The sequence below is a fragment of the Sander vitreus genome, chromosome 12, assembly GCF_031162955.1.
Source record: "Sander vitreus isolate 19-12246 chromosome 12, sanVit1, whole genome shotgun sequence".
Taxonomy (NCBI): Eukaryota; Metazoa; Chordata; class Actinopteri; order Perciformes; family Percidae; genus Sander; species Sander vitreus.
The window spans coordinates 4,407,317-4,551,495 of NC_135866.1; the positions used below are offsets into that span (position 1 = coordinate 4,407,317).

Consider the following 144,179-nt stretch of genomic DNA (forward strand, 5'->3'; position numbering starts at 1 on the left):
TGTGTGCCGGGGGTACACCAACTTACCCACCGCAATTGATAGTCACTGCAAATCGGTTCACTGCAAATCGTGTCACCACAAATCGTGTCACCGGGCCGTTACCACTACAATCTGTGAAGGGAACCACACTAATGTGCCTAGTCTCGACCACAAGCTGGCTACTAGCTCCACTGCAAAGCAAAATAACAAAATAAAGACAACAATAAACCAGTTGATAACCTAAAATACAAGCAAACTAAACAGGGAGAGTGTCCTGGGGCACTAACAAAGATGTATTAAAATGATTAAAATCCAAACAACTAAACTAAGGCAAAACAGCAGCTGACAACCTACAATTTAGACAGAACATTACATTAATGACAAGTTTAAAAGCAGTGTGTAATAACATTTAGTTCAGGTAGTGATCATACCAGACTTGCTGCTTTAGATTACTCATACCTTCACTCAAATGTACTCAGTAGGCTAAGGGAGAGTTCATCACACCACTCCAGGCAGGGGAGCTTGGAATCCCTTCCAAGCCCAACAGTCAGGCAGGCAGCGGACTGCTGCAAAATATACAACCAAGTATTTAAAAACACCTTGAAAGCATAAAACAGACTTAACACACTTACCTACCTAAAAGTCACAGCGATGGTCCCATGTGGCAACCAACAGCCAGAGACAAAGCCAAGAGGCAGCCATGCTGATACAGGTGCTTTATATAAGCTCAGCTAATGAGGGTGTTTGGCCTGGGTGGAGCTAATTTGATCTAGTTGAGGTGCATTCAAGAACCAACAGGGTGCAAAGCTTACTGCACACACCACTACAGTAACATAAAAAACACATACACAACAACAGAAAAGTTAACTAGAAATAAAAAGAAATGGAATTAATTCTCTTAATTCTCTCTTTTTCTTGTTTTTTTCCTTTTATTATTTTTTTGTGTTTTTCTTTTTTTGTTGCCTTTTTTTTGGGGGTGGGGGGCACTTCTGTCTTTCTTTAACATAGTACTTGTGCAGTAACATAAATAGCACATGAAACTATAAATAACACATGCATAGGAAAACAAAATCACAAATGAACACAGAAAAATCTGCCCTATGCAGAGTTGCGAGAAATTCCATCTGCACCTCACTCCTCTTCTCCCTGGGCAGGTTTCGGAGCCGTGGGGCTAAGCTTAACAGAAACAGCTCTGTGTCATCAGTATTTTGCTGTAGTGCATTGAGGACACTGTCCTCAAACTCATCCCCCTGTTTCTTACGTCTCTTGCCAGAGCCCTGCCGAGCCTGCAGGGTTGCTGGACGAGCCTGCAGGGTTGCTGTGTCACCCACAACCTGACAACCTTCTAGCTGCATGTCTTGGAAGCACAGAGTGTAGGTGGAGCACCCCTCCTGTGGGGACGGGGACTGGGACAGGGGCTGTGGGGACGGGGACTGGGACCAGGACTGGGAGAGGTTTGATGTTGTTGCTCTCTCCCTGACGTGTGGCTCCAGAAAGGACAGTATAGAAAAGTACTTCCAAGTACTTTTGTGGTCTGACCCTGCACCACTTTTTTTCTCTCTCTGTTGCCTCCTCTCCTTTAAGTACCTGTCCCTTAGGTTCTTCCACCTTTTCTTACACTCCTCCTCTAAATTGGCATGGTTTTATGTCGGCTAGCCTAATAGCTGGTCTGATTTGCATTGAGAGATGATTTTATGGAAAGTACCCCATGCCAATCTCTAGGTATGGTGAAGGGTATGTCATGATGTGGAGCTATTTTAATTCCAAAGGCCAAGGGAACTTTATCAGGTTGCATAGTATCCTGGATCCATGAAATAACTGGCCTTTAAAAATAAAAATCTGCCTGCCTCTATGGGAATTTAACATAGGGGTGTACTCACTTTTGTTGCCAGCGGTTTAGACATTAATGGCTGTGTTGAGTTATTTTGAGGGGACAGCACATTTACACTGTTATACAAGCTGTACACTTAATACTTTACATTGTAGGAAAGTGTAATTTCTTCAGTATTATCCCATTAAAAGATATAATGAAATATTTACTAAAATTTGAGGGCTGTACTCACTTTTGTGAGATACTGTACATAAGTAAGAGGTCTGCAGTCATTGCAGTTGGGTATAATAAAGCTGAGCTATGAGCCTAAATTCATACATTCATACTCTGGAAAACACTTTGTTTAATGCATATGTGCAATTAATTCCTCCAAAACTGGAGCTTACACACTTGGAAATGGGTAGTTATTCTGTGTAAAGGCCATATACATAACTACCTACATGTGAACTTCAATAAAAACGAACATGACTTGTGTCAATCAGTCCAAACATATTTTACTTCATATAAACATACAAATACAAATATATCCTACAAATACCTGTATGGATAGATGTATAATCAACTTGGTATTTGGTTTTCGCAGCTCACAACAGTACAGTTCTTCTCAGTTGCTTTGGCGCATTTCTCAGATCAGAGATGACAATAATGTGTAACTTTGTCACATAGGGAATAGTGCTCCCTTTCATGTGCATTGTTCATTAGACTATACTTACAGAGTGAACTGTTAAATACGGACAACAACACAAAGCAGTTTCACTATCTTGGTATAAACAATGGCGTAAGGACTTGTCAGTTTGATTGTGTCATTGGTATAAATACTTGCTTTGGACACATAAACAAAATATTTCCAGCAAGATACATGCTTTTGCAGGTCAGTTACTATGCGGTGCAGTTTACACCAATTGTTTTAAGAAATGCAATCACTGTTGTGCAAATGCAAATTATGATTCGACAAATGCACCAAAGTAACATAAAAAATTTAACATAGTATGATTGTATTTCAGTGGCGACATGTCCATGCTGATTTCACATAGCTAAAACAAACCTGAATGATTTAAATTAAGAGGCTACAATAAGCTACACACCTGGCATGCCTATTATGGTCGAAATATGCTTCCACAGCATAGTTTTGCATCCGAGGTCTCTGTACGACCTCAAACTTTGACCGCAGCACGCGCAAGAGTGGCTAAGCGGCAGGCCAGTTCTGCGCGCACAAGCCATTGACAATAATGGGTTTTATAGCGCAGCGCTGTCGCTTGCGCATACAATGTAAATGGCCCCTTAAAGCTGCACCTTTGGAGGGACAGTGGGTGGAAAAACTGAATTTGTTTGAACTTATTGATTGTTGGACAAAGCACCACCATCTAAGTAATGTCATGTTAACTTTCTGTGTTGAAGTGCCTCCTCTCTAAAACCTTCAGTATTGTGCTGCAGTCTCCAGGCAGCAGCTCTCAGCCATCGGGACTATTTTGGTCATAGGAGAGCTGAGCCAAGTTTCACACTTTAGTCACTTTTTTAGTTAGACTATCTCTAATGGAATAGAACGCTGCATGCTTGGGGCCAGATCAACAAGAAATGCCCCTCTTTTCCTCCCAACCATTGTGTAGCTGCTCTGGATGAGACTGTCAAACTGTGATGATAAGGATTACATATATTTATGCCTTTTTACCGTAGTGATGAGAATGATCATGAATTCCTTGTTGCTCGTGAATTGAGTCTTAAAACTGGAAAGCAAAGGCAGGGGAAAAAGAACACACAAACACATGATGTAAAATGTAAACCCGCTTTTTAATTTATCTCCATACAAACTGCCAAAAAAACAAACAAAATGTCATGTAACATAATTGATAACAGTATGTGCACTGTCTCACCAGCAACAGCCAGATGATAGGTGCATTCAGCAATCAAGCCACATTTTCAAAATACATGAACAGCTGAAAAATAAAAAACGGCTCTTAAAATGCCTTAAAAACCAAAGAGAGACTTTACAGAGACAAAATTAAAGGTTATTTTTATTTCAGATCCCAGTCATAAGAGATGCTATGATGTTAATGTTATGTTGTGGTAGTAGAAACCAGACTGTACAAATAGATGTTGGAGATGATTACATACAGCTCATTCTCGATTTGTCACAAAAGTAATTGTAAACATATATTTCACAGACAAGCCTAAACCTAGCTCCAGACTAACTGCTCTAGTGAAATTAATGACCCAGGTTTAATTTCAAACCTGCCAATTATACTCTCACCTTCTCTTCCCTGTTCTCCCCTGACACATTTCATCAAACCAGTGCTGTTCCAATCCTTTGTTTCTCTGTCTCCAACAACCTTTTTTCCTCTCTAAAATCAGACTTGAGTAAAGCATGTTAGTATCTCTGCTTAAAACTGAACAACACCCACACTCCAGCAAAAGAACTGAAAGTTCACACCAAAATCACCTATGTCTTATTTATGAGGTACATGTGTTTGCGCCCACCATAGGCCTTCCTCAGGGATTAGCATAGGGAAAGTCCAAACATGAGCGAGTATTCAGGCTGAAAATAGCACTGCATTAAAAAAAATATAAGATGAAATACTCTATGTTCATTTGAAGGCCTTAACACTACATAATACTATAAAACAGAATTTTATGTCTACAGGAAGTTATTGGGATGCTAATCATTGTAGCGACAGCAATGAGTTTAACAGTACAACTTCGAAACTGTTGTTGGATGGTGTCATACATTAAAATGCATTTGCTGGAGTGGGTCTAATGCAGTTTTGAGATCATTTATATCTATGCATGAACTATATACTGTGTGTATATATATATATATATATATATATATATATATATATATATATATATATATATATATATTGACTCATTTATATATTGACTCATTTCACCTACTACACCTACTACAATACCTGTTAGCCCAAGTGATCGTCTACCAGTTTCAATAGCACAGCACCATTTGCAGGAGCAACACAACTGCAGACACTGAATCACTGACTGCAGGCATTAACAGTTCACCATGCACCTCCACTACAGTGGCAACAATTTCAAGTGAGGATATCTGTTCATCAAGTCTGCACATTTCATGTACTGTAATCCCTACAGTAATCCCTTTCAAAGAAAAACAAAGACAATGCTTTCTCCTTTTATAATACATTTTCTTAATGACTTTTCATTTTATTCTTTCTTTGAAAGGTCACTTCCTGCTGATAAGTCACTGCAAAATGAAAATATACTGTAAATGTTTAGATTTCAAACATCTAAGAAAACCAAGATTTGCAAAAAGCTCCAATACACCACTTTTTTCATTAAAAACATCTATGTATTATGTGTCATATGGTATTTAAGACCTCCTAAAAAATTACTTTCCATTGTATACTAGAGGATCCACCCTGCCTTAAAGAACAATGTAATGCCCTCTTTTAGCTTGGAACGCTCTGTTTACATATTCAAAAAATCAGTATTCAATATTTTTTACATTATTATCTGTGGTTTTTATATTCTGATGGTATGGTAAGACAATTAAAAGCTAGTAAGTGGATTCCTATACTGAACATGGGGTCCATACGCCAGCCTTCATCTATGTTATTATTAAACAAAAAAAGATGAAGCTATTTTCCTGTAGATAGTAGACAGCACTAAATTCCCAGTGATGGAATGAAGAAGACACGTCAGTGGTGTTTCTGATGGAGTTTCAGTGGGATCCTGGAAAAAAATAGGATTGGAGCTTTTTATTAAGTTATTACTCTACAAATGCAACATAGGCACCACACTGCAGCCTTGTTGGGACTGAGTTTGCAAAAAGATTTTACACACTGACTTTAACTTCTAGAATCCATTCCCAACTCTGAATTCTGTCCGACTGAATATGCACACTTTATACAATATTTTACTCCGACATCCAAATTAGCAAAACTAAACCAGCCAATATCTGCATGCACCACAATTATATCATAACAAAAACAAGTTACGCTAAATCCAGTAATCAGGGTGGAAACAGATTTAAGACATTTTTTTCTTTTCCCAACGTAAACTTAATTAAGATTTCAAATAATCTAAACCTTTTATCCAAATACACAAATATTTTTGACACAGCATCACGCCTGTTACTGTTAGTAGTGGCTGATTTCAAAGGGCAAGTACATTAGTTTGAAAGCACTATTCACACACCAGCAGCTTTAAATAAATTAAAAACATCTGAAAAGCATAAAGAACACAGAACACAATGTAAAAAAAAGTAGTTTTTAAACACAAAATGAAAGCTAATCTCGTTCTTGGCTTCTACAAACGTTATTTTTCATAAACCTACAGGTCTGAGTTGATTTCTTAGATGAGTTGTACATTTAAAATGCTGATGATGAGACAGCATCATAGCTGTGCAGTTATCTGAAAATAATGCAAGTGATCAACATCATCCAACCCATGCAAACATTTGATCTATATGTGAGTGATAAACCCCCTCAATACTCTGCAGAAATAATCTACAGAATGTAAATGTATTAACTAAGAAGTCAATTGCAATGAATAACCCGTTAATAAATCTGGTTAAAGGTATACCTGACTGTACACTGTATGAATTATAATCCTATCACAGTAATGCTTTATTTTTCAAGTCTGTCCCCATAAAATAAAGTGTATCAACCATCAATATGTAGACATTTTGGCTTGTTGTTGTAACATACAGAATATTAAACAATAACTGAAAATGAATCATTAGGCAGGCCATTGTTACACAGAACAGGTATCATGACTAAATCAATTGATAATAATACTTCAAATATAGACACAGACTGTTAAAGCTTTGGTGCATAACTTTTTGATATTAATGAACGTCTGTTACATTCAAGCCATTGCCAAATGAGTTGCTACAAAGCTAATTAAGACTATCAGCTCCACACAACTCTCTCTGTATTTCTCAGTATGGATATGTTCAGAAGATTGTGTTTCTGTATTGTATTGTATTTCTCCTTGGCTACTAGCAACTGCGTGGAGGAGGGGTTAGGGCGCGTGCGCGATCACAGAAGGCTGTATCATGGGGACGTGCCGACAGTGTTGTTGTCATTACTTAGAATTCCTCATTGGGGAGACAGAAACTACGCACTGTAGCTTAATCAACAACAGATAATGTCAATCATTGTTCATCTTAATCAGCAAAGAAATTATTGAATTGGTATTTTCACATCAAATTGTGAATAAATAATAAATATATATGGCTCTGTTGTTTTGTGGCATATAAGCAAACACTTTAATTGTATTTTTCCAAGGACTGATTGTCACTTTAATATTATGAGTATGGAAGATTCCTTGGATGGTCTGTGTTACTAAGCCATAAGTGTTGGCAGTAGTTAAAATGTTTAATACTGCATGACAATGTAGTATTAAATGCTCGAACATAAATTTGCTGATGGACAACATAAGAGAAATCGTTATCATCAACTTAATATATATATATATATATATATATATAAATATGCTGATTAAAATGGTACAACAAAATTTATATTTATAATACCTCAACCTTTCCCAGAAACTCATACAACCTAGTCAGCCTAAAGTGAACAGTGGCCCTTTGGCTCTGAGCAGAGGAGTTGCATATTCCAATATATAGTATGCAATATAAAATATTGTTTAAACAAAAAAGAATATTAGTAATGTGTTGTACATGGATTACATGTTTTTTTTTATAGTGGTACACCAGATCTAACCTGGTAGTTTCCAATACAACACAGGCATTTAACAATAATATTGTAACATTTAATTGTGACTTGTTTATTTTCCACTGTGTTTCTCTTTGCTTAACCACCTTGTGATGACTTATTTCAGACATACCATGGTTTTGTTAGGTCTACTGTGTGTATATACAGTACACCCACTCCTAAACAGTGGTCAGTGACTTTGTTCACATCCACAAAATATTCCTGCTTACATAGCTACAATAACTCTCTGATGTCCTCCCAGCTCTCTGCTAATGTTATGCCACCTGGCTGTAATTATTACTTGATGAATTAGAGTTATTCAAGTAATGATAACCTTAAATTAGAATGTGCTACGTAAATGCGTGATTTCACCATGAAACTATCCTCAACACTCCAATAACTTCCACTAAAACTACTCCCGTTCAATAGGAAGTACCAGTTTATAAGTGGCATTAAAGTGCTCATATTATGCTAATTTTCAGCTTCATGATTGTATTTAGAGGTTATATCAGAATAGGTTTACATGGTTTAATTTTCAAAAAACATCATCCTTTTGTTGTACTACACAGCTCCTCTTTTCACCCTGTGTTGAGCTCTCCGTTTTAGCTACCGAGTGAGGCATCACACTTCTATTCCATCTTTGTTGGGAGTCGCACATGCGCAGTGGCTAGGTAAGGACTACTACCCCGTCAGAAGTATGAGGGCGTGCCACGCGAGCATTATAACGTGTGTTACAAAGTGACGCACGTTTGTCACAGAAGTAAAGGCTGTTTGGAGCAATTTGTGAACAGTGTTTTCTGTTGGAGATGGTAAGTCCCTTTGGGCTTTTTCACTTTGTAAACCTATAACGTGCACAACAAAAAGATATATAACACAATAAAGGAAAAAAGCCAAAAAGCATAATATGAGCACTTTAACATTATGCTTTTAAAACAGTGTTATACGCTGAGGCAGGTTTTTATAGTACACTTGCTTTTGAAAGTGTATTCTTATTCAATTACTCAGTAACTCATCACAATCATTGTTGAAATTTGTCTACCACTAGCTTGAAATTCAACACAGCTAAGCTTCTAAACATGTTCAAACAGTGAGTTAGGAGGGATTACACATTATGAAATCAGGGAGTCTATCTAAATCTACTAAATATAATCCTATATGGTATATACCATTATCATACTCAATGCTCTATCATTAGGATAGATGAGCCAATGTAAAATTAAGTACAATAGTAATGAGGACTGTGGGAACATAAATGTAAATATTGTAACATAAATTAATAGTTCAGCAAGTATCAGTGAAGGCCATGTCAAAAGGAATCTTTCAACCATTCATTCATTAATTGCAGGTAGGAAATACACTATGGAATAACACTCTTTGCAAAATTGCAATGAACCTTTTTAAAACTATTAGGTTGTGGTTATGTTTTACAAATGCTATAAACTCCTATGATTGTCTAATATACACCTGATGTGTTGTATAAAACGGCAGGCACTGAGACCCACAGAAAACAGATAAAAACAGATATGAACAGATCGATAAACAGACTGATAGAAATAGAGCCACTCTCCCAGGACATGGCAGAGGGAGAATCAGCCAAGCGCTTTACATTCCTGCCTGGGCCCTTCTCACCCACCACCACGTCACTCTGTAAAATAGTAAGGCAGCTGTTGGCATCCATCAACTTAAAGTGCATCTCTAAACATATCCAGTCCACCACCCACCCACCCATATCCACACAGACACACGCACGCACGCACGCACGCACGCACGCACGCACGCACACAAATAGTTTTTGTGTGGATTGTTTTGTAAAAAAAAAAAAAAAAAGTAGCAAAATTCAACAAAAGTTCCTTCATTGCAAAAACATGCATGCTTACTTGAAGCTGAACATAGTTTGTCACTGTAATAAACACATAATGCAGCAGATGACAGCAGAAAGACATTGATTGACTAAATAATGAAGGCCCCAGGGAATAGTGCAAATACAGTGCACTACAACTCAAAATTGGCTTTCTGATAACCACAACCTGCAAATGTGTTCTAAATATTGTAATTGTAATAAGTATAAGTGGCCGATCTGATGGTAGTTTAATAGAATGAAAGCATGGCATATTACCAACTTTGGCAATAATTACATTTCCATTACTAATCTACACTGTAAAGGCTCTCTCTGTTCTTCTGGTTGATCATTTAAATTGGGAAAAATTCTCTTCAACTCAGCTGGATGACGCACAAACCTTTTATTGCACCCTTTCAAAACTCCCAAATTTGCTGAACAGTTGGATGAAAATGGACAAAAAGACAGACAAGCACGCACATTGCAGGCATTTATAGGTAGTATAGATGCCAGTCCTCACTCACATTCAATCAACTCTTCCAGTTATTTCTAAGCATAGTTGGGACTCCCATTTCCAACCAGCAGCTTTCACTGCACTCTAAGTGGAGTCACAAATCATCATTGCCAGTTCAATCAAGTCAAGTCAAATCATTCAGTCCATCCAGAGAGAGAGGGGGGTGGGGGTGGGGTGGTTTCATATTTCTCTCTCTCTCTGCTTTTCCCCTCTCTCTCTTCCATGTGTTTCCCCCACTTCTTCTCCACCTTCATGCGTCTATTTTCAGTCCTCCGTTTTGCCCGTGTCTGCCGTTCTGCGGGGCGCCATTTTTGGCCATTTGGTTGATGGAGCATTAGCGACTTGGGCAACTAGTTTGAATGAGTCCCCTGCAGCGTCAGAAGAGTTGAGGATTAGGGATAGATGTCACACAGTATATTACGTAAACAGTAACATAATTCTTTAGATTAAAAGACCTGGATTGTAAAATAAATAAGAAACTCCTATGCAGTTGTCTCATGTGCACAGCTATACAGTAGGTAAGAGATGGAGATGAAAGTGCTGCAAACATGAAAATGGTTTAAAAAAACGAAATTCTCACATTATTTACCTCAACTACAGAGAGAAACAGGCTTATATTAAAGGGAGGCCTTGTACTTAGTCAGTTAACTAAATCCCTCCCCAAAAGAGCAATTGTCCAATTATATCTTCTCTATATCTTACTACCGTAACTAGGTATGGCCTGCCAAGCTTTGGATTTCTCTGCATGTTGAAGTGATGTGCATGGGGCTATAGTAAGAGCAATACTCAGCAGTCTTTTTTTCTGTTCTTTCCAAAACCAAACATACAAGAGCAAAAGGGTAAGGGTGTTTATACACTCATTTGCTCTGGTCCGAATCAGTTGATGAGTTTGTAAATTTGGAGCATTTTCCCCTTGTTCGGTTTCATTTCACACAGAGAAAAATCCATAAACCAAAATGCCACTACAAACCACGCAAGAACATTCACTCCTCTTATTGGCCAGATGTGTCGGGGCGGGAGCAAGAAAGTCAGGCTGTTCTCATGAACAATTGTTCATGCATTGTATTCAACGTATTTATTGCTGTATACACAACATTGACTGCTGCTGTATAAGAAAGCTGTGGACTGTGTAGGGAGGTGGTCAAGCTGGATAAGTGAGTGGTTAAATCCAAACCATAATCTTTTTCCTAAACTTAACTGTTGTCGCTGCATGACACTCACTTTTTGTTGGCTGAACTCAACTGCCACAGGCCCTGAAAGGACCATCATTTCGCGGTGCCCTGTACCTGGTTCAAAGTAACTTTTGTCGATTAAACTCAACTACCAACTGCCGCTGATACGCCCGACATCTCACAGAGCTCTGTTTTTGTACACTATCATACAATTCCATTCATGAGAATGCGTTGAGAAAGTACATACAGAAAGAAGGTCCTTTGTTCTGGACTAGTGCATATTTCTTGCATCTCCATCTCCAGTTCATTTCATTTAAATATTTTTTCAGACATTGTTTTGTAAGCAGCGTTACTACATCTGCTCTGATCACCAAGACTTCGCTCTGCTCTGGCAACGTCTGTCTCCAACTTTAGTGAAGGCGAGCTTGACCGCAGTCTATTTTTGTGAGAGAAACATTGCAAGCTTCTACAGTTTTGCTGCTCCGCCGAATCACAGATTGCAAAGCACACCTGACTACAAGAGCCGTTTAGCTCAGACTTGCAGAATACACATTGTTGGGCCGGTTCAAGGTCGGATCACGTTCTGACCACAAACGAACGGCACTAGAGTTCGTCTGAAAGCGTACTCAGACCACCTCTTCAAGGAGGTCTTGGTACGCTTGTTTAGTCCGCTTTTGGTGCACATCCAAGTGTGATTGCTGCATTCACGTCTGCCTTAGTCTGGATCAACAACTGTCAGTGTTGGGAAGGATACTTTCAAAACGTATTTTGTTACAGAGTACAGAATACATGCCCAAAAATGTAATTTGTAACGTATTCCGTTACGTTACTCAATCTGAGTAACGTATTCTGAATACTTGGATTACTTCCACATTGAATTGCATTTTATAAGTAGGAATGCGGCCATCACATACAGCAGTGTTTCTCAAATGGGGGTACGTGTACCCCTAGGGGTACTTTGGAGGACTGCAGGGGGTACGTGAGATATTTAACAAATTGTTTAATAGTTACATGGCTGTTGTCCAGAACATTGTTCCTCTTTATGTAGACTTTTTTCCTACCAAAAATGTGACATTTGTGTTGTGTACCCCTAGGGGTACTTTGGAGGACTGCAGGGGGTACGTGAGATATTTAACAAATTGTTTAATAGTTACATGGCTGCTGTCCAGAACATTGTTTCTCTTTATGTAGACTTTTTTCCTACCAAAAATGTGACATTTGTGTTGCCTTCCTTCTACTGTTTTTCGCTTTTTTCGAAGTTATGTCACTGTTTTTGAAGGTTTTTTCCGAGTATTTTCAACCTATTCTTGCCTTTGGCTACTGCCTTCCTTCTTTCTACCATCTTTTTTCAAAGGTTTTGTCTTCTTTTTTTTTTTCTTCTTTTTTTTACAGTTTTTGTTTCCTTTTCTCATTAGCATTTAAATGTTTTTTCAGTTACAAGGCTGTTGTTTAGTAAATCTATCGCTAACAGCGCTGTACTGTTCCTCTTATATAGACCTTTTTTCTACCAAAAATGATTAGCGCTGGTCAGGGGGTACTTGGCTTAAAGAAACAATTCAAAAGGGGTACATTATTGAAAAAAGTTTGAGAACCACTGACATACAGCTTACTAAACAGGCCTATTCTGGTGTGTTCTTCTGTTCCAACTGGCTAAATGTGTACCTAAACAAGCAGATAGATTTTTGTATTTGTAGTCCCGAACTGCATACTACAAAAATCTAACCACAGTCTAAGCTACCATGAGCTAATTTTAGCTAACGTTAGCTAACATGTCAAACGGGGCTAGTCTTTCAACGGCTCTTGGGCTAGTAAATCAGCATGTAGGAGAATGTAAAGTTGCACGTCAACTATAAAATAGCAAGGTGACCAGTAAAACTACAGCAGACGACTACCCTTGGCTAAAAATAACTTACTTTAAGATGCTTCTTCAGGTTGGAGTAATTTGGACGCTGAAAGGAAGTTGGTTGCTGGCAAGCAGAAGTTGCACTGCAGTGCACAGTTATATTTCGTTCTCGCTTCTCTTTCTTTAATGTGAAATGCTGTTTTAATTTCCAAGATAGAAACGCATTCCTGCCCTGGCTCTGTTGTGCCGGTTCCGGCTCCATCTTTACCTCTATCAGTGATCACGCAAATAGCAAATTTTTTCGTTTTCATATTGGGGCTTCTGGGAAATGCATGGAGTTGCGAGAGTGAAACAGAAAAGTATCGTCATGTAATCCATTGATTTCAACAATGTAACTAAAATAATAAATTGTAACTGTAACGGAATACAGTTACTCATAATTTGTATTCTGAATACGTAACGCCGGTACATGTATTCCGTTACTCCCCAACACTTACAACAGTTCACTTACTCGGATCGTTTTGGGAACAACAATAAACTTGAAGTTACACGCTGAAAATGGCAGTTTTTGAAGAAAATTTGGATCTTGCAATGGTTCTTTTGGGGAATGATTTAGAAAGTGTCATGGTTGTGGTTTTCAGTTATTATATTTCCTGTTTTATTTTGTTAGCTCATGCCCTGTGTTTGATTGGTTCCGTTTGATTACTTCCTGCTTCACTGTTATTTGTTCTGTTTTATTATCCTATATTCATCCTGTATGTTTCGCATGGTTTTCTTCCTTGGATTATTTTGTAGTGTTTAGTTTAATATGTCTTGGTATAGCTTTGTTTCTTGTTTGAATCTGATTAGTAATGTATTTCAATGGGAAGCATATTTTGTGATCACAGAACTATTACGGTAGCGAATAGTATTGATGAGGCGAAAATCCGCACAGGGAGGTTAGTCAGGTTGGTGGATGGGTCACACAACACAAGACTTTCACCCCGGAGATCGGGGATCGTGTCCTGCGTGTTGCAGTTCCTTTTCACGTTATTCTCTTTCTAACCACAACCGTCCCGTTGTTGTCGGTGTCTCCTGCGTGTGACAGTTCCTTTCCCCGTTCTTTTTTTCCTAACCACAACCGTCCAGTCGTTGTGGCCAGCGTGTGGCGTTTCATGCCCCAGTTGTTGCGGGCCACAGAGACTGCGGATCGTGTCCCTGTGCCCGTGGATCATGTCCCGCATGTGGTGGTCCGTCCCGTTGTTGTCGCCGGCGTGTGGCGTTTCATTTCCCCGTTGTTGCGTCCCCCAGAGCAGCCCAGTGTCATGGCAGTTTGTGAAATGGTCACGTTCGAAAATCATGACCTGTACACGAAATAAATGAGAAAATTGTGACCTGTACACAAATCAAGAAATCAAAATAACGTGACCATTTCACGAACTGGCGTGAGACCGGGTTGGGTGTAGCCAGACCTTACTCCACAGCGCTGTGGAGATAGGCATGGCAATGCGAGACTACACCTGCCCAAACGAACCCCACCAAAGGGAAAAAACTAACTAGTGCGATTCAACCAAACTAAATAAGGAAAGCCCCCTAAGAAATGGATTCAACAAAATAATTAGTCTGTTAATCTGTTCTAACGTAAACTGCAAATATCAGCATGTTAAATAGCTTACTATTCATCAGTCAAGCATTACGTCAAATGCCAAGAGTTAAAATATCATAACGTTTGTGTGATTACGGGTATGCTAAAATCCCCTTTCACAACTAACACATGCAGTGTGTAATATTTCTCCATTGTATCGAGACCAAACAGATCAGTTAGCCTTAAACCTTTTCTCAAAGCCTTTTCTCTTGTGACATTAAAAGTGAAACACACTATTAGAAATTATAAAGTATGTAAGCAAAGCAGTCAAACAGTGAAATAACAGATTTTAAATTATTCATATCATACTAATGATACACTAACTAGATAGACTTAGTGAAGGGTCAAATAATACTGAAATAAAAATAACTGACATTTATTAAGAATGATCTTGACATCTTAGAGAGGAATGAGAAGAATGAAGTTATTCTAAGATCTCTTTTCTCTTCTTTCCTTCGTAAAACTGAAACAAATAAAAAGTACTATACTTTTGTTACAAACTGTTCTCAAAATACAGCCCAATGAATTTTCATTGCTTGTAAATAGCCACATGCTACAACAGGAAGCTACAATAGCTGCTTTGACATGAGAAATACTTTCAAAATACAAAATTTTAAAAATACAAAATGGCCCACATACACAGAACTAGGCTATCTTTAGCTCAGATGTTGTGGACAAAGCCAGTGAACGAGTTCTGCTTAAGCTGCCTACACATGATCAGCAGTAAAACCCTAAGATAGGACGCAGAGCAGAGTGCAAACACTTCAAAGGCAAAGCGCATCATCAGTTCTTCTGGCTACCTCACATGTACATCTGTTATCTCATTGGTTGCACTTTGAAAGGTCAGCAGCAACAAGGTCAAAGTTGAAATATTTGAACTTTGAGCCCAGTGCTCAGTGGCAATTTCGAGCGGTGTGCCAAACCAGGGGTAGTGCTTCATCTTAGTTGTCTCTACCACTCTCCTCATAGGAAAACAATGGCACAGTCAGCGCAGATCGATTTTACCGCTGCTCAGTTAAAATAAGCGGTGCTTAATGTGGACACATTTTCCTATACTGCTAAAAGAATGTGGCCCAAACCCCCAAATGTGGTCTGAGTGATCAGATCTCAGTGCATACTCAATGCATCCTGGGTGCATTTACACCTAAGCAGTCCACTTGTGATCGAATCTCTCAGGGCGGATTACTAGGTCTAAACAAGACCAGAGTGCCAGAGCAGCAGGGATGAGATATAAAGCTGGCAATTTACCAGCAAAGGCTTTGCAAATGAATAAGCATCAGTGGTTATTATATCTCTCAGACAGGGAAGTCATTGAATACAATAGCAAGTGTTTTTATCAGCAAAAATTAAATGGCCTGAAATGGAGGCAGCAGCATGTTAATATACAGAGACATATAGACTAGGGGTGTAAGAACAAAATCGATACACTTGAGTATTGCAAGATTTTATTTAGCAATACTATATCGATTTTCAAAAACACAATATCGATTTTTTTTTTGTTTTTTGTTTTTTTTAGTTTCCGTGCAAAGATATTCATGTAAGACAGTGGTTCACGTTTATGTTGTGTTTAAACCCCCTACTGCTAGATGGCTATGCTGACTAAGAACCTGTGAACCACAATCCCAAACTGGCAGTTTGATTTTCTGTGTACTGAATTGTTTACCTAAAGTAAACTTCGTTGACTTTTATGCGTATCATGTCTTTTTTTAAATATTAGTTTTTCTAAAATTATACTTTAAGAAAATCCCAATATATCGCCTTACACACAGTAACGAAATATATTGCAATATATTGAATAGTGACCCATGTATATGTACCGTATCGCCAGATTCTTGCCAATACACAGCCCTAACATAGACACTGCCAATTCCGAACTGAAAGGAAAACTGCTTCAACAATTCTATTTTTACAGCCCAAAGGCTAGTGTTTAGGCTTTTTTATTTAAAGCATATCTTATCATATTTTAGTAAGAAGCTCTGCTAAGACTTCTTTAACAGAAATACTGTTTTTTATTCAGACATTATTTCCTGTCATTTCTGTTATTAACCATCAATGAAAGTTAACACTTGCTGCACAGATTTTTTTATATTAAAAAAAGGACACTGTAAAAACCTAAAGTTGCATGTCTTTCCCATTAGACCACACTGTAATGTACAGAGACTTACCAATTCCCCTCAAGAGCAAGCAGTTGGTGCGACAGCGGCGAGGAAAGATTTTCTTTTAACAGGCAGAAACCGCCGACAGAACCTGGCTCTAACTTAATACATACATACATTCGAAAAAAGAATAGCTAAAAAGTTCAATCATGCACTTGATTTTAATATTTTTTTAATTATGCTCATGACCCTGTGCCGTTTATACTAAGTAACCACCAACACAGTCTTAGTTATGACAAGCAGATACTTTTTAGGAACTTAACAGTTCATACACATTCTTACCTGATTTCAGATTTGGTCAGGTGAGGAAATGGACAAAAATTATTGCTAGACCTACGTTCAACAGCATCACTAGAGCCACCAAGATAGAGTTCGGGCCCTGTGAAAACACAAGACAAGTATCTTTTGTATTATGTGTTCTGAATGTATTCCTGCTACTATTTCTATTGGAATCCTTTGGAATTATTTGGAAAATCTGGGCTTGAATTCGATCAATGGTTTAAAATTTAACATGCGCAAGTTTTGGTTTCCGTAGCGGCCACTGTACTTTCAGGCACTTGTTGTGTTGCAGCCATGGAGCACAGTCAGCGGCGCTTTATTTTACGTTGAAAAAGCCCGGTAAAACTGTAAATCACCATATAAAAAAAACAACAGATTAAACAAAAATCTTTAAAATTGGTCCAGTATTAAGTGTGATCGGCCAGCGAGAACCGAGATGCAATGTAACCTGATGGGGCAATTGTGCACCCTCCATTTTTGTCAACTAAAAGTGATTGTTTTTGCCACTGACAGGCTCAGATTGTTATTAAAAGTGTCTAACAACATTATTGATTGCACAAGGTGACTTCTTGTCCAAAGATAGCAGTGTGGAGTGTGGAACGTAAGTCAGCTAAAAGACCGGTAGTTTGTTGTTTTGGAGTACAGAAATTATAGGCTTGTGTTATCTAAAAGATTTTCAGTGCTGTGGCTCAAAATTTAGGCTAAATGATTTCAACAATGTGGATGAGGTCACTTTACTTTGATGACCACCTGCATTCATTTGAGCCAGAGTATATGGATGAAGAGAGAGGTAGCAGGTGGAGAAGGGTGAAGCAGTAGCTGGATGCTGCGATGCTCGGGATATTGGTTGCGCTTCCGTGGGTGCTGTGTCCCTATCTGCCCAAAGAATATGTTGTCAGGAGTGGGACCTGTTGCTGCAAGATATTGGTGATCTTGATGTGTCCAGTGATATACCTCGGACACAATACTGTGTCACCACGTAAGAGGATTTCCCCCATCTAATCAACAGGGCTGTGCTAGAAAAATGAGCAAATACGAACCATTGTTTTTATTAAAAAATGTTTAGATAAAACGAAACCATGGATGTATTATAGCCTATTTACCGCACAAAACACTCTGAGGGCTGGCTGCCTCTCTCTCTCTCTCTCTCTCTCTCACTCACTCTTTGCCCATATACTCTGGCTTAAATAAATACGGGCAGCCATCAAATTATAATAAACTCATCCACATTGTCATTGTGTTTTTGGACAAGATGTCACCTTGTGAGATCGATAATGTTGTCAGACACTTTTAATAACAATCTGAGCCTGTCGGTGGCAAAATCAGTAACTTTTAGTGGACAAAAGGGGGTGCACAATTGCCCCATTAGGTGAAATTGCAGCTCCGTTCGCGCCGGCTGGTCACTGCGATCTCGCTCAATACTCAACCAATTTCAAAGATTTTTGTTCACATCAGTCTATTAGTCACAAATGCATGGGGAAGTTACCCTTTAAGTGTATATATGATCCCCATAAGCAGCTGTTTGCAACAGATAAGCTTTTATAAACTCAGTCTACTAACCCAATCAAACAAAGTTGCTCAATGGCTGGTAAACATAGTCTAGCATCTAGAAACAACCTATATTGTAGGTAAATAGAATAGTTTAGCACAAAACACAATGTGATGTTTGAAAAGATAAGAGTGGACTGTGTATTTCTACTGTTCAGAAAGAGCATCTGAGTGGTGTCTTTCTCTAGATAAATGATCTAGCTGATTGCATCATGTTATATTTTTTTAGCAAATTGCACATCAATGCACTCAAAACTGCAAGTTAGAATCAAAATCAAACATGTAATGGTAACTTTATCTAACTTACCAATTCCTCCTCTACAATTTCAGGGGCTATTTCCACACTAGCTTTCTTGGTTTCTGCTAGGCTCTTTGGTTTGGTTGATTCCTGCCGTTTTGGCTTGGGAGGTTCTGGTGCTTTGGTGTCCTCTTTAGATGGGACTGGTGAAGGGCTAGGGGCTGGCAGGGATTTTAGTGCTGGTGTCCAAATCTGTTTGGCAGGTGGCGGCAAGCGTGCAAGGCTTAATGGGTGAAGGTCATCCTCCCCACCAGTTGGTTCCTCAGGTGGCGGAATCTTGACATCTGCCTTGACATAGTAACCGTGATACTGGGAGTGAATCTGCCCATTGCTGGGGTAACTGCTGACTGTCATGGTAACAGCTGGTTTGACTGCTGGAGGGTCCTCCTGTTGCCTCACTTCCTGTCTGAGAGAAAGTTTTGATGCTGTTTTTGATATGCCTGCCGAGAAGAAGAAAGGAAAAGAGAAATAGTTAACCAAAGAACCAGCACATACAGTATATTGGTTGGGGATGGTTGTGGCAAAGAAGGTAGAGCTAGGTGTGTGTGTGTGTGTGTGTGTGTGTGTGTGTGTGTGTGTGTGTGTGTGTGTGTGTCCATTGCATCCAAAACCATTGCATTTTTACACTTTCTGTTTCATTTTATAATGCAAACCAGAGCAACAGGAAAGAACAAACAGCCAGATGTTTCACTTAATAATATCCACACTAACAAAGTGACAGTGAGCAAAGTAACAATTACCTGATAATGAAGTGACTATTCCGCACTTTTATAGATGCCTGGTTTCTGAGTCAGTTACTCTCTTACTAATTACACTGCTGGTTGCTGCAGTAATCACAGTTGACCACCATTTGGGGTTTGTGAGTGCTCCTTTGTACAAAGTATTACTGGAGTTTAACATTATAAATAGGCCGGAAGGGGTAACCATAGTCCAATCCTTGCTGCTTGATGGAATTGATCGTTGGGAAACAATTTGGTGGGTACTCAGGTTTGTGTGACACCTATTGTTTTGAGTGAAAAACCTTGTGAAATCCAACACCTTGGCTTTTGCAGAAAGAACACACCTAGGTGTTCAAGGCCTGTGTGGTGGCCTGTGTGGGAAATGGCGTCTTCTTGATCGTTGTGCAAATGAGCTGTGGGCTGTTATGACTCAAATTGTGTTGCCTGAGAGTCCTGTGTTTAGCCTATGAAACATGGTATCAATATCAGTGCGCGGGTCTTCAAACTTTGTGTTGACCAATTAGTGCCAGTGTTCACAATGATATTTAACCTGTCACTGGTTCATTCTGTCATACCCATGTGCTTCAAGAAATCCATGTGTTGACCAACTAGCGCCAACTAGCGCCAGTCAACCACCCTCCCAACCAATAATCGAGGGTCAGACCTGGGCACTGCATACTGACTCAGTGGTGAGAAAGGCAAGACAGAGACTGTTTCACACCTAAGGAAAATTCCGGGTATCCCCTTAAATACTAAGCAATTTCTACTCCTGCATCATCGAGAGCATCCTGACAGGGAACATTACTGCCCGAAACAGCACCTTACAGGACCGCAAGACCCTGCAGACAGTGGTTTGATCTCCTAATCACATAATAGGGAGTGCCTATTATAGGCAAAGTAAAATAAATTGGGCAGTTCCCAGACTAAATGATATGTCCACCAGGTGTGTGAAAAAGGCTAGGAGAATCATAAACCACCCAGGTAACAGCCTTATCTCTGATGAGGTTATATCCCCCCCCCCACCACACACACATACACACACACACACACACACACACACACACACACACACACACACACACACACACACACACACACACACATACACACACATTGTATGATGAATCATGCACAAGTGGAAGCAGTTAAAGGAGCTAATAGGATTACATTTCACTGGAATGCGATACGATTTCATGTGACAAATAAAAATTGATTGATTAATGTGTTTGTAGTGTGAAAGGGCTACACTTAAGATTTCATTGTCAATGACAAATAAATTAACCTTGTAACCTTGATGACTATTAATTGTGGATTAATGACTTTTCATTACAAAACATGCTGGTCAGTTAAAAAATAACCCAAGTTGTATACCTGCTGTCACAGATTCAGCTGTTAGGGTTTTGTTCTCTTTCCCAGGAGTGACGGCAGCATCAACTTTACTGTTAAAAAAGGTCTTTTTAACAACAGTGGGTGAAGGAGTGGGGCTGGGACCTGGGCTCTGAGATGGAGACTGGTTGGGTGTTGTGCCTTTCCGGTAGAAATGAGGGCTCCCTGATGAAGACTTCTCCTTTTTCTCCTCCACAGGAACCTCCTTTACCTCTACTGGCTCATTATACTTCTGCCGTATGTAGTCAGGGCCTGAAATAACATAAAAGTTATAAAAGCTTGTATGCAAACAGAAAAATTACTAAAGCAAACAGGGTAATAGCCCATTGCACAGGAAAATTGTGTGCACACAACTGCGGTAAGTACAGTTGGTCAAAGTTGAATTGGAAAGTATTTTATGTCTGTAAATAGTTCACCTGCATTATCACTTCCAAATACTTATTTTCCACCATAATTTGCAAATAAATTCATTAAAAATCCTACAATGTGATTTTCTGGATTTTTTGTGTACCTATGATGAAAATTACAGGCCTCTCTCATCTTTTTAATTGGGAGAACTTGCACAATTGGTGGCTGACTAAATACTTTTTTGCCCCACTGTATGTTTGGGTATCTGCAGAATTATTTACCTGTCTGATCATCTAACTGTTCATGTTTCTTGACGTGCTGAACTTAAATCGTATCATTACTGACAGGGTTGATGGCCAAAACTATTAAATAAGACCCATTTTGTATACACTGGAATTTTCCTTGAAGACATTTTTTTGGGAACGATTATTCAGTCGATGAGTGCAAGGACAATAGTCACTGTCTCATCCTGCTGCGTATTGACTGTTCAAGAAGAAAGAGCAAGCTTATCTGTCCTCTCTGTCATGGCAATGCCGGTAAAGCGGTTGCAAGTGTGGTTACACTTTTTAAAACTCCATGCAGACACCATTCGCTACAATATAATATAATGGTGAGGCGAAAGCGGTCGCGGTGTGGTTACACTTCCTCTGAGACAGGCAGGGACAACATGTTCTCTATGCCCTGGTGACTGACCGACAAGCAGGAGATTTTAGGCACGACAGTGTTCTCTATGCCCTGCTGACAGACTGAGGCTGGAGGTTGTAAGGCAAGGCAACTTTATTTCTATAGCACATTTCAACCCAACACATTCTCACTCCCATCTCGTAAAATACGGACGTTTGGTCAGGTGCCTTTGTCGTTGTTATTGACGCTAAAAGCGTCAATAACAGGACGGTTAAAGACACACACGGGACACAAACCCTGGTCTCCTGGGTGAAAGTCTGTGTTTGACCCATCCACCACCGCGACCAACTTCCCTGCGCGGAATTTCCCCCTTACATACTACTCGCTAAACCCCGTGTAGCTGCTGCTCTCCCCGGTACGTTCTACAAACACGCTGAAGGGTGCTTTTTTCGTCGCTTCAGACGATGACAGCCACTGTCCAAATGTCCGTATTTTACGAGTTCTGAGTGAGAACGGGTTGTTCAACCACAAGTCAATTTAAAGTGCTTCACATAAAACATTAAAGAGCCATTATGGAGATTGAAAATAACAAAAGGCTAAAATAGAATAAGATACAAATCCAAGAATAAAAGTTGCAATGTAATAAATAAATAATTATTTGATTTTATAGGTCGTAGGGACGGTTTGGGATGGGAGAGTGTGATGTGTGGAGTGGGAAATGTTCTAAATAAATAACAAAATGTTCTAAGTAAATAGGATAAATAGGTTTGGAATTACTTTTACAACTGAAATAAATGTTTTGTTGGAACAGAATTTCAGGTACCGGTAAAATTGTGAACGGTATCCAACCCTATGCACCATGTTTTTTTCTGTAAGTCGGGACTGCTGTTATTGATATTTTTAGGACTATAACCGCTGCTTTAATCAACATTTATTCAAAAGATGTTATCATGGTTTTTATTTCCTCCTTTTAATGTTAAGTTAGTATTATTATCAGGGAAGCTGTATTGCTCTGTTGTTTATTGATCTTTTTAAAACTATAACGCCACAGTAATCAACATTTATTCACGAGTTATTATGGTTCATTCCACTTTAAATTGCTGCCGCCTGCCTGTCAACCGAGCAATCTGAATCATATACAGTACATACTATAAATACATAAAACAGTATTTTTTATTAACTTTATTGTATACATCCTCACATACAATGTGTGACAAATACATGAAGTGTATGTATATTATGTATTTTTTCTTTCTGACTTGCTGATCGGTAATTACTACGTCACTTCCTGAGAATCCCGGTGGGTTGGGAACACGTTACCATGGTGCATAACTTACTGGAAAAACTGAGCAACTGTCCCCACGGTTGCTGGTGTCAAAATCACTCAATAAATATGAACATTGAATGAATGACCTCATTGCATTGTGGGATATAAGCTATGAATGCGCTCTGCATCTCTTTGTTTTGTCTTACAGCATAGTTATATTTCACTGGTAATAAGACTGAAATAATATTAAAATAAAGAAATAAAAAAACGTAATAACATCTAGTCAATAAATGTTGATTAAAGCAGCGGTTATAGTGGTAAAAATACCAATAACAGCAAAGTGATACAGCTTCTCTGATGCAATCCCAACTGACGTGGTGCAGCCACTAAACATGCTTCCAATTGAAATACATTTCTTTAAAAAACGTGCCAAGTATCACATAAAAAACGGGGAAAACCGTGTCAGTGTGCAGGAATCAATAGATTCAATTTCGTGACTATTTCACAGACTGCCATGAGACTGGGTTGCCTCATTTTGCTAATCCACAACCTATCTAACATCGATTCTGCCATATTTTGGTTAGTCAGCAGCGATACTAGCAGAAGTGGTAGCAATCGCAATGCACGTCCATGAATGTGGGGGGCGGAGCTTCTGAAGGGGGGGATTGTATTTGTTTGACACTAAAGTTCAATATCAACAATCTTTATGCAGCATCGCTTACTGCACCTTTAACTGTTGTTCTTAAAACAATTCAAATCACTTTGCAGTTACTCAATTCAGAATGAGAATCACCAGAATAATCTAAAAGATCTTATATATAGGTAGCAATAAAATACAATTTGTACATTAGTAGATTGAGTGGTATCCTGCTCCTTTGGTTAAGTCCCCAGATGAGTCACCATCACCTGCTTCTATCATGTCGGTATTAGGGATGTTAATGATTAACCTTGTAACTGTTAATTGTTAATCGGTAGTATTAATCATTCAAAGTTCTTATTAAACATATAAAAACAATATTATTAAGACAAAAAGAACATATTAAGAGACAAATTCATATAACACATTTATAATTCATATTCGTTCCATTCTGCTTATAGTGCTCTATAGTTATAAGCACTCATGAATATTCATAATGCTTCATAAAAATAATCATAACACATAAAGCATTTTACATTGACTTATAGGTCGAGTATCAATACTTTTTTGTGATCAACTTTTTTTTATTGGCACCTTCAGACATACAAAATAAATTACACAATGTGTAACAGGTAATAGCGATGGTGCACAGAACAGATAAACACAAATTGACCAAGAACAAAAAAAACCTCCCACCCCCCACCCTCTGCGGTCTCAAGGAAAACAAAACAAACAAAGAAACATCACATCTCACCTTGCCTAATCACTATCCACTAATTCTTGTGGGGTTGAGGTCATTAAGTCTGATATTTGTGCTGCTGCGCTTTCCCATAGGCTGATAGTTGATGATTTGGCTTTGTTAATCCTTGCTATAGAGAGCTCAAGCATAACTATGTCGCCAACCACTGTTCTATAAAAAGTGAGTGGGGAGCCAGCGCTGAGCTATCATTTTCTTGGTTGCAGTTGAGCCGGCTATCCAAATTTTCCTCTGTCTCCCAAGCAGGTGTAATTTAGAGTCGTCATTAAGTAACAAAACAATCGGGTCAGTAGGAATTTGACATCCTATCACATCAAATATTATTGATGTTGTTTTATTCCAGAACTCATGCACCTGTTCACACTCCCAGATCATATGCAGGAAAGTTCCAGTTTGTTCAGGTTGACAGAACGTGCAATAGAGAGTGGGAATGACTTTAGAGACGTATCTCTTCTGAGGAGTCCAATATGTCCTATGACATATGTTGAAGTTGATCTGCTGGTGATTTGGGTTCTTGGAACAGCGGACAATGTCCCAAGCTGTCTCCCAATTAATTGCGTTCCCCTCAGGGCTCAGCTCTCGCTCCCATTTCCCCACTATTGGGAGTTCTCCTATGGATACTTGCATCAGTTTAGCATAAATCCTGGAAATTAATCCTCTCACAGGAAACTCAACAAACCATTTAATGACTGGGTGCGCCTCAAGACTTTTTCCCCATGGTACTCCATAACATTTTAGGGTACAGCTCACGAGCTGCAGTTCCAATGAGACAACCTGTAGGAGGCCGAAGCTGGAAAAGTTGCATAGTATGCCTTTAAGTGTGCATTGTGCCATATTGGGGTATTCAAATGCCACTTATTGGTGTAGCGTAGTCCCTCCTCCACCTGTTTAAAGTTGGTCAATGTGATAATAGGGCCATAGGTTAGCATACACTTTTTTGGACACACCCCGGCAAAGGCACGGTCTTGCAGTCTTAGACTGCCAGTGAGGTTTTGCTCTATTTCTCTCCATTGAACTGTAGATGAGGGGTCCATCCACACTCTGAGGGCCCGTAGCTGAAAAGCTCTGTGATACATTTTAAAGTTGGGGAGGGCCAAGCCTACCATGTTTGTGGAACGTTGCAGGGTAGAGTATTTTAGCCTAGGTTGTTTATTATTCCAAATATACTGCCGAATTAAAGCATCAAGTTTCTTCCAGAAATGTTTAGGTGAGGGTAAGGGGGTCATCGTACTTAATAAATTCACACGAGGAACTATGTTAATTTTAGCAATCCTGGACCGCAGTGATGCCGGCAGCACAGACCAGTTGGCCAGATCCCTTTGAACCTTATTTAATATAGTTTCATAGTTGTCCTGGACAACTCGCTGTAGCGATGCGTGTATGATGATGCCCAAATATGTAATTTTGCTTTGGGTTGGTATTGTAACACTAATGGCTGATGTCACATGCCTGTTGTTCAATAAAAGAAGATTAGATTTATTCCAGTTAATTTTATAGCCTGAGATTGAGCCAAATTCGGTGAAGATCTTAAGAATTTTTGGAATAGAGTCCTCAAGATCAGAGATGTACAACAAAATATCATCTGCAAATGATGATATTGAGCTGCTATTGGATTTAATCTGGACATTACAGATTTTATTGCAGTGCAATAAAATCAGTAAAATCAGCAGTGCATTATGAACTCAGCTCTCCTTCTTAGCAGATAATTTAGCTCTATTCGACTTGTGACCAAAAGAGTATGTGTACATTTAGAAAAACACGCCTTTAGAGACTGCTCTAGAGATCTACAACGTTCTTCCAACTCCACAATCCTTGCCTCTCTTTTTCTCTTCAAATTGACTGCAAAGGAAGATGTGAAATCTCTAATAAATCCTTTAGCTGCTTGCCAAATGAATGCCAGATCCGAAACTGAGTCAGTATTGATTGATATAAACTCAGCCAGTTTGGCTCTAAACTCTGCATCAAAAGCTGTGTTCTGGAGAAGGGAGTTATTCAATTGCCACCTTCTAGATCTTTCTCCTAACATATCACAATGGAATGTGGTTATCAGCGCATTGTGATCAGACAGAATTGCTAGTTCTATTGCTATTGTGTAGAACCATTTGTATCATATTTGCTAGGCAAGTTTCTGAAACCTCCATCTTATCAACGTGCTCAATACTTTCCTTAAACAGCTGTTGTATATGATCTGATACATGTATTCTGCCCTATAGTGGATTATCATTCCACTGTAAGAAGTGGAGGGGCTTTTTTTTTTGGCCTTTTCAAAATGGCTGCTCTCATTAAATCCTCCACACACTTTTGGCAGGAAACAAGTTGCTCATTTACATGAAGTTACGGTAAGAATAACATTTATATTATTACTCATTTTTTTAAATAAATATCTTCTTTATTGAAACAATGCATAATTACTTAATACAATTCATTATTTATATTACAGTTAAATCGTGGTAAAAATGTGTGTATCAAATGTGATACTGCAGGTATTTAAGGTGCTTTATCCCTGAACTGTCGTGTCACATTTTTGTAATGTAATCTACATCATGCCTACCACAATACAAACACACACTATTTTGATGATTTAATTAATGTAATGACTAAAATGCCATCTTAAAATACATTTTGGGTATTTTCACAATAACAATTCCCCCTGAAATCACAATCGCTATGCTATATTGACCAATTTGTTATGTGTGTATTTTTAGATGTCAAAAAGACTAGAGGAAGAAGAGAGAAAAAGAAAGTACATTGAAAATGTCATCAGCATGATAGTAGCTGGCAATTCAAGCGACATGGAGCAGTTAGGGGAAGATGATGATGATGAGGAGGAGGAGGAATGAACTCCTAAGGCCAAGCATGATGATGATGGAAGTTCAGATAGCAGTGATGAGGAAGACTATCAAAATGAAAGTGTAGCCCAGACAAGCATGGAAGTTGAGGTCCCAACAACAACTCAGGACACAATCAGAAAGGAGTCAGTGAAGGGCAATGCAAAACGGAAAGAATACAGATGGAGAAAAACACAATATCACCTCCATCTGTCAATTTCATTGCATGTGTTGAGGAAGGCACAGAGGACAGGTGTGACTGGACACCATACATGTATTTCAAACAGTTTGTCAATGATGAAATGTTACAGGAAATTGCAGAACAAACAAACCTGTACAGTGTACAAAAAACGGGCAAGTCAGTAAACACAACTGCTAAAGAGATAGAGCAGGTTCTAGGCATGTACATGCAGATGTCCTGTGTTAGAGCCTATTTGGAAATGGAGACAAAGCTCCCTTTTGATGTCATGTCTCGAGATCGGTTTCTGAAATTGCTGACACTGATTCACTTTCAGGACAACCTCAGTGTGTCTGATGATGCAAAGAAAGATAAACTGTGGAAGCTCAGACCATGGTTAAAAAAACTGCGAGAACAGTTTCTCTACATACCACCTGAAGAATGCCATGCCGTTGATGAAATTATGGTGCCATTCAAAGGAAAATCTCATCTACGTGTCTACATGCCTGCAAAACGTCACAAATGGGGTTTCAAGATGTGGGGACGTGCTGGACAAAGTGGATTTCTTTATGACTTTGATGTTTGTCAAGGTGCAGAAAACCCAGACAGAGAAAAGTCTGATGTTGGTGTTACAGGAGAAGTTGTGCTGAAAATGACATCAAAACTTCCAGCAGGAAAAAATCACAAGGTCTTTGCAGACAACTACTTTACATCAGTTCCCCTGGTGCAACACCTAAAAGAGAAAGGAATCCACTACATTGGCACGGTCTGATGAACCGGGTGAGAGACTGCACCATGATGGATAATGGAATGGAAAAATGGAAGAGGGTCAATGGACTTCAGAGTAAACCAGGACAACAACATTATTGTAAGATGGTACGACAACAAAGCAGTGGACCTGATTTCCTCCTTTGTTGGCATTGAACCAGAGACCAGAAGAAGCTAGAGCCCCAGATGAAACCAAGGGCTCTACGAAAGTTTCAGGTTTTGGTTGGCACTTCTCTCACAAGCGCAGGAAAGGCCAAAGTCAAGTGTAGCAGACCACTATCCTCTCCAGAAGCGACTCCAACACCACCCCGTAAAAGGCCAAGCTGCAGTGTGCCCCTTGATGTGAGAAGGGATGGCACTGATCATTTTCCAAAATGGGAAACCCGACAGAGATGCAAGCACTGCACCGGCAATCACTTCTCACATGTCTACTGTGAGAAGTGTAAGGTGCATCTTTGCCTGAACAAGGACAGAAACTGTTTTTGTGCCTACCACAAAGTGAAATAAAAAGGCAGTAAAAAGTTGTATGTAAAAAAAAAAAACAAAGACAAAAACTGCCTGAAATGTTTTATATTGTCAGTATGTTATGGGCAAAATGTGTTTTTGTACCTAAAATGAACATTGTTGTGAGCAAAAAGTTGCCCAAAAAGCCCAATGTATCAAATGTGATACAAAAAATGTATCATAAACAAAATGATATGGCAAACATTTTTTTGGGGATTTTGTTAAAATGTTTAATAAACATCTCAGTTCCAAAACATTTTAATTTTCTGGCTATTTTTTGATGTGTCAGGCTTTACAGCTCACTAGAACACAAAATGTAATCAATGCGGGAGTGGGTGTGGTGACGTGAGGGAAAAAAGGTGTAATCCTTGCTAGTAGGATTGTGCATCCTCCATACATCTGTAAGATGGTGGGATTCCATAACTGCTCTAAACATGTCTGATGTGTGTTTTTGGGCCTTTGTGTGGTTGCCCCCTGATATATCCTGATTTAAATCTAGCACTGCATTCATGTCTCCCCCTATAATTAGTGAATATTCATTAAGAGAGAGCAATTCATTGGTTAGATGCGGGAAAAAGCTTACGTCATATGTAGACGGTGCATATACCAAAACAAAGGCTATTTCCGTACTCCTTATTGTGGTGCATATATAAGATATCCTATCTGATAAATCTTTACTACTTTTATCTACGGTGAGTGCGCATTTCCGCGACAGTAACACAATGGAGCCCTTGGTTTTGGTGTCGTCACTAGATGAAGCAGCAATCTTGTAGTATTTATTTTGTAGGCGATTTAAATGTGTTTTACGTAAATGTGACTCTTATATAAGTGCTACATCTATATTCTTTCTTCTTAAGTAGTCCAGGAATTTAGCTCATTTGATCAGCCCCCTGATGTTAACTGAAAGGATTGAAAGCTTAGCCATCTTCAAAATTGACACGCTTACATGTATTGTGTACCCTACCGGAATTAGCTGATACATTTTTAGCAAAGGGTGAACTGTTAGATCTGAGCAAAGTGTGGTAAAAACATAAAAAATAAAATTAATCCCCTAACTCTTCGAGACCACAGACCCCCTCCCCTATTTGTAAGATACGTGGCCACATCAAACGCAGCTCGCATAAAACTCCAGCTCAAAACTGCCCCTCCTGTCTAAAGTCACAGGTGAAATGAAACAGGTCTGGTGAACTCTTATGTTAAACATGAACAATTTTACAACAAACCTTAGAACCGGCTAGTAAGTTCTGAAATAGGCTATGCAAAAAACACACCAGCCTAGTAGGAGTAATAAACATAGATTATAAGCTGATTAGTCCGCAATCATCATGTTCTTTCAGTCTAATTAAGGGCGTTTTCCCACCTACCTCATTTGGTCCAGACTTTTGGACTTTTCAGTTTGGTCCGAAACAAAATTGCAGGTGAGAAAGGTGCCTCGGACCATGGTTCAGATCAAAAGAACAAATTTTGGTCCGATCAAAAGAGGTGGTCTCTGTCCGGACCAAACTGAACCATGGTCCGGTTCGTTTATATTGTGAAAGCATATTTTGGATGGTTCGGACTTTCGAAACAAATACAAGAAGCTCTGGCAGGCTCTCCTTGTGTTACAAGACCGAGGGAATAGCTCGGTGCTTAGCCTGTACGTGAGAGAGTGACGGTGAATGCGCTCAGAGCAGACAGCTGTCGGCTATCAGAGCTGAGAATACATCAGCAGTTTACTTGTTAAGTGGTAGTAAATGTACAGTGTAGGTTTCCGTTTGTCTCTGAATAAATGCTCCAGAAAGAAAGTGTTCCCGTGTCTTGCTTCTCAACATCACAACAAAACAAAAAGAGCCGTGGCAGTAGGGGAGAGCAGCAGTCAGTTGAAAAAACTCCAACACAGAGAGAGGATACGAGAGGACGGGGAAGCCCGTCTACAAACCAATCAATTATAAGTATCTGGAGACGCAACTCACATATGTGATGACGGCAGGACGTAGTTTTGTCACGTATAGATCTTTAGTGCGCTTGCATAACTGCAGTGTGAAACCAAAACTTACCGGATCAAATGTATACAATGTAACAAAAATATGAACCTTGGTCTGGACCTTGTTTCGGACTTTCAGGTGTGAAAACGCCCTAAATGTTCCTTTAAAGAGTGGTTCCAAAACTTACATACAGTGCCCTCAAGTCAACTTGTACAGTAATCCAGATACCGCTAGTCTATAGCCACTGGGTCTGCCAGCCATGGTCACGCCGCTGGCTCCGGCACCAGACGAGAAGTCCCCCGCGCGGGCGTCCCGCCGTCCTCCGTCTCCACCGTTGGCACTGGGTCCAGCCGCAGAGCGGCCTGTGTGGACGTTGCGTCGTCCTCATTATCCAACTCCCGACAGAAATCGTCTGCATCCTTGGCTGTAGTGAAGGTTAGCACTCTCCCTCTGTGTGTCACTCTCAGGGTGGCCGGATAAATAAGGACGTTTCAGATGCCTTTAGCATGTAGCTTACGCTGTGCTCCTATAAATCCTTGGTGCCGCTGGACAGTGAGTGTGCTGTAATCAGGCTTAAAGCGTAGTGTTGCTTTGGAATCACTGTATTTTCGCTGTATTTGTCTCGCCCCCTGAAGGATTTCTTGGCGGTCCTGATATCTCAAACACCTGGATTTTCAGGTGTTTACACCCTTGCCGTAGATTCTGTGTGCTCTGTCAATTTCAATGGTAGCCCTGTTCTGTAAGGAGGGGATCCACACCGGCAACTGATTTTGCAGGAACCCAACTGGTTCATCCTTTTCGCTGCCCTCTTTTAGTCCAATGATGCGTACAGGACACCAATTTTCTTTGTGAATAAATAATGTATCGTAAATAAATGTTCTTCCTTAAAATACACAAGTATGTACACCCCTATGTTAAATTCCCATAGAGGTAGGCAGATTTTTATTTTTAAAGGCCAGTTATTTCATGGATCCAGGTTTGATTTGTATTGAGAGATGATCTTATGGAAAGTAGCCCATGTCAATCTCTAGGTATGGTGAAGGGTATGTGATGATGTGGGGCTATTTTAATTCCAAAGGCCAAGGGAACTTTATCAAGATGCATAGTATCCTGGATCCATGAAATAACTGGCCTTTAAAAATAAAAATCTGCCTAATCTGGTAATAATAACCATTAAACTCCGGATGGACTCCAGCCGTCTTCTATTAGCGGACCGCAAACCAAGTTTAAGGCTCATACCGCCACCTACATTACTGTATTGGAGTGTGTAGAATAATCAATGGCATTAATTAATCTGCACAGAGGAGGTATTCACAGTCGGGTCTGTTGTGTTTGTGTGAGAGAGAGAGAGAGAGAGAGAGAGAGAGCATACGGCAGTATGTGGCAGTCAACATTGATTGTGTGGCAGGCCGCCACAAACATATCAATGTATGGGAAACCCTGATGTCCTCATAGCTTTGGTCCTCCTCAGCTTCCATCTGTCTGGAAGGTCTTTCTGCGTGGATATTGGCAACTCTCGTTCATCTTCAACAGCATTATAGTATGGGGTTCCACAGGGTTCCGCTCTTGGGCTATTACTTTACATGCTACCGCTAGGGCAAATAATTAGGAAAAACAATATCAATTACTTCTATGCTGATGACACACAATTGTATATTTCCGTTGACTCTGATAACACCAATCACTTAAGCAAACTCTTAAGTTCTTATAGCAAAATAAAAAAAAAGTTATTATCATAGGCCAATGAAACGGCGAGTTCATGAGTTCACCACGTAGCTAGCTATATTTAATGGCTGTATTAAGAGAACGATGTACTAGCTATATACTTGTAAGAGACACGAGAGAGAAGCTCAAGAGCACGCAGTGTTGCTACGACAACACAAAAAACTGTTGCTAGTGTGCATGTCCATCGTGACGTCATGGGCCAGTCAACACGGAAGATCAAGCTCCATGACTGCGGAAGATCCAGGTATTTTTGTGGAGCAACAACTTCACTGTTGAGAATGCCGTCCATCTTCCAAAATGCAAAACTTGTATCCAAATGAATTGTGCTTGAAGCTGCATGGCAGGTTAACCATGGCTGTAGTCCAGTGTGACTGAAACTAATCGGCATGTGAATAGAGATGCAAATACTGGAGGTTGGGTTTGCGCTCTCCTGCTGTGTCTGAGTTATGTGAAAGTTTCATATTTTATCTACTTTACGTAATTTTAAAAATCACATTATTTGGCGGTGGACACATTGGAAAGTGTAAAATATAAGGTTTCTATCAATATTTTTGCCATGCTAAAAGCTCATACATGACATATTTATTTTTATCCTGCTGAGCTACCGCAGCGGAGCCCGTGATTCCAGAGGGTTAAATCACTTCTATATTCTAGTGATTTAAACATGGTTACACATCATGCTATCTTTTTTTAATATATATTATTTTTTGGGCTTTTATGGCCTTTAATTGACAGGATAGCTTCAAGAGGATAGAGAGGTAGGATGACATGCAGCAAAGGCCTCAGCCTACATGGGGCTCACAATCTACTGGTTGAGGTAGAGGTCGCTCCTACACATCATGTTTTCCGTTGTGTAAATGGCAATGGCTTTTTTTTTAGCGTGTTTAGCATTTAATTGACCTTATCCTTTTCTACTTTGCTGTGGGTTGTTGTACTGTTGCTGCCGTTACAGTACCTGGCTGATGGAAGCTCGGGGAGAGCTCTCTGGCCACAGCTCTAGCAATATCCGAATCCTGACTGGCTGACTGTGCAGCCTGGTCTGCAGCCTCCGCTTTGGCCCGGGCATGGGACGTCCTGTAAAAAGGCACAAATAAAATACATGGACTCAGTGAGTTTAGCATCCAGCAAGTAACTAACATACTCACACAGCGTAGTTGACCCTGTTTTGCTAGATATAACCTATATGGCCATGTGTTAGATGAGCAGCTACACAAAAAAGAAACACCATTGTAATATTTCATATTATTTTTAACAATTCCACTAGAGATGCCCCGATTGATCGCCCGCCGATTATCATCGACCGATATTCAGTAAAACTATGCTTACACCCTGGAAATGGACGTTACGTTATCAGTATGAGACAACGTTTTCACATTATGTGCAACGTTAGCCAATAGACAATATCGTTGAGTCTCACAGCTAATTTGAACGCCTTAGCAAACTTCCATAAATTAATTTGCTGGTTCATTAGGCCTATAGCCAGATGACTAGGGAAAAACCCCTGAAGGGCTAAGCCTATGATGATATTGCTTGCAATTAAAACTATGACTAATAAATGAGCTCCACCTTTACCAGCTGCAACATTTAAGTTTTGAAGCAATAATGCATCAGTGTTTTAATATTATTTTAAATGGACGTTTAGTGTTAAATTTTGTATTTTCAGTTTGTACAATAACATTTCCTAAAGATTTTTAATGCAAGGCATACACCTGTATTAGAGTATTTTTACACTGTGGCATTGCTACTTTAAAAAATCTGAGCACTTGTATTACTAGTTTATAAGATACATGGACTGTAGAAGGTTACAGTTTTCAGAGAAAAACACTCCCCTTTATTGCTGTTGTATATATTCTAGGGCTGTCAAAATAACGCGTTAATTTCGATTAATTAATCTGAGAAAAATAACGCGTTAAAAAAAATAACGCAGATTAATCCATTCCATATTGACGTTTGACCCGGAGCCATTCTAGCCACGATTGGACTGTAAAATGAAGGAGGGAGACGAGAGTGTTCTGCCTGGATTATTAATTGGAACATTAGTTGGAACAAATCTTCTTCCTGCCAACCCTGGCTACCGAAATCTGGTGCCACTGATATGTATGCACTTCTCTCTGATGCTCTGAAACACAAACACCGCTGCTATGACACACTATACTCGACAGCAGCTAACGTTAGCCTACCGCTAGCTAGTAGCTGGATTAAACACGGTTACAATGCTGACAGCTAAGGCTAAACGGTGTAAAGTTTGACTGTGTTTTACTGTAGAGGATTCAACACCGGTATGTAACAATCTGCAGCTGCCGTCGGAAAAACAACACAGACGGTGCTTTCAATGAAACTGGTAAACTACAGCCTCGTGGTGCATTTGAAGTTATTGTAAATGTCCTTTTCCCATCTGATGGTTCAACAGCAATTTACTACTGAAATTAGTTATTGTTATTGTTATACATTATTATTAAATTATTTCATTTTGACCATATGGCCTTAGCAATAAACAAGCCGTTCTTTAATGTCACCAACTGTTGTTTAGTACCCTTTTTCTTTTCTTTTTTTACTTTCTTCAGGCACCGTTAATTATGTATGTGATTAATTTCGATTAATTAATCACAGAGTATGTAATTAATTAGATTACATTTTTTAATTGATTGACAGCCCTAATATATTCATATTGTTTAGTAATAAGGTAGCCTTGTTTTTCAGGTGTATGCCCCTCTCACATGTTGTTAATCTAACATTAAAATAACTGAATGGCTTGTGAGGCTAATTCAAAGGCTTGTAAGGGCTAGCTCTCTGGCCACTCAAGTGAGTTGCATGTAATAAATGAAGCTAGTCGTGAGTTAAAATGGACATATTATGCTTTTCCGGATTTTCTGTCATATCTACAATGTTTTAATGTTGGATTTTCATGTTAAACATGGCTAAAATATGAGGTAAACGTATTTTAGAGAAATCCCCGTCAGCTAAAACGTTCAGGTTTCCAACTGTTCTGAACGCTCCAGTTTCAACAGTTTTTTCTACTCTCAGCAAAGTATTATGCAACTCTAAGCCAGCCTTCTATGATTGGTCATCTGCTACGGGTAGGCAGGATTGGAGTGTTTTTGTTTTTTTTCAGCTACTGCGGTGTTAACACTGTTGCATGAAACTACATGCTAACGGCAGTAAAATGTCATCTTGGCTGCCAGTGTTGTTAAATTCTCCCCAAATTTGAGTCACATTACTTCTGAAACATTTCTGTTTATGTAGTATTTGGTTTAAAAACCTTTATCTGCGATTTTTGACTGTAGAAAGTACTGCTATATTCTATTAGTGGCCACTGCTAACTATAGCAGCTACATGGCTAACGGCAGTAAACAATGTAATTTGGGCTACCAATGTTGTTTAATTCTCCCAAATTCCAGGTCGCATTACTGCTGAAACATGTCCGATTAGGTAGTGTTTGGTTCAGAAGTCTTTATCTGTGATTTTTGACAGTAGAAAGTGCTGATTACAATCTAAAGTTAGCATAATAACGCAACATAATCTTGGCGACCAATCCTGGTCATTTCCGGTCACATATTTGGTTTAGAAGCCTTTATTGGTGATTTTTCACGGTACAAAGTCCTGTTGTATACTCTGTTGCAATAGCTCCAGGTGATACTAGCTAGTGAAACCAAACTGGAGCGCACCGGCGATTCCAGGAAACACTCTGGCCAATCAGAGCAGACTGGGCTTTTTCGGGATAAGGGATTAAAGAAACACCCTCTGTATTCACTCTCTCATACAGAGGGTGAATACATATGCAGCAGCCATGGGCAGTACAGTATGAGAAAAATAAAGTGTTTTTTTAACCCTTGTGCACTGTTAACTAAAAGTTCCTCTGGTGTCAGAGGACAAAAATGTCCCCCCTGAAAAAACTGCCATAAAAATATTATACATTAATATTATTTTCCACTTTCACCGAGATAAATCACATCAGTTGTGTTCATAACTAACAAAAATTCATTCTTTTTAGAATTGTAATTTAAATGACTTTTATTTACATAAAGTCACTGTGGTTTTTTTAATGACAAAAACACAAAAAATAAAATATTTTCAGTAGGGGGAAATTTATTTTTCAGTTTTTCACAGTCTGAGGTAAGTCAATGATTAGCAACAACATTGATTTTTGTGCATTTTTGTTTTTTACACATTATCAGAAAAAAAACACCCTCTTGATACCTTAGAGCAGCGGTTTTCAATAGATGAGGCGCGCCTCTCCTGGGGGGCACCAAAGAGCCACAGGGGAGGCGCGACATGCAATGAAAAAATAACTCTGTATGCAGCTCTATTGATATCGGTAATTGTGCGTGCGTGTATTAGATTTAAAATGCATTGTTTCCTTGTCCCAAGTCAACAGAAGTCAGCATTAAGGGAGGAGACAGGACCCAGAAAAAAACGTAGGAAATATGATCCTGAGTTAAAGTTAGGTTTCACCTGGTCGGGGTCCAAGGCTGCACCTCTGATGCAGTGTGACAGAGACTGGGAGAAATTCCGATCATGCGTTTGTGGTTATCTGTGGAGAGCGAGTTCCCCCAGATCTCCACTAAGGCTATGGAAGTCCTAATACCCTTCACCTCCACCTACTTGTGTAAGTGTGGGTTTTCCGCACTGACCCTGATTAAAAACAAATACAGATCAAGGCTGCAGGTGAAGGACGACTTGTGTTTATTTCTCTCTGCAGTGCAGCCCCGCATCCAACACCTCTGCGCATCAAAAGCATTGTTCCCACTGACAGACACGGTGTCAGCTGATTTTGCCGGGGCTACAGCCCTAAATGTTTTGAGTGTAGCCGCAAATGTAATGAGTTATATTTTGAATGTGCACAAAGTTTTGGACATGAGCAGAAAAATTGTTCAAAAATCTGAAATATTACAGTCCAGGGGTTTATTAATAAATTAAAATGAATAATGTATAATTGAGGTGAATAACTGTCATATGCACATTTAAGGAGGTTACTTCCCCGACAAAAGATGCAAAAGAGGAGGGAAGAGTAAATTATACCTAGGCTACATGTGTGCTGACTCAGATATAATTAGAAAAGTAGATCCAAAGGAGAATAAATAGTTGAAAGCAATACAGAATGCCTGAGAACCTTACTTCAATATATTCCATTACGTTTTTATATTTGGATTGTAATCTGTTTCCCTTTATATAAAGATATTTCCAGCATATTGATTCAGAAAAAGGTAGAAATAGATGGATAAAAATTCACCAGAATGCATGAAATGAAGTGTTTAATGCTCAACATTTTCGGGGGGTGGACCCCCAGACCCCCCACATCATAAGTTGCCACACAAATCTGGAAACAAAACCTTGGCCCTTGGGTTGCCAGGCCAGTTATAATTAAGCCAAATGCTGGTGCCATCTAACTTGCCGATTACACATATTAAGCATGTTTTGTTGACTTGTGGATGGGCCCACTGATGTTTTTAAAAGTAGCCTCAATTGCATGCAAGTTGGAAATTATTTGCTGTTGCAAAGAATCGTTTATGCACTTTTAAAAAAGTTGTGGAAATAAAATGTCTTCAAATACAATATTAAAAAATATTTACATTTTATCAGTTGTTATTGAAACTCACCATTGCCTGGAACACACTAAAGATGGCATTTACTGCAGAGGCGTGTGTGGTTTAGGGCAGGCGGACGGGATTTTGGGGAAGAGGGTGCTCCGTTGACCTTACCTACTCTAAGGGGAGGCTCACATTCACCCAATTTGAAAACCCCTGCCAGACAAAAATGTCCTCCATTCCTAAAAAAATATTTTCCACTTTCACTGAGTTAAATCTTTTAAACGTACAATATGTAACTTTCTGCCGCTAGGGTTCTCTCAATCAAAACAATGGATGGTAAACACAGACTTTTGATGATGTTGGATGGAAGTTGCGTGGAATTATGGGAGTTGTAGTTTTTATTATAATACCATTGCCGATTAAAACACATCTGTTCACGGACGAGTTTACCCATTCAAGTTTATTCACGTTCTAATAAAATAGCTGCAGTTTCCCCAACATAATTATTATTTTCTCGATTAGATTTGTATTGGTAGCTGACCAGTTAACTAGTGAGCCAGCAAGCTAACATTAGCCAACAGCAAAAACCACACCAAAACAATATATTTCACATGTGTGTTTTCAACACCGGGGCAGACAGGGTTTGTCTGTCTCAGGAAGCTGAGAGACGGGTGTAGGTGGGGATTGCGGGGGTAATCTCGGGGACGGCAAGGACGTTCAAAGGCCGTTGTGCAGCAGCACCCTTTCACTTTGCTGTAATCTTAACTAGTTGTTTTGGTGCTTAACCCAACTTTTGTCGGGTTAATTTAGCTAACTGTAAAGACAGCTAAACACAAAGGGGGGAGATATTCGACAGGGAGGATATTTTCGGCACAAACATCGGTAGTGCTAACGGAGACGTACCTAATGTTATGGATGGACGCTGTTCTGACTTGGGTGCCTGGGTCTGATCAGTTCCTCCAGGATTTCGCGATGTCGGCAATTCATGCACATTTAACCAATCATCGTGAATTTGGTGTGACTCGCAATTTTGACCAATCACCGCAACTTTTCTGCGAGTTTCCCGCGACTTCAACCAATCCCAGAAGTCCCACATGCCAGACTTCACGTCAGTATGTGACTCTGAGAGCCAATGACCAAGCGGGAGTGAGAACGGGTTGACATTCATTTCCTTGTTTCTGATATGAATACGAGACGTGTGTGACTCGAACATCTCACATTTACCAACAAAACGTAAAGCGAAAGTCCGTGCAAAACATTTCAGACTGTCCTGCCAACCTGTACCCATTTTAACATCAATGTACGCTGTAACGATTTTTTACTCTAAAGTCGCTGAAAGCTGCTACTGCTTCAATCCTGTCGGCTCTCTGCAGCGGGCGCGGCTGCTGCAGAGATGAGACGTACACGATCGACCTAAATTGAGGACAGCTACACTCGTTATTGTAAGTGCAATGATAAGTTAAAGTCAAATAAGTACTTTATCAAACTATATGAATGTGTGTCCGAGGCCAGGTTAGGAAATTAACTAACAATGTAAAGATCAACAAAGCCAAAGCAAAAAATTTTTGTCTTAAATCCACCAGCCATTTTCATATTTTACCAACATTTGCAGCATCCTGAGCCTTTTTGGTAAGGTTACTAGGAAAACTCAGCCCAGAGTAATTTTATTCCCAAAAAACTTTTTATTGCAACTTTCATTGTCTCCCGCAACTTCATTGCAGCAAACATACAAAAGACATCGCAACTTTTATCGCAATTTTGTACAAACGCTCCCGCAAAATCTGACATTTTGGGCCGCAACAATCTCCAAAAAAGGCTGCAAAATCCTGGAGGGACTGTCTGATATGGTCTGTTTCCCGACGCTTCATTAGCTAAACTGCAGTTAGCATCGTTAGCACCCGGGACTTGAGTTAAGTGCTGGCCGGGTCGGATAGCTGTAATGATAGTGGCTTGCTGCTAGCTGGCTGGGGGCTAACAGTAACTATATGTCCCGGGGCTGTTGTCAGCTGTCATCCCGACTGAAGTCTGTCTGCGCCGGGGGAGTAAGGCAGACCGACCGGGGTGTGCTAGCTGGCTAAATTAGCATTAGATTAGTCGTCTATCTATACAGCTAATGTAAACGTTGCTGGTGAACTTATTAGTGGGTTAGCCCCATAGAAATAGAATGTAGCCCAGTGCTGTTATCTGTGGTCAAAACAATCATACTAAAAATAACTTTATGAGTGTGTTGAACGATGTTGTAACCCTATAATGTTACCCACCAAGCATTAGCATTAACGTTAGCTAGCTACTTGTCAACCAGCACATTGTAGTAACATTAAGCTAGATCGATATTGAAATGTATCAATAAATACGGTCTCTGCTGTATTACTGTGTTGCAAAGTGGCATGTAATTAATCACAAAATTATGCCGTGTGGCAAAAAAAGCAGCATTACGGTTACGAGTATTTCTTTCTGTAACATTGTATGATTTTGTTGATGGCTGCTCCATTTCCTCATCTCCTGAGGTGCGCAACCTGGGCATCATCCTGGACTCCACTCTCTCCTTCCGGTTCCACATCAAAAACATCACTAAGTCCGCCTTCTACCACCTCAGAAACATTTCAAGGCCTTCACTCACACATTCCGTAACTGAGACACTCATCCATGCCTTCATCACCTCCCGTCTGGACTACTGCAATGGTGTCCTGTCTGGATTGCCCACCAAGGCCCTTAGCAGACTCCAGTATGTCCAGATGTTCAGTCTGCTGCCAGGGTTCTAACCCACACCAAGCCCTTGCAGCATATCACTCCCATCCTCCAACAGCTCCACTGGTTGCCAGTCAAGCCAGTCAAGCATCACCTACAAGATCCTCCTGCTCACCTACAAATCTCTCCATGGACTCTCACCACAATACCTCACAGATCTCCTCCACCCCTACACACAGTCACGTTCCCTGCGGTCCTCTGACAAGGACCTGCTGGATACCCCCCACACCAGGTTGCGGACTTTTGGGGACAGGGATTTCTCTGCCAATGCTTCCACACTCTGGAACAGTCTACCACTTCACGTCCGCTCTGCCCCATCCCTGCCCATGTTCAAAAAGCACCTCAAAACATTTCTTTTCACTAAGTCCTTTGACCCCTAACCCCCCTCCCCCCCTATTTGTTAAGCAACCTTGGGTACCTTGAAAGGCGCTATATAAATCCAAGTTATTATTATTTACAATTACTCTTGAACGTATTATTTGGGTGCCGTGTTTTGACGGAAGTTCCGAGTAACTAAAGGGTGAAAGGTTATATGACGCCACTGACAGGCGACTAAAGGAAAATGTTCCATCAGGGAAACAGACCATATCGCCGCAGGCGTCAGAGTCTGGCTGGCCGCGGTGTTGGGCTGAAATTCTTCCACCTTGAGCGTTTAGTGGTCTTCTTTACAGTTAAGATTGACTGACAAATGGTGACTGTCCTGCAGACAAAAGGTGAAGGTTGGGAAAGTCCGGCAGCAACACCCGGCAGCCATCCCATTGAGAAGGAGAGGGCCAGTCCCAGCCGCAAAGTAAGTCTCTTACAACAAACCCTTTTTCCCCCAGCGTTGAAAACATCCAAAAAAGAAAACTGACTGAAATATTTTGTGATATTGTGGTTTTAGCTGAGTGGCTAATGTTAGCTTGCTTGCTAGCTAACTGGTCAACTGATGTTAGCTAGCTAACGTAATAGGGGTGGGGGAAAAATCTGCAATACTGTATCGATACACCGATGCCAAGTATCGATCTTTTATTATTTAAATTGCACATGAGAATTTAACTTTTTGGTAGTAGAATAATAAAATCAATTGCTTATTCAGTCCACCAGGTGGTGCTGTTTGTTTTCTGGTGAGGTCAGCGGGGTGACGGTCAGCGTGCAGGAGGATGCAGATACAGGATGTAGATAAAATAAACATGGCAGCATCAGAGAAAGAAATCAGAAATGCACCGTCTGCGTTTAAATCAAGTGTTTGGACTTTTTTCGGATTTTTTAACAAGGAGGGGACAACTGAGATGGATATGAGACGAGGCGATTTGCAAGGAGTGTCGTATGCAAATAAAATACTCAGGGAATACCACAAAAATGAGGGCTCATCTCACACGCCACCATCCAGAGTTAGCGTTAGCCGAGGATGGTAAAGCTAATGCTAAACCAGCTCCGCCGAAAAACCAACCAACATTGGACACACTTAGCTTGACAAAGCTACCTCCCAATTCAGAGAGAGCAAAGAAAATAACTCAAGCCATCGCCTATTTCATGTGCAAAGACCTGCGTCCATACAACGTTGTGGAAAATGAGGGATTTGTCACTTGCTAAAAACAGTGGAACCAAGGTACGTGACTCCGTCGCGCCGTTTTTTCACGGATACAGCCGTACCCAAGCTTTACAGAGAAGTTAAGCTTAACGTTCAGGAAAGTCTGAAAACAGCAGAACATGTTGCATTGACTTGTGACGCATGGACGTCACGGGCAGTGGATTCCTATGTGACTATTACAGCTCATTATCTCACAGAAGACACAGGGCAACTGCTGTCTCATGTTCTCCAAACTAGAGCAGTATACGCAAGTCACACCGGGGCAAACATTGCTCACCTTCTGCAAAATGCAGCCTAGGAATGGGGGATTGCAGACAAAAACCTGGTGGTTATCACCGACAACGCTTCTAATATGGCCGTTGCCGTTCAGTTAGAGGGACACCTCCACGTCAAGTGTTTTGCCCACACGCTGAATCTGGCGTCGCAGCACGCGTTAAAACTGCCAGTAGTGGCCAGGCTCATGGGGAGAGTACGTCCAACTTACGTTTCAACAGAAGCACAGTGGAAACCACGCTTTGGAGAAAAAAACAGATAATGTTACAGCTCCCGACCCATAAACTGAAGACTGATGTCAGCACAAGATGGAACAGTGCTTATGAAATGTTACTGCGGTTTCTTGAACAGCAGCCTGCCGTTTGTGCAGCGCTGTTGTCTCCCGAAGTAAGAAAGAGTAGCACAGATGTCTTCACATTGAATGAGTCTGATATTGGGAACGCTGAAGAAATTGTGCGGGCATTGAAGTTTATGCAAGTGGCGACCACTGTGATGTCTGAGGAAAAGAATCCTACTCTCTCACTCGTAGCACTGCTGCTCGAACAGTTGTTGCATGACACACAGGACAACATTGGTGACACAGCGCTGATCAGAGACGTCAAACAAAGCATCAGTCAAGATCTTAAAAAGAGATATGCCAGTGCAGCAGAGAAGAACACCCTCTACACAGCATCATCCCAAGAACCCCGGTTTAAAACCCTGCCATTCCTGTCCCCAGAGGAGAGACAGGAAACCTTTGCCAGAGAACCCTTCAGGTAATCAAACATTTAAATAATAGAAGCAGAATACTTTTTAACCCACATGTCACTCTCTAACACTAATATTGTAGTCATATTAGTAAAGATTAAAAAAAAAAAAATAAAGACAAATTAACTATAAATTACCAAAGAGAAACAACATTTTCTGCATACTTAATTAAAGATACAGTACATATTTATTCTCTCCTTCTGTGTGTGTGTGTGTGTGTGTGTGTGTGTGTGTGTGTGTGTGTGTGTGTGTGTGTGTGTGTGTGTATTCTACAGGAAGAAATTAGGCAGCAGACCATCTCTGAGCCAGAAGTCCAGGAGCATCAGGAGGAACCTGGCTATGCTGAAGAGGAACCCGGACCAGCCAAGATGAGGAAGTCATGTGGGCTAACAGACTTACTTGGTCAGACTTATGGTGATGTTGGAGCCCAAACAAAATCATTAACTCCCATAGCTGAGGAGGAAGTGAAAAGATACCAGGAGGTCACACCACTGTCACTCACAGAAGATCCACTAAGCTGGTGGAAATCACATGAGCGAGTCTATCCTTTCCTGGCCAAGATACCTTTGTATCCCAGGTACTAGCGTCTCAGCCGAAAGAGTCTTCTCGACGGTTGGAGACATTGTCACAGCACAAAGGAGCACTCTTTCAGAGCATGTTGATCAGCTCCTCTTTCTGAGCAAGAATGCTGACATTCTTTCACTGTCCAAATGTTTTTGAACTTTTTTTAGTACCAAGGTTGGCAGCAAACAGTAGCACATTTTGTTTACTTAAATAGTACATGTTGCATTTTATTTAATTTTAACATTTAATTTTAATGTAAGGCTACATGTTTTATTTAAATTTAACAGTTATTGCCTTTCTAATTCCCTAGGGGCTGAAGGGCCTGCACAACTTTTTTTGTACAAGTTGCATTGTAAAGAAATACCTGTAGTAGCACAGCAGTGCATAACTGTTTGTATTACAGTCTAGTCCACCTTTAATTAAATGCAAACAGTTCAGTTTGCCAGGTGTATACAACATTTATAACATATTCATGAAAGTGTTAGTTAGTTAGTCAGCTTGACAGTCACATTTTACAGCAATAAAATTCATGTGAGATGAACAAACGATGTTGACAAAGTTTTCCTTTGGGGACATAATAATGAAGTTGGAAAAAAGCAATATATCGCAGAATATCGCAATATGTTTAAAATCGCAATAATATCGTATCGTGACCTAAGTATCGTGATAATAACGTATCATGGTGCCTCTGGTGATTCCCACCCCTATAACATAACCAATACAAATCAAATCAAGAAAACGTAATTATGTGGGTGAAACTGCAGCTATTTTATCAGAATGACATAAATAAACGTTACTAAATGTAACGTTGATAAAACTGTAATTGATAAACCCATACGTGAACAGATATATTTTAATCGGCAATTGTGTTAAACAATGAAAACTACAACTCCCATAATGCCACTTCACGACAACATCAAAAGTCAGTTTTTACATCCACTGTTTCGATTGAGAGACCCCTAGTGGCAAAAAATTACATATTTTATGTTTAACAACAGCAACGGAGAGAGAGTTGTGTCAGCTTTGCTTCACTGTTGTAAATGAAAACATAACCAAGATAATTCAACTCAACTTCAAATCACCCAGATTTGCTGCCCAGGACGAGGAAAAAAACTAACTGGAGCCCAACTCTTTATCCCTGCTCGCATTTAGACGCAAAAGCAAAACGGGATAAACAATTACTGAAGCAGTTTGCGTTTAAATTTCAACATAAAAAATTTCATAAGGCACATTGACTACCGAATTTGAGATAAAGAAATGTACTAAACTACGAAAAATGTTTTGCTACCCAGCCCAATTGGTAGCAGAACAATGCTTTAAAAGATTTAAAACTCCTGGAAACTTAAATTTAGAATCATGTTTCTCCCACATTTATATGTAGGAATACATGCAATGTACTGTGTAAATCATTTGATGCAAATGGAATCATTAAATAACTACTAGATTTGGGTTGATTTCAGTTTTTTGCCACTTCAGAGCTTTAACCCATTTGCAAACCTGCTGAACTGGCATTTGTCATTATGACATGTTTTGGCAAAGGAAAAAGTAGCCTACATCAGCAACAAAAAGCCTCATGATTAATCGAAGAAGAGGAGGAGTTACCCTGCACGGAAGAAGCCACGGGGCCCCGTCTGAAGCCAGGCCCAGACGGAGGGCTCCTCAGCGAGCACCTAGTGTCCGGGATTGCCACGGAGCGCAGCCGGCCACAGCCCAAAGAAGCTATGTGTCACCCCCCTCTCTATCCCATGGGCCCACAACCTGTGGTGGCTTTAACTGTTTGTGCATATGCACCGAACAGCAGCTCGGAGTATTTAGCCTTCTTGAAGATCATAAACCTTCTTGGGGCTCCAGTGGGGGACTCCATAGTTCTGCTAGGAGACTTCAACGCACACATGGGCAATGATGGAGAGACCTGGAGAGGCATGATTGGGAGGAACGGCCTCTTTGATCTAAACCCGAGCGGTCGTTAGACCTCTGTATAACGAAGTCCATGTCCTGACATAAGGATGCTCATAAGTGTACCTGGTACCAAAGCACCCTAGGCTGAAGGTCAATAACCAATCAGATCTGATCTGAGGCCGCATGTTTTGGACAATTGGGTGAAGCGAGGGGCGGAGCTGTCAACTGATGACCATCTGGTGGTGAGTTGGGTCAGGGGGTCTGACAGATCTCCAACTCACACGTCCGGCTGAGTTTTTCTAGCATCCCTGTTTAGGTTGGGGCCAATATTTAAAGCTTCCATTGCTGACGCTGTGGTGGAGAGCTGTGGCATCAGGGTCTTAGGTGCCTCAAGGGGCGGTAACAGCTGCTGGTGTGGGAGAAGTTCGTAGAAGACATTGAGAAGGACTTTCGGTCGGTACCTAGATGCTTCTGGAAAACCGTCTACCACCTCAGGAGGGTGAAACGGGGTTTGTGATATTCAAGGCATAGTTGTGGTGCGGAGGGGTTGCAGTTAGGTGAGCTGGGTATCTTATTGCTGCTTTTTGCAGATAATGTGGTCCTGAAGGCATCATCGGTCCATGACCTTTAGCACTCACTGGTTTGCAGCCGAGTGTGAAGCGGCTGGGATGAAGATCAGCCCCTCTAAATCTGAGGCCATTGTTCTCAGCAGGAATCTGATGGAGTGCCTACTCCAGGTAAGGAATGAGTCATTACCCCAAGTGAAGGAGTTCAAGTATCTCGGGGTCTTGTTCGCGAGCAAGGGGACAATGGATTGGCCAGAGAATTGGAGCAGCGGAGGCGGTATTGCATTTGCTTTACCACACTGTTGTGAGAAAAGAGGGCTGAACCGGAGGGCAAAGCTCTTAATCTACTGCTCAATTTTTCTTCCTACCCTCACCTATGGTCATGAAGGTTGGGTCATGACAGAAAGAACTAGATCCTGGGGCCAAGCGGCCGAAATGGGTTCTCTCAGAAGAGTGGCTGGCCGCTAGCTAGTGATCTAGCAAGGATTATCCCTTCAGACCACAGTGGACTTCAGTCAATCAAACTCCCGACTGGACCTTCGTCTGCTACGACTACCGGACACTTTCAAGGACATGTACTCCCTGTCTCAGCCTGTTAGTGTTGGTCACTACCTCGTTGCACTGCTGAAAATGGTGCTCCTAAAATATTCCTCACTGCAACTTCTCAACATCATCTGCTACGTCGCTCCAGCTTGCATAGCAACCTGTTTCACAAGCTGAAAATGTAAACTCTCTGCTTCTTCTACTACACAGTCAGTCGACGTGAGAGGACGCTGGCACTGTTTATTCGCCGCTTCTCCGTCTGCTATTCTCTTGTGTTCCTGTTTGTTTGTGTTCGCTGTACCCCTACCTCTGGACAGCCTCTGTACCTCTGGACAGCCTCTCAGCTGGTTCCCAAAGCCGCCTGGGCTCCTCGACCAGACTGTTGCCTCGTCGGTTAGCCGCTGGCTGGCTGCCCCCGTTCACCCAAAGCGTGGTGGCTAATCCTACCTGCTACAGCGGCTAACCCGATTGCTGACCTCCTTCTCACAGGAAACCTCCACCAGATGCGAGCCGTGACCGAGACTGGACTTTCATCTCCTCCTGTCATGCCGTGGATCATTTTGGCACTCACATCAGTCATCCACCTCTGTGCCCCTAGTCCACAGCTAACCGCTATCACAGAGCCCTCAGTCCCTCCGCTCGGTATCATGTTCAAATATTCAACTCTGCAACTGGTCGAACTCGTCAACTACTCCATTCCATCCTGTATCCCAGTCATCAAACAGCTCGGACTTCTACGTCGACCCCGTTACATCCACAGAAGCTCTCACCGCAAGTTTGTTTTCTTCCACCACAGACAATCCATTCCATCCATCTGGTCACCTGCACGCTCTGTCGCACCTGTCCCACGTCATCAGAATGCTTCACCCACTAGATCACATAGGGTTGAACGCACCGTCAGGCTGCACAGAAAACCCGGACTGGACTACAGTGCTTTCCGCACTTCACATACACTTAATCATACTCTCCAATCATTTGCAAATCCGCTCACTGTCCCCCCTCAACTGCAATACCCCCAACACCCCACCGACCACACGCACTGCTAACCGAGACAACCTCAGATCTCTCCAGCCTGTCCCCATCCCACCACCCTCTCACCATGCCAACTTTGCCCTCCTCAACACCCGATCGCTCAACAATAAAGCCCCTGCCCTCCATGAACTAATCCTCGACAACACTCTGGACTTCCTCCTGCTCACCGAAACCTGGCAACAACCCAACGACTTCTTCTCCCTCAACCAAGCATCCCCCCCTGGCTACAACTACATCTGCAAACCCCGCCCCTCCCGCCGTGGAGGTGGCCTCGGTGTTATCTTCAATCAGAACTTTCGGATCACAGAACTCACCCTCCCCTCAGTATTATCGTTTGAATATCTCGCCTTCAAAGCTCTTTCCTCCATCACAGTCATCCTCATTTACCGGCCACCTAAACCAAATCCCTCCTTCCTCTCTGATTTTACTGAACTCCTCACACTAGCCTCATCTCTCTCTCCACGTCTGCTGCTACTCAGTGATTTAAACATCCACATGGACTCCCCCACCTGCAAGCTCTCATCAGAATTCACCATTTTACTGGATAACTTCTCTCTCACCCAACATGTCACATTCCCCACCCATGAAAAAGGACACATCCTCGACCTGGTCTGCTCCACAAACCAACCGGTGCTCAACCTCCATCCATGCCTCTTTCCCCTCTCTGATCACAAACTGATACGTTTCACCATCCCTTCTCCAACCCCACGCCCCCTCAGAGAAATCACCTTCCGCAACCTCAAATCTATCGATCCCCACCATCTACCTGGACTCAACCCTCACCTCACCGGATGACCTCACAAACCACCTCAACTCCACCCTGTCTACCTCCCTCAACACCCTGGCCCCCATCAAAACAAAAAACGTCACTTTTAACACCTCTTCACCCTGGTACACACCTGCACTCCGGAAAATGAAACAATCTGGCCGCCAACTTGAACGTCTGACGATAAAAAACAAAGACGCCCTCATTGCTGCTAAATCTGCCTACCTCTCCACCATCCTCACCAACCCCTGTCAAAACCCCAGAACCCTCTTCTCCACAATGAACAACCTCATCAAGCCTCGGACCAACACCCTCCCTACCTCTACTCCGGATCTCTGCAACTCATTCCTCCACTTCTTCGCTGACAAAATCAACATCATTTGCAAATCTCTATCCTCTGTATCTGACCTCCCAGGATCTACTCCAGCACCTACCACACCCCTCTTCTCCCCATCCCTCCTGACCTCCCGACCCCTCCTCCACACTGCCTCCTCTCCCAGTTTGACCTGGTCACCCCTCCTGAAATCTCTAAACTCATCAGCTCTTCCAAACCCACTACCTGCTCCCTTGACTCCCTCCCTACTCCACTCCTGAAGTCCTGCCTCCCCGTCCTATGCCCCTACCTCACTAACCTTTTCAACTCCTCATTGTCCCTTGGAACTGTCCCCTCTGCCTTCAAAACTGCCGCTGTCACCCCAATCCTTAAAAAAACCTGGTCTGGATCCCTCCTCCCTCAACAACTACCGCCCAATATCCATCCTCCCCTTTCTGTCTAAAACCCTGGAACGCATAGTCGCCTCACAACTACAAACCCATCTTCATGCCAATAACCAATTTGAACCTCAGAACTCAGCCGCCCGACTCATCACCCGCTCCAAATCCTGGCACCACATCACTCCAGTCCTAAAACAACTCCACTGGCTTCCTATCTCCCACCGGATCACCTACAAAATCCTGGTCCTCACCTACAAAGCCCTCCACCATCTGGCCCCGTCATACCTCACTGACCTCCTCTCCCCGTACCAACCCTCACAGTCCCTCAGATCCACCTCAGCTGGTCTCCTCTGCATCCAAAAGTCCAACCTCCGCAGTTTTGGGGACAGAGCATTCTCCAGGGCAGCTCCCAGACTCTGGAACTCCCTCCCCCAAGAGATCCGCACCTCTGAGTCCCTCACCATCTTCCAGTCTCGCCCTCAAGACCCATCTCAGCACTCATGTGGGTCCCGTGAAATATGACAGCTACAGTTTATTGGAAAATACCATTGTGGACACTGAATTTTATGAATTTACTGTTTATCAGACCCCAGATGAGACAAGAAGCTAGGTCCCTCTGCCTTTGACTCCCCGCTGCAGGAGACGTTGTATTCCTCCGACACGCTGTATTAACATTACTGTTTTAAAACCATTTTCCAGGTTAGTGGGGATGCATAGTGCTCAAAGTAATAGCTAGTAATGTTCACTCAGCGTTTTGTTTTGTTGTTAAACTGTGTGTAAAATGAGCGCCGATTTTAAATCACCGGTTTCAGGTAACGGCACCCTATGTACCGTCTATTTGCTGGATGGTTTCAAGGTAACGGTTGGTAGCTAACATTAGCAGATAAGCCCATTGACAGCGACGTTATTGTTCATATTTTGGCACAATGTTTCTGACTGTAGTAGTGGTCATAGTGACTGAAGGTGTGATGTGAGATGCTAAAAAGAAACTACACCCTGTTTTCAGGTAACGTTACTTTTTGACGTTCAACGCCTAGACTTTCTCGCCCCCCTTAAAACCTGTACTGTCTCCTTCATCTGTTCAGTTCCTTGGTACACAGCTGAACTTCGCTCCATGAAAGCCTCTGGTCGCCGACTGGATAGACTTTATAAAAGAACTGACCTCACTGTCCATCTGGAGGCCTACAAAGAATATGTGAGCTCCTACAAAGAAGCTCTTTCCAAAGCCAAGACAAATTATTACACCACCATCATCGGCAACCAGCAAAGTAAGTAAGTAATTAAGTAAGTAAAGTTTATTTGTATAGCACCTTTCACAGATAAAAATCACAAATTGCTTCACAATAAAATGCAATACAACACAAGAAGTCACAATGCAAGCAAATTGAAATACAAATAGAAAACATAACAAACAGCTATAAAAGCCCCTCGACTAAGTAAAAACCTGCTTGAACAGCAGAATCTTCAGCTGCTTTTTAAAAGATTCGACAGAATCCACCCAACGTAGCGGGAGAGGCAAGTCATTCCACAGCCTAGGAGCCACTGCTTGGAATGACCAATCCCCTCTAGTTTTAAAATTAGTGCGGGGAACCACTAATAGCATCTGACCTAATGATCTCAGACTACGGGTGGGGGTATGTAGCTGTATCAAATCAGAGATGTATGAAGGAACTTGACCGTGCAAGGCTCTAAAAGTAATGACCAGGATTTTAAATTGAATTCTATACTGGACTGATAACCAGTGAAGTGCTGCTAAAACAGGTGTGATGTGTGCTCTTTTGTTAATGTGCATTAAAAGCCTTGCAGCAGAGTTCTGAACAGCCTGGAGACGATAAAGCTGATTCTTACTCAGACAGGTAAAAAGACAGTTACAGTTACAGTAATCTAAACATGAAGAAATGAGAGCATGAATGATCATCTCTAATTCATCCTTAGTCACAAGTGTTCTTAGAAATATTTCTCAGTTGGAAGAAACAGTTCCTAACTAATAATTTAGAGTGGTGATCCAACAACATAGCTGAATCAAAAACCACACCTAAGCTCCTGAGACTCGGCTGGACAGACAAGCCTAAGTCCCCAATATGCTGCTTTATCTCAGGGATACGACTTTCAGGGGCAATAATTAGAGTTTCTGTTTTATCTGAGTTCAGAAGCAGAAAGTTGTCACATAACCACTGTTTGATACTAGTCAAACAGTTTATTTAGGATGACAGTTTAGAGAACTCAGTTTCCTTAAACGAGTGGTACAGTTGGATATCATCCGCATACAGATGGTATGATATGTCACTAAATTGACTAATTATCTGTCCTAAAGGAAATATGTACAAGAGGAACAGAATAGGTCCCAAGACAGAACCCTGAGGTACCCCACACGACAACTCTGCAGTTTCAGACAATATCTGATTCACATAAACACTAAAACTTCTACCAGAAAGGTAGGATGAGAACCATTTTAAAACTGATCCAGACATCCCAACCAGATCATGAAGTCTATTTATCATAATGTTATGATTATAAAACCACCCCAGAATGCGGTTTTCCACTATTAACTGCTTGCTACGACACATTGACACCCACCAAGGTTGAACCTGATTGTTGCACCAAGTTCCTGGATTTCTTCCAGGCCAAAGTGGATCTTATTATTATTAGCTAGTTATTATCAGCAAATCATGGTGTGTGCCCCATCCACTTCTAATTCCAGTCAACCACAAGACATTGCTCCCTCCCCTGCTCATCTGTCTCAGCGCTGCCTCTCCTCCTTCACGCCTGTGGACAACCATCTATTTACCAAGCTGGTCACAAAAGTAAAGGCTTCCCCCTGCTCCCTGGATCCACTTCCTACAGCCCTGGTCAAAGCATGTCTGCCTGTCCTGTGTCCCATCATGGTGGATGTCAACTGCTCCTTGGAATCTGGCATAGTACTAGGCCTGCACAATAAATCATTATAAAATTGCGATCTCGATTCACCCTGTTCACGATTTAATTTTGAAATGACTTTAATTTAAAAAAAATAAAAAATAATAATAATTTTTGCGGGGCATTTTCGGCCTTTATTTTGGTAGGACAGCTCTCACAAAGTTCAGGGCTTCACCCTCAGCCAATGACAAAGCGCCTTTTAGTCACGTGTTTCACTCGTCAGTTCAGGGCTTCACCCTCAGCCAATGACAAAGCGCCTTTTAGTCATGTGTTTCACTCGTCGAGCGAGCGCAGTAGTTCGGAAATAAACCAAATGGATATTGATGAAAACCCAGGTACTAGTGACGAGAATCAGCTAACCACACCGAACTCGTTCCTTAAAAAGGCTCGCATTCGGTGGTGTGGAAGTATTTTGGATTCAAGCAAGATGAAGAGGGTCAGTCTGATGTGATTTGCAAGGCATGCTTTGCCCTCGTTGCAGCACCGCAAGGTAACGCCACAAATCTTTACCAGCACTTCAAATGTCACCACAAAGTGCAATATGATGAAGCCGTACAAGGCAAGAGGTCCGAAAGACGTGGATTAACAGCCATGTTCAGGGCCATATTCAGCACAGTGTGTTAAACTTCTATTTTTGGTAACCTACTTGAATGGCCAGTTGAATGTTAATTCTATGAAAGGCAAGCAGTTAAAGAGTGTGCTAAGAAATCATTCTGTTTTTGATACTGTACTTAAATTGGCAATTGACAAACTCCATTTCTCTAGAGACTGAAGCTGTAGCTGCAACATGTTGATTGACATGTTTTAATTATGTAAAGACATGTTCAAGGAGTTCAGATAGAGCCTGTATCAGGGCCATATTTAGTTCAATGTGTTATATGTCACTATTTTTGGTAGCCTACTGTACAAATGGCCAGTATGTACTTTATTTTCTTTATTCATTGAAGCCTCTATGCTTACAGGCTTGTGGTGATGCGCAATGTGCTATAGATGCCAAAAATCTATGTTTGGTACTGCCAATTTGTTTTGTTTTGTCATGGTTCATGTGTGCAATAAACATTACACTTCGTGAGAAAAAAAATCGTGGCAGAGAATTGTGATATCAATTCTAAGCTAAAAAATCGTGATTCATATTCTTCCCCGAATCGTGCAGGCCTACATAGTACCCACCTACTTTAAAACTGCCTCAGTCACCCATATCCTCAAGAAGCCAGGTTTGGATCCAGAGGATGCAAACATCTACCGGCCAATCTCCGACCTTCCATTCCGAAGTAAAATCCTGGAAAAAGCAGTTGCCGCCCAAGACCCTCATCAAAATCACAAATGATCTACTCACCACAGCTGATTCTGGACACATCATTCTCGACCTCTCCGCAGCCTTTGACACAATCTCCCATACCATTCTCCTCAACTGCCTATCCCATCACCTTGGTGTCACTGACACAGCTCCCTCCTGGTTTCAGTCTTACCTCTCACACAGAAAGCAATTTGTCACCATTAGCAACTCCCGCTCCGATCAACCAAGGCGTGCCTCAAGGCTCTGTGCTTGGACCCATGCTCTTCACCATCTACATGCTCCCCCTTGGTCAGCTTATCTGGCAATGGTCTCAGTTTCCACTCCTACGCCGATGATAGACAGCTTTATATCCGCACCAAACCATCCACTCCATTCCCCACACCAGACTGTACCTTTGGAGACAGAGCCTTTAGTGTTGCAGCCCAATCCCTCTAGAACACCCTCCCTGCAGATATCCAAAATGCTACATCCCTGGACATTTAAAAAAAATAATCCTGAAACACCACCTGTTTACCACAGCCTACAACCTCCTTTAGCTTAGCCACAGTAATTCTGCTAAGTGTCCTTGGGTTTCTTGAAAGGCGCTATATAAGGTTTCTCCCTAAAAGGAAGTTTTCCTCACCACCCAAGGTTTCTGCCTAAAAGGGAGTTTTTCGCACTAAATGCTTGCTCTTGAGGGAATTACTGGAATTGTTGGGTCTTTGTAAATTATAGTGTGGTCTAGACCTACTCTATCTGTAAAGTGTCTTGAGACAACTCTTGTTATGATTTTATACTATAAATGAAATTGAAATTGAACTGAAATTGAAATAAATAAAAGTTATTATTATTGTTGTTATTATTATTATTATTATTATGGAAAAGCGTTCACCGCCTCAGGAGGGGGAAACGGGGAACTATCCAAGCTGTGCACAGTAAGGAGGGACACTGATGACCTCAACTAAGGAGGCAATTGGGCATTTAGTAAGAATGCCCCCGTAGGGAGGTGTTCCAGGCATGTTCAGCTGGGAGGAGGCCTCAGATACCCTAGGTGGAGAGGTGTAGACAGCTGAATAAATTAAAACAAAAGAGTGTCCGTTATCTCGTTTCCCTTTACTTTCTCAGTCAGTACAGTACATCAGCTCTTGTGCCACAAAAATCAATGTCCCCACACCTCTCTTTTGAAAAATAGGAACCCTCTGGAGGCGAGAGCTCCGGAGCTCAGCAGAATTAGAAATATTGACAGAAACTTACTGCCAAATAATGTTTATTTTCAAAATTATGGGAATAAGATAAAACAGTTTTTCACATAAGAGAGCTAGAGTGCAAACCCAACTCCCCGTATTTACATCTCTATTCACATGCCGATAAGTTTCAGTATTGCGGGAGGATCTAAGTCCGACTGGACAAAACCCATGATAAAACAGTCAAATGCTATGTAGGTTCAAGCACTATTCATGCACACCCCACACAAAGCAAAGCGGTATGTGTGTTACAACATGCAGCATATGTAACTTGACCTAACTTGGATGATACAGAGAGGATAAGCAATGGCCCCTGGGACATATGACAACAAACGTTACGCTTGTTACTTTAAGTGCAAATACACCTTTTTAAGTACAAAGCCAATACTTACTTACTGTTTAACAGGCATGAACATGTAAAAAGTGATATTTCAATCTGCTCAGGCTGCATGCAGTCGCTCGCTCATCGCCGCACTGTTTTACACAAACACAGCATGCTACTCTGCAAATAGTGAATCTTTACAAACAAGCTAAAATGAAAGCTGTCAGTTTGTAGAGTCCCACTGGAGGGGGAAATCCACATGGCTAATTAATATTCACGTGAATAATGTAGGGCTGTCAAAAAAACGCGTTAATTTCGATTAATTAATCTGAGGAAAAAATAACGCGTTAAAAAAAAAAACGCAGATTAATCCATTCCATATTGACATTTGACCCGGACCGTTCTAGCCGCCATTCGACTGTAAAATGAAGGAGGGAGACGAGAATGTGCTGCCTGGATCATTAATTGGAACATTTACTTGTAAAAATCTTCTTCCTGCCAACCCTGGCTACCGAAATCTGGTGCCACTGATATGTCTGCACTTCTCTCTGATGCTCTGAAACAGACGATACAGGCAACACAAACACCAGTGCACGTGACGCTAGTTAACACTATACTCGACAGCAGCTAACGTTAGCCTACCACTAGCTAGTAGCTGGATAAACACGGTTACAATGCTGACAGCTAACGCTAAACGGTGTAAAGTTTGACTGTGTTTCACTGTAGAGGATTCAACACCGGGATGTAACAATCTGTAGCTGCCGTCGGAGAAACAACACAGACAGTGCGTTCAATGAAACTGGTAAACTACAGCCTTGTGGTGCATTTGAAGTTATTGTAAATGTCCTTTACCATCTGGTGGTTGTTTTTGTCGTTCAACAGCAATTTACTAGTGAAATTAGTTATTGTTATTGTTATACATTATTATTAAACATTTAATTTTGACAAACAAGCCGTTCTTTAATGTCACCAACTGTTGTTTGGTACCCTTTTTTTTTTTCTTTTCTTTTTTTACTTTCTTAAAACGTATCGGTTCAGGCATTTATTTTATTTAATTAGATTACATTTTTTAATCGATTGACAGTCCTAGAATAATGTCATCATCAAGTTATCGTTCTTTTTTCACTATAAACTTCACTCAGTATTTAGATGTCAGGAAAATGATTGATTTTATTGACAATAGCTCAGGGAAGCTGTAATTCCAATGAGTCAAACTGTAGGGAGACCAAAGCTGGAAAAGTTGCATAGTATACCTTTAAGTTCTTACATTTTACTAATTTAGAGGCTGGCCGGCTGGCAAGTAAGCTAGCTTGCTTGCTAGGGGGCTAACTGTTTAGCGGTGCAGAGGGTGCAGAGAAAGAGAAGTCTATTACTGTCTTTATTTTAAATATCAGAGTATAGGATATTAGTTTAGTAACATTTATTTTGTAATCTGTAGGTATATAGAAATCTTTTAAAAGACATGTTATTGTTGGAATAAATACGCCTACACAAGTAATTATGTATATCTCGTTGTACGTTTGCCATCTTATGGACATAATGTGCAAAAATAGATATTCCAATAGTTCGAACCTGTGTTTTTTAGAAGAAACATTCAAATGTCATTTTTGACCAGTTTTGACAGCTCTTACTGTATGTGTATTGGATTGATCAGATGAGATGAAAAATGAAAGGAGCCTTGTGTGTGCCATTCACAGTCGTTTGTTTGTTTTCCTCAGCCAATCATATGAATTGGCTGTTCAGCCAACGGCCGACGAAGGCCAACGCTGGACACAAACTAGGCCGACGGTTGGTCTGGTGTGTCAGGACCTTAAAGGTCAGCCATGTCATCAACAGAGTTCAGCCCGTTCTTTCACACTGACCAAGGAGAATACCAGAGAAAGCATGTGTGTGTGTTGTGTGTGTGTGTGTGTGTGTGTGTGTGTGTGTGTGTGTGTGTGTGTGTGTGAGTTGCTGGGGCGGGAGTGTGTGTTTGGGGGGGGCTTTCAGCTGTTGATAAGCGTCGTCCTCCTTGGCCTTATTTAGACATACTGACACTGACACCGACACACATACTGACTGACACACACACACACACACACACACACACACACACACACACACACACACACACACACACACTTGTGCACAAACACACGCACACACAAACTGGCAATCTAGCCAAGAATGTGCCTACTTGCTTCTCTTCCTCTCCCTCCAGCACACACACCTACTCTCTTGACCGCTGTCTCTCTATTTACTCACATTAGTTCCATCCTCACCCCCGCTCTCTCTTCTTCTCTCTCCCTCCTCTCCCTCTCCACTTAAGTTAATTAAATATACTTTATTGGCATGGGTGTATCAAAGACAATATTGCCAAAGGTTTGAGTAATAATGAAATAAAATAAATAAAAAGAGAGAGGTAAAATTAATAAAATCAACACTAGAATTACCGCCTTGTGGTTGTATGCCTCTACCAAACAGTCAAGTTGCAGTTTCCATACTCTAATCCAGTTTTACTCAAGCACTTATAGTTCTCTTCTCTTCTTCTCTTACAGCGACTGCCTCACTGATCTCACAATTGTTAAAACGCTGTTAGCTACTTTAGCTTAGCCATTAGCAATGGCTAATTTCTCTCCCTCTCCTGCTCTCTCTTGCTCTGTGTGTCAAATGTTTAGCTATTCCTATGACCTCTTTTAGTGATAAAGATACATGTAATAAATGTAGTTTATTCGCTGCTCTGGAGGCGAGGCTTAGTGAGTTTGAGGCATGGCTCCGCACCATGGAATCAAAATCGTATGCTTCCGTAGCTAGCCAGCGCCCCGTAGCTGTTGCGGGCCAACATACTGTAGCTTCTGTTAGCAGTCCCCCGGCAGGACTGGACGGAGCCGCTCTCATATAAAAAAACGTGAGTCTATTTTCGCTCATAAACCATGACAACCCAAGTTTGATATTAGTAATCAGAGGTGCAGTGCTATGCGCTCTTCTGTGCTTCTGTTGGAGCAGTCGCCCACTCATAGTCTAAAAACCACAGTGTCTGTCCCCCGACTCAGATCAGTGAAATCAAAGGTAAACAAAAGAGAGGCTATACTTATTACCTTTATTATTATATTACCTAATTGGAATTAAAACTACCACTGTAATGATAGAACAGAATAGGAAAATTAGATGTGGACTGTTAAATATTAGATCTCTGTCTTCTAAAGCAGTATTAATAAACAATTTGATATCAGATAATCAAATTGATCTATTCCATCTTACCGAAACATTGCTGTGCCATGAAGAATATGTTAGTCTAAATGAAGCCACTCCTCAATACTCAAATTTCTAGAGGCTCAGCCCGAGAAGGGGGAGTTGCAACCATATTTGATTCAAGCCTGTTAATTAATCCTAAACCTAAACTAAATTATAACTTGTTTGAAAGCCTTGTTCTTAATCTTCAACATCCAACATGGAAAACATTACAGCCAATTATATTTGTTGTTATATTTGTCTGTTAAAAGACAGACAGTCCGTCTGTCCAATCAGGAGGGTCCGTCCTCTGCTAGATAGGCCCTACCTTTTCCAGTAGAAGTTAATGCTGTTGTGTTTTATGATTTGTTGTTTGTTTGTTTGTAAATGCAGGACTGCTAGAAATAACCATAAGACCTGACATATACTTAGACTACTTTTATCCTATAAACCTTTATGCTAAAGGTCTCTTCAGCTAAGCCATCTACCTGTCTCTTAGACCCCATCCCAACGAGGCTACTTAAAGAAGTATTACCCATGGTTAACACTTCATTACTAGATATGACCAATATGTCTTTATTAACAGGTTATGTACCGCTGTCATTTAAAGTAGCTGTGATAAAACCTCTTCTGAAAAAAACCAACCTCGATCCTGAGGTCTTAGCCAACTATAGACCTATATCTAACCTTCCTTTTCTCTCCAAGATCCTTGAGAAGGTAGTCGCTAATCAGTTATGTGATTTTCTATGTAGCAATAGTTTATTTGAGGACTTCCAGTCAGGATTTAGAATTCATCCAGGGCTCCAGACTAACTTTTTTCACTAAGAGCACAGTGGCCCCCAACTGAAAATGTTAGGGGCGCAACCAGAAAATTTAGGGGCACATACCGCAAATCAACATGCTAACCAAATATTCACATTTCTACTAATTTCCACTGTATTACTAATAAACACTTAGAAATCATAATGTGCTGTTTCAAATTTAGTTTCACATGTTATTGTGCAATTTTGAAGATGCAACATAAAAGGTAAACTGACAGCACCATCGCTGTCATGACAGTACAAATATTTTAAAAATATACCAGATCTAGTCTCCAGTCTACAATTACAATGAATTCAACTTAAAATTAAAAATGCATTGTTTAGGCTGCTAAACTAAAATAAAACCCCTCCCTCTCTCCTCCCAAACCCGTCCCTACAACCTTGAGTTGAATAATTATTCATTTCTACAACTCACTTGTATTCTTTATTCTTGTATTTGTATATTATAATTTTTTATTTTCATCATGACCGTTTTTAACTGCTCTTTACTGTTTCATGTAAAGCATTTTGAATTGCCTTGAAAGGTGCTGTAGAAATCAAGCTGCCTTGCCTTACAGCCTCAGCCTGTCAGTCAGTGCCCAGGGCAGAGAAACCACCGTTGTCCCTGCTTGTCAGGAAGTGTATGTCAACAGCACCGCGACCGCTTTCGCCGTTAATATCATATGCAAACGCTGTCTGCGTGAAGTTTTGAAAAACTGTAACCACTTTATCGGCATTTCCGTGCGTGTGTGTCGGAGCTCCGCTCTCTGTCATATGCAGAGAGGACAGATAAGCACGTTTAATGTGTAAAAAAAGGGGGCAAATTTACTGGTCGCACATGTGCGACTGGATGTAAAATTCAGTCGCACACTATCAAATTTTGGTCGCAGTCTAGAGCCCTGGCATCATAGCACAGGGATGGCACTGGTGAAAATTACTAACGACCTTCTAACTGCTTCAGACAAAGAACTTGTCTCCGTACTTGTCTTATTAGATTTTAGTGCTGCATTCGACACTATTGACCATACCATCCTGTTCGAACATTTAGTTTGCTATTTCTCTGATCGATCTCTATTTGTTAATGTTAAGTAAGTACAACTCATGACTTTTTAAATATTATTTTATTTTGAATATCTTAGGCCCCCTCCCTTGGGTTTCCCTACTGGGTCAAAGTAATAAAAGGAAGTCCACTGTGTTAACTGAAATCGGTATTTACAACACCTTTGTTTTCTATTCCAAATAAGTTTGACTAGCCTCACCTGGAGGCTTGTTTCCAAGCTGTCTGATTGTCTGACTGCTCTTTTCAAGGCCAAGAGGTGTCCTGATGGTGTGAGATCTTAGGATGCTAACCATTACAATTTAATGTCATGTCAAACCCCATTACTGCCGTCAGCTCACAGTATCATCACACGCATATGAGAATGTTTTCATTGAGTTCACCTGTAACTCCCAGACAGCAATGTATGTTAAGTTAATGTTAAGTCTGTTTTTTTCTCTGCCGTTGTTGATTTTCCACACAGAAACGGGCTGCTTAACGTTAACTAAAGAGGTCTGCTGTAACAAGTACAAACTTTAACTAATGTCAGCTATCGTAGCTAACGTTAGGCTCTATGTGAAAAACAAAGGCAGAGAGAACTTGTGAAAGCTGTTGCTGTAGATATATACGGTAAAGACAGAAGTTAAATGCAGTGAAGCACTCGTGCATAAAGAGGAGGCGTCCGCGGGGCTATTCACAGGCAGGTCAGAATTTATGTATAGGGACAAGGAGGGGCTGAGCGAATCAATGTGCTTTGCACATCTCTAGAATAAAATAAATCAATATGTTGCGGTCAACGTTGATATTGTGGCGGGTCACCACAAATAAATCAATATATGGGAAACACTGTTTCATACGGTGGCCCTGAAGTGCAAATCACAACAGCAAATAGAAAAACGCAACAGCAAATCATAAAACACAACGGCAAATAGGAAAACACAACGGCAAATAGGAAAACACGACAGCAAATAGGAAAACACGACAGCAAATATGAAAACACTTCAACAAATATGAAAACAAGCAAACAAAAAGGTTTATAGGATAAAAGTAGTCTAAGTATATGTCAGGTCTTGTCGTTCTTTCTAGCAGTCCTGCATTTACAAACAAACAAAAAACAAATCATAAAACACAACGGCATTAACTTCTACTGGAAAAGGTAGGGCCTATCTAGTAGAGGATGGACCCTCCTGATTGGACAGACGGACTGTCTTTTAACAGGAAGGAGAGGTGAAAAACACGGAAAACAGAGAGACAGTCCGTCTGTTCTTTCAGGAGGCTCCGTCCTCTGCTAGATAGGCCCTACCTTTTCCGGTAGAAGTTAATGCTGTTGTGTTTTCATATTTGCTGTCGTGTTTTCCTATTTGCCGTTGTGTTTTCCTATTTGCCGTCGTGTTTTCCTATTTGCCGTCGTGTTTTCATATTTGCCGTCGTGTTTTCCTATTTGCCGCCGTGTTTCCGTTTTTCTATTTGCTGTTGTGATTTGCACTTCAGGGCCACCGCAGTTTCATTATAAAGGCAAATATTGGCATTATCGGGACATTTTACCTGGAGATGGCAATCTCTACTTTGGTTCTGGCGATAGCTGCTGCTCTCACTGCTCCCTCGATGGCTCGATCGACCTTCTGTTTGGTCTTGGTGTTCTTCAGCAGGATCAGCTGCTTCCTGATGCTCCGGGCAAGCGCGTTGTTCTTGTACTTGCCTTCTTCCTTGGTGCCATCAGGAAAGATGGTACAGCCGTAGCCATGGCGCTTATTGTTCAACCACTCACCTTCGTACTTCATGCCGTTGGAGCGCTCGGAGACACCAAAGCCACTGCGCTTGTCATTCTTCCACTCGCCCATGTATGACTCGGTGGTGGTGGCATCCACATTGTCCTCCAGAGGCAGGTAGTCATCGCCTGGGTCTCCGTCTCCAAAGCTAATAGTGGAGTTGGCGTCGCTTGAACTGATGCGGCTCATGGTGGTGTCACTGTGTGCTGAGCTGCGTTTACTGGAAATCGATGAGCGCGAGTCTGATTTGCGCAATCGCTGAAGGCTCCCGAAGAGGGAGCCACGGCGAAAAAGACCCTTCTTCTTCTCGGAACCTTCTCCGTCTGAGTGGAAGTTGAGTACGAAGCCACCGCGTGTACCAGCAGGGCTATCAGACAGGCTGTCACGTAGTACTGTACCATTACTCTGCTCACTGCGGAGGGAAGACAGTGAGGTGCGTAGGGGTGAACGGATGACAGAAGCCATACCGTAAGGAACACTTTGACGCACGCCGTAGCCATGACGCATCCCACCAGTCCACTGACCCTGGTAGGTACCTACAGCAGAAAGGGAGAGAGAAAGGGAGGAAGGGAGAGAGACAACAGACTGTGAGTTATGTACAATACAGGAATAAAAAAATCTGACAGAAAGAGAGACGGATAAGTAACAGAATCACTAATAGATTACAGAATTCCTTGAACAGCAGCATTCATGAAATACAAGAATGCAGGATGTATGGTTTGTGACTTCTGACAACAAGATCTTAACTATATCAGAACAACTTGATTTTAATACATTTTTATAACCAATGACTTTGACATAACTAGAGCTGCAAAAATTGCAAAATAATGCTGAAAAACTAGTCCATGCATTTGTTACTTCTAGAGATGCACCGATTACAATTTTTAGGCCGATTACAATTTCCGATTTTTCATTGAGTTTGACCAGCCGATACCGATTTTAGCCGATTCTGATTCATTTTTTCTAACCACTTTACAGCACACACAAATATTTATTTTCTATCTTTTCTTTAATAGAAAATTTTACATTTTGCATAGAACATAGAACATTTTTTGAATAGATAATCGATCACTATAAAATAGAACTATATAAATTACTCCTGATGTGGGAAATTCACACACATCTAAAGTGCAATGTTATGGAAGAACCATTTCCTTCTTTTCACATCCAATATCCAACTAAAACAATTTGATATATTTATCAAACTAAACTTTATGTATGAAAACAAGGAAACAGGTAATAGCAATAAAATAATATATAAATAACAAATAAAAATAAAATAAGCAAAATCCTCCAGCATCGAGCCTCCACAGGCAGCTGCTCAGCCCAGTGCATCATGGGAAATCTTTTGGCTCTTTGTATGGCATGGACAGAAAACATCACGACCAAAGTCGTTGCAGTATAAAGATATTTCTCAAAAACACACACACAGGCATGTTTGAACGTCAACAGTAACGTTACCTAAAAACAGCACGTAGTTCCTTTTTTAGCAAGTTTGCTTTATGGGTCATTGTGCATAAATATACCGTTGCTGTCAACGGTTAGCTCGGAACAATCCAGCAAATAGACGGTACCCTAGTGTGCCGTTACCTGAAACAGATGATTTCACGTCACCACTCATTTTACACACAGTTTAGCAACAAAACGCTGAGAGAAGATTACTACGTTTTTAATGTTGGTTTTGAGCGGTATGCATCCCCACTAACCTGGAAAGCGTTTTAAACAGTAATGTTAATTCAGTGTGTCGGAGGAATAGGCTACAGCGTCTCTTTTGAAAACAGCATCTCCTGCAGTGGCCAGCGGGGCGTCAGAGACAGAGGGACCACAGCGTTCGCTAACGTTAGCTTCTTGTCTCATCTGGGGTCTGATAAACAGTAAATTCATCAAAGTCAGTGTGCCCAACGCTATTTTCCAATAAACTGTAGCTGTCATCTTTCACGGGACCCGCGTGAGTGTGGTTTTCATGTTCCAGTTTTTCAGCCTCAGAGGGGAGAGAGAGCGGCTGACTGTTCGCCTGAGATCAGTAGAGCAGACGGCTCTGCAGAGCCGTGTATAATTACGACTATGACATTTCATAAACAGCTGATTGAGCGGAAGTACGCCGCTGCATATAGCGGAAACCCTGCATGTGCACGTGTGGTGCTGATGTTGCGCGATGTAAATCATGCGGCGCCCAAGTGAATTTGACCGGCATAAAATCGGCATATGTCAGACTGACCGGCAAGTCGCCGGTCATGGCCGATGACGTGAAAATCGGCCAATTCCGGTCACCAGCCGGTCAATTGGTGCATCTCTAGTTACTTCAAGGCTGGACTATTGTAATTCCTTACTATCAGGTTGCTCAAATAAGTCCCTTAAGAGACTGCAGACGCTGCAGCGCGTGTGCTGACAAGAACTAAGAAAAGAGATTATATTTCTCCTGTATTAGCTTCTCTGCATTGGCTTCCTGTAAAATCCAGGATTGAATTTAAAATCCTTCTCCTGACCTACAAAGCTCTTAATGGTCAGGCACCATCATATCTTAAAGAGCTCATAGTACCTTATTGTCCCACAAGAGCACTGCGCTCCCAGAATGCAGAGTTACTTGTGGTTCCTGGAGTCTCTAAAAGTAGAATGGGAGCCAGAGCCTTTAGCTATCAGGCTCCTCTCCTGTGTAACCAGCTCCCAGTCTGGGTTCGGGAGGCAGACACTGTCACCACATTTAAGAGTAAACTTAAAACTCTCCTCTTTGATAAAGCTTATAGTTAGGGAGTGAGGAGTTGCAGCGTTGCGGCGGGGGAGGGTGTATAGCTTCAGACACGGAACCCCTTCTCTGCTTCTCTTCATAGGCATCAGATTCATCTACCAACCCTTATCCCTCTGAGGACGAAAGACACACCGGCGCGTCCAAACAATGTTTTTTTCAACACTCTTACTTAAAAAGCGATATTACAAAATTTCATTTCAGACACCCTAAGACTTTGGTAAACTAATTTTAAGCACCAAAACTATTCGTACAACATATCATTACAAAAGAGATTTGACGTATTTTAAAAAGCGAACATCCAACGTTTCATATTGTCAAATTATCTCTTTACACATTGCTCTACAAAAAATGTGGGCCTCACTGTACGGAAAGCTGAGTTTGTTCTGAACACGTTGATATGAAACACATGGGGATCGTTTTTCATGCAAATACCCTAAAAAGGTCAATTTAAGATGTGTAAAAATACCCTTAGACCTCAGAGGGTTATAGAGCTGGCTTAGGTTTGCCTTGGACCAGCTCCTAGTTATGCTGTTATAGTTTTAGACTACCGAAGGGACTTCCTTTGACACACTGAGCTCCTCTCTCCTTTCTCTTTCCATCTGTGTGCATTTATTTCCCAGAAATGCTTGTTACTAACTTAGCTTTGGGGAGCTTATTCCTCGTAGTCCTTGTGTTTTCTCGCCCACATTATATATACCTAAACTGACTGAATATCAAATAAATATCTTTGTGTTTTGGAGTGTTGGTCGAACAAAAGGGGAAACTGATAATTATTTTTTCACCGTTTTCTGATGTTAATTGAAGTAAAAATCAATCATTAGTCTCAACACTAAACATAATCCTAGAGCATGGGCTTGAAATTGTACTGGCCCGTTCACTAATTTCTATGAACTAATTAAATGAAAAGCAATTATTACATTTCATACATTATGTACATTTCCTTCAAATTCTAATTCAAACAACCTAATGACAAACAACCAGGATTTTTCCTGCATAAAGAAAGTTTTGGCGCCCCCCAAAGAGGTTTTAGCCAGCGCCAAAGGAAAATCTTGAGCGACAAAACGTCAGATTTTCAGCAACCAGCCTCTCAACCACAGCTACAGCTGTGTGGCTGGCGCTGATTTGACTAGATCTGAATGCTCCGCTGTAAAGCTAGCACTAATGGGATCTCCGTTTGCAGAGGGCTGTAACGGACTCTTCCGGTGACCATGCTGGGGATCAGTGGCGCAGTGAGAAGCTGCTGCTGATGAGTGAGAAGCTGCTGCTGACGAGCGCGGAGCTCAGTCTTCCACCATAGCTCCGACTGCTGTCTGTCCACAGCGGGCTGCACTGCTGTCTATCAGTATTAAATTAAGACCGTTTCATAACCTGTGAAAACATCTCGTTAAATAGTAGTCCAGTTTCCTGATGTGAACCGTATGGGAGTACGCATGAAAACCACAGTTTACCACTTTATCGGCATTGCCCTGACTCCCTGCAGAGGCAGCCCCTCTGATGAGTCCCGTTCAAGTAACAGCGACAGTTAAAAACTGTATTTCACACTATGGTTCAATTTGCAATTAATCCGCGGTTCACATGCATGCCCAACTGTAAGGCAGTCCCTCCAGGATTTCGCGGCCTTTTTTTGAGATTGTTGCGGCCCAAAATGCCAGATTTTGTGGGAGCTTTTGTAAAAAATTGCGATAAAAGTTGCGATGTCTTTTGTATGTTTGTTGCAATGAAGTTGCGGGAGACAGTAAAAGTTGCAAAAGAGTTGCATTTTTTTTTTAGATTTCCAAGTAATAGGTTGGTATAATATGAAAATAGCTGGTGGATTTAAGACTGACAGATTTAAGTTGGCTGTTAAGTGCAGATGCACAAGTTTGTAGGACTGTAGCACCAGCAATCTACTTGTTTTTTTTTTTCTTTTGTTGTATGTGTTTTTCATTTCATCTGTTTCAATAACTTTTCTTCTTTACTTTGGCTTATGTGTTTACTTTTTATATCAACAACATGAGCAACATCCTGATTGGGCTGCCTATAGTACTGCTACATTATCTAGGACTGTCCAGTTTTCTGTGATTTAAAAAATGAGGTCACTCTTTATTTTTCAAATGTAAATTTGCAGTGAGAGAAAATGCTTCAAAACTAGCAACTATGTCAAAATAACTTTGTTAGATTGTCACACATATTTGTTGTGGCATATATGTTTGCCGCTAACTAGTCTATATCGACGACGTTTAATTTATGGGACTGTTCCGGTGCCGCCAGACGTTCAGCCGGATGTCCCTGATTTTCGGCCGGATGTCCCTCACTTCTGCTTTCTTTGTGTTGCTGCTGCCCAAAACGATTCTGATTGGTCTAAAGAAATGCCAATAAACCAGAGCACATTTTTCTCCTATCCAGGAATGTTGTGTGGACTAGCAGACCTTCCTCCGCAGCACTGGAGATAGGTCTGGCAATGCAAGACTAGCCACTAATCATATTAGTCACTCACCCCTCCCCATCTTCCCCCTGTGATCCCCCTTCGGTCACTACAGGGTGACACACACGCAAGCGTTTGTGCTGTATTTAAATAGTTTAATTTCGCTGGTCAAGTGAGCTGTTCTGTATCCGTCGTGATACAAGGGATCCTGCCAGGCCACTGAACCTCAGTGTCCCACCAACTCTACAGAGAGAGAAATCAACTTCTTTTTCCGAGGAAAAGTAAGGACATCGCGCTTTGCTTTTCCTTTAAAAATAAAAGGAAACTTGTTTCAGGGAGATAAAAACTACTCTGGGCTTAGTGTTCCAAGTAACCTTACCAAAAAGGCTCAAGATGCTGCAAATGCTGGTATAATATGAAAATGTCTAGTGGATTTATGACACAAAATAATAATTTACAATTGAATGAATCAAATTTGAACATATCTGTCAGTAGGTGGTTAATGTTCACATTGTAAAAAGTAAATTTTCCATCCTGGCCTGGGACACACATTCACTTAAGGTTTGATATAGTAACTTTATATTGCACTTACAATAACGAGCGTAGCTATCCTCAAGTCATCGTCTCATCTCCTGTCTCATCTCCTGTCCTGTATGAAAAATCGTAACAGCGTTCTTTGATGTCAAAATGTGTACAGGTTGGCAGGACGGTCTGAATTGTTTTGCATGGTCTTTCGCAGGCATTCAAAATCAGAGGTGGAAAGTTACTGTATTGAGTAGTTTTGTTGTGTATTTTGTATTTTTCAAGTAGTTTCTAAAATCGGTAATTAAAAATTTACTTGATTACGTTTTGAGTGAAGTATTGTATTACATTACAAATCGCATCAGTTACTAAAAATCGCGCCCGGAACCACTACAGTGACGAATGATCAGCATCTAGGCTGTCTACCAGGCGCCAAGTCTTTCTGTAGGAGATTGAGAACGAGATGGAGGTGGATCAGGCGAGTGACGACGGTTCAGAGACTGTTTCAGTAGAAATGCTAGCTGAAACATCGAATTCTGCTGCACAAAACGACGAAAATCCTTGGCCACATTTGAAAGGCAGTTTTCCTTTAAATTCAAGAGGGCCAATAGTATGATCATGCAATACCAGATGTGCCTGCCAAAGGTGACTGAACTGGCATCATTCAATAAATCCACATCTAATCTGCGGAAGTATGTTTTGGTAAGTATTTGTGCATTGGTACTTCAAATGAAGTTTTCATGACTAATAGCAAATTGCCAATTAGCAAAACAACATGTTTCGTGGCATTGCTAATTTTTGTCTAGCACTAGCAACCCGTAGGACAACGTATGTAGGACAATGGCTAGATTAATTCACATACATCTAATTAGCTCATACGGGCTTCTTAGGTGCGAAGAAGCTAGCTGCTAGTCTGAGCTGTGAGCATTAGTCTCGGTTGAACAAATTTGTCACTGGTTTGAATGTAAACGAACCTTTGAATTTACAGTCACATCAAATACATCTCTGTAAGTAGAGCTCAGTTCTTTTGGAGAGGATTGTAGCATAAGGCCCTTTGCCTGCTGTGAATGTAACTAAGTAACTTTTACTTAAAGTACATTTTAAATTAACTACTTTTTTTTTCAGATAGGTAATTTCACTTGTACTTGAGTAATATTTCATCAAAGTATTGGTACTTTTACTTGAGTACAATATTTTAGTACCTTTTCCACCTCTGTTCAAAATAAACGGAAAGACCTGCATTTATGCCGGACTGACTGTGTGTGAATTTAACCGTCTACGGTGTGAATGAATGCTCAGCCAGCCGGTGCCTCACTGTATTGACATTATGAACACGTCGTACTATGTTTACCTTTATCCAGGGTACCCCCAGGATTCTTCAAGTTAAATTGAAGACCTTTTTAATTCCACCTAGGATGCAATTTAATGCCAACTTCACGGCCATATAATGGAAAATCAGTGTGGATTTTAGGCCTGAGAAAAAAATTTTTTACCATGTAACGTTACCTGAATTTAATAAAACATTTTATTAAAATACTCAACAATCATATTTAATTCACAATAGCTTTGCAAGGTGTGTTTGTACTCTAATAACATTAGACAATAAAGTATTTGTTGCATGAAGAGCTCTTATGCTATAAAACTAAAATTACAAAATGTTGTGCTAACCTCAGCCCCAACTTGTCCGCATCTCTGGCCAGAACTTCAGCATTTCCACATTCTAACCGACGAGCTAACTTTAGCTTGTTAGTAGCACCGTGCAAGACACTTTGTTTTGTTTCCTGACAACTGAATGATTTGCGCCAAGCTTGAATGTTTAGGCCAGAGCTTGCTCACCATGTCCATGGATTTATAATAATACACTGTGTTGCACCGTTATAATACATCCATGTGTCTCTTAATACATACTGTACATGCGCACACTCCACGGTCAAGAGCGTAAAGAAAAACACTGAGGTAAAAAGTACCTGTACTGTCGTATAACATCCAAGTCACAAATGGAGTAATATTGAATTGTCACACACACACACACACACACACACACATAACATTTATTTATGACGTTAACGTATTTATTTAATCCTAGGAAAGGGCAATAAATAATTTAAGATCTTTGTAAACGAAATGTAATACTTTGTGAAATAAATTTAAGACTTTTAAGGCCTTATTTTGAGAATATTCAATTTAAGACTTTTTTAAAGACTTTTAAGACCCCGTGGGCACCCTGTTTATCAAATTGCCTGAAAACGACACCAGGCTGCTACAGTATAACCATACAGACCTCTACAAACATCAGACTGCTCGCTTGTAAACACAACATTTCTTCGTTCTTAGCTGAGATGGACAACAAAGTGCTGCATAAATTAGCTAGCGGCTAGCGGACATTCAGCCAGCACCTTAATCCCAACAAAACTTTCAGTGAATTTCAGCAGGGCTCCAGACTGCGACCAACATTTTTTATTTCATGTTGAAAAAACAAGGAGAGAGCGAGTCTGCCAGTGTTGGCCAACGTGTGTAAATGGGGGAGGGTCTGTGAGCCGGGGCATGATCTGTCCGCCCCGACAGTCACCAAATCCTGCACACCAGACCAGCAAGCGACGGCCTTATATGGCAGGTTCAACCAAGGCAACAGTTGCGTTTGTAGCAGAAACACATTTTGACAAGAGTATTGTAAAAAAAGATTGCGAGCAGCAGGACGACAGACTTTTGCTCTGAGCGCTCCACTTCTCGTCTCCGGTGGCGCGTGCCAGCTGCTGGCTGCTTGAGTGACATGTGAGCACGCATTTCAAACCACTTTTTATTAATCTTCTACGCCTCCGCACCACTATAATCTTTTCATATCTGTGTCCTAATCGGTTTTCTTAATCCCGTGCGAATCACCGATGTCTGTAATTTGTGAAGTAAAAATTCATTCAAGATTTTCATTTAAACAAGTCAACTACACATTCGAGTTATTCGATAAAATTGATTTGTCGCTCAGCCACTGATACTAACGTTAGCATTAGCAACTAAACTCGACATGCCACAGTGGAGGAAAATAAAATCTACCAGTGACAGATTAACCAACGCAATTGCAAAATTGATTGCAATGGACTACACGCCAATTTCGATGGTCGAGGACGGGGTTAACAGAAGCATTACAGATTGCGTCCTCCGACACAACGTATAAGACACCATCCAGAAGCACAATTGTGTCTAAATTTCAGCAGCTATACGCAGGGTGCGAACTACGGGGGAGCTAGGGGGAGCTCGGCTCCCCTTAATAAGACATGGGCTCCCCTGAAAACGTGATTTGTGAAATTTTGGGGGGGTCTCTAAAAATATTGACAATGTGTCATTTTGACGTGCAAGTTCAGTTTTGTGTAAAATGCAAAAATATTCATTCATGCATGACGAGATTTAATCCTAATTCACTTGAATACAGATAACTATACATGCTATTCATGAGCATCAAGGCGTGGCAGCGCTGCGGTGCAAATTCAACTCATGTTTAGTATGTTAACTCAAAGATTTGTAGAAAAAATATAAAGGTTGGAGGCCATTAATCGCCGTGCAAAGTCCTTGAAATCCATTCTGCAGTTAGCATCATATAGCTATGGCAAAAAGAAAACAAGGCAGTTTAACTGATTTTGGTTTTACTAAGAAATTGTGTAGCGATGACGTTAATAGCACGACCAATTCACCTGCTGCAAGCCCTGTCAGCACACCTCCCGCTCCCACAGAAATAATGTCCTCTCTGGCTGAAGATGGTGGTGGTAACAGCTCGTCAGAGGCCGGTCACGATCCTAACCCCTCTTGCTCCTCTCTCCTGTTAAATTGGAACAGACAGCAGTGGAGAGACTGGAAGAGCCCATATACATGGCTGTTTGTTAAGGATGGAAGCTTGGGGTGCATCGCTTAGGTCTAATTGAACGGAGGAATTATGGTATTCTTCGGTAGCCTGAGTAACTTTGACCGTTGTTCATGTGAAATCTCAAAGACAGCCTGATGCTTTGTTTATAGACTATTTGTGTCTTTCACCTCCCCGGTGAAAAAAAAAAGTGGGCTCCCCCGAAAGCCACGGTATAGTTCGAACACTGGCACCAGAAAAGAATGCAATTGCTGATGTATTGGCGAAGGTCGAATATATTGCACTGACGGGATCACTGGACCTCGGTAAGCATTAGGGGTGTGCAAAAAAATCGATTCGAATTCGAATCGAGATTCAAGCTCTACCGATTCAAAATCGATTCATAGAATTCCAAAAATCGATTCATATTTTTTTTTTCTCGTTTTGACACTATTGTCCTGAAATGACATTACCTCGCCATTCCCATAGATGGCGCTGCATCAAATTCACACTGACGCCTGGGCACTCTTGTCATAATCAGAAGAATGAGTGCAGCGGAAGTAGTTTAGTCAGCACAAACAATGGCAAACTTCACAGAAAGAATTATTCAACATGCTCCATCTTCATTGAAGGCGAGAGTTTGGACACATTTCGGCTTTTATAACCTCGAGGGGAAGACGGAACTTGATAGGAGTCATGCTATATGCAGGCTTTGCAAAGCGAAAGTTAAGTATTTTGGAAAGACGTGGACGAACAACAACCTAAAGTACCGTGCCAGTCAACCAACGCACTCTTTCAATGCTCTAAACTCCCACCGTTGCATCAGAGAGTGTTTTCAACTGCTGGAGACATCGTAACTGCACAGCGGAGCATGCTCACTCCAAAACACGTAGACCAGCTTGTGTTTCTGCAAAAGAATGTACAGATTCCAGCCAGTGGTGGACTATGAAATGGTTACACACACACACACACACACACACACACACACACCTAGATGTGTATCCATTATCTGATTCTGACACATCACAAAAGTTCTGTTGAATGGACTGTAGTTGCCACAGTTCTAAAAAGAAAGGGCCTAATTTTAAGAAGTTCAATGTGCCCAGTCGAGTTCACATTTCAACAGTCAACCTGGTAGCTGAAGTACTCCTTAAACCACATTTTGTTATGGTTTTGGTATTTTGCTTTGTATTTTGTTCTATTTCAGTCTGGTATTTTGGTCCTAATAATTGGTCTTATTGTGATTGTGTATTCTGTGGATTTTGTATTTTCTGTTTCCTGTTTTATTGTGATAGTCTGGTTTTCTGTGCTGTCTTGTCTAGTTTTACTTCCTGTGTTTTCCCGCCCTTGTGATTGCCTGATGTTTCTCACCTGCTTCCCAGCCCTTGTGTCACCTGCCTCTTGTTACCTCGTTATCCTGTTTATTTAGTCTTTGTCTTCCCCCTGTCCCATGTCAGATCATTTTGTGTTTGTTCCTGTCAGTATTCCCTGTGGTCTCTGGGTTCAGATTTTGGATTTCCTGCTCTCTGGTCTCTCCACTTTTGGAGTTAGTTTTTTGCCTGCTTTTGTTCTGGACTGTTTTGTATGAACTTTGTGTTTTTGTGTTAATAAACCCTCAAGCTCAAACCTTCTCCTGCCTGCCTGCCGTATTTCTGCTTTTGGATCCTCTAATTTCCTACACCTCGTCACACATTTAGCAGTATTTTTGTAAAAGCTATTTTTATTTAACAGTTTTATACTTTAAATGTATTTGAAAGCTGGCCACTTTTGAAGTTTTTAGTTGCAAACGTTTTTATTTTTGTATGAAGACATATAAAGTAATATCAAACTACATTTAATTTGTTTCTTTTCTTTTAAATTGTATGTCTACTGCAATCACATGGGAAAAGTAACTACATTTACATACTGTGAATTGTTTTTTGAATCAAGAATTGTTTTTGAATCAAATACATATTCAATTGAATCGTGAGCCTAAAAATCAGAATTGATTCATGACATTTTCTGAATCTTACACCCCTAGTAAGCATCACAATTACCTTGGCGTGACCGCACACACCATTGACAGTGAGTGTACGCTTCAGTCATTTGCTTTAACCATGCTTAAAACGATCGCCAGACACACTGCTAAAGTCTGTGGCAGATGATTGAATTCCATTCAAGTACATGCCCTGTATTGCTTATATGTTACAGAAAACAAACACCGTTTGCCTTGGTAACAGCGGGATTGGTGACACATTAGCAAAGTGTCACAAGATAGTGGGGCATTTTCAACACAGCCTCGCCAATACGGAAGAACTACACCAGCAGCAAACAGAATTTGGACAATAATAAGAGCAAGAGACCACTTTGAAGCATGCAGGTAAAAACACCCACACACCTGTATAGGCAGAAAGCTGTTGTATTATTGAAATGAGATTTATTTGTTCTTCATCTTTTGTGCAAAGCTTTTTAATTTACTATCAAATTCAAGAGCCTAACACTTAATTGTAAAGTATTATCACAAATAGGCCTTAGTCATAGGGCTAAGTGCAATATCTAACTCTCAAAATCGTACATAGCATTGTAAATGGCAGTGCCTTTTTTATATATATATATATATATACATACACACAAACTGAAATGCAGAAATTATAATTTCCACTAAAATAATTGAGATAATTTATTTAAAATGACTGTTATACTGATATCACTTGCATACAGTGAACTTAATTCAGGGTTCATACACATTTTTACCAATACATTTCCATGACTTTTCCATGACCTTTCCATGACTTTTAATGATCATACGTTCTCTGAAACGTCTGTGTATACATGAAAAATAAGAATAAAAATATACATCCTAAAATGAATGACAAGCTATATGGTTTGATACAAAATAAACATGTATATTTAACACTGACACCAGTAAGATGTTTACAGAATAAAATCTGTCAAACCATGAGAACTCCATTAAATATATACATAGATATATATTAGACATTAGCTTCAAAAGGCAGCAGTATCAGAGAGAAATACAAGATTTTGTAACTAAGATTTTAAAGCAACTATGCACATGTTAATCTCTGCAGGGACCCAGTTATATGTTGACAGGCACTTATAAAAGCATTATGAGATCATTAAGAGTCTTTCAGCGGCAAAAATATTGTCCTAGGTTTCCGATTTTTTTAAAAGCGCAATATCATTCTATTGTCTTGTAGTTAGCGTAGTTTTTTTCTTAACATTTTAAGTCAACACTAGCGAAATTTAGAAAGAATAGTGAAAATTAGCCACATTTAGTGCCCTCAGTACCTCTGCAGTTAGCTAGGGCTTAATTTCTAGATACAGCACCCAAAATGGTCCCTTGTTTGACGGTGGACGAGAGAGAAGCGCTGCAGCTGGCAATGGGAATAGCAACAGGGATTTCAGTCCCTCGTTTCAGTGCCACTGATATGCCTGCGCTTCTCTCTGATACTCCGAAACGGACGACAGAAGCATCGCTGCACGTGACGCTAGTCAACACTACACTCGACAGCAGGTAACGTTAGCCTACCTACCGCTAGCTAGTAGCTGGATTAAACACGGTTAAATGCTGACAGCTAACATTAAACAGTGTAAAGTGTGACTGTATTTCACTGTAGAGGATTCCAACAGCGGGACGTAACAGTCTGCAGGCAGCTGCCGTTGTCAGACAAACAGACTCACTGAAACTGGTAGCCTTGTGGTGCATTCAAAGTTATTGTAAAATACCCTTTTCCCATCTGGTGGTTGTTTTTGTCCAACAGCAATTTACTAGTGAAATAAGTTATAGTTATTACATTATTATTATTATTATTATTATTATTATTATTATTAAATCATTTAATTTTGGCCATATGGCCTTAGCAATAAACAAGCCCTTCTTTAATGTTGCCAACTGTTTAGTAACTTTCTTTTTTTTTACTTTCTTAAAAAGTATCGGTTCAGGCACCGTTTAGGTACCGGCACCGTTTTAAAAGTATGACTTTAGCACCGGTATCAGAAAAAACCCAAACGATACCCAACCCTAATCTCAACTGAATCACTCTCTGGAAATTGCTATTTTCAAATTCCATGACTTTTACAGGTTTTTCATGACCGTACGAACCCTGTTAATTTATGCACCTCTTAATATCCATTGTAGATATCTGACTGAGTTTCTAGAGGGTGAAACCTGTCTAATGCTCTGTAGTGTTGCCTGCTCTCTGGCACCTGTACCACACCATGGGGGTTTCAGAGGACAGGTTAAAGACAGCCTTTAAACGGGACCTAGCTGAAGAATGCTAACATCAACAGTGGATGGCTGAAGATGGCTTCAGCACTTGACCCCCATTGTAAAGACCTAAATTATCTACCAAGAGGAGAGGGAGGAGAGGGAGGAGAGGTGTGGAACAGCCTTGGTTCCCTGCTGCAAGAAGAAACCAGCAGAGCTACACCAGAGCCCTCAGATAAACCAGCAAAGAAGAAGAGGAGCACCGTGCTATTGGCTTCAGACTAACTTCAGAAAATTAAGAGGTATTGTGAGCAGGTAGGTAAGCTTCTCCTCGGACCGCAAACCTCCTATGGCGCCATTTTGATGCTAATAAGCCATCACCTCCCGTTAGCATTCCATTGACTGCCATTCATTTTAGCGCCACTTTGACAGCGAATAACTTTACATCTGAAGCGTTTAAAGACTCTATTTGTCCATTGTTTATTTCTAAAGAAACAAGACAATGTATAAAAGGCTCCATTACCTTGTACCTCACGTTTATGGCTCTGTAGCAGACGTTTTTGTAAAAAGAGGCTAACGATTGTGTCATAACCCGCAACTTACTGTCGCATAGTAGAGGAATTACCGTATAGTACAGGAGAAGCGCGCAGGCAGTTTCGTCTCACATTAGCTGTTTAAGTGTAATTACTAATGTTAACTAGCATTTTAGTTAGCAATAATTAGCCTGTGTCTATGTTATCTCCTTACATATACCTACACTCTCCGTCTCTGCAATATTCTGAATGATTGAGATTTCTCTTGGCACAGCTACCAGAAGACTTACAACTTTCAGACACGTTGCTCACGGCACATTTACGTCGTCTCTCTCAGTTGGAGGCTGCGCAGTAACGCTAGTGGAAAACGCTAATCACCGGAAAAGTGCTTCTAATGGCCTTCACTGGTCTCGGTCCAGAGCAACAGCATTTGTTGATCCATTATATATATGTCAATGATTGTGAGGCCCACAGATCTGTTACTGTTAAGTTGGACAACATGTTGATAAACTTGGTTGGATTTAGTTTGTCAAGCAATTGAAAATCCCTACAGTATCAAGTATAACACAAGAAATGTATGGGCTTACCTATTTGTTCTTTTTAAAACAGCATTAGGTCATGCCATATGTTCCCAGGCTATTAAAATGGGGAAAATGTGAAAAATTGCGTTGCAGGTCGATTTAACCCTTGTGTTGTCTTCGGGTCACCGGGACCCGGAGGACAACACAAGGGTTAACTATACGTTTATTTGACGTTTTGTATTGGCCTGGCGTTGAGCTTCGGGGTCCCCCCCCCTCCCCCGGTTCATGTGAAATGACATCACGTAGTACGCGAGGGTCACCGGAGGGGGGGGGACCCCGAAGCTCAACCCCAGGCCAATACAAAACGTCAAATAAACTGGACGGGTCCCGGTGACCCGGAGGACATGTTTTTTTAGCATAAACCAGATTGTATTTCACTGGTGTTTCTGACTGTGCAGTATTTCCAATACATAGGTTCTACTTAAGCACCCCGCCTAGGTAGATAAAATATGTATTATATTATATTATATCTCTCAGAAACAGTGTGTTTAGGATCTCCAAAACACGGATTAAAAACACTTAATGAATGTTACATGTCACAATTACTTGATTGTGTAAAGGCTTTGCTGACTCATGCTCCAGTCTTGGCTGCGCCTGCATTTGATCGTCCGTTTAAAATGTCTGTTGATGCGAGTGATGCAGGGGCGGGTGCGGTCCTTCTTCAAGATGGAGACGATGGCGTGGAGCACCCAGTTTCGTATTTCTCCAAGAAATTTAACCGGCATCAACTTGTGTACTCCACTATTGAAAAGGAGGCTCTTGCGCTTGTTTTGGCTTTGAAACATTTTGAGGTTTATGTTGGTTCTGCTAGTGCTCCAATCATCATTTACACTGACCACAATCCTCTTGTGTTTATTAATCAGATGCGTAATGCGAATCAGAGGCTAATGCGTTGGACACTTTTCTTACAGTCTTTTAATATCATGATCCGGCACATTAAAGGTCAAAATAATGTCTTAGCTGATGCCTTGTCGCGCTGCTATTAATTGGCAGGCTGGTGTGTCCGCGGCACTTCCCCATTCACTATTTTAGGGTGGGGATGTTACATGTGCCTCGTGTGTGTGTGTGTGTGTGTGTGTGTGTTTTGTTCTCTCGCTCTCATTCTGCCCTCCTCCCTCTGCCTGTTGCACACCTGAGTGTAATCAGTGCTCAGGTAGAGTGGGGGAGGTGATAAGAGGGCAGACAGTGGAGAACACACCAGAGGCACACCAGTGAGGAGTTTTCTCCTTATCGTTTTATTTCCTCCACAACAAGCAGGTTTGTGTTTTCCCTACCTCCTTGCACATTTAGGTGCTGGAGTTTTGTTATTTTAGTTTGTGTTAGTTTGGGCTAGAGGTTACCGGTAGTTCAGTTATTCGTCTCTTTTGTTTGTTTCCCCTTTTTTAGGTAGTTTAGGGGGAGACGCGGGGAGCGACGGCCCACTGCGAGGTTGGTCCAGCGTCTTCCCATCTTTTGTTCTTTTTGGCCGGGGTCTCCAGTCCCTTTTGTTTTTCCTTGTTTGTTACTTTTGGGAATATTCTTTATTTTATTTAATTCTTTATTTTATTTAATAAAGCTTGTTGGTTAATTCTTAACTTTGTGTCTGGCATCCTTTTTATATGTTGCATCCTCCAGTCCCTTTTGAGCCTTGGTTTGTCCCTTTGTAAATGGAGGCCGTAACAATGAACAAAACAATGATCTATATCAAACAAAATGAAAAAGAGCTAAGCTAACTTGGTGTAAGATTATTTAAAAGGAGTTAAAAGGAGGAGACAGTGTTGAGATTTATAACATTTAACTGTTTCTGTATGGATCATAGTATGGTTTTAAGTTCAGAATCAGAAAAGGTTTATTGCCAAGTAAGTAGGGCTGCAGCTATTGATTATTTTAATAATCGAGTATTCTACCGATTATGCCATTGATTAATCGAGTAATCGGATAAGAAATACTTTTGCTTTATAGTAAACAGCATTAGTAAATATACAAAAAGGTAAATATTTTGAATGCCTTAATTGCATACAATAACAGGGATAGATGCTAATATTTTTAAGCACTGACCGCACGGGCCACCAAGCCCCTTATTCTGTTGGCCAAAGTACATTTTTGGTGGCCCAAATGTAAATCTTTTTTGCCCCTTTCCCCTTCATGCCTCTGGCTCTTTACACTGGATGTGCAAAAGAGCTTTTCACTAAGCCCAGGTAAATGTGACTGTACAAAGCTTACAGCAGAGTTATTCAACTATACTGTTAAGGAGGACACAATCTCAGAAGGCTAATACTGAGTGAGGAGAAAGAATGAAGAATGCCAACATCACCAGCGTGGTCCGATGATGTCATTCACGTGCATATTAAGTAGCCATGAGGCTTTAGGATGAGGGGCTGGTTTGTATCCGGCAGCAAGGATCAGTTTCAGAAAGCAGGTTTAGTGAAAACTCTGTGTTTGTTAACCCTGAGATGAGGGAAACTCATAAGAGGTAACTTTGCCTTAAGAGTCAGTTACTATGGTGAGCCTGTGAACCTAACCTGGTCGGGAGCAGGTTTTCTTCAATAAACCTCGAGTTTCTCTCAGTCTCCTCCCTCTGACACAGCGCTCTTTCATTTCTTAATTCATTCATTCTGTCTGTATCAGGCGCATTTTAGCTTTTAGTTTATCAGCATGAATAAAAAAACAGTGTTGGTTTATTAACCATGTTATAAAAGTTTTTTTCTCTCAAAACATGGCATTTCCTTTTGTCGACGATCCCGTTGATGAAGAAGCTGTATTACTTCGCAGGGAGATAAACATATGTCGCGGGTTTGATATTGAGGCCCCGACGCATTTTAATTTCCAGATGACTTCCTATTTGAGCGGTATCGTTTTACCGTCTATCAGTTACGTAGCCTACATAACCTTATCCATCCTCATATTACTAACGTCCACCATCGTGGACATGCTTTACATCCCAGCAGATTATTTGTGTCACGTTAAGTTTTTTTGCAAACAGCAGTTTTCTTTACAACATTGGTAATGCGGAGCATTTTAGTAAAGCCGCTGTCAGAAGAGAATGACTGGCTCTGAAACGTGTTTTAAACGTTTTTGTACTATTCCCTGGACACAAACCAGTAAGGGCCATTAAAAAGGAGTTCCACAGTATTGCAGGTGAATGATGTAAACTCAATACATCCATGTGTACCCTTTGAAAAGATTATGAATTATAATTATGTTAATGATGGTGCTGCAGCCTCAGAATGGGATTAGTCGGCCTAGTACTTTTTCAGCCGCAGTATTGCACCTAAATGAAATAGATTATAGGTTCAATACCATTTCACCAGTAGTATTAGGCTATATATGATTAAATATGATATACACTATACTAGAATATACGCATTTACTCTAGCAGCAATTTTCTCCCACGCAAATTCTCTCTTTTGCAGCAGCCGCTGTGTTGCTTTTTTAACGAAATACATGTTCAAACTCGCTGTATGTGCGCATGAGTATTTCAGCCGACGCGTTTGTTTGTGGTTGTTACCATGGTGAATCGTAGTATCATGGCTCCAGTCATGCTGCCTTTTTATTGTGGTGGTGCACGAGCGTGAACCTACTCTGAGTAGATTGAACCAACTCATATCAGCTGTTCTGAAACCAAAAATTCAGAGTTTCCCATCTCAGGGTAAATCAACTCAGACATCAAGGTTAGACTCATAGTTTGTTAAACCTTCTTCCTGAAACGGGCCCCAGGTGAGTTTACAAGAATTTAAACAAATTTCAAGAGTGGTAAAAAAACTAATAAACACTTAGAATACAAACTGACAGCTTTGTTTTTGCTTGTTTGTAAAACATCACTATTTGCAGAGTAGCATGCTGTAGTTGTGTAAAACAACGCGGTGGACAGGAGCAGCGGATGTTAATGTTACCTTGTGACGGGTTCGTTCCATGGAATGGATGAGTAGACTGGATATTTTCTACTGAGATGATGTAGCACTGACGCCCTGCTATTGTGTTAAGCTAGTTCGATTTTACAATACACACACTGTTCAGAGTTTTTAGTTTTTTTGCAGCTTAAAATGTATCCAATCTTTCTCTCGTTTTTTCTCGCCTTCTTTTCTCTTAGCCCCACGTTATTTTTGCTCTCTTCCTTCATTTGTAATCCGCGCCATCAGTCTTGTGTCCACAGAAGCGTCAGCCCGTTGTGCGCTAGTAATAATCATCATCCATGCGAAAACGGAGTGAGTGGTACGTTAGTTACATTGATTAAACAAAGCTTCGAGGCAAAGAATTTCGCATCGAGGATTTTTAGTAATCAAATTATTAAAGTTACTCAAGGAATCGTTTCAGCCCTACAAGTAAGTAACACAAGGAATTTGCCTTGGTGGTTGGTGCATAAACATATTGATCATTAATATAAAATAAACAATTTATATAGAAACAAATATTTACAAAATAACTTTAACATAAGAAAAAAGAGGCTGAATGGATTGAGTGCAGAATGTGCAACAAATATGTAGTATGTGCAATGGGCAAACTAAAGCCCATCATGAATCTGTATCATCTTCTAATCTGGTTTGTTTAATATGTAAATAGTTATGTCTATCTAACTTATCTTATGTAGTCATTTTTTTAAATAAATAGTTCATAAACCTTTGTTTGACTAGTTTATTACTGAACCCAGCCATCACACGCTGCGCCGTCACATCCTGCCACCACCACAAGTAAATTCTCAACTTGTGGGAAACACTGCTGTGAGTAGCCGTGATTTGGGTGTGTGACGCTATGTCATGGCAGGTGCATTGCTTAGGACCCAAGGAAGTACAGTGAGTGTGAAGTTTTTTGTATGAGCAGTTCTGGAGAAAGCTGCAAGCAGCAATACCATAGGTCAAGCAATCAGCCTGTACCGAACAGGCATGTTTTCAACAGACACTGTACTAGTCACATTCAAGAAGGAAAATTCACTTGATCATTCAATCGCTAGGCCCTGCAGGAGCTAATCACTAAACTGCGTGCCAATCAGCTGTTCCTGAGTCTGTCTCACAGCTCATGAAGATGAACAAATCAAATGGTAACACTTTATTTGAAGGGGTGTGCATAAGACTGACATGACACCGTCATTATTATGACATCACACCTGTCGTGAACATGAAGGAGTCATTTTGAGTGTTCATGACTGTTGTCATTAAGTAAATTATGACACTTTTAATGCAAAGTTAGCATTGTCCGAGATGTCTTTGTCATGACAACTTGACTTTAACGAAGACATTAAAGGGGTGGTTCAGAATTTTTTATTTCCAAGTTAGCCAGTGTGTTATTTATCAGTGGAGACAGTTTTCAAATCTTTTCATCCAGTCCTTCCAGTTGCAGAGTTCGCTGGTGCTAGGCTAGCGCAAGTCAACAGGATCTGCTAGCCTGCCACTAAAAACAGTCTTACCCTCTCCACAGTACACCAAAGACAAATAAATTATAACGCCAGACTATCGATGTAAATGTCTGTTGATAGAATAATGTTAGAAATAAAACTACCCTTGCATCGCATTGCAATAGTTATACTTTGTTCCCTGTAGTTGGTAACACAGGCTACAGCAGAGGCGGAGTGATCTTACCTAGGCAACCGAGAAAGCCGGTTCACAAGACAATCACGCAAGTTTATTTACCTGCCACTGTCACTCATTGCTACAGAAGCAGAGTACATTGTAAGGAGGAATCAACAAGATACAGTACAATGGCCACATTTGAAAGCCATGGCAATGTTTCTGACTTTGAAGACGAGGAATGTGTGTTATCCAACGAACCGTACCTGTATGAGCCGGAATACACAGACGAAGAACTAATAGAGATGGATGCTAAAAGGGCAGAAAGAGAGAGAGCGTCTGTAGAGACAGCCCCTGCAGAAAATGTATACAAATGCCGACAGATGACGAATGTTTTTGCTGCAGGGAGTGGGACTTAGTTATCCCACAGATAACAGAACTGGAGCTGGACACTAGTTTTCAAGATTTAGATGTGTCTGGGTATAGCGCCTCCCAAGACAGACCAATCTGCATAACAGAGCACCAGGACTTCCCACCCCTTCCAAGTCGAGGAGTGCTCGAAACATTCTTTTCCTTCGATAAAATTAATTTGAAAAGAAGACCCAGACCTGCTGGACCCAACGACCAATTGTCAATCTTGTAAGTGTCCAATCCAAACAAAATGTAATTATTTGTTGCCTCGTTCTTTTTTATATATGTATATAGCGTCTCAAAACTGTGCACCATACCCCCCCCCCACTGCCCCCTTTTTTTTTTGCACTACTTATTTCATTCTATGTTGTTACATTTCTTTTACGCATGTTGGCACTGGAAAAAGAGTTGCTTTTAATCTCGTTGTACATGTGTATAGTGCCAATAAAAGGCATTCTATTCTATAATGAACCGCAGTAGGGCCATTGTCTTTATGTAGGCTATTACCCGTACAGTAGTTGTCTTTGGTAGGAAAATTGACTGCTCCCAAAAGCTAATTTTTTTCCTTTCTTGTTTTAGGCAGTACCGATTGGTGGCTTACCAAATTGTTCTTGAGTGGTGGTTGAAAGGAACACAGCTGGGAAGAGGCACCCGACGTGTTCTTCCATCCTGCATCCAGCATCCGAAAACAAATACCCTTCGGCCACTGGACAATATGTTGGCTTCATGGAAGCACAAGATGGTCTGAGATTGTTCTGAACACAACACTACTGTAGGCTACTAAAAAACACTTGCTACTGCACCACATCTTTTCACTAAACCATATCCTTTATATCAAACACAGAAAGAACACATACATTTGGTTACAGATGACAATACGATTTAGATGTTTCTTTGTTTAATTTTACTTTGTAATATAAACAATTACACCTAAGAGTGGATTTAGACAAAGTGTTGTAATGTTTACAGTAATACAATTATAATAACATCAATGGTTCAATAAAAAGTTTGATGATGAACTTTTGTCTTTTTACTAATGCTTGCAGACAGTATTTAGCACCACACTAAGCTACATTTAGGCTTTCATTTTCCCCTTGTAATTGAAAATCGGGAGACATGCTGTGAAATAATTTCATCTTTGCTCGGTCTTGGAGTGTTTACTATGTTGTTGGATATAGTAGCTGGTTGCTGGATATATGACTTTGGATCTGCAAACTTCACAGTAGGATCCTGGCGCCTTTCCAGGACCCGCTCCACAAGATCCTTCCTGAATGTCTGTCTGGTTGTCTCGTATCTCTTCCTGGCAACCCATCTTTTTCTTTGTTTGGGAAAGACCAAATCGTATCTCAGAGTCCCTGAGGGAGTAATTGTCAAAATGCACAGCAATATAAACAAACCAATGATTGCCAAGTAAATTTACAGTGTACTTGTTACATAATCAAGTACTGATGGCTTATAATTGTGCAGTTATCTATTATGTGTAGGCCTACCATCAGTGGTTGTTGTTTGTTGATGGCCAACATTCTCGTTGTGGTCCATCACAGAGAGTAGGGTGCGTGCCTTCATAGAGTTGTAGCTGAAGTGTAGCCTCTTCTGAGTGTACTTCAGCATTGCACTGTGGTACACTTACAGGTCTCCTGCAGTTTTTATTAGATGGTTATTACCTTGTGAATGTTATCCCAAAGGTTGATATTCAGAAATAGTTTGTAAAAAGATGTTGGACAGTCTATGCCTTCATTCATTCTATCACAAACATTTACACAGTAGAAACTCTCAATGGTAGATGTGCTTATATCTAAAGCACTAATGCCAGCATGTTTTTTTGAGTAAAGCATTAAAAATAAATAGTTTTTTTTGTGCCGTATTCAAGTTGTGTAAATGCTCAACTACATGGTAGGAGCATACATACCTGTATGTTTGAAGAGTCATGTGGTTGAGGTCTTTCAACAGCTTCGTGGTCTGACAGTGCCTTGAAAGCAGCAGAGTCTGTTTGCAGCCATTTCTTCCTTCTCTGCTGATCTTCAGTGAGGTCCTGGAGGTAGCAAGTCCCTCCTGTCCGTCTTCCTCCCACCGATGGATTCAAAGTTGCTAATCGACGGCTGCATCCAGGATGGTTGCCTGTAGGCCACGCACTGTATCCTCATCTATTGACAATGCAATACGTTTTGCCCCAAAGTTACAGTACATAACGTTACCATAAACTCATGCTCTAGGCCAGGGATTCACTCCACGTGCATGTGAGCTCCAACTAATTCCACTCTGCCAGGCTATAACACACATAACGTTACCGGTACATGAAAGCACACGGGCTAGCAATTTTCATGTAAAATGTCAGAGTTTACATGACTTTTCTGTCAGCAATTACATAACGTTACCGGTTAGCCCAGCCAGGTATCTACCAAGAGTGTAGCTATACCGTTAGCTACACTATTGTCACTCTCCACAATGCATTGAACTGTAACGTTATTTCCACTATTTGTCAGTCTCACTCTATCAGTAGCAGCTAGACTAACGTTATGAAAGGGGCTCGCTTTATTAGCTAGAGTAGCCTACCAAAAGTTATTACCTGTTCATCAGTAGCTGGAAAGACCAATGGAACCGCATTCGTCGTCAGTGACTTGTGGTCCTTTTAGATTGCGGTGTTTTTCAAAGTCGTCTGGTCTAAAATGATCACTACAAATTCACAACTTGAGTAGAGTCTCGGCCGGTGTCTCGATGTCCAAGCCAGCAGCAAGAAGCCACAGTTGGTTCCTTTCTGGATCTCGCAATGGAAATTTGTGGAAACTTTGTGGTGCCCATCTGTTTGGTTTATTTTTACAATTTCTAAATGCACACTGAATCACCATGTTGCCTAGTCCTTAGTTTCCAGTCCAATGCTTCAATAACAATGTACAAGTCTACTACTAGCTAGCTAGGTGTCCCGACTGTAGTGCGCTTCTCTGTTTACTTTTCGGCGCGGTACTACTAACCGGAGCAAAGTAAAATTCCGCCGCTGCTGAAAAACTAGTCCCTCAAAATGTAATGCGATCATTGAGATGTAGTTTTATTTCTAACATTATTCTATCAACAGACATTTACATCGATAGTCTGGTGTTATAACTTATTTGTCTTTGGTGTACTGTGGAGTGGGTAAGACTGTTTTTAGTGGCAGGCTAGCAGATCCTGTTGACTTGCGCTAGCCTAGCACCAGCGAACTCTGCAACTGGAAGGACTGGATGAAAAGTGTTAAACTGTCTCCACTGATAAATAACACACTGGCTAACTTGGAAATAAGGTCTTATGTCCAAAATTCTGAACCACCCCTTTAACCTAGACAACTAACTCATAAATATAAATATGTCATGTCATTTAATAAACTATTTAGCTTTATGTGTTAACATTACATTAAACTGTCATTAAGAGGTTGGTTTTTACATTGGCTTGAGAGCATTATAATTGTGTCATGAATATTTTTGCATACCTCAAGTAAAGTGAAACAATTTGAACTTGTCATGAAGTTTGATTTCATCATCAAATGCTTATATGACATGTCATGAATAATATACATAACCTCAAGTAAAGTGGAACCATTTGGTCATTAAGATGTCTTAAAAGTTATAAGAACAGTTTGACAACAGTGAATGCAGTACAGAGGTGATTTACTGAATTTTGAATAGATAACGTTAGCTTTAGGTTAATGTTTCTTGTTGCTAAAACTAGCTTATGGCAGCTTACTAAAGTAACCGCTAACTGTAGTTAGCTGCCGTTAGCTAGTGAATTAAGTTAGCTGTACAGCTGTTAAATTAGCTGACTTATTAGCCCAAGGCTGCTAAGAGCCAAACCCGGAAAGAAAACCAACTCGGTAGTGTATTCTCAGTCGTAAAACTGGTCTCCACCAAAAGCTCCATTAACAGCTAACGTTAATGTCAAGCAAATTTGATGGTGAAGACATGTCCCACCCTACTGTGCCTCTGATTGGCCAACCCTGGTATTCTTACCCTAACCAATCACCAGTGCCTCCAAGATTTCGCGGCCTATTTTTGAGATTGTTGCGGCCCAAAATGCCTGATTTTGCGGGAGCTTTTGTAAAAAATTGCGATAAAAGTTGCGATGTCTTTTGTATGTTTGTTGCAATTAAGTTGCAGGAGATAAAGAAAGTTGCAAAAGAAGTTCCGATTTTTTTGAATGTTTGTATAGTTCTTTAAAAATAAAAAGGAAACTTGTTTTGGGGAGAATAAAACTACTCTAGGCTGAGTTTTCTTAGTAACCTTACCAAAAAGGCTCAGGATGCTGCAAATGTTGGTATAATATGAAAGTGGCTGGTGGATTTAAGACAAAAAATAATTTATTGAATGAATAAAATTTGAACATATCTGTCAGTGGCTTGTTGATCTTTACATTGTTAGTTAATTTCCTATCCTGGCCTGGGACACATTCACACGGTTTGATAAAGTACTTATTGGACTTTAACGTATCATTGCACTTACAATAACGAGCGTAGCTGTCCTCAATTTAGGTCATCTGTACGTCTCATCTCCGTTTTTTCCTGCATCCACCATGTGTTTGTGTGTGTGAGTCAGTCACAGGGGGAACTAAACAGCCCCGCCCGCAGCAGAGAGCCGACAGGAAACAGCAGCCACTTTCAGCAACTTTATAGTTAAAAAACGTTACAGCGTACATTGATGTTAAAATGTATACAGATTGGCAGGACGGTCTGAAATGTTTTGTGTCTTTCGCTGTACGTTTTGTTGGTAAATGTGAGAAACACACGTCTCATCTTACAAGGAAATTAATTTGGCGATGGACGTGTGACGTCAACCCGTTCTCACTCCCGCTTGGTCATTGGCTCTCAGAGTCACATACTGATGCAAAGTCTGGCACGTGGGACTGCTGGGATTGGTTGAAGTGGTGGTCAAATTTGCGGTAAAGTCGCGTTGATTGGTGGAATTCGCGTGAATTGACGCGATAGCGACATCGCGAAATTCTGGAGGGACTGAATCACAATAGCGTAGCCAATAGCGCTGAATGTGCATTAAGCTGGGTTTCCACCATGGATGTATTAAGAGAACTGGATACAGTGTTCGGCTAGAAGCCCCGTACATTCCAATGAGAGTGCTCAAAAGCGCATAAAGCAAACATGGAGCTCGGCTCTTCCGCATTGTTGGCCCATAACGCTGGTTGGCTCACGATGGACATGCGCACTAGCAACAATTTGTTTGTGTTGTCGTAGCAACCGGTAGCAACATGCGCGTTCATGAGCTTCTCTCTCGTCTCTCTTACATCCATGGTAAATGTAGCTAGCGAACTCATGAACTTTCCGTTTCATTGTCTAAAATATTCACTAACGTTAAACGTTGTGTTTTCGTTGTTCCTGGTCGTTTACATGCTTAGCTAAATAAACGATAGATGTATTTAGACAACCAAGGAGATGTAATTATTATGTCGTTAGCCTGCAGTTTGGTGAACAGAGCTTCTCTTAATACATCCATGGCTTTATCTCTTATCCATGCTACAGGCTTTATAGCATACAGCCCTCGGATGTATCATACATATTGTTTATAGCCAGTCATTGACATCAACAGTCAACAACAATGTTCATTATAATACTTCACTTTGCCATGTATTAATTAGTAATGCTTATCAAAATAAACAATGGATGTTTTGAGAAAACCATGGCGATGTAATCACTATGTAATGTTATCTATGTACAGTGTTACCGTTCTCCCATGCTAGCTACCGCTGATGTTAGCTACTAGCTGATAGCCCTGGCAGTTTTGGGAAACGCTAATGACGTTACATCCACGTAACAGGCTTTACAGCATACATACATACATCCACACATCCCTCGGATATATCATGAGATAATACCATGGATGTATTAATAGAACACATAGTGAATTACAGCCATTAGATTATTACAGCTACAGGACTCAAAACAGTCATATGAGCATGCGCAGTGCAGGCGACACGGGCGGGCGCAGTCCCACGGCTCTGCTCGCGCCAATTATGCCAAACTCATCATGCCAAATTTAGTAATTATGGATTCGCTTCTAGTGAATGTAAAAATGTTAAAAACATGACGTTTTAAAAAAGGACCCTTTACTTGTTCGGGCTGGTAAGTTGATATACCCCGAAACAAATTATCCGCTGAAATATAGACGTTTCTTTCACCATGCAAAGTCTATGTGAAAAGTCTTTCTGGGCCATGGGGTGCAGTACCACCGTTATCCGCTAAGCCCATGGTGGCTTTTAGACTTGGTGCTCTTCCTGGGGGCTTGGTTTCCACCAGGCAGTTTAGGAGCGATTCAATCAGATTCAATTAATTCCGCCATGCTAGCCTTTTAGCTGAGCCGGTGTCGCCAGACCAGGACTAAAAACAGCATCCGAGACCTACGGAGGAGGCCAGTTTATGACAGGGAATGCACTAACATTACCGAGATGGATTTCTTTCCAGGTTTAGCTCTTTGCAGCCCAGGGCTGCGTCAGCTAGCTAGCTAATTGGACAGCTGTAACGTTACAGCTAACCCAGCTAACAGCAGCTAACTATAGTTAACAAGAAGTCCAAAACTCAATAAATCACCTCTGTACTGCATTCACTGTCGTCAAACTGGTCTTATAACTTTTAACCCTCCTATTGTTCTTCACATTTAGCACACACGTCGGGTCTTTGGGTCTGGTAGACCCGAGGTCAGTTAACCCTATAATGTCCACAGGTAACCCCATAACAGGCACACAGAGCTAATGCTGCGTTCTATTATTCTCAATGAACCGACTCGGCCCTCGGATATGACGCAAGTATGTGCTTCACCTACACAACATCGAGGAAGAACTCCAGGAAGAGGACACAAGACGCAGAAGGTATGCTCATATTTCAGTATGGTTAAGAAAAACGTTTGAGTAGATCATTTTAGCACGCTAGCTAGCAGGAAATGGGCTAAAAACAAACAGTGGTGACATCACTAAAGGTGATATTGAACTCCTTGCAGTGTTGCTCTTCTACTGAACGTTTTTTGTCGTTATAAATAGATGCACTTACATGAGTTAAAAGACATGGGCGCAGCCCTCTTGGATTGTGTATCGGAATTCTTGCTCGGTGTCCTCTGAGTTCAACCAAGCGGGAAAGTTTGCCGTCCGAGTAAAGGGGGCGTGTTGGTGCTAGGCAACGTCCTGTCTTTCTCGTTAGAAACACGGATGTATTAAGAGAACTGGATACAGTGTTCGGCGGGAAGCCCCGTACATTCCAATGAGAGTGCTCAAAAGCGCATAAAGCAATCATGGAGCTCGGCTCTTCTGCGTTGACTGGCCCATGACGTCACGATGGACATGCGCACCAGCAACAGTTTGTTTGTGTTGTTGTAGCAACCGGTAGCAACATGCTTGTTCATGAGCTTCTCTCTTGTGTCTCTTACAAGTGGCAAACTCATGAACTCGCCGTTTTCATTGTATAAACTATTCACTAACGTTAAACACTGTTTTCGTTGTTCCTGATCGTTTACATGGTTATCTAAATAAACAATGGATGATTTACAACCAAGGAGATTAAAATCATTATGTCGTGCTACTAGCTACTACTAAGGTTAGCCTGCAGTTTCATGAACAGAGCTCATCCATGGCTTCATCCCTCATCCACGTTACAAGCTTTACAGCATACATCCCTTGGATGTATCATAAGAGAAAACCAAGGCAATGTAACTCTGGATTCGGCTACTAGTGAATGTTAAAAATGTTAAAAACATGACGTTTTAAACAAGGACCCTTTAAGTGTAAAAAATTATCCGCTGAAATATAGAAGTTTCTTTCGCCATGCAAAGTCTATTTGAAAAGTCTTTCTGGGCCATGGGGTGCAGTACCACCGTTAACCGTTAAGCCCATGGTGGCTTAAGACATGGCGCTCTTCCTGGGGGCTTGGTCAGAACACCGACACGGATAGATAATAGAATGCAGCAAATTGCCTGACCCTGGCACACATCTCTCTCTCTTTCTTTCTCTCTCTCTCTCTCTCTCTCTCTGTTTGTACGTGTGTGTGTGTGTGTGTGTGTGTGCGTGTCTCTGTGTGTGCGCATGTCTGTGTGTCTCTCTGTGTGTGTTTGCGCAAGACAGGAAAACCTCAACCTGCCTCGCGTTTCCGACCGACAGGGTAGCATAGCATCCATCCACCCCGTTCAAGTCATTGACGAGCGAGGTCTGCTGCCTCGCATATTGTATCGTCACGCAAGAAGGACAACAGGCAACGGCGCAGCCTTTGCAAATGTATTTCTTACACCGGCAGCAGAGCGTGAGTTATGCTGTCCTTCTTCGGTGGGCAAATCTGACACCTCTTTCTCTTGCTGGCCGCGGCTGCCAAAGAGCGGGTGGAGGACGAGGAGGAGGAGGAAGAGGATACCGACAAAAACAACGAGGAAATGGGACCCTCGGATCGATCGCAAGATCCCTCTATCCCCTCTGCCCCCTCTGTGCCCTCTGCGCCGTAATTCTGCTGCCACTGCCCCTGCGGCTGCTGCAGCCAAATGGCTCTCACCACAGCGTCCGGGGCAGACGCTCCCGCCGTAGGATGAAGGAGTCACAAGCGCCTTTCCCAGCTGCTCCATGAACAACCTCCTCCTGTGCCGCTTGCCGGCCATCCAGCCGGGGTTGGTCTCTCGCCAGGGGGCCAGCGAGCGGTCATCCGTCGGCAGCTGTACGTGCCGATCAACTTGTCCAGGTTGTCCACGCTTCCTTTGTTGCGATTGTAGTCAAGCACAATGGCCGGCTTGCCGTCGCAATGATCGCTGATCTCGGCGTCGGCGTACAGTGTGCTTAGGAGCACCACGTTCCTGTTTCTCTTGGCGAGGTAGGACACCAGGGTGGCAAGGGGCGCAAAGGCAAAGAAGGAAACTCTGCTAGATGCTAGGCTAATGTGCAATGGTAAACACTGCAGCGTGACCTCAGCTGAGAACAAGAAGTCTTTTCCTTCCCTACTGTGTATTATATTAACCGTTACCTGTAGAAATAATTTATAATAAAATGACATACACACAAAAGAAAAAGGTTTTTTCTCCATAATCTCTTGAATATAGGATAGAAGACAGTCACTGAGGATAACTACACAATTATTATTGCTTTCATTATATTTCATATCACACAACATCTGTTCTTCTGTAACTTTCGCAGACAAAAAGTTAAAAAAAATTAAAATAAATGCGGTAATGATCACCGGCATTGCGGTGATGCGGTTATCTTCACAGCCATACATCTGTCTCTTTCACCTTATGCAGTTATTAGTGTTGTCATGTTACCAAAGTTATGACTTACAATACCCTGCCTAAAACATCAGGAAAAGTAATAAATAAAAATAGATGACAGAACATGTAATTTAAAATCTCCACGGCAGTCTCCTCCGCTCCATATCTGTATAATGGAGCTGACCGTAGCTAATCATTGCTAACTGAGCCTTCAGTTCCCGTTCTCCGTGCCTGAATCCATTTACTGTATTTATGGACTCAAACCCGAAGAGATTTCATAAAGTTGGCTGTAAAAGTTTTGAACTACAACTTAGAGTTCTTTGAATGACAGAAATCTGTTCAAATTAGATCTTAATGAGTGCAACATGGACATGTATAGTACAAAACAGTACCTGTGTTCTAAACCGTTCCCTATCACGGAAACAGAGCACTATATAGTGTGTTCACCATTTTGTAGTGGTGTTCGAATTCTCCGCGGTAAATTTCATCCACTATAGTAAGTACATACATGTACCTTACATTTTACTCCTGTATACCAAAATGCAATGCAGCCATGTTTTCCCAGAGGAGAAGTAGAAGCAGAAGTCACCGCAAAAACTGAAAAGGAAAAATGGAGCAGACTTTCATTTCTAAACAGTGTAAATGTAACAAGCAACATATATACAACATTTTACTATTCTCCTAAGTGATATGTTTGTTTCAGGGACGTATTTTAGTTTTGGTTTGTTTACGGTTTGATGCTGGGTGCGCCTGCCTTGGTCACACAAACAACGGTCGATCTCCTGACGCAAGTCATACAACGATGTGTTTTCAGTGAGTGTCCGAAATCTCGTTTGGTCGTTCCCTATATAGTTCACTATTTAATAAACACTATATAGGGAATAGTGAGTGAGTGAATGAGGGAGCGGTTTCGAACACAGCTACTGTGTTCCCCAAAACACAGATTAAAACACTTAAACGAACTTAAAGCAACACTATGTAACTTTTCCCGCATCGGTCCCCCTACAGGTTGGAAGCGGAATTGTCCATTACATTACATTATACCAAGTTTGCCAGATCGGGAAGCAGAGGTGTCAAGTAACGAAGTACAAATACTTTGTTACCTTACTTAAGTAGAAATTTTGGGTATCTATACATTACTGGAGTAATTATTTTACAGCAGACTTTTTACTTCTACTCCTTACATTTTCATGCAATTATCTGTACTTTCTACTCCTTACATTTCAAAAATAGCCTCGTTACTCCTATTTCAGTTCTACTTGTTTTCATTCCGGCTTGTCATCGTTCATAAAACACCAAAAAAAAAAAAAAAAACTATCCAGATAAATCGCGCCATCTGGGTAGAGTGAATTTGATTGTGGTTGGATGAAAAGTATAAACATATACCATTCCGACACCCTATTGGTTTGTACACGATCCATCGCACCTGCACATGACAACAATCACGTCACACACCCGCAAGGAAATAGCAGACGTATGTAGCCTAGTACGAAGATGTCCATGCCAGAGACTCAAGAGAACTCTAGCGAAATGTCCCAACCAAGCACCAGCGAGGAGGTTGGTAGCCAGGAAGACCAGCCAACCCTGGCCGTACATGGAAGAATTTTTCAAAATGGTTGGATGCAAAAACAACTCCTTTCGAATGCGCTGCAAGCTCTGCGCACCCAAGTACCACAAGCTTACATTACTTTTACTTTTATACTTAGTTTTGAAACTTTTACACTTTTACTTGAGTAAAAAGCTTGAGTTGATACTTCAACTTCTACAGAAGTCTTTTTAAACCCTAGTATCTATACTTCTACCTGAGTAATGAATGTGAATACTTTTGACACCTCTGTCGGGTAGCGGATCTGTACACACTAAAAACTCCTCCTAAAAATGATGGGTTATTTTTTCCGAGAGTAACCATTTCCTGGTTATAGGGCTAATATTTTGACCCAATTCCTGGGTTGTTTGGGTTTCTGGGTTATTTTTCAAAGAGTAACCCTTGTTGTTCTGGGTTATATCGTTGGCTCTCTCTCTCTCTCTCTCTCTCTCTCTCTCTCTCTCTCTCTCTCTATAATGTATTTTTACACACACACACACACACACACACACTCATGAGTCATGATACAGTATGGAAAGAGTAAAAAAACGTGACATAAAAGACGTATAAAATCATTACATCAGATCATATCATATGTGTATAAGTTTAGTTTAGTTTAAAAACGTTAACGATTTTATAACAGCCTTTTGATTTAGGTTCGTTGCATTCAAGTAACGTTATAAAATATAAATCCAACACGATATGCGTTGCAAATAGATACCAGCAAAGGACTATGGCAGGCGGAGACAGAACCACATTGAGGAGTGCGCTCTATCTGGCACCCCGGCCGCTGGATCTTCACACAGGAATAAAAACGAGTGCACCTCTTCAACTGGTGTAACCCAGTCACCCCCACATCGTCTCTCGGTGAGTTGTCTTGACATCGGACCAGCTTATTTTCTCCTCTAAACAACATTTCATTTTACTGGTAGTTTGTTGCAGAAAATGTGCTTGTTTAAACAGTGCTTCTAGGATAAACTCTCTAACGTTCCATTAGCTAACGTAACTTAACTAGCTAGCTAGCTAGCTTATGAAGAGTAACTGACATTTAACTTAATTAACATTATTTCAAAGGAGTCGTTAATGGAGACATTTCAAGGCTGTATCGTTGTTATCTATCTATCTATGTCTGTTTGCACATTCAAATTTACGTTATCTAATAAGTTATTGTTTTTTTATTAAGATGTATCTGAGTCATTGTATGCTACATTGACTGGCTAGCTAGCTAGCTAGGTTAATGCTAACAAATGTTAGCATGCTAAAAAGTAGCTAACACTGATTTAGCTCGGTTTAAGGAGAGGTTTATGAATAAAGCGTTATTAACTAACGTTATCTAATAAGTTATTGTTTTTTATTAAGATGTAAGATGTATGAATAAAGCGTTACTAACTAACGTTATCTAATAAGTTATTGTTTTTTATTAAGATGTATCTGAGTCATTGTATGCTACATTGACTGGCTAGCTAGCTAGCTAGGTTAATGCTAACAAATGTTAGCACGCTAAAACGTAGCTAACATTGATTTAGCTCGGTTTAAGGAGATGTTTATGAATAAAGCGTTACTAACGATAGCTAATCCATCGACCGTTAGAAATGTACGGACATTATTATTATTGGATATTTTAATTTAGAAGTGCAAAAATGGGCGGCAACAGCTTTTTTCACCGGCAACTGTCACCGTTTTGTTTTTGTTAATGTTTCCTCTGAAAGAGTCTGTCCGTTTTCTGTGTATTGCAGATTAGGGAACACAAGACTAACAAGTAATTTGGGGTGGCCCAAAGGTTCTTGGAGACTGACGAGTTTCGCAGACTGGAGAGGTGGATGCAGCTGCGGATGGCCAGCAAGCCACCGAACCAGCTGTTTTTTTTTCACGGCTGGGAAGGGCCCATGCTAAAACTTTGGCACAACCCCTGTCCCCTACCAGGAGTCAGGGACCTCGGGACTGGAGGAGGAACTTCAGGACATAGAGGAGGAGAGGGAGGAGTTTATGGCGAGGCTGCAAAATGTAAGTAAAACTCTAAGATATGTACTTTAAAGACTCAGTCCATTTTATGTCTGTTACACCAGACCTCACTCTGTGTTTTGTGTTTGTGTTTCCTCAACAGACACCAGAGAAGTCTCGTGAACACGCCAGTGTGCGTCAACCTAACTTGTGTGGAGGGAAACGTCTTCAGGCACACAGGAATCACCGGAAAATAGTTTTTTTTTATTCTTTGCTTTTGTATGAGCTGGATTATACAGTACATCTACCAAACGTATTATGAATAAAACAACACGGATATTGCATTACTATGTGTGGAAAACTCCCTGCTGGACTGATGAGCCTACGTCACTCCTTGGACTCACGCATTTGCGCACATGCGCAACTTCGCCATTTCCTTTTGTAGTTTGCTGCAGACATGAGTACAGCTGCTCCTAAAGTTGCACATTACTTGTATAAAGCTTCTGTTGTGTTACCGTGTGCGTTATTGAGAACATAAGTGAACAATTTTATGTCCATGCTGGCGTTGCATGTATCTTTGTTTGTGTAGTTAACATGAGAGTATTTCTCTTAATTATAGTTCAGGATAGCATGCTCATGTCTACTGTAATGCTAGGAACTTAGTGCAAAATATATCATTCAGAAACAATAGTTGATACTTTGATTCATGGATGCATGTTAGCACAGTGTTGTATATTCGTTAATTACAACAATCCTGCTGAGGATTAGTTCAGCCCTTGCACTCGCGATGGAGTTGCTGGTTTAATTGTTGAAGCGCATTTCACCGTGCCTTTCGCGCTGCTGGTCTATCACGTGACTATTGCTGTTATGTTCATTTGTGGTCTTAGAGTGCCATCTAGTGGCCAATATATGTAACTACACAATAACCTGTATTCTTTACTACATTGAATTGTGTTCATTTCCATTACATCCAGTATTGTTTGGTTGTTTGCATAGCACTATTTATTGCATGGCAATTATGTATATTGCAGAGTGATTGTTGCTTATTTCTCTTTAATCTATATATATATATATATATATATATATATATATATATATATATATATATATATATCATCTATATATATATATATATATATATATATATATATATGTGCATTCGTTATGTACAGGTTATATTTACATATTCTGTATTTCCTCATTTTACAGAAAACCACACCCACACACAAACACATACTATCGCAAGCAACAAGCACTGTATTCACCTGCTGGAATTGGATGTCAATAAATCTGTTGAACTAAAACCAAAGGTTGCAGCGACTCTCTTACCGGAGTACATAGCCAGCTCGGGTAGCGCCAGCGCATAACGTACACGGATTTCACACTATGGGTTCTTACCGACATTTCAGGACCATGTATGACGGGTCGGGATATTGCCATCCTTGTGTAACCCAGACTAAAAGGTACACAGCCACGGAGGGAGTGGAGGGGGGCATTTTATAGCATTTTGATAAGATGCATAGTGATATTAATCAAATACAGTAATGCACTAAAAAATTAGCCATACCCTACAGGAATTGGAATTTTGTGCGTTGATACATTTTGAAACCACTGAACCACTTCAATACATGATACATGACGTATGTTCTAATGTCTGTAAGTTTTACATAAATTAAATAATTTGCACATATATGTATGTGTATGTTGTCAGTCATTGTACATTTAGGTTGAAATTGAGTGATGCTTGACATTGAAATTATATCAAAATATGTCAATAAATTTTGATGTAATTTTGACATCAATGTTTGATGTCACATTTATGTTGAATTGACGTTGAAGCTTGATATTAAATGATATCAAAATAGCATCAAAATGACATCAACATCATGACATCTTGACATCAAATAAATGTTGAATTGACATCAAATGCCAACAAAGCATGACATCAAATTGACGTCAATATGACTTTCATTTTTTACCTATTTCGTGACGTAATTTTGATTTTGACATCAAATGCCCACTAGGAAGTGTGTGTTTTTTTATATAGATTTTAATTTAATGCAATAAAAATGTAAAAGTGCTTAGAGTGTGTAATATAATGTAAAACAAAGTTTTATTTTCCGAAATAAAATACTGGCATAGTAACCCAAGTTAGGTTATTTTTTACCCAACTCCTGGGTTAAAAAGGGACCAACTAATTTCTGGGTTATTTCAACAAAAAACATTTGTGCTACTATGTTTTTTAAGTTATTATGCTTTATTATGCGCGTAATGTCACCCAGCCCCCCATTAATGTCCAAATTTCCCCAAAATGGTCTCAATCGTTTGTGCTGATTTGTGTCATAAAAAGAAACATTTGTGCTACTTTGGTTTTTACGTTATTAGGCTTTATTTGTTATACGGCTACTATTTTCGCTGCAAAGTCTTCTGACACCAGCCATCACTCCCATGAATGGGACATTCTAAAACGCTTGCTTAACGTGGTCATGAACACTTAAGCCTATCAAAACACTGAACTAAACTTATTTAGATTATAGAAGTTATCTCATGTTAACGTTTTCTTCTTCATTGGCGCCTATGGCGAGGAAAAAGCTTAATGTGGTTTAATGTACCTAAACAGTGATCAATGATTACCAAATTTCTCTCTAATATTGCTTCTCATAATCACTGAAAACTGTCAAAAAATCGAACCCAAAGTAGGGCTGAACGATTAATCGCATTTGCAATAATATCATGATATACCAAATCAGTCTGCACTCCGCAGAGAAAGCATCAACTTGGCACGCTAACGCTATGCCGTACCTTGAGCTGATTTCTGTCATTCAAACAACTCTGAGTTGTAGTTTAAAACTTTACAGCCATTTTAATAAAATGAAGGTTAATGATGAAGTTAATGAAGGTTACATGCAGTTAATGGATACAGGCACGCAGAACTGAAGGCTCGGTTGGCAAGGATTAGCTCTGATTAGCAGTTAGCTCCGTTATAAAGATATGGAGTGGAGGAGCTGCCACTGAGAGGGGTAAGAGGGGTCACAGCAGCGTGGCCGCGGGTTTTCAACGGTTTTATTAGTACAGTTAATCCCACGGCAAGAACACCAGCAACTAAAGTAACGATAGCCTCTCTGCAAGTGCAACGTTGACGCTGTCATGCACACAGCACGCAACTTCACGAGGGGGAGGGGCTGAAGGCAGCTCCTCTCTGTGCGCTGTAAAAAAAATACATCATTGTGTGTGTGTGTGTGTGTGTGTGTGTGTGTGTGTGTGTATATATATATATATTAGGGCTGTCAATCAATTAAAACATTTAATCTAATTAATTACATACTCTGTAATTAATTAATCAAAATTAATCGCATACATAATTAACGGTGCCTGAACCGATTAATATATATAAAATAAATATATTTATATATATTATTATAAATATATATATATATTTTTTTTATTTTTTTTTTTACTTATTTAACTGTATAGTAATATGTTTAAAAAGTGCAATCCACATGTTTACATATGTTTATTACAGTAAATAATAATTAAATAATCTGAATACTACTAGTGTGGTAAAGCCACATATTTGTTTTTATATTTCTGCAATCTGTGATAGTTTGTGTGATTTGTTTCTGACTTTCATATGAATGTTTACACCAAGCTTGGTCAGTGCTCAATATACTAATGTGATTGAAGTAGTTAAATAAAAGATGCCATTCATATAAATTCATGCATCACCTAATTTCATCATCACATACAGGCCTGGCCTCCAGGAAAAAAAAGATCGCAATTCGATTATTTTCAAAAATCGTTCAGCCCTAACCCAAAGTCCAATTATTATGGCCGTTATCTGACATTAAGTGTTTCTGCTTCATTAGAGCCTATTGTAAGGAAAAAGCTTAATGTGGTTTAATGTACCTAAACAACGACCAATCATCATCAAATTTCTCTCTCATATTGGTCCTCATAACCACTGAAAACTGTCAAAAAAATCTAACCCAAAGTCCAATTATTATGGACGTTACCTGACATCAAGCGTTTCTGCTTCACATTTTCAGCAGGGCAGCGGAGCGGCTGAGGGTTGACTCTCCACGGTTCTCATGGGCTTTATAAGTCCTAACATGAAAAGGCTTAACGTGGTTTAATGTACCTAAACAACGATCAATCATCACGAAATGTCTCTCTCATATTGCTCATAAAAATTGAAAACTGTCAAAAAACGTAACCCAAAGTCCAATTAAAGCCTGATAACGTAAAAACCGAAGTAGCACAAATGTTTCTTTTAACGGCACAAATCTGCACAAACTTAGCAGAAACGATTGAGAAGAAAGATACAAACAGTGCCCCTATCAGCTTTTTTTCATGGCAGGGATCGCCCCGCTTCCCAGCATTGCAGTGGTCTAGCCACTAGCAGTTATCGGTTTCTTTTCACTGACCAAATAACACAGACTACACCCTCCTACAACCGCGATGGCTGCACCTGATTGGACGAACGCTACATGTGGGGCTCCTGAATTTCAAAACCAACCATAATGGTGTTTCGTTTGGAAAATGATCTCTTATTTTACGAAAATAGTTCACCGAAATGTGTTTCTGAAAACATTTTATGTGAGAAACAGCCTATGCAGTTGCTGAATCGGTTTAAAAGATTTTTGTGAGTTTTTGAGAGGCTGCCGCTCCTCCAAAGCGTCGACCTATGAACTCACGCGGGATCTCGATGACAGCACACGATAATCGGTCTGGGGGCTGATCGGTGTCATACTTGTAGTGTTGCCATCTCTCGTCCAAGACACAACAAGAATTGTTGGCACTCTAGTTGTCTGTCTAGTCTGACATAGTGACAGTCATGAAAGACAAAAAAATCCTGTAGTCTCAGTTTAAAGACCTCTGGCTTAACCCTTTAATCAACATTTTTTTATGTTAACAATGGATCACATGACTCCAACCCCACAGATAATTCTCGCGGCTCGGCTGTCCTACCTCCTGCTTGGCTGACGTGCTTCTGTGTTGATAGCGTTTTGCTTCGGTAGCTCGACGTGGTTGTCACATTTTTTTTATTACATTAATTAATAATTAAATTAATTATCAACTTTGTATTTAAACCTAACGTAGCGATCATAGCAATCTCCTTTTAGCGACTTTCCCGCTAATTCCACAGATGTTTACACGCTACTAACGTTAGCTCTGTTAGCTACTTTAGTTCAGCAGTTAGCTGTGACTTCTCTCACTCTCTGGCTCTTTGTTGATCTGCTAGTCAAATTGAGCTACATTCCTCTGCCTCCTAATGTGATAATGTACATGTAAAAGCTATAGTTTATTTGTCTAGTTGGAGGCAAAGCTCTGCACCAGGGAAACTCGATCATTAACGTTAGCTGCTGTATCGTAGCCCCCAGTAATCAGTGCGGGCTGAATTAATGTAACGTTAGCTCCTGTCCCCTGGCAGCAGCAGGGAAGCCAGGAAGACTGGGTGACTGACATCAGGTGTCAAATCCACAGGAAAGAGACAGAAAACTAGTTTGTAATGGATTTCAAATTCACTCATTACTCGTGCTGATTAGCAGGCGGCTCATTGGGTGGACTTACCACTCTACCAGAAATAAACAGGGGGGCGCAGATTCTAGATATTATAGTTCTGATAGTAAGTTAGTTAAAATTGCTTTAATATAGGCATAAGAAAAAACAATCGCAGATCCTTCAGTCATTGATATGCGATCTGATCGCCATTTGGCACAAGCCCACCCCATCAGCTCTACTAAGCTTTACAGCAACTTTCATCTTGTTTTTTTTGTTTCACAGCCTAAACTTTATTGTTTTGGTTTAGTTTCAAATCTTCATTTGTCATATACACACCAATTACAGTGTAGAATAAAATATAGTACTGTGGTTGACTGGTGTACAATGGTTGTAATAAAATGAACAAACTTTAATGTAGACAGGATAAGACAAATACATATTCCAGTGTGTGCAGATATAAACAGGAAGTATAAGTATAAAGGTAAAGCATAACAGTGTCGTGTGAATAAAGTCATAGTCATGTGTTTGTAGAAGAAAATGAATTACCTTACAGTTTTACTCTCATTTTATCCTGTTAACCTCTTTCCTGCTCACTGATTAAAGGTCCAATGTGTAGGAATTTCTCCCATCTAGCGTTGAGATCATATATCGCAATCAACTCTCTTGCACCACGCAGTTCAAAGTACGTATTACAGCTACGGTAGCCTTCACACTTCAGCCAGTCTCTTGCTCTTTCAATGTCCTTCTTTTTCTGGGCGAAGAAGAAGACTAAAATTTGGATTTTGAATACGTGTGGTCCTCCATGTTTCCATCTTCAAACTTGCTGAGGCCGGGAAGCTACGATACCCATTAGCAGCATTAGCAGCACCTGTGAGTTGAGGCGCATGAATATGGAGCGTCTACCCCAGTTTATGTGAATGCAAATGTGACATTTCAAGCCAAAAGGAATACTTGGAATTGATGGTGGTTGTAAATATTTATGAAAAAGGACAAGTTTGTGAACGGGCAACACAGATTTTGATAATGAACAACTAAACACGTTACACACTGGACCTTTTAAGTTCCTATTATTTTCTCTGCCTTTTGTCTAGCTTTGTGTTAAAACAAAGCATTTTACCCTGGTCACTGTGAGTGAGACCTTTTGTTTAGTTTGAGCAGACGATATTGGATCTATGCAAATCTACTCAGATAGTTTTGTAAGTTAATGTCTTCTCAGCTTTTGTTTATTCTGTTGTTTCCTGTAACCTTGTATAAAACCCTGGCTAGAAACTCATTCTGGTCAGAGAGATTCCTACAGCTTCTTGTGAACTTTCTCCACTGCACAGTGAATAAAACTCATCTGAACCAGCCACTGAATTGGACCTGAGAGAACTTTTCTTCCACAAAACACTCAAATGATGAAGAGTTTAGCTGTCAAATCACTGCTCTCTTCAACCTGGTTTTCAGCAGCTGCTGTTTTCAAAAAAGAGGCCCCCTGTACTCTGCCTGCTCGGCAGCAAACAGTAGACAGACACAGTTAAAGACCAGCTGGTGAACAAAGTGAAGCATAAAGCAGCTTTAGAGACAGATATTTCCCTCAGGAGTTGGCTGAGAAAAAAAAAGAGAATATTGGACTGACATTCATCAGGTGGATACAACGCCAAAGACCCCCCCATAATTAATCATGTTGCTTTGTAATTGCTGATGTGGAAATAAGCAACTGCTTGTTAACAATTTCACCATATGAACTTTTAAAGGTGATAATATGTCAATGGTGTGTTAACAACCTGTTGAGAGAGACCTATTTGTTTTGGTAGGCCTACCTGCTACCTAATCCATAAATGCTAACACAAAATAGATCCCAGGCATGATTTCAGGTCACTTTACAAAATGCAGGCGTGATTTAGCTAGACTTGCACGTTCATTTGGCATCTGAGATGTTCATCTATCAGTGACCATGTATTTATTACAGTACTTACAACAACAGTAAAGACTTTAGTAAGGTTTGAGTTTGCTTTTGTCTGAAAGTTACTTTGACACTTAGGACATAAAACAGTTATTCTAAAAGCACCACCAATGATCATTAGGTGATAAAACTGTTAGCTTTGTGGCCTGGTTAGGAAAGCTTAGGCTCTGGCCCTTATGGATTCAGCTAGAGAATGTGAGAATGTGCTATTTTAAAAGACGGAAGTAACTTGAGATACTGGGAAGTCTTTTGGCTGGCCAAATATAACTCTAAGCAGCTATCTTGCTATGTGGAACAAACCTTCTCCACAGCGGCCCACTGAAGACCCTGGAAATAGTACAGGAACAAATCGGCAAAAATGTTTTTTCATAACTTTAATATGTCTAGTTTTTAAAATTGATTAACATGTATTAACGTGTTTTACTGCAAAATTTGTTTAATTGGTTGATGTTTGGATTTCCCCGAAAACCAAATATAGAGAAAATGTAGGCTTCTCCAAAAGGGTCGTCTGCCTTATCACATGAAATTCTGGAAATAATAATCAGAATGTCACCAAATTTAGACTGGATGTTCACAGAATGTTATTGCATAATGTTCATATTAATTAAACAAACTGGACTTTGGGGCCCAGGTCCCTGATGCGAAAGCCCCCTTACTGCATTACATTCCATTATATTTTTATATTTTCAATTATTACCTGCCTGAATGTTGGGTTTTCCTTGACATAAAAAAGATGTTCTCACCATAAATTGGTGCCTAAAAATATATCAGAACGCAGGAAATTAAGTCTTTGACGCTCAAAATTTCCAAGGGGAGGACCCCCAGACTTTTTTTTATTTTAGCAGGGCGAGCACATTTTACAGATTTTCCAAAAGGAGGTCTACATGAATTATGACATGGCAAAAAAGTCACCCATACTCAGCGAGACAGGGTCCGTGTTTCAAGTTACCCTTTAATAGTGACTTTTTTGTTCCCCAGTGGAGCGAGTAGACAGTGGAAGTAGAACATGGACTAGCTAGCTATGCTAGCTAACTTTGTCTGCTTTTTATCTCCTTAATCATTACAGATTATAGTTACTTTTACCATGGCTCATTTTAGAAAGGCAAGAAAACTCTTTGTTTAGATTATCAAACAGACAATGGATCATAAATGTTTGTTTCTGACTGCCAGTGTCACAGAATCGTGTCCTGTGGCAGACAAAATTGCATAGTAGAATGCAATCAAAGCACACACACATTATATTATATAAACAAAGAACACAATTTATTGTGGTGGCCTTTCTAAAATGAGCAGTAGTGAAAGTCACAATGTCATGTTATGATCAAGGAGTTGAGTAGAAATACCACAGTGGGTGCTGAAATGGGTCACATTTTTCGTCTTTTTAGAGGTGATCATAACACTTTCGGGTCTCCTTGGGTCATGTGACTGAAAACTGTGAATAGCATCAGTTCTATCAGAACTGGAGAGTTTTTCTTCATAGAAAAAAGAGCAAAGAACAGATGTTTTCACTGTTCTCCAGACTGGCTTCGACAAGAGTTTGATACACAGATGGTTCTTCCAAACTCCTGCTAAGTATTTTTTGTAAATGCCTTACCTTTTCGTAGCACAAGCTTAAGGTGGACACTATTAGGCATGGGCCGGTATATGATTCTGACGGTATGATAACCTTCAGCAAAAATATCACGGTTTAAGGTATTGCAATTACAGCTTTAACATTTTTTTTTTTATTTTTTTTTTTTTTAAATGTCTGGGTAAAAAACAACATTTTTTTTCCATTGAACACAATGTATTTTATTTTTAAACACACTCCACACTGGCAGGGAGACGGATTACTAAACTGCAGTTTTTCTCCTACACCACAAAAACAGCTCATACCTTAGGAACGGTATGACGGAAAATGTTAGTGGTTATGAAACCTTGACTTTTTCAAACCACGGTAGGCCTATACCTTGAAACCAGTAACCGGCCCATGCCTAGACACTATCTCCTTATATTGGAACAAATCTGTTCTTCTGGGTTAATTAAGACACCAACATAGTGTATATGATACTATATGATTACAAGCCTGAACAAAGTGTAAACTTTTCAAAATAACATAAAAAACTTGCTTCATTATTGTTCAATACAGTCAAATTTCTTTACAGCAAGCATACTAGCTCATAGGTATCTCCACAGCTTCCTAATAAAACTGAATGTTTAACATTTGTTCCTTACAAACACAATGTTCCTGTGTGTGTGTGTGTGTGTGTGTGTGTGTGTGTGTGTGTGTGTGTGTGTGTGTGTGTGTGTAAATGAGGCATTTGAGTTTATGTGTGGTCACTGGGCATGTGCACAATGTTTTTGCTACACTGTCGTTTCTAAAAATAGACATGAATATGTTCCAACATTGAAAAACATTTAATTGCATTAGAATCCCAAACCCATTGATGTCCCAACACTTACCTCCATCACCGTACGTCTCCACGCCATATCCGTCCTGCAGTCCGTTACTCCAGGTGCCCTCGTACCTGGCTGGTGTATTAAGGCTCTGACGGACTCCATAGCGGCCCTTGAACCCGTGAGTCCACTCTCCGCGATAAATCCACCTCCCCTTGGTTTCTACGCCGAGTCCGTGGCGTTTCCCTTGCGACCAGTAGCCCTGATACACGTTCCCGCTGGGCCAGGTGTAGACACCGACCACCTCGAAACCGTTGGACCACGAGCCCGAGTACTCGCCCTGGCCCTTGGGCCCGGTGCACACACCCTGGCCGTGGGCTTTGCCATCCTCCCAGCCTCCGCAGTAGGTGCCACCATCGTCAAAGTCGAACCGACCGCCCGTCATTCAGAAACGGAGGGTTAAAGTACTACTTGGTGGCTTATTATGAAGTCCAGAGTGCGTGAGTTGTTATAAAATGCGCGGTAATGATAACAGGGAACCCCAGTGAAAATGACAGCTCTCAGCGGAGCTGTGAGGGAACGGGGACTGATGGCGGCTGGGCGCATCAGTGTCGATCAGTGTCGATTACTGAAAACGGGACGTGGGAGGGTGAGAGGCGGCCGCCACGGCTGCTAGTGTCGCTCCACTGCCGAGTGCTGGAAGACTCTCCCACCCTGAAGTGAAGACTGCTAAGATACATGCGATGAAACAGTATGGTCTTCCTGTTTTGGTTTTCATAATAAAAGCCAGGCAACCTAATGTTTTCGAGTATTGCAGGTCTGACTGACCGGGGTGAAGTTAGTTTAATGTTTGACATTCGTCGGTTTTCGCGGATGTTACCTTCAATAGCTCCGTGTCAATGCTTCGATTTCCCCCAGTTTCAGGGTATGTTGGAGAGCTTATTTAGACAGACGTTTCACAGTTTTAGTTAACTCAAAATCACCAAAAATGACGACGCAATTAGAAAATATAACATCCCTCGCAAACATTTTTTTAAATAGCCTACCTTCAGCTAAGGAATTTTATCAAATCGAACCAACCTCATTATATGTTTTGCCCCCCACTAACAATACTGGAGATCATTTTTACAAAAAATTCTTTTGAAAAAGGCATCATCTCTGAATTTTATGACTTACTGAAAGACTTCTCCCCTGATTCTTCTGAGTCTAAATTTAATGCATGGAAAACAGATCTACAGGAGGAATTATCATTGGAACATTGGCGTAACGCATGTAAAGCAGCCCAGACAGGGTCAGGTAATACACGCCTAAGACTCTTACAATATAATTGGTTAATGAGGGTGTACAAATTAAACTAAAATAATATTAATTCTAATATCCCAGACACCTGTAATAGATGTGGGGTAAATAAGGGCACTTTATTTCACTGCCTCTGGCAGTGTCCAAGAGTGAGGGAGTTTTGTGAGGAGGTTAGACTGTCTGTACAGGAGATTCTCTCAATTAGATTAGATCTGGGACCTAGGATCTTTCTGCTAGGTCTTTATCCAGAGGGACATAGAATAAAGTTTCATGAAAAAATGTTTATAAACATGTTCTTTACAAGCAAAAAGGACAATAGCCTTATCATGGAAAAACTTTGGTAAACCCGCTATCGCTGTGTGGTTTAGGGAACTAACTTCTTGTTTACCTCTGGAAAAAAATTCTTACACTCTTAAGGACAGACAGGAGGTATTTAAAAATGTATGGGGTCGTTTCATTAATTATATGAAGGACAATGATTTGTCGCGCCTGATGGATGGGCCTGGAACAGTATAGGCCACATATGCCATGTTGTTGTTTTTATTTGTTTCATCTTATTGGTACGGTTGTATGGAGCAAGTGTGTATAGTGTGAAAAATATGTTCTGACAGAGTATGTTTGTACAATTCTGTACAATTTTACACACTTCTCTGATGTTATTTGTTCTTGTATTTTTTTATAGAATGAAAATCTAATAAAGATATCGTAAAAAAAAGAAAAATGACGACGCAGTTTAGAGCGCAAATAACTGAATGTCTAAGAAGCATTTTTTTATTAGATTTTTATTTATTTATTTTTCATTTCGATAATAAAGTCGAAATGTCTAGAATTAAGTCAAAATGGCAAGAATAAAGTCAACATGATGAGAATAAAGTCGAAATACCATTTAGAAAATAAAGTCGAAATACCATTTTGCAAATAAAGTCGAAATGTTGAGAATAAAGTCAACATGACGAGAATAAAGTTGAACTACCATTTCGAGAATAATGTCGAAATGTCGAGATTAAAGTTGAAATGACGAGAATAAATTCAACTTAATCACATTAGAGCAACTGTCTGCCATGCCAGCTACCATGTAGGCAACATCATCATCAGATAGGCTATGGGTTACATCCTTGGAATGCCGCGCTCCTTCAGGATCAAACAATTTGATCAATTGTCTTATTGTGTCTTGTGATACACGATATCCTCTCTGTATTGCATGTAGGTGTAACCATCGATACCCTTGCATCTGTCCTTTACAAGCTATTTCAGTTTGCAGGAATACGGCCACCTCTTCCAAGTTTGTGTGGTTTCTCCTTCTGAACAGACACAATTTATCTATTTATTATATTATTTATCATTTATTTATAATATCACCATACTGTGTTTATGCGCTAAAAGATAAATAATTTCCTTGTTATTAAAACCGATTCTGAAGTATAATTTCACGAGTTCATGGCCTTCACAATGCATTTTGTAGAAGACTATAGGTAAAGCTAGTAGTTTGGTTTAGGCTATTCTCAAAAGTCCGACTTGATTCTTGAAATATCAAGTTTTTTCTCGACATGTCGACTTTATTCTCGAAATGGTATTTTCAACTTTATTCTCATCATGTTGACTTTATTCTCGAAAAAGTATTTCAACTTTATTCTCGTCACGTTGACTTTATTCTTGACATTTCGACTTTATTCTCGAAATGCTAAATAAATAAAAAATCGTCCTCCTTATTTTTTTTCCCCTTGATGTGGCCCTAATGCTCCATCGTAGAATGTCTGTCCAACGCACCAGCATAGACAGTAAAAGAATGGACACAGCGATGCCATATATTTCTACAGAGACCAGTGAAGTCACTTTTCCAGTGATGGCTGAGCGTGCTGGGCAGCCTCAAACTGAGCTTGACGACATAGATGTGACATGAGCAACCTGTCTGAAAGTTGTAAGTCTTCTGGTAGCTGTGCCAAGAGAAATCGCAATCATTCTGAATCTGGCAGAGACGGAGAGCGTAGGTATATGTAAGGAGATAACATAGGCACAGGTTAATTATTGCTAACTAAAATGCTAGTTCACATTAGTAATTAAACTTAAACAGCTAATGTAAGTTGAAACTGCCTGCTAGCTTCTCCTGACTATACGGTAATTTCTCTACTTTGCGACAGAAAGTTGCGTGGTTATGACACAATCGTTAGCCTATTTGTACAAAGATGTCTGCTACGGGGGCATAACGTAAGATACAAGGTAATGGAGCCTATTATACATTGTCATGTTTCTTTAGAAATAAACGATAGGTAGATCGATCGATAGATAGATAGATAGATAGATAGATAGATAGATAGATAGATAGATAGATAGATAGATAGATTTTTATTAATCCCAAAAAAATGGGAAATTCCAGTGTTGCAACAGCAAAATATCAGACACACAGCACACATACAGAATATACATGAAATAATAGGATACAATATACATGAGATAATAATGGGATATAATATAAGAACAAATCATTTAAAATATATACAAGTTGGGAATAAAAATGTACAACTGTTTAACTAGTATTGATAAAGCTGTAGATAAACCTATTGTGCAAGGTGCACTTAGTGCAGTTGTGATGTCAATGAGTCTTATCTAACACTAACATGAGGTGTTAAAAAGTTTAATTGCCTGTGGTAGGAATGATTTCTTGTAGCGGTCCGTGCAACATCGAAGCTGTCGGAGCCTCTTAGAGAAGGTGCTCCTCTGTTGGACCAGTGTGGGGTGGAAATGGTGGTCGGGGTTATCCATGATAGATAACTGCTTGTTCAGTGACCTCTTCTCCACCACAGCTTCAAAAGTGTCCTGTTTTCAGCCAGTAACGGAGCCAGCCTTCCTGATCAGTTTGTTCAGTCTGTTTGTGTCGCTGGCTCCGATGCTGCTGCCCCAGCAGAAGGCGGAGGAGAACAGAGCACTGGCCACAACAGAATGGTAGAACATCTCCAACATTCTGCTGCACACGTTGAAGGATCTCAGCTTCCTCAGAAAATAGAGTCTGCTCATCCCCTTCTTGTAAAAAGCAGTGCTGTTGATTTTCTAGTTCAGCCTGTTGTCAATGTTGACACCCAGGTATCTGTACTCCTCAACCATGTCCACAGGATGCAAAGGGGCTGCGGATCCGTTCCCTTCCTCCAAAAGTCAATCACCATCTCTCTGGTCTTATCCACGTTCAGCTGCAGGTGATTCTTACCAGACCACTCCACAAAGTCGTCCACAAATGGACAATGGACAAATAGCAATGGACAGTGGACAAATAGAGTCTTTAAACGCTTTAGATGTAAAGTTATTCGCTGTCAAAGTGACGCCAAAATGAATGGGAGTCAATGGGATGCTAACAGGAGGTGATGGCTTATTAGCCTAGAATCTCCCCATTGGAGGTATGCTTTCCAGATGCACGCTTACCCCCTTGCACGCCAGTCACTATAGAGGTAGTTAGGGACCGTCGTAAAATTGCAGCACCACTCATGTTAATCTTTAATAACTTTTTTGTTTTACAACATAGGAATCTCAAACCACTGCCATTATAGAAAGTTGCAGCCCTTAAACATTTCACACTTGTAATTTAGTAGAAATAAACTTGTAAAATAGAAAAATACAGCAAATAATGGTTTGTGCACATTTCAAGATTGTAATTTTCGCATTTCTGAATATATTGACATCAAATCACCTCTTAAATGTTTCAGACATACTCTTACAACTTTCACAGCTATTAGTTTGTAGAAAAAAAACTTTAAAATAAGTTATCACTTTCATCATCAGTAACCTATTGTGTTGAAGCATGTCCATCACCATGTCCATGTGTCTATCTGAAGAATAGCATATTAGACTATATGGAAGACCCTGGGTGTGATTCTGTTCTTTGTTTTATTAGCTTTTTTGTATTACCTTTGCTGTATTTTCATAATAAGTGCATGCTAATTGTGATGATCATTAATGCAAACCCTACATTCAAACTGATCAAGCAGCATAATGTGATGTAATCCATGAAGTCTAATCTACCTCCCTGATCCTTCCTCCCACAGAAAACAAGTCAGACAGAACAGTGAGAGACAGACCAGTAAGAGAGAAGAAGAAGAATGGCAAAATATTAAAAAGAAGAAACCAGAGACAAATCTGACCATGAGGAAAGAGATGAGAACAGAGAGCAGGACAGAGAGGACAAGCACAGAAACACCATGATGTATGCAGGAAATAAACACAAGGGAGGCTAGTAAATGGTCACATCCTCCCACAGCTTAAGGCGCTGACACACCAACCCGGTTATCGGCCGTCGGACAGTCTGGCAAGGTCAGTGACTCAAGTCTGTTCAGTGTGTTCTGTGCCGTTGTCAGTCGGAGGAGCCGTTGGCGTTCATTTAGGCCAATTTGACTTGTTGAGTCGGCCAGTGGGCAGTCGGACTCAATGACCAATCTGAGTGCGAACCCTGAAATGACGAGCGGGATGAGCGTGATGAACACCTCTCAAAATCTGACAAAAATCTTTTAAATCTGAAATGAAGACAGATTCAGCAACTGCATGGCCTATTTCTCGCTTATAATGTTTTTAGAAACAAGTTCCAGTGAACTATTTTTGTAAAATAAGAGATCGTATTCCGAACGAGCCGCCATTATGGTCAGTTTTGAAATTCGGGAGAAGTCAGACCCACGTGACGCGTTCATCCAATCAGCTGCCGGTTTTCATTTTTTGGGCAACAATACAGATTAGCGCCGCCTGCTGTTATGGAACATATTATGTCTCGCGCACGTGCAGACCGTATGCTCAAGTCGGCGTAGCTTCGGTGTGTTCCGAGGCACTTTTTTGACCAACTCGGGGAGGCAGTCAGTCCGACTACCTTTTCTGCCGGCTGTCGGCCGTCAGGTTGGTGTGTCAGAGCCTTTAGACAGCTGTGAGTTCTGTTAAAAAAAAAACTTTTGAAAATCCATTATTATTGTCAGTGACATATTGTGTCAAATTAATATGTAAAGGTTATTTCAACATGTTTAGCATTTATGAATATTTTGACATCAAAAAACCTGTAATATTTCTCAGACATCTTCTCAAAACTTAGTTTGTGCAAAAGACTTTAGCAAATCCTTTAGCATCCTCATCAGTGACCTATTGTCTATAAAATGCATATTTAAACGTTATCATTTGAATAGGTTTCTCATTAATGAATATAATGACATCAAACCACCTGTGACACAACTTTCACAGCTGTTGGTTTGTGAAAAGAATCCTTTGAAAATACCTTATTAATATCCCTGATCTGTTGTCTGATGAAATGCTTGTTAAAAAGATTATTATTTCCCAATTTTTTAGTCTAGTTTATTGCTGAACACAGAATTAAATGTTCTGATTGGGCGTGGCCTCAGTACACAAAGAGGCCCTCTGGCAAGGTTGTCTTGTCCCAAAAGCACGCCAGGTTAGCCTATTTGGTGTGCTTTTTCTTTGTAAATATTTTTTTTACGTATTGTTTCAACTAATTTTTGTTATTCACCTCTTGCATGGTATGCTAAACAATAAACCATTATGTACAAAATAATTTTTTGGTTTTACTGAGACTGAGGTAAGAACATTTAGACCACAAATCAAAATACATTTAGAATGTCTGACGCCATCCTCTTGTCAAAATCAGTATGCTGCACTTTGGTCTTTGCTGACTAACTGATGACTTCAAAATAATGTCATAATCACAACCATTCTTTCTATACGGTGCATCGAAGGGTAAGTTTGGAATTTTTGACATTGAGCAATATTTCTTGCAGGTGGAGTTATACTTAGTTATATGGATGGAATGGGTATAAAAGAAAAAAATGGCACAAAAGGGTTGGGCATTCGTTTTACTTAGTTTAACCACTAGGTGGTGCTCAAAACACAATCAAGCATTATCTTACATTTATAAAAAAAAATGAGGTAGAGTAAGAACAATATTTTTCTAAGAACAAAATTATTCTAGGTAGAGATGGGCACTATTTTTTAAATCCATTTTAGATTATGTAAAATCTATAATACAATTTATGTATTTTTTTTTTTTACATTTGTATAATTAATATCTCATTCATTAGTCATTATCATATTTTTTGATGAATCCAAGATAATCATAGGACATTTCCTGTCAGGTCCAGCCACATGCTCAATCTGAATCATCATATTCTATCTGTTCCTTTTGACCAGTAGCTTGAGGAAAGAATCTGCTTTGGAAGTTGGTGAAAATTTCCCCTAAAATAAAGGTATGCAATTAAAATATGATCAGATATTGCATACTAAGGTACGCTTACTGAATTACACTAAAATACAACAGAAGATTAGAACAATTAGCAAACGTACTCTTGTACATATAGCCTACCTTATGTTAGCATCCAAACTATCACAGACATGCTCAGGCCGTTTCACAAACCCTGTATGTATGTGTGTGCGTGTATACATATATATATATATATATATATATATATATATATATATATATATATATATATATACCATTAAATGAAAAATAAACCATTAAATGGCACTTTCTGGAGAGTTTTGTGCAAAGAAATGGAGAAATCGAGTCTTACATGATATGTGCAAAACTGCAAGGTTAAGAGCCTATACTTTGCATTGTTGTAGTATCAACAGGTATTAGGGCATTTAGCATTTACATTACTGTTAATCAGTCATCACTTGATTACACATTGTATTACCTTGTTATGATATAATAAGTGACCCATACAATGTGCCAAACATTGCAGCATATGACAGTAACAACAGCTGAGAAGATTTGGGTCTGTGGTGACCAGGTCCACCTCACACAAACTTCCTTCTCCCATTCTCTCTCTTTACTACTACAACACACACACACACACACACACACACACACACACACACACACACACACACACACACACACACACACACACACACACACACACATACATCCCGTGCAACTAAGGATCTCCCAGGAACATTCATAAAAAAATATAGCCTAAGCCTACCTAGATGCGTGCGATGGTTGACTGACAACGAGATAGAAGTGCCGGAATTCCATTACAAGAACTGCCGTGAGCGGTCATTTTGACCACCAGATTCCAAACTCTATAATCTCTCACCAAAATGTACATTTTAACAAGTTTAATTATACATTTGAGTAAGAGGCTAGGCCGCCGCCTAATAGGCTACGTGTTTCAATAATTCATATCATGGCATAGTAAACCGTTTTTATTCCATAGGCTACATTCATATCCCAAAAATATGGTATGGAAATTCATTCAACATAACTCATAACAGGCAAATAACACCTAAAAGTATCTTATTTGAACATTTATCCATCCATCCATCCATCTTCATCCGCTTATCCGGGGTCGGGTCGCGGGGGTAGCAGCTCCAGCAGGGGACCCCAAACTTCCCTTTCCCGGGCCACATTAACCAGCTCCGACTGGGGGATCCCGAGGCGTTCCCAGGCCAGGTTAGAGATATAATCCCTCCACCTAGTCCTGGGTCTCCCCCGAGGCCTCCTCCCAGCTGGACGTGCCTGGAACACCTCCCTAGGGAGGCGCCCAGGGGGCATCCTTACCAGATGCCCGAACCACCTCAACTGGCTCCTTTCGACGCAAAGGAGCAGCGGCTCTACTCCGAGCTCCTCACGGATAACTGAGCTTCTCACCCTATCTCTAAGGGAGACGCCAGCTACCCTCCTGAGGAAACCCATTTCGGCCGCTTGTACCCTGGATCTTGTTCTTTGAACATTTATAACCTAACCTAATCTGGCACTGCCTCCGTTTTTGCGTCTGCTGTGGTGCGTAGCGCTGCTCGGACCGTGCAGTGCGCCGCTGCTCGGACCGTGCGCCGCTGCTCGGACCCTGTGCCGCTGCCTTTTTTTTTTCCTCCATAAACTCCACTCTCAGTTCCTCTGCCAGTTGCTGCATGAACTTCCTCCAGGCAATTTTACTGCTGGTGCACTCCTTGGAGAGGATGTGTACAATGATTCCAGCCAGTTGTAGGATGTATAAAGTTATATGAACATGTAGACAGCCACCGGCCATCTACATGTATCGCGCATTTCACAGAGCGAGCGCCCGGCGCTTGCCTTCTGATTCAGAACAGAGTGCATCCACGCCCAACCTGATCTCACAGAATTACGTGAAATGATCACGAACTCTTAACACCGTATTACGTGGTGCCAACAATGCCAATGTAAACCAACAAGGATTCTTTTTTTGTGGTGGACACACGGATTCGCTGGTTTAACGTCATGCAATGGGCGGTAGTTTTCAAGTTTTAAAACTTCTGTGTGTAAGGTGTAGAAAATGTAACAACTTTTTTTATTTCATATAGTAATATTTATAGTATATATAAAACAGTATTATTAAAAAATAATTATTCAGAAGACGATTAAGACGTTGTCACAGCACCGGACGCTTTACCGCATTCATTTTGTTGAAAACTTCGTTGTGTGAAATGTAAAAAAAAAAGTAAGTATTTTTTTATTTTATATAGTAACATATAAAGTATATATTGAATGTCTTTTATTTATAATATCAATGATTCAGAAGAAGATTATGTCGTTACCACGGCAACTTTACGACTGACGCTGCTGCAATGCGCATCCATTCATTTCGAATGTTATTATTGGATTGAATGGGCGTTATCAGTGGTTATCAGCCTCATAGATATGGGTCAGAAGGGGCCTGCTACGCCTACTGGTAGGCTCAGAAGGCTGTTATCATCCATTCGCATGGTTAATCACGGATAAATACACAAGAAGACTCCAGATCCAATCCCAGGAGGAATCCAGGTCGCCGCTAACCGGAAGTCTGCTGGATAACTGGGATATGTACAGGTAAGACCATTAAAATGAGAGCCTTTAAACTGTGATTATTTAGTCAAAAGGCGTCAATAAGCAAAAACAATACAGAATTTTTTTTTTAACTGTTTTATGATGGCTTGACATTAGTGTTGACATGATAACGTTATAGTATACGTGCAGTTAAGTGTCCCAAATACCCCATACAATGTCCTTAATTAATTATGAACGTGCTAAACCACCTGTACCATAACCTTAACCTGTCTCAAATAAGACCCTCATCATTTGGGACACTCAGTTTTTGGAAAATAATTTGGGATGCTAAACTGCACGTAAGTTGAACGTTATTATATTATTAGCCTACTTGCTTTACGTTAGCATACACGTTACTAATTAGCATGTTGTTTTTTAGTAAATGTCCCCATTAGTTTGAAGTAAGTAGTTTTCCACACTGTACACAGTGTAGACAGTAATGCCTATTGCATGTAGCTATATTGTGTAGCGTGACATTAGTGTTGACATGAGATAACCCTGTTGCAATTGCGTTAGCTAACGTTACTATATTATTAGCCTACATGCGTTACGTTAGAATAAACGTTACTAATTAGCTGTACACAGTGTAGACAGTAATGCCTATTGCATGTAGCTGCTCATTATCGCTTCACTGAAGCTATATCATACTCATATTGAGTGAAATATTCAAACCCAAAACGTATTTTTATGGCTGCACCATGGGCTACACCTGTAGCATTGAGGATACATCAAATGGACTCCAGGTGTCCTGAGCTTCATTTTATATGCATATCCATGAATTTAAGCCTGCCATGTTTGTTATCAGATGACTGTCTATCTATTAGAAATAGATAGACTGTGGTGTCTCTGTCGCTTATTTAAGTGAGCAGTTAGGGAGGCTAACATAAACATTCATTGCTGTCCTCAACATTGAACTTCAAAAACAATATCCAAAAGCACAGGTCTGTCTGTTCGTCTGTCTGTCATTGTAACGTTAATATCTCTTTATCTAACTTTTTTCGTGTCCCTTTACCGCATCAATTTCCTTTTATTGTTATTCCAGGGCTGCTTTAAATCCATGGACTTCTGTGGTAAGTTTGTTTTATTTCTTACCATACACTGTCTATATTGAACAATCCAAAATTAGGTTTTGGGCCAAGCTGCATAGAAAGTGTGCCCATATACAAATCTGTCATGTGCAAGTTTCTCTCTGTTTATGTTTCAGGTTGAAGATGGCCCAGAGAGGTAAGCCTTACAGTTGCTAATCTAGGAGCATTAGGCGAGTGTGTATGAGAAAGATAGTATGATATTAAAAATGACACTTGTTTATTACTGATTTATTGCTGACCAACTTTTTCTTTATTATTAAACAAGAGAGAACACAAATTCATGAAGAACAAAGGGAAACTTTGAAATCCTTTTTTGAGGAGGGAATGACACGGGTTGGTTCCCCCCTCATATCAAGAGCTGCATCAGCTACTGGTTTGGAAACCAGTGTCATAGAAGTAAGGTTTACTTTAATGCCACACTTACAATCAACAGATCAAATAAATACATCATTCTGCTGTACTGCTGGTAAAAATCAAATGTTTTTGTTAACTTATCTGCTTCTCTTCATAGTCGTCAGATTCATCTACCAACCCTTATAGAGCTGGCTCAGGTTTGCCTTGCACCAGCTTTTAGTTATGCTGTTATAGTTTTAGACTGCCGGGGGACTTCCTTCTTTTGACACACTGAGCTTCTCTCTCCTCTCTCTTTCCATCTGTGTGCATCCATGTCCCAGAAATGCTTGTTACTAACTTAGCTCTGGGGAGCTTATTCCCTGGAGTCCTTATGTTTTCTCACCCCGCAGTTTTCCTTGGATTAGGGTGGCATCTAAATCATGGTTGCAGCTGCTGCTGTGGTCCTGCTCAACACCCTGCTATGCCCCCTTTACATCCTGCTACACCCTGCAGTGCCCTGCTACGTCCTGTTACACCCTGCTACACCCTGCTACACCCTGCAGTGCCTTGCTACGCCCTGCTATGCCCTGCAGTGCCCTGCTACGTCCTGCTACACCCTGCTACGTCTTGCTACACCCTGCTACACCTTGCAGTGCCCTGCTACATCCTGTTACACCCTGCTACACCCTGCAGTGCCCTGCTACGTCCTGCTACACCCTGCTATGCCCTGCTATGCCCTGCTACACCCTGCTACACCTTGCAGTGCCCTGCTACGTCCTCCTACACCCTGCTACGCCTTTCAGTGCCCTGCTACGCTATAAACACACACACACACACACACACACACACACACACACACACACACACACACACACACACACAGTAACTCTTGGGGGGAATTACTGAAATTGTTGGGTCTTTGTAAATTATAGTGTGGTCTAGACCTACTCTATCTGTAAAGTGTCTTGAGACAACTCTTGTTATGATTTGATACTATAAATAGAATTTAATTGAATTCAGTTTAATTGGTGTAATACTCTTTTTTTGTGTTTTCTCTCTTTCAGAACTGGATTGGTAACTACAAAAGGTCCTTTAAAGCTTCTTCTAAGCCCCAACCGCCAAAACAAAAACTTTACAGACGAGAGCTGTCACCTTACAATCTTTTTTGTCGGGACATTCTCAAAAACTAAGGTGAGAAACAACATTTAATGGATGCTTTTAATTGTTATACTAAATGGATTGTTGTTGTACATAGCAGCCCTCTTTACAAGGGTCATGAAACAGATTTTCAAGGAAGTATTTGCCAAGTATTTCACAGACTTTAGTTGCATTTCTCAGTGTAAGACTGCTGTGTCTATTGAAAAGAATCATCAGGTTATCTACTGCAAACGCTATCTTGTTTTTACAGTTGTTACAGGGTTTTACAAGCCAAGTGAACCAGTGTGTTGGACAGATTGTCAGATTTTCTCTGTATGAATTTACTATATAAAGAGATGCTGACTCTAAGGTCTTAAGTTTTCTGTGCATCTATTTTTGTTCTCAGGCACAATGAATGATATTAAGGGTAGGTGGTCCACATTAAGGGAAGATGTCAAGCAACAGTATGTTCAGGAGGCAGCAGCACTGAAGGCACATGGGCAGACACAGGACCTTAGCCCTGAAATGAGGGAGCTTAAAATAAAATGGCATCTGAAGAACCTGAAGTTAGAGGTTTGGAAAGAAGCTTCCTTTGCTAGGCATTAGTGGTATCATTATAGTATTAGATGTAAGGATGATTGATAGCAATTGTGATGTGAGCAGTACATTGTGACAGACAATTGGAGTGTTTATCTATAGATTATTTTATAATTTCAAATTAATTCATCCCAAATAAACATTGCATCTGATTTTTAAACATGTAGGGTGTACAAGTCAAAAGGCCAGCTTAGAGGTCTTTGAAATGAGTTGCAAGGAAAAAAAAGGGTACTAAACAACAGTTGGTGACATTAAAGAACGGCTTGTTTATTGCTAAGGCCATATGGTCAAAATGAAATGATTTAATAATAATGTATAACAATAACAATAACGTATTTCACTAGTAAATTGCTGTTGAACGACAAAAACAACAACCAGATAGGAAAAGGACATTTACAATAACTTCAAATGCACCACGAGGCTGTAGTTTACCAGTTTCATTGAACGCACCGGCTGTGTTGTTTCTCCGAAGGCAGCTGCAGATTGTTACATACCAGTGTTGAATCCTCTACAGTAAAACACAGTCAAACTTTACACCGTTTAGCGTTAGCTGTCAGCATTTTAACCGTGTTTAATCCAGCTACTAGATAGCGGTAGGCTAATGTTAGCTGCTGTTGAGTATTGTGTTAACTAGTGTCACATGCAGCGGGGTTTGTGTTTCCTGTAACGTCTGTTTCAGAGCAGCAGAGAGAAGCGCAGCCATATCAGTGGCACCAGATTTTCGTCTGTATGCAAAAGTCAATATGGAATGGATTAATCTGCGTTAATTTTTTAATGCGTTATTTTTTCTCTGATTAATTAATCGAAATTAACGCGTTATTTTGACAGCCCTAGTTTAAACACTTTTTTAGACTGATGTAAAGAAATGCCTTAAAGTTATATCTTGATAACCTAAAATACCTTCAAGAATCAATGGCATTTATCAAATTAATAAATTATGTATCTAATGTACCCATCAACCATAAGATTATGACACTTTAACAAAACTAGCTTTCAACAGGAGGGAAGTCAGAATTATCCAACTGTGTAACATTGTGTAACATGTTGTGTAACATGCATGCATGTGTGTGCCCGTGTCTTTCAGAGGAGGCCGGAGGTACTGGAAGGCTCCCCTACCAGTCCCTTGTGAATAACAGTGCAACGATCAAAGTTGCTGGGCTGCCCATTGGACTTGACATCAAGAAGCCCTCCTTTTACGGAAGAAACCAATTAGAGGCCATTTTGGCAGCTGCTGAGCAAATTTCATTTGAAATAAGTAAGTGATATTAACAGTGGCTGTTGTCTTTCTTCACTTGTGTTCCTGCAGACCATTTGGCTCTATGCAAAGTGGGGAAAATAAGTTAACTAAAGAATAATACAGGCCTTCATGTGAGTCTTTGTATAGTGCTGGGCAATGGCAGACATCCAGAACAGCTTTATTGCATTTTGTTATATATTGTACAGTCGTGAAAAAATTAGGACACCCATGCTAAAGTTGACTAAAAATAGGAATAAAAAAATCATCTTTTGCAAATTGATCTTAATGCCTTAATTAAAAAAAATGAGGAAAAATCCAATCTTTAAGGACACCAATTTTCTTTGTGAATGAATAATGTATCGTAAATAAATAAATGTTCTTCCTTAAAATACAGGGGGCATAAGTAACTACACCCCTATGTTAAATTCCCATAGAGGCAGGCAGATTTTTATTTTTAAAGGCCAGTTATTTCATAGATCCAGGATACTATGCATCCTGATAAAGTTCCCTTGGCCTTTGGAATTAAAATAGCCCCACATCATCACATACCGTTCACCATACCTAGAGATTGGCATGGTTTTATTTCAGTTAGCCTAATAGCTGGTTTGATTTGCATTGAGAGATGATTTTATGGAAAGTACCCCATGCCAATCTTTAGGTATGGTGAACGGTATGTGTACAGTCTTTTCTGACTTATTTTATTGTTATTTAACTTGGCTTGGTGTTTAACCGTTAAAAATCAGGGAGATTTTCATTTGGCAAAAGTTGTAAATGAAATGGCTGCCTTAAAGACATTGTTTTATATATGTTGATGATTTCAACTAACTGGCTTCACTTCCAAAATATTTCTGTTTTTCTTTTGGTAGATGGAGGCAATTTGTGCTGTGTCTGCCGCATCCATTTTGATGACAAGAAGAAGAACGCTACAAAGAAGTGGTGTTCATGGTCTCAGTGCTCAGTGTGCCAATCATGGTCCCACACTGCCTGTGGTTTTAAAAGAACCATGTCAACACACCATGCAAACAGCCTGATTTCTTGTAGTCTATATCTAGGTCCGTTGCCACCGAAAATTCCACGGATGTCCTTCGTTTTCAGCTGATTTCCGACCCCTTCCTCTGTCAGATATCTGTCCAATCTGAGTTTTCTGTTGTATGAATACAACTTATTCACTGTGTTGATGGCCCCCACCACAGCCCTACAAAACACTCCGTTTAAAAAGAACCCTGGAGCGTTTGGTCGGACAGTCCGGCTCGTGTGAAAGCTCATCTGAACTCTGGTGCAGGTCTGTACGGATTGTATATATGTATACGGATTTAGCCGGCGGCCTTGAATTTGACACGTTTGTTGCCTTTTAACATTTATTAGGGGTCTATTCATTATTTTCATTAAAATAGACTACATATGAATCTTGCCACTGTCTTTGGATCACACTTTACTGTAAGAAGAAGACTGATATTTTCATTTACCCTAGTTAAGATTCTTTGTACTTAATTGTTGTTTATTGGCACCATCAATGTGGTTCCTTTCAAACAGTACAATGTGGGGAACATTAACGTTGTATTGTACTGAATTGAGTACACATGTAAATAAAAAGTAGCCTATTTCTCAGTTACATTATTGGCTCACCTATTCAATACCCAGGGTCACAGTATGATTTGATGTTTTACATAACTTAAACTTATTTTCCACAGTCCTACTACTCAGACTCAGACTTTTCTTGTTGTATTGTCACTAGTAGGTATTTTGCGAAATTGGTATTGAAAAGAGGTAAAAAAGAAATACAGAAACGCGAGTACTAACAGCTAGCACACTTGAAAAAATGTATTGAAGACAACCATTGTTTTCATTGGTTGCTATGGACGCTGCTTTAGCTGAAACCATCTAGCTTGCATGACGTACTTCCGCCCACAAGTATTCTTTACTGTCACGTGTTAAGTTTTTCTTTCTAACGTTTTAGAGAAAATATGAAAGGGTCCGTGATAACTCAACAATATGATGGTTTAATGTTAAGGATATCCGTTTTAATTATTATCCTTCGATTCTGAGAAGTACATTTTATTCCGTCAGTTTTGACAGCGGAAGGCTAGGGGCTAGGGGTGCGTTCGAATCATGGTTAGAGTTGTCTGCCGTGGATGTGCTCCATTCCATTTCAAATTGGCGCCGGTCGGCCACAACCCACATGTGATAGAGAAAGATTATATCTCTATGGCTCTGCTGCCCACATCCAAATGCCACTATTATCTCTATTGAGAAAAGACGTTTAATAGCCTGTGATTGTAAAATGTTATTTATGTCATTTAATTGTATACTTCAAAGAATATGTGGCTGGGGATAGGCTACTTTATATTAAATCTGCGTTCTTGAAACATAAACTAATTTCTACATTAAGTACCATCTGGTTGGATTTTACAGTAAATATGCTATGCTAGATTTGCCAAACATAGCTGAAGCATTTAGTTGCTCACAGTGACAGGTTGATTGATTTGATATATTTTATTTTTAACATGTAAATAAAATAAAACATCAGAAAAAAAATTGTTAAAAAATAGAACTCCATAATTCCCAGTACTTAAAGACCTCTATTTATACATGCAAAAAGGAGTAGGAAGAAGTAAAACTTATGTACTCCTACCCCTTTGTACCCTTTCTATCCTATTAAATGAGTTAGCTACAAAATAATAAGTCTACAGAGGTGTTGGAAGGAGGAAAATGTTAAGGGAAAAACTAAGTATTTGGCCTTTGCTGTTAATCTCAAAATAAAAAATTTCAATGGAGGGATAAATACAGAGAATACAACAGGGCCTAGGCCTACAGTATGTGTTCTCTTTGTTTTGAATACCACTAATAATACACGTTTGATTTACAACCCTAAGCAGCATTAACATAAATAGATACATGCCATGTGTGTCCCGAACAGAAATAAACTGTGTGTGTGTGTGTGTGTGTGTGTGTGTAGTAAATCTGTTTACACAGTCAGAAACAAACAAAAAGCTTCATTTTATATATTGAGCCTTGAAAGTGCTCTCTAAAACTAGACCTGAAATGGCTTGTGTCCGTGAAATGAGAAAATTAAAACTTTGTTATAGAGTTGAACCAAATACATCATTGGAAAGGTCTTGTCCTGGAGAGTAACATATGTTAGTATAAAGATTCTCCATGGCTCCTGCTTTGAATGACCGACCTTTGAAACGTCACCCTGGTGCATGTTTTAATGCTTGTAATTCAGTAACAAAAGGGGTTAGAGACATGGGACCAAGTGTTATAAAAAGCTCTTGGCCTCATCTATCAAGTAATTATAGTCATCAACTGGGGGTGCTGTCAAATACTTTTAAAATGTAATTTAACCAATTTAACAATTACTATATGTTGTTTACTATACACCTAAACCCCTCACTCTACTCTCATCTCAATATTTACAACCTCTAATTCTAAGAAAAACGGTAATGTTTTAAAACCTACAACTCCCTAGAGCCACGCCGTGTAGCTTGATACAAATCAGCACTACAGTTGTAGTTCTTCTGGTTTGCAAATTAGGGTTGTAAAATAGGGTTGTGAAAAGATATATCTACTGAATGTATCAAATATCTAGTAAAGCCAAACTAGTAATTACACAGCATCTAGATGTTCTATGTTAAGAAAAAGTTAATATGTTGGTTTATTTCAGATATATAGAGGTCAACAGTGACCGCCCACTTTTTTAATGGCTCTGGTTCCGGAAGTGTTTTTCCCCATTCAATTGTTTCATTGACGTTTTCGAAAATAGCTGATATAAAGAGTTCTAAGCCTGTAACCATGACAACCAGCTACGAGATGAATAGTGAGCATAACCCATTTGATTCGGCACAAAAAAAACATTTTGAAAACGGCAAAAGTAACTGTTCGTATTTTCGCGGGATAAACGTTTCTATGGTAACAACGAGTTAGGACCAATCAGATACGTTGCTGTTACGCTTAGCATTGTGGGTAGTGTAGTTTTTCTCCATAAGATCATAGATAAGGCATGTTTTTCTTAAAACAAGGTTGATTTCATACAGACTTATAGCTTTTACAGGAGCAGAAACTTTTCGTAACACAACCACATAGACATTATGGGATGGTTTAGACATTATGGCTGATAATCTAAATCCTTATGGAGAAAATCAATGGGATTTTTACTTCCGGAACCACACTGTAGAACCTCTAGTAGAACCAAAGCCGGTCTTATTAGAAATTCTTTGGTAGAATGCGCAAACTCCGCCTACAACACAATGTACTTCCAGAAACCTTCTGCTACCAAACATTGAAAAAAAACTTTATAAAAGTTACTTAGACAGCAGCTTATACAAAAAAGTGTTTATTGTCCAAAAACAGCTTGTTTAAATCATTTTTTTGGTTCACATTGGCAGTTGACAGTTCACAGCTCAAGAAAAACAAACATGGACTTTTTTGCAGTTAGACTAATCAACTAATCAGCAACACAGCATCAATTAGATCCTGATCAGTTACAATGAAAACACACAGAACCTAAACTGTCAGAGTTTGATGAATTTTGGTTAGCGCTGAATTAAGGAGACATTTTGAATGATAAATAGCAAGCTTGCTCAAACTATTCATTAAAAACCAAGACGCAGCAAACCAGCCCTAGTCATGAGTGCTTACAGTGCTAGTTGCTGTCATTGTCATCGTCATCATCATCATCATCACTGTATACCAGTGTCTGTACACTTGACATGGGGAGGTCCTGAGACAGGTAGGGGTTTTCTGGGACAACATAACTACGTGTTGCAGGAACAATGTCTGGTACATGTTGGTGAAACATCACAGTGGTATGATGTAGCTTTCTTTCCAGCTGTTTGAGACGTTGGATGAGAGCAGCTTTTGCACCAGGCTGATCTGTGTCATTGATGGCAGAGCACAGAAAGGCATGCTGCTGATTGAGGTGTTCAGTTACAGTTCTCATTTCCTGGTAAAGCATGTGCTTTTCCTCAGCTGCCCGTGTCCTCATATGGTAAGGCATCAATTCCACGCCTTTTTAGACTCCTTGAAACATCATCTTCTTCAATCTAGTAGAAGACATCTCATCTCATCTCATGTTAGCAGGTGGTTGATGAAAATGATTGGCGGGTAGTTGTGGTTACTAAGCAGTTGTCAGATGGTTACTAGAGTGATTGCAATGTGGTTACTAGGTTTAGGTAACTATACTTACAGTGTCATCAGAGCAGAAGAAGACAGGCCAAGAGGGATCACATGCTTCCTGAAAATCAATTGCTGCAGGGAAGATGCTCATCTGCGGTGGCCACTGAATACTGTTGTATTCCTTGATTGCTTGTCTCAGTCCCTTGTTGGAGTTGGGTACCTGCTTGGACAGTCTAATGGCAATGCCCTGCCCATCTGAAACAAAGTTAGAAAACACACATGCGAAGAAATGAATTCATTGTAGTATGGTCATTTGAAAAGTTGGATCTTAAATTGTATCTACTTATTTTATCTACTTATCCACAGCACTTTACCTGGATATTTTCTTTTCAGATGGAGGAGGACTGCTCTCTCCCTTGATTCAGTTCTAGCCTTGCATATAAGTTGGCCTCTGAGGTCACTGTCAACATCTTTAAGGGTAGACTGGAAGTCTAGGTCAGATTCTTTCCATCTTCTCTCAATGCGGTGTTTTGTTTCAATGTTCAGCAGAGATTTCTCAATTCTACAATGGTCAGCAAGTAAATATTATTAAATGTTATTTAGACACTTGATAAGAGAACAGCAACAGACAGATACAGCCTACTTACTCCGTTTCAATTCCAATTCAATTTTATTTATAGTGTCAAATCATAACAGGAATTATCTCAGGACACTTTACAGATAGAGTAGGTCTAGACCACACTCTATAATTTACAAGGACCCAACAATTCCAGTGATTCCCCCAAGAGCATGCATGAATGCGTAAGTGCGACAGTGGCAAGGAAAAACTCCCTTTTAGGAAGAAACCTCGGACAGACCCAGGCTCTTGGGAGGCGGTGTCTGACGGTGCCGGTTGGGGGTATGATGAACAATGGCAATAATAGTCACAATAAATATATTGTAATAGTTATAATAGTTCATGGTGCCGTAGAGCACAGCAGGGCGTAACAGGGCGTGGCAGGGCGTTGGCCGGACATAGCAAGTCGAAGCCGGGCATTGCAGTGCGTAGCAGGGTGTAATAGGGCACAGCAGGGCGTAGGGCAGGACCACGGCGACAGCTGCCACCATGATGTAGGTGCCATCATGATCCAAGATGATGATGCTGGGCGGAAAAAGAACATAAGGACTCCGGGGAATAAGCTCCCCGGAGCTATGTTAGTAACAAGCATTTCTGTGACACGAATACACACAGATGGAAAGAGAGAGGAAAGAGAAGCTTAGTGTGTCAAAGGAGGTACCCCAGTAGTCTAGAACTATAACCACATAACTAAGAGCTACAGAGAAGGGGAGATAGGGAGGCTGTGTTCCGTGATTGTGGCTACACACCTTCCCCCGCCGGTCTAGGCTAACGCTGCGACTCATTACTCCCTAAGTATATGTAAGCTTTCTATGGGGAGAAGCAGAGATAGGGTGGGGGTGCGCCATGACTGTGGCTACACACCCACCCCCGCTGGTCTAGGCAAACGCTGCAACTCCTCATTCCCTAACTATAAGCTTTATCGAAGAGGAGAGTTTTAAGTTTACTCTTAAAAGGTGGTGACGGTGTCTGCCTCTCGAACCCAGACTGGAAGCTGGTTCCACAGGAGAGGAGCCTGATAGCTAAATGCTCTGGCTCCCATTCTACTTTTAGAGACTCTAGGTACCACAAGTAACTCTGCATTCTGGGAGCGTAGTGCTCTAGTGGGACAATAAGGTACTATGAGCTCTTCAAGATATGATGGTGCTTGACCATTTAGAGCTTTGTAGGTCAGGAGAAGGATTTTAAATTCAATCCTGGATTTTACAGGAAGCCAATGCAGAGAAGCCAACACAGGAGAAATATGATCTCCCCTCTTAGTTCTTGTCAGAACACGCGCTGCAGCATTCTGGATCAGCTGGAGAGTCCTAAGAGTTTTATTTGAGCATCCTGATAATAGGGAATTACAATAGTCCAGCCTGGAAGTAACAAATGCATGGACTAGTTTTTCAGCATCGTTTTGAGACAGGATGTTCCTAATTTTGGCAATGTTACGAAGGTGAAAAAAGGCTGTTCTAGAGGTTTGTTTTAAGTGGGCGTTAAAGGATATATCCTGATCAAAAATAACTCCTAGATTTCTGACAGTAGTGCTGGAGGCCATGGCAATGCCATCTAGAGTAATTATATCTTAGGATAATGATGTTCAGAGGTGTTTAGGGCCCAGCACAATAACTTTGTTTTGTTTGAGTTTAGCATCAGGAAATTGTAGGTCACCCATGATTTGATATCTCTAACGCATAACTGAAGTTTGGCTAACTGACTGGTTTCGTCTGGCTTGATTGATAAGTATAATTGGGTGTCATCCGCATAACAGTGAAAGTTAATTGAGTGTTTCCTAATAATATTGCCTAGAGGAAGCATATACAAGGAGAAAAGAATTGGTCCAAGCACTGAGCCTTGAGGAACGCCATGGTTAACTTTAGCGTACTTGGAGGATTTATCGTTGATATTGACAAATTGAGATTGATCAGAGAAATAGGACTTAAACCAGCTTAGTGCGATTCCTTTAATGCCAACTAAATGTTCCAGTCTCTGTAAAAGGATGGTTGGTCAATAGTGTCGAATGCAGCACTAAGATCTAATAAGACAAGACAGGTCGTTAGTAATTTTCACCAGTGTCGTCTCTGTGCTATGATGCTTTCTAAATCCTGACTGAAAGTCCTCAAATAGACTATTCCTATGTAAAAAGTCACATAACTGATTAGCGACTACTTTCTCAAGGATCTTGGAGAGAAAGGAAAGGTTAAATATAGGTCTATAGTTGGCTAAAACCTCAGGATCGAGGGTGGGTCTTTTCAGAAGAGGTTTTATCACAGCTACTTTAAATGACTGCGGTACATAACCTGTTAATAAAGACATATTGATCATATCTAGTAATGAAGTGTTAACCACAGATAACGCTTCTTTAAGTAGCCTCGTTGGGATGGGGTCTAATAGACAGGTAGATGGCTTTGCTGAAGAGACCTTTAGCATTAATTGTTGAAGGTCTATAGGATAAAAGCAGTCTAAGTATATGTCAGGTCCTGTCGTTCTTTCTAGCACTCCTGCATTCAAAGGTGAACCGTTAGAAGTTAAGGGCAAAAGGTGATGAATTCCATCCCTAATTGTTATAATTTTATCATTAAAGAAACTCATGAAGTCGTCACTACTAAGAGCTAGGGGAATAGATGGCTCAATAGAGCTGTGGCTGTCAGTCAGCCTGGCTACAGTGCTGAAAAGAAACCTTGGGTTGTTCTTATTTTCTTCAATCATGATGAGTAATAGTCTGATCTGGCATTTCTGAGGGCCTTCCTATATGTTTTCATACTGTCTTGCCAAACTAAACGAGATTCTTCCAATTTGGAGGAATGCCATTTACTTTCAAGTTTTCGTGAGATTTGTTTTAATTTGAGAGTTTGGGAGTTATACCAAGGTGCTAGTTTCCTTTGCTTCATCCTCCATGTACAACTCACAAGTCCCAGATCTATACATTACAAGAAATTTCAAAAATTGTTAACTTAAGATGAATCCAACATCCAGCAGCTCAATGCTTATAGGTGGGCCTATAGGTAATTAATAAAAACATTGAAGACCCCTGATTTATTACCATTGTGAGTTTCCTAAAAGAAATATGCTGTTATTGTCTCACTCATAGCTATGTAATCACACCTAGGCTTCCATGTTGAAGCACATCAGTAGGTTACTTAAAGATGGGTGTAATTACTATATAGTCTTACATCAACACATTGAACTCTTGAACTTGTAGAACTGAATCAGCTTGGTGATGTAGTTCCTTTTCCATCTACAGACAGTGTCTGGAGAACAGATAAAGACATTACTACTGCTATAATAAAGTGCTTCATTTCATGTTACTTCTTTACCCACACAGTTTACAGGATTGTATTTCATTACTGTACATGGAAAGGTATGACATATTTGCAATAGTCTTTGTTAATAATATTCATGACCTTATTACAATATTCAAGACATTCACGCATTCACTTCAGTTGCATACTTATCGGTTTCTGATGTACTAGTTCCATCTCCCTTTTCTTCCATCTCTCCATGTCTCGCTCAGAAACCAACACTAGGCAACAACAAAATAACAGGAAACAAGACAACCGTCATTGCTACATACTCACAAAATGCACTTGTAAATGGAATCTAAAAATTCTTCCATTGACAACTATTGCTGACTGCTTTTTATGTGCAGGGTTTACCTGGTGCCTCTATGATGACAGATGAGATGTCTTCTTGAGCGAGAATTGATATTTTCTCTGCTCTGTCTAATCTTTGCAGGAGCTGCGCCTCTGTAAAGAAAGTTTAATGTACTTATGTTTACCAATTTGTGTGTGATCAGCTCCAAAATATATCAAATGTTCAGACATTAAACAACTTGGCACAGTGGTAACACTGAACAACACATTTAGACAGGTTATACAGCAGTGGACAAACCCAGGTCAGTTGATTTCCTCCATCCATAATGTAAAAAGGGCATCAGTCAGCAGGTCAAGGCAGTGAGATGGAGTCATCTCCTTTGTGACTCTGGCAAATCTTCGGAGGAAAGACCACAGCCTTTCCATTCCTTCCCCATCTGTGATGCCAAACCCTTCAAGCCGCCTGGTGCTGTACTTGATCTGTGATTAAAGCAAAGTCTTAGAATATCACATACACTGACACTAAGCATTATCCTACTACAGTGGAAACTGCTTATAGTGATCACGGTTACAGCGACCAACTGCCTATAGGGATCAGCTTGGAACAGAATAATTCCTATACAAATGCTGTTTAAATAATTTGTTTATAGTAATCAAGTAGTCTGCTTACAGTGTTCATTTGTGTATGTGTGTGTGTGTACGCGCATAAGCTTGCTGTGTGCGTCATGTGATATTTTCCTATATTATATTTTATTTTACACCACTGTGGCTCAGTGAGTTATTTTGCCCTCCATTTCCTGCTCTGCTTGCGGTTTCAGACTTTTATGGGGAATAATTATTGTCTCTGGTCTCTCATAGGAGCAGGTAGACCTACTGTATGTTTCATGAGTGGAGTGTAATGCTTTCACCCTTTCAGACTTGAAGGGCTTGGAGCAGGAGAGGGCCCTGGTACAGTCTATGTTATTTTATCTTTAAATCAGTAGCAAAGCTGTCCATTTCATTACTTTATATTCATGTAATAATTATAGAAATTAGATGTTAATCTGCATAAAAAATAAACAAAAATAAAACAAATTTGCTTATAACAATCATCCACTTATAGTTATTAACTTGACCCGGAGAGATATGAACACTGTAAGCGGTTTCCACTTCATATCACTAAACAGTCTCTCTGAAACAAGTCAAACACCAGGTGGGGAAATGTTAGAATAAAGATTACTTTAAGGCATTTGTACTACACATTAAAAATGGAGGCCAAAAAGACACTGAATGATGAATTTACCTGGCAGGGCAATTTGTGTCAATAAATGTGAAACGTTGGTACAGCCAAGGAGATGTTGTGTGGTATGCCCTCCCCTGATTTCTAATTGAACACAGTATGGCATAATTTTGAGTTAATTTGTCAAGGTCTTTTATCAAAACAATAATTCAGTTTTACACAAAAAAAAAGTACTTACACGCAAATGTGAGGCAACGAACACAGGCAATGTCATAAACTACTCTGAGGTGTATGTTCTTGTCCTCACATCTTCGAAGAAGCTCATCAATGACATACAGAGGATAGGCTAATCTATTTCAACATAAAAATGTGAATAATGAAACACTTCATACTGAGGAAAAGTGAAGACACTCAAAATGATCCAAACATATAAATAAAAGTGAAAATTAGAATGGTGGCAAGGTTTAAATTTTGTAATATTTTGAAATCTCCCATATACGTATAAACATGAGGTTCATATTTGGTGATTGAAAAAAAATGTATAAGCTGTTTCCCAATTCAGGGAAACTGTTCATGTTATCCTAAGCATTGAATATTGACTGAGTCAATAGTCATAAATGTCACTACTTGCCTTTCTCCTTGGCTCATGTTGACAAACATTAGCAGCATTTCATGACGACAGGAAGCTCCAAACACCCCTGTAACATCAAGTTTCTTTGCTTGTTGTTGGGACCTCAGAACGTTGCCAGCCTTGAATTTACTGCAGTCCTAAAGATTTAAGGAACTATTAGATTTATGAGCGGAATAATGGTCTTCTTCCAGGAGTTACATCTAACATGTCATGGACTCAGATTTTTCAGTCCTAATACAGTATTCTGCAACTGTGACTAACCTCGTTATGCTTTGAGCTGTCAAGATGTGAAAGAAGGTATTCCTCTACATCCTTTTCATCAACAAACATGCGGGATTCCATGAAATGGCTCAACCACACTTGTCCCTGAGCTTTGCTTCCTCACAAGGCCAACGTTGGCATCCAATGTCACTATCATATCTCCATCCGCCTGGGACAACATTTATCCTGGTTAATCTCATACAGCCTTCATAAATGCAGGTTGCACCAGAGAACACCTATTATCACAATTTTATTATAATACTTATACAACAATTAACTGATTTTGCGATATAAATGTAATGCCAAAAGGGCATAAAAACGGCAGTTAATCAAACAAGAACCATGCTGGAACTACAACCAACCTTTGGACATTCTGGGCATCATCTAACTGTGGGCAAACTTCGTTGTCGAAAGTAGTAATGCCTAAACTGGGATATGGATTCTCCCACCAGGGCTCTGTAGAGTGCGTTAACCTACAGTATAAGCAGCAGTCAGTGAAAACATTTACTTTTCATAGAAACCTTTTCATAAAATTACATCTCCTAAATAAAAGGCCAAGTTGATGGTGGTTTACTCAGACGTTACTTTTCTATAAAAGTATCAATAATAATTTTGCATGCAACTATATAATCCTAGACGGTTCCATAAATAATAATGATGTAGTACAATCAAAGTAGAAGGTCCAATTGTCACATCTATGCTGACTGGTCAGTCTTCCATGAAAGTAACTAAAATATTCACTTCACAGACATGACTTCTAACTGACCTCTGCAAGTGTAAGGTTGTTTTTCCAGCGTAGGGTGTTGCAAAATCCCTCAACAGAAACCTGACACTCCAGTGACAGACTAACAAAAAGCTCTAGCAGAGGGATGGAAAAGGCTGTCTGGGGCTTGTCGGCTGTTGCTGGCCAGATCCCATACCTTAGCAGAGTGCAGGCTTCTGGTTCACACACACACACACACACACACATATTGACAGTGACGGTGCAGAGCCGTCCTGCCAAATAAAAAGAGGGAAATAAAATAAAAACATAACAAAGTACTACTATAGAGACTACCATATCAGCATAGACAAAATCACTTGAGTGTGTCACCTATACCTTAATGTTTGTTATTATTAGAATCAGCAAACAGGCACAGAAAATAATTTTCAAAATTGCATAACAAATTTGATTAATTTCTTACAGGAAATCATTACTCCACATTTAATAAGATTGGATTCCTCAACCTTAAAATTAATTACATTACATAGACATTTTTTCAATGTAAAATGACAAACCTGTGCTGACAATGACCTTCATGTCCTTCATGTACACAGCATGGGTGCTATGGCCTTCAGGTATAGGAATAACCCCAGGGAAGATGGCTCATAGTAGGCATTCTGTTAGAAAGATTGATAGCTCTAACAAAGTTTTTAAAACAGACTGAAGACAAAAAATAATTGATACAACATAGTGCTAAAATATTACCGTAACAAGATTCTAATTAATCTATTTAAAATTACTTTGAGTTAGCTATGTCTGTATGTATGACTGCATGCTATTATTCTTACATTCCACTTATCAGGTAGGTGCAGTGAATTTCTGTGAGTCCTCTTCAAACAAGCCTCACAAAAGACTGCAGTTGTGCTGCACTCAATGCACCTATAATCAGCATCTTCTAGGCAGACAACACACTGCTTAGTGATTGGTGCTGAACATTCAAATGACACCTTAAGCATGTCATCCTTGACTGCATCCCAGGCATGAATCTCTCTCTTCTTTGCCTTACTGTATGCAGTCTCAGAACATGAACTACAGCTAGGTGCCACATCATCAGATTCAACCTGTTGAGGTGCAACAGATGTGGAAGGGTCTGAAGGGTGGGTCTGTTTGGTGCTGGGTTGGGGAGAAGACCTTGACTAAGGTAAGAAACCTTTGCACGGCCAGCGATACACCTCCTCGCCACCTTAATCTTAACACTCCTGAAGCGTGCGCTCTTAATAGCTTTCCCCATATCTGAAATCAAAATATTTGGCAATTATTTATTATTTAATAATGCAAAGTGCACTCCTTGCTTCTTATCACAGCCTAAAATGCAGAAACACATCAGTGAACATGGGATGCAGATGAGGAATATGTGACAGACAGATAGATAGATAGATAGATAGATAGATAAGCACGCAGATCTGTGCTTTTGGGTATTATTACTATTTATTTTTTATTGCACTCAATATGAGTATGATATAGCTTTAGTGAAGCGTTAATGAGCAGCTACATGCAATAGGCATTACTGTCTACACTGTGTACAGTGTGGAAAACTACTTACTTTCAAGCTAATGGGGACATATACTAAAAAAACATGCTAATTAGTAACGTTTATGCTAACGTAAAGCATGTAGGCTAATAATATAATAACGTTAGCTAACGCAATTGCAACACGGTTATCTCATGTCAACACTAATGTCACGCTACACAATATAGCTATGCAATAGGCCTTACTGTCTACACTGTGTGCAGTGTGGAAAACTAGCTACTTACTTCAAGCTAATGGGGACATTATTTTTTTTTAAACATGCGAATTAGTAACGTTTTATGCTAACGTAAAGCATGTAGGCTAATAACGTTAGCTAACGCAATTGCAACATGGTTATCTCATGTCAACACTAATGTCACGCCACCATAACAAATTTAAAACATTTTTTTCTGTATTGTTTTCGCTTATTGACGCCTTTTGACTAAATAATCACAGTTTAAAGGCTCTCATTTTAATGGTCTTACCTGTACATATCCCCGTTATCCAGCAGACTTCCGGTTAGCGGCGACCTGGATTCCTCCTGGGATTGGATCTGGAGTCTTTATCTTTATCTCGTGTATTTATCCGTGATTAACCATGCGAATGGATGATAAAAGCCTTCTGAGCCTACCAGTAGGCGTAGCAGGCCCCTTCTGACCCATATCTGTAAGGCTGATAACCACTGATAACGCCCATTCAATCCAATGATAACATTCCAAATGAATGGATGCGCATTGCAGCAGCGTCAGTCAGCGACGTAAAGTTGCCGTGGTAACGACATAATCTTCTTCTGAATCACTTGATATTATAAATAAAAGACATTCAATATATAATTTATATGTTACTATATAAAATAAAATAAATACTTACTTTTTTTTACATTTCACAACAAAATTCAACAAAATTAATGCGGTAAAGCGTCCGGTGCTGTGACAACGTCTTAATCGTCTTCTGAATCATTGTTTTTTAATAATACTGTTTTATATACTATAAATATTACTATATGAAATAAAAAAGTTGTTACATTTTCTACACCTTACACACAGAAGTTTTAAAACTTGAAAACTACGGCCCATTGCATGACGTTATTAAACCAGCGAATCCGTGTGTCCACCACGAAAAAGAATCCTCGTTGGTTTACATTGGCATTGTTTCCGTGGTGGCCACACATAATTTTCACACATTCTGTTCCTCCACCATGTAATGCGGTGTTCGTGATCATTTCACGTAATTCTGTGAGATCAGGTTGTCCACGCCATACTTATTGTAGTAGCCTACACTGAAAAAAAAGATTTTTGGTGTAGTAATATTTATTAGGTTAACTGTCACAATTTTTTCAAGTATCAGTGAGAACTGGAATTATTCAAGTAAACGATATATGTCATTCATGTAAAAAATAAACTGTGTGGGAAGAGTAAGTTTTATTATGTATTTTCACATAATATTCAAAGGTTTCATAGTCATTGCACATGACATTAGAAATACCAAGTAAGTTTAAATAGTGTTGGGTGTTTTGAATCCGCGCATGCGCCTTGTGACGCGCATACAGGACGCATGCGCTTTGTTGTCCGCCAAAACACAAGAAGACGACGACGGCGGTCACGTTTAATGGAGGCAGGAGCAGCTAAATCATCTTGAAGGTAAGTCATTCAGGGTTTTTCCTGCATATGTAACGGAGTTAAAATATAATATGATCCCACTTGCCATTATCACACTTCACTGTAGCTTAATTTTACTATTTAAAATTTAAAATTATTTATTTCACAAGTTATGAGCTCCACCATCGTTTTTATTAATTATCTTACTTTTATACAAAGACGAGTGGTTTATTTTGTTTATGAAACGTGTAGCTCCCGAACGGTCGAGCACGTTCTTTTAATGTAACGTTGACGGTGGTAATGTGGCCAGTGCGACATGTGTCGCTAGCTAACCAGCTAACCTCTTTTTATTTTGCACTTGCAGTGAAACGCGTGCGTGCGTGCGTGCGTGTGTGTGTGTGTGTGTGTGTGTGTGTGTGTGTGTGTGCGTGTGTGCGTGCGTGTGTGTGTGTGTGTGTGCGCGTGCGTAAACCGGGACTGACTGTATGATTAATCCTTCGCTAGATGCTGTGAATAAACGGCGGGTTTGCCAAAAAGAGTTTCCTTCGCATAATTAACACAAGGCAACGACAGAGTACACAACCGCTACACAAAGGAGCGGGGAAAGGAGGAGAAAAAAACGTTTCAAATATCCGTAGCATCTCTAGGTCGGCTTAGAGAGGGTGCGAGCAGCCTCTGCCAGACCTCACCAAAACCCTGATGCTAATTATTATAAATAAGCTAAAGAGGAAGCTATCCTTTGTTATTTTGCAGTGTACTCTTAGTTTGCCACAAATCTAAAATCTTACTGAGACAGTCTATGCACCTGCAGAGCAAACAGAGGACAGGAGAGATGTTCATTCCCACAAAATGTCACTGTTTATCATGTTAAATATGATTATAGTGGCATTTCAGATTTGTTTGTTTGTTTGTGTGGCTGTATATTTTTATTCCATATATGAAAATACTTTATATGTGTCATATTTCAACTAAAAGAACCACCACTTGTTGAAATGATGCATTTACCATCTTTTTGAGTTGTTATAGAGCTACTGATTAGCCTTAAGTATCTGAAATTCAGACTAATTTGTGGGAATTTGAAAAAAATGAAATGATCTATCCAAACACATTTGCTGTGATAATTTGCTTCCACATGCTTCCTAAGGACCATCACCTTATTTGGATCCCTTTATTTCTAATTCTCTCGTTGATATTTTGCTCATAATTTGATATAAAGCCTCATTGTTCTCTATTCTGATTCCATTTACACTGTTTAAATTTTGATTCTGCATAATTCTTGATACATATGACACAGCTCTCTCTCAACAACGTGAATCTAGACCAGCAATGCTCTACTGCTTTTTTGAGGAGAGGAACAGAATCACAGCGGCAAAAATGCAAGATTTTCTTAATTTAAGATTTAACATATATGGAAATGGTTCCAATTCTGTATGAAAGATAGATATTTTCAAATATTTTGACAGCATATTATCAAAAATATATTGGTTTGACAGTGGTACAGTTAATTTTGGTTACATGATTCTGTAGTTTTAATGTAGTATTTCTTGTAGTATTCTGTAGTTTTAATGTATTATTTTGTCTTTGTGCAAGCTGTGTCACAAGCAAAGCCATCTGGCTATTCAGGTAAAAAAAAAATGTATAGTGCTTTGCACTTCATAAGTTGTAAGAGGTTTACCATCATCACAGAATATACATACTATTCCAAATTAAAATGAAGCAGAATATATTTTGAATTTTGAAGTTATTCTAGTGATTTGAATATAGCCCAAGAAATGCTGCTTCTCCATTATCCCTGGCATTAAAGTAACTTTGTGTATGATGCATTAATAGATTTCTTTGTATTTTACAGCCTCCTCGGAAAAGTTCTTCTACTACAGTATTTGATTTGAACGGCTAATGTAAGGTAAATCTAAAACCCTAGGTACCTCTCATTCTTAGTTTTAAGTTGACTTATACTTACTTATACTGATATGAAAATCTCTAATTCAGATGAGGTTTGATTTATTTCTGTCTGTGTTTTCCAGATTTAAAAAAAGATGAAATGGCCTTGTAAAACATGTAGATTTGAAGCTGACACACGGCCAGAACTGTTGAAATACTACAGACTAAGACATGGAATGGTTAGCCGTGGCCAGACAGTACCTTGCCTTTATGAGGATTGCCCTTGTTCATTTAAGACGTTCAATGCCCTTAATATTCATTTATCCAAGCAGCACCCCGAGGCAGTGACATCAAAAGAGATTCTATCTTTTAGTTGCGTCCTGTGCAGTTCCGCTTATTTTGATTCAGAGAGGCAATATTTTGAACATCTTGGAAGCCATTTGAGGAGATTTGAAGTCGTTGCATGTGTATTCAAAAACTGCACCTTCAGCTCAAACATATATTCAACCTTCGCCTCGCACAGACATGGGAAACATTCTCCACATGGCCTTGAAGACTTTAAAGATGAAGTATTGAAAAAATACTCAGATCCAGTTGTTGCTCAGGATGAGCCATTGTTTGACACTGAGGAGGAGGATCCCCAACCTTTGATTGAGGAAGACAAGGATCTATCTTGGCTCGTAAAGGAGAAGTTTGGCAGCCTTTTTCTTAAGTTAGAGAGCACCTTTAATGTGTCAAACAAGTGCATTGATGAAATTGTGGATGAGCTTCAATTCATATCATGCACAGCATCAGTTCCTGTTATAAGAGAGTTGATCGAGTCTACTCTGAGGACCCATAGCTGTGAGTTGGACTCAGCTATAATCTCTGATTTGGTTAAAATTCTCAGCGAGGCACACCCAATCAGCTCAGCTTTGGCAAGCAATGGTCCCTTTTCAACATTCTACAAGAGAAGAGAATTCATAAAGGAACATTTTTCAGTTGTTGAACCAAAGGAGTATATACTCGATAAAAAAGAGGGCAAAACATTCCCAGTATGTGCCAATATTACAATCTCTATCACAGGTTCTGAACAACAAACGCAATCAAGAAAAACTATTGGATACTGATAGAAATTCGGCAAGAGCCTTACAGTACCAATCTTTTCATGATGGATCCAACTTCCAGGAGAATTATTTTTTTCTCTGAAGCAGACAGACTTAGTCTTATCCTGTACATTGATGACTTTGAGGTGTGCAATCCTTTGTGAAGTTCCCAAAGTGACAGCTGTGTATTGGGATCTTGGGAAACATTCCAGCACAGTCTCAATCCAACATCCATTAATTTAGCCGTTTTGTGTAAGGCAGTGGATACCAAGACATTTGGATACCAGAAAGTGTTAGAGCCATTGCTAACGGATCTGAGGACTTTAGAAAAAGATGGCTTATTTGTTCCAGCTCTGGGAAAAGTTGTCAAAGGAACTGTTATGTGTGTGGTAGCAGACAACCTAGGAGCTCACTCGGTTGCAGTCTTTGTTGAAAGCTTTTCTGGTTCTTATGCTCGCCGTTTTTGTCTTGCTGAGCGGTCTGAGTGTCAGTCAAGAGAGGTGAGATCTGGGTTTTTTTTCAACGGAGAACTGAGGCGCAAAATGCAGTACATGTTCAGACTGCTTTGTCCAGTCTGAATAATTCCCCGTGCTATGGTGTGAAAAAACAGTGTGTACTGTCTGAAAAGCTTGAGTACTTTCATGTTACATCTGGGTACCCTCCAGATGTTTTACATGACCTTCTTGAAGGCATCATTCCATTGGAATTGGTGTTGTCTTTTGATGTCCTCATCAAGAAGAAGTATTTTTCTCTCATTGAGCTAAATGATGTCATCCATCAGTTCCCTTACAAGTGGAGTGATAAAACAAATCGCCCTCATCTTGTCCCCGGCAACTTTTCAAATCGTAAAAGTGGGAGGCAATGCTCATGAAAATTGGTGCCTGCTGTCTCTGATGATAGGTTTGAAAGTACCTGAAGATGAGCCTGCGTGGCAGATGCTAATGACTTTGAAAAGCATTGTGGAGCTTGTTATGTCACCAAGCCATACAGAGGAATGCATTTGCTATCTTGACAGTTTGATATCTGAACATCGCAGCAGACTTCTTGAAGCTTTTCCTCAACAGAAGCTCATCCCTAAGCACCATTTTCTTGAACACTATCCCCAGCTTATCCGAGAATTTGGTCCTGTAGCTGCTCTGTGGACCATGATATTCGAAGCGAAACACAGCTTCTTCAAGAGAGTTGTCAGACACACAGGATGTTTCAAGAATATCTTGCTTTCTCTTGCAAACAAGCACCAGCTCATGATTGCAAACCATCTCCACGAATCGAATGCAGTCAAACCATCACTCTTGGTTACAAAAACAACAGCAGTGTCTTTGGATGTTCTGAAGGATGGCATTAAAGACGCATTGAAGTGCAGATTTCCAGGTGTGACTAGAGTACATATTGCCAACTCTGAACTGTTCAGGGACAACCTATGCTGCTGGAATGGTGGTGTGCCATGGTTCTACTGCTGGGTTGCCAGACTTTGCAGAGGTGCTACAAATTATGGTAGTTCATAACAAACCAGTGTTTGTCATCAGACTAAAAATGGCATGGTACAATTAGCACCTTAGAAGTTTTGAGTTGGAGAACACAAGCAATGAGCAAGTAATTGAGCAAAAGGATCTTCCAGATTTTTATCCTTTGGCGGCATACACTCTGGCAGGAAGACGTCTGGTAACCTTGAAGCACCACATCTTGCCTCCCTTATTAGTGGACACAAATGCGGGATGTTTGTTGAAATTCGAGTTTGAGCTTTATTTTTGTCTGGACATTAAACACCCCTATCCTGTCTCCATCCACAGATGCATTCACAGGGGTTTTCAAGTCGACAGCCTTAGGTGCTGCACAGGTTATTCATCACATTTAATCATATTTGTAACAACCAGCATTTATTTCTGGTCAGAAATGAGGACTTTTTTTCTGGACTTAACTGAAAAACTGCAGATAATGATCATGTTCTAATGAGTAAGGCTAACATCAGCACACTGTATATAGTTGCAACTTCACATCAGAGTGAATGTCTGTAAAGATTAACAAACAATTTTTGTGTTTATGATGCAGCTTTCTCTGCCAGGATGGGCACCCCAGCAAAGCTCCACATCATTTTTGGAGACGACGATATTCGCAAACTCATTCTACCTGCAGGCATACCAAGCAGCCTCACAGACCTTATTTGTGCTATCAGAGATTATTTTGATATTCCTGGGGATTTTTCTGTGCATTATCAGGACATGGATTTCAATGGTCAGTTTTTCACTCTAACCAGCATTGGAGATGTCTTTTAAGGCAACATTAAAAGTTGTGCCAGTAAAGTCAGTTGTCCTCACTCTCAGTTCAGTGGAAGAAATAGATGTTGACTCGCCTCCACCACAAGAATCCTCTGAAACTATCTCCCACTCATCATCATCAGACACCATCATTCTCTCGTCCTCTGATGAAAGCAGAACTTCCCGACGCTCTCAACCATGGCCAGCCAGATTTGAAATACCGACATTTTCCTTTGATGTAGAACAACATTTGCAGGCTGGAAACCAAGTATTCCTGAAGGATAGTGCCCTGCTCAACCACCCAAGTTTGACAAGCAGCATACTGGAGAAGCTTGCAGAGGTGGTTTTTGGTTACACGGCATACCCCACAGGGATTCAAATTTTGACAGTGGTCAAAGCCTTAATCGAAAAGTTCCCATGTCTCAGGGAACCAGGGTCTTTTAATGGCCTTTATGGGTGGCAGCAGAGGATGAAATAGAAAATTGGGAATTGCGGGCAAAATTGAGAGGCCGTCAACTTGCCTGTCCAGAGCTGGAAGTGAACTCGCTGAAAAGACAGAGGTCAAATGAGAATGGCTCAAGCAAAGGCATCAAAAAGCCCAAGAAAGCAGAGGTAAAGTACCTGCCTCCACTGCCAATTGGGGACACGGAAGCCACCTTAGAGAAGGAGAGGGTAGACATGCTGCAAGAAATTAAGAAGAAAAACAATGAGCGCATAATATCTGAGAAAATGGAAAGATCTTTCTCCTTCCGAAGACAGGAAGTTGTAAAGCAGTGCCCCGCCATGCAAGATTTCCGGGAGAGATGGCCTGCTCTTTTCAAATGAGAAATGGAGAGAGGGCAAAAAATAGAGGTAGAGAGAGATGCACCTGAGCTGAACAGACAGTGAAAAGTCATTCTCTCTATTTTAATTTGGAAAATAAATTTCACAAAATTGACATTTCACACTTTGGGTCCCGACCCATAGTTTGGGAAAGGCTGAGTTAAAGTTTCAAATGCATACAGTTACTTTGAAGTGGATTAGCCTACAGCATTTAAGAGTAATGCCCTCAGAGGACCAACCAATGCAGATCCAGGATATCATAGTTTTGTATGAATTTTGATGTTGCTTCTATTGATATGTATAGATTAGTGAATTCATATAGTACTTCCTACACAAGTATCTTCTGTCTGTTAAAACAGCGACACGTTGAAGTGAGACGGGAGGCCATTATTCGTGCACTGATGGAATTCCTGGGGGAGTCTTCAGGGGAACTCATCAAGGACTACAAGGTAAATTCAAACATTTTCAGATCATAAAGTTCACTTGAGTACATGTGGTGGAGGTTTTCGATGCAGCAGGTGTAGAGGTTTTGGAATAGGAAGGTGAAACAAAAGACAGTCAAAGACTAAACCAAGTTAGGTTTTTGTATTTTATTATAAACTTGCAAGTTTACAAGGAAGCACACAGTTCACAAAAGGCACGCAGCGCTTAAGTGAAAGGTCTGTTTAACGAATAAGAAAAAGCACACAGTGTATATATGCATCTCCAGTGAGATAGAAAGACATGCCCCCTTTCTAAACATGACTCAACATTTCTTACAATCAAACATAGTCAGACATTCAGAAGCCACTTCACTTCTTCCCCTCTGTAGCACTTTCTACCCAAAGGTTTAGACATCTCGTTTATCTCAACTATGTGAGAAGTCTCAACTATCCAGGGAGAAATAACGGATAGTTTAGGGTGACCTTGTAGCCCCTATCTGTTCAGCGTACACATTACGTTCCCAGACTTTGTGGCTCTTACTTTCAACATGTGAGAATAAGAAACTCCCTTCCAGTATTGTGAGAGAAACAGTAAAAAGGAAATTATACAAATAATATAATCATGCTTAAATGTAAATTTGCCATCACATACATTATATTGAATTCTTATTCACTTCCCCTTTAAATACAACTTGCTTGAACCATCAAATAATTGTCAGAAAATTCAAATTTTTTAAAATGGAGCCTTTATTGGTCCCTTTTGAACAAATATTCTCCAAATTTGATTTAAAAAAATGGTTCATATTTCTGTTTAACAAACAAAAATGTAATCTATATGGAAGCCCATTTCTGCCAATGAGAAAAAAAAAATGATGAAAAGAAATCCCCATGGAAAGTCATGATAATGAGATAAAAAAGTAATAATGAGATAAAAAGTCATAATTATTCAGTTATAGTTATTTTGGCTCACTTTGTGGTTCACAACTTTTTATTTTGCGTGCTGGTTGGCCTGAAAACAGTTTCTGTCCTTGTTCAGGCAAAAAGAAACAAATGTTGAGCATTCTTGTGTGCATCAATATGATAAAAGTCATCACAGAACCAAATTTGAATCTAAATTTACCAAATTATGAATTTAAACAATCAAGTTTACTTGAATGATAAAAATTGTATATTGCTTGATGAAATTTTATATAATGCATGAAAAGCAATTCAATAACTCAAAAGAAACAAAATGCATCCTTTCAATAAATAGTCTTTATTGTAAGTGCATTCTGGTGGTTCTTTCAGTTGGAGATGACGAAAAAGATATTTTCATAGATGTAATTAAACTATATGGCCTATTACACAGTGCATGAGTGGGAATGCATTCCTAAAAGTCTCTAACTCAATATCTCATAAGAAATAAATCTAAAATGTCAATGAATTAAATCATATTCCTGACATGAAAAACAGAGTGAACTTTGGGGTAATGATTATCTCTCCTCCCCTCTCCTTTCTCCTCTGCTCTCCTCTCCCATTTTCTCTCTTCTCCTCTGTCCTCTTTCCTCCCCCCTTCTCTCTTCCCCTCTCCTTTGTCCTCTCCTCTCTGCGTGCTACATGCACATCTGTATTATTCAATGTTTCCAATAATGAGAGACAGGAAATAAAGTTCAGGAACCACTAGAGTTGTGCATAAGGTCCATGAGGCCTGATTTACTACAGGTTGTTTGTGCCTGTAAAAGCGAGTGCAAACTTCAGCTGTTATCGTTTTTTGGACCTCGGGGACCTGACTGATCAGTCCGACTGCCTTTTCTGCCGACGGTCGGCCGTCTGGTTGGTGTGTAAGCACCTTAAGATGAAATTTCTGTCATCATCTACTCACCCCGATGCCGATAGGACTGAAGTTTTGTCAACATTCATGCTCTTCTGGGAGTTCGCCGAGATGTTTGTTTCTCACAAAACTGCAGTGAACGGCAACTTGTCTTCAAACATCCAAAAAATGTCATGAATCAAAAAAAAATGTCCCCATACTGCTCATCTGAAGTAATCCAAGTGTCTTACACATTCCTAGATTATTTGAAAAAAAAAACATAACCAAATTGTGTTTTGCCTGTGTTTGCTCTGCTTTGCTTCCTCTGTGGTTCTGCGTGAACACGGATGGGCTGGCTGGAAGTTAGTAGTGTGTAAGTTTGTGTGCGGCATTGGAAGGAGCACGCATGGGAAGAGCAGCAGAGCAAACAAACCTGAAAACACAAGTTTGTAATGTTTTTTACAAACGTCTTGGCATGTGTGAGCTACAGGACACTTGGATTACTTTAGACAAGCAGTATGGAGACATTTTATTGATGTATTTTTGGACTTTTGAAGCTAAGATACCGCTCACTGCAGTTGAGTTGAAAAAACATCTCTCAAACTCGCAGAAGAACACGGATGTTAACAAATCTTCACCAATCCTATTGACAAAGGGGTTAGTAAATAATAACAAAAAAATCATCTTAGGGTGAACTATACCTTGTTGTTTTTGCCATGCAAACTTGCTGGAAAAGGTTTCATTGAAAAAAATATTTTTTCCACTTAAAAATAAATGGGTTGTTAAATTAAACAGTTGCCTCATTTTGTTTTTTTAAGTCATTGTTTCAATAAACAAAAACATTAAGAACAAATTTAGGTAATTTAAACTGCAGAA

The 144,179-nt window shown here is 40.2% G+C and overlaps 1 protein-coding gene across 1 annotated transcript; it reads right to left on the bottom strand.

Annotated features, from left to right (window-relative positions):
* Positions 1–16,947: 16,947 nt before the first annotated feature.
* Positions 16,948–105,748, bottom strand: LOC144526514 (junctophilin-1-like). Its single transcript, XM_078264036.1, has 6 exons — positions 105,334–105,748; positions 61,782–62,541; positions 33,435–33,553; positions 20,865–21,131; positions 18,784–19,214; positions 16,948–17,028 (listed from the first exon to the last, which is right to left on the bottom strand). The coding sequence occupies exons 1-6, from the start codon at positions 105,710–105,712 to the stop codon at positions 16,948–16,950; spliced, it is 2,037 nt and encodes a 678-aa protein (XP_078120162.1). The 5' UTR covers positions 105,713–105,748.
* Between the last annotated feature and the right edge of the window lie 38,431 nt (positions 105,749–144,179).

Excerpts from the sequence above, each read along its gene's own strand:
- LOC144526514 (XM_078264036.1), bottom strand. The coding sequence starts at position 105,712 with ATGACGGGCGGTCGGTTCGACTTTGACGATGGTGGCACCTACTGCGGA. Across the intron at positions 62,542-105,333 it reads GGAGACGTACGGTGATGGAG|GTACCTACCAGGGTCAGTGG; the intron begins GTAAGTGTTGGG and ends TTTCTGCTGTAG. Across the intron at positions 33,554-61,781 it reads GTAGAGATTGCCATCTCCAG|GACGTCCCATGCCCGGGCCA; the intron begins GTAAAATGTCCC and ends GCCTTTTTACAG.